The 129078-nt window shown below is 40.7% G+C and overlaps 4 protein-coding genes across 20 annotated transcripts; 1 reads left to right on the top strand and 3 right to left on the bottom strand.

Annotated features, from left to right (window-relative positions):
- Positions 1–8511: 8511 nt before the first annotated feature.
- Positions 8512–34582, bottom strand: PSEN1 (presenilin 1). Of its 9 annotated transcripts, none has more exons than XM_054198396.1 (12): positions 34491–34578; positions 31029–31172; positions 29125–29163; positions 26012–26268; positions 24589–24730; positions 20955–21022; positions 19228–19448; positions 15864–15962; positions 14105–14191; positions 13092–13265; positions 10901–11019; positions 8512–10597 (listed from the first exon to the last, which is right to left on the bottom strand). In XM_054198396.1, the coding sequence occupies exons 1-12, from the start codon at positions 34500–34502 to the stop codon at positions 10442–10444; spliced, it is 1518 nt and encodes a 505-aa protein (XP_054054371.1). In that variant the 5' UTR covers positions 34503–34578; the 3' UTR covers positions 8512–10441. The 9 variants fall into 9 exon arrangements, with proteins under 9 accessions (XP_054054371.1, XP_054054380.1, XP_054054373.1 ...); XM_054198405.1 differs by lacking the exon at positions 34491–34578 and adding an exon at positions 33865–34040; XM_054198398.1 differs by lacking the exon at positions 34491–34578 and adding an exon at positions 33882–33945.
- Positions 34520–70823, bottom strand: RBM25 (RNA binding motif protein 25). 5 transcript variants are annotated; one of them, XM_054198392.1, is made up of 19 exons: positions 70142–70633; positions 63531–63651; positions 59765–59814; positions 58138–58308; positions 57772–57829; positions 57187–57347; positions 54464–54646; positions 52217–52270; positions 51880–51963; positions 47960–48240; positions 46830–47046; positions 46415–46504; positions 44538–44611; positions 43672–43822; positions 43000–43324; positions 41714–41988; positions 41154–41252; positions 39801–39848; positions 34520–34598 (listed from the first exon to the last, which is right to left on the bottom strand). In XM_054198392.1, exons 1-19 carry the CDS (start codon positions 70628–70630, stop codon positions 34563–34565), a joined length of 2967 nt encoding a protein of 988 aa, XP_054054367.1. In that variant the 5' UTR covers positions 70631–70633; the 3' UTR covers positions 34520–34562. The 5 variants fall into 5 exon arrangements, with proteins under 5 accessions (XP_054054367.1, XP_054054368.1, XP_054054365.1 ...); XM_054198393.1 differs by lacking the exons at positions 34520–34598; positions 70142–70633 and adding exons at positions 36676–38721; positions 70646–70823; XM_054198390.1 differs by lacking the exon at positions 34520–34598 and adding an exon at positions 36676–38721.
- A 5046-nt stretch (positions 70824–75869) lies between these two features.
- ZFYVE1 (zinc finger FYVE-type containing 1) lies at positions 75870–103378 on the top strand. Its single transcript, XM_054198395.1, has 13 exons — positions 75870–76321; positions 77065–77263; positions 77400–77936; positions 91564–92068; positions 93991–94205; positions 96242–96348; positions 97280–97388; positions 97729–97826; positions 97932–98049; positions 98430–98600; positions 99357–99537; positions 100045–100158; positions 101261–103378. The coding sequence occupies exons 3-13, from the start codon at positions 77439–77441 to the stop codon at positions 101491–101493; spliced, it is 2349 nt and encodes a 782-aa protein (XP_054054370.1). The 5' UTR covers positions 75870–76321; positions 77065–77263; positions 77400–77438; the 3' UTR covers positions 101494–103378.
- Positions 103379–105998: 2620 nt separating this feature from the next.
- On the bottom strand, positions 105999–124864 carry DCAF4 (DDB1 and CUL4 associated factor 4). 5 transcript variants are annotated; one of them, XM_054198406.1, is made up of 14 exons: positions 124824–124864; positions 123931–124046; positions 122180–122277; positions 120261–120418; positions 119114–119196; positions 117772–117874; positions 116923–117066; positions 116197–116246; positions 114755–114834; positions 113221–113316; positions 113012–113109; positions 112163–112339; positions 111822–111936; positions 105999–110886 (listed from the first exon to the last, which is right to left on the bottom strand). In XM_054198406.1, the coding sequence occupies exons 2-14, from the start codon at positions 124038–124040 to the stop codon at positions 110693–110695; spliced, it is 1506 nt and encodes a 501-aa protein (XP_054054381.1). In that variant the 5' UTR covers positions 124041–124046; positions 124824–124864; the 3' UTR covers positions 105999–110692. The 5 variants fall into 5 exon arrangements, with proteins under 5 accessions (XP_054054381.1, XP_054054384.1, XP_054054385.1 ...); XM_054198409.1 differs by lacking the exon at positions 124824–124864 and adding an exon at positions 124796–124818; XM_054198410.1 differs by lacking the exon at positions 124824–124864 and adding an exon at positions 124704–124812 and having other exon boundaries at positions 123931–124042.
- Positions 124865–129078: the final 4214 nt, after the last annotated feature.

Genomic DNA, 129078 nt, shown 5'->3' with positions numbered 1-129078 from the left:
CACTAACTGTAGTGATAGTTAAAGTTCTCCACGCTGTTTTCTCTCACAGCATTTTCACTTATCCCTGGTTTATCCCCAGCGGCATATCTGGTAGCCAGTGCAGCATGCGCAAGCTCTGTGCTTCACCATCTAGGAAGTCCACTTGGGTAAATGCATTACGCAAACGAACTCATTACAAGATTAAGCATAAAGAGCTCTCATCTCTATAATTATAGTAAAACCATTTGAAAAAAAACAACCGCTAAAGACCGAGCAGCACCTGGAAGCACTGACCACTCCTGTAACAGAGAGTGGGAGACATTTGTACCCAGCTGTTCAATTTGCTTCTAATAAAAGAAAAGCACCATTACTACATGTGTCAAAATACTCAGCACTGTGCAAGACATTGACATAGCGATGATCCCACCCTGCAGAGCTTAAGAGACTATTGATAAAATCTGCTTTCTTATTAAAACACGAAATGTAATTTTAGCTGCTATTATGAGTATTAATCACATCTTAGGCAATTTGGCAGAACTTGAGTTGAGCTGGACATAAAACTACATGATTTACAGGTTTTTATCTAAAATACTGCACCAAAAGGACACCCACCCATAATTACGATCAAAATCCTTGACAAAAATTAAAATAATATGCCTCAATATTGTAAGTGTCTACAGAGGTTCTGATGAATAGAGAGGTACTTTTTTCCATTCAGCCTCGATCTACTCACCAGTCAGATCAAAACATTTAAGAATTAATTTAGCATAATACGGTTCAGTAAAGAACAATTGATACCTTTAATAGAGTTATCCCCAAACTGGGTTGATTTCTTGCTAAGAAATCGACTGGGTAGTATAAATACCAAACAGTGACAGGTTGCTTATATAAACTGGAAAAAAACCCCTTTACCAGCATTTTGACCATGGGACAAAGTGTTGAAACCTTCAGATTAAATAAAACAGTGAAAAATCTGAATTACTATTTTTAAATGCTAAGAAAGTTTCAAAACAGAAGCTGTTTTAAGATATGAACTTTGTATTGTTCAGTGTCAAACTGGAAAGTTTCCAAAGCCCACCCAAACAGTAACACACACTGCTGGAAAGATGTCCTCCATCCCATCTAACCGGTCTTCTGGTAAGGACCCTATAGTGGACACCTCCTGGGGACCACATGGGACAGGCTGAGGGGATTTCATCTCCACACCAGGCTCCTTGGCCTGTGCCCCATCTGGGGGGTGTTCACCGCTCCCTCCCCACAGTGCCTCAAGCCAACACTGTGAAAAGGAAGGGGAAAGAGGAAGGAACCACCTTCCCACATCCATCAGTGCAGATGGGGGTCAGCCATCATCTCCAAAACCTGCAAGGGCAGATCAAATGCACAGGACTCAAAATGATGATCCAGGTAACTCAGAGAGCAAGGCACCCTGAGGTGTAATTAGATCTGCTGAAAAGGTTTACTGGTAGCACCAGGCATCAAACAAAAATTAGCAAAGGGGTAGTTAGTTATTCAAAACTGCTAAAACCGCTACAGCATTTCAGTCAAGAGAGTGTTGCAGAATTTTTGCAGTAACTGGACAGCTTCCTCTAACACCAAGAAGCCATCCACAGATAGAGGAACAGAATAATAGTCAATGGTTTGTCTAATACATCTTTCCATGTCCTGTTGAATTAAGGGCTGCTGGAAAGGCGGGAAAGGAACAAAAACCCCAATTACCCATGATCAAAACTTTATAGAGGGACAACCAAATATATATATTTTTAAAACCTGCAAATAAATAACTAACCTTGGAAACATTCTTTCCTTTGCTTTGTCATGTGACTTGTCCTAAAGACTGAGCATCTGTCTAGCCAGAACACAGACTTCAGGAAAACAAACAAATAAAAATCCCCCAACTGTTGCTATTATTCAACACATATGAATCGAAATACCAGTTCAAAGAAAAGATGCATATTTGCAGGACGTGAGGTTATGTAATCCAGTACCGTAACCAGACTACACCAAACAAACTAGCAATGGCACAGATGTCAGTAATTACTGAGAAATCTGATCTGGTGAGAAGGAAGGTTTCTTTTAGTTCTAGATACACAAGAACAAACGTTCACGTCATTTTTGGTTCAGGATGCCAAATTCTATTATAATGATTATTTTGACATGACATTTCAAATTCTCCCTACCTAGCTAGACTGATATACAAAAACAGCTGAAGAACCTGTCAGTTTTCAGTGGATTTTTCTTGACTACCTATTGTACGTTTAAGAGTAAGTCACCCTGCATTATCCAAATATTTCAAGGAATTCTTAATGGCATTAATTTTGGGGCAACTATAGACTTTACAGCAATATATAAATATGACCCAACACTGTTTGGGAAGCCTTAGAGACTAATGAATGAAAGCACTGCGGAGGAAAGGACTTCCCTCAAAAAGGATGCTTTTAAACTACAGGAGGTCCACAATAGTGGCAAGCTCTTGCCCAGAACTACCTAGAAACACTTTCATTTAAAAATGACAACCAACAAGTTGTCAATGCCAAAACACTGGTATAAATGAAGGCTAGCTTCCCAGGTGACTGTCCTCCTACCAGCTTGTCATAAGATCTGTCTCAGCAAATCCCAGTCAAACACTATCAAAGTAGAAAAAAAGCACTAAACTTTCTGGGGGCTATCTGTGGCATCTTCTCCGTGCTGGATCCCTAGTTCCCTGTCACATAAACAGCCTTGATGATCTTTAAGCAGATTAAGTACACAACAGCTTCATCTCCACAGGAAGTGGGATTAAAAGGTTTATTGCTACTATGACAACAGACAGGTTCTGCTGTTCTTAAAATAGTTTCGAAACCTTAGCAGTGACTGGAAATGAATACATGCCTCCCCTACAGGATTCATCATGTACTAAATACAGTCCTTCAAAAGGAAATCATATTTTATAACAGTCTACCTTTTTTAAGCGTGTATTTTTAACGTGCTCTTTAATCCCTTGTTATGAGCACTAAGAATAGAAAGCAGTAAAAAAGGCACAGTGCTGCCATGTGGCTGCGATTACAGCTTTAGGAAGTGATTATTGCTGGGAGCTGGCTGCAACCACCAGGACAGGTATTGCTCTCTCACTTCTGCTCCAAGGCAGCTTTTGCTTCTTGCCCCCAGACAGTAACCAACCCCCTCGCTGACACGGAGCACAGTGGGGACTAACCAGCCCTCTACCTGCTCTCCACTGCCAGACACCAGACATTTTTGGTCTTACAAATCTCCCCCTTGACACCCGCAGGTATTCTGCTGCACCTAACCCTGAATTAATTCCTTCCTTGTAGGTAACAAATGGAAGTAGAATTTGTCACACAGTTTCATTACCAAACAGTACCAGTTAAGTCTGTACCGAGGGCGGAAGTCTGCCAATAAATAAATGGTAGCAGGACATTCTCCATTTGTGTATCCTTTTATATCAGTGACTAGCATTTTATTGTTGAGGATGGCTAAAGAAACCATTGACTCAATCGAATATGCAGCTATAACATTCAGTGAACATCCAGCTGTGCTCTGAGGCGTTTTCCAAGTACGTTCATGCTGACTTGTACAACAAAAACAGTAAGATGTACAATGCCTAATTGCAACAGCAGCACTACCCAGAACAAAGCGGGTAACCCTTATCTGAAACTACTGAAAATTAATATAAGCACAGAAGTCTATTCATTACTCCAGTCAGTTTAGATTAAAAGCATATTTCAAAATAAAGAAAGAGCAAATCTAATCCAATTACATTGGTATTATCCATCAGCATCTCTTGATGCCAACCTGAAATCACCTTCCTGCAGCAAATGGAGCTTTGAAAAGAAGGGAACCAAATTCAGATTGTAAAACTCAGGAAGCAATTGATTGTCTCCTTATTCAAACCCCAGTTCTGTTAGCTCCTGTCAATGAAGGCTGGTTCTTTACTCTATAGAGTTCACAAATTCCTAACTTTTACAGACCAAAATTTGGCCTTAAACATACCTTTAATTGAGATTTCTCGGTAATTTAAAAATACCTAGCAGTTACTGCTACAGACCAAGCCGAATTCTCCATGAGAGCTGATGCTGTCAATGAAAGAAACTTATTTACCTATCCCAAAAAGATTACATTGAAAACAGAATGAAGCGAGAAAACAAACAGGTAATTAAATTAGCATATTAGAATCCTATCTCCAAGTTCAGTATTTTACCTCAGTAAGATAAAATACTACTAAGATGGCAGTCAAATTAGGTCCCAAATGCTGCTTTAGAGGAGGTTTTAGTTCCTAGTTCCAAAAACTATTTCTATTCCTAAAATATTTCATCATATCACACCTCAGAACTACATCAGAATTAAGAAATCCACATATTCTGGTACAGTTTTGTGGCCCTGCAGTGAACTCACTCCAGCAAGTCCCATCTTCCTTGCACTGGGGAGCCCAGAATTGGAGACAGCGCTCCAGACTAGGCCTAATCAGTGCTGAGTAGAGAGGAAGGATCACCTCCCTTGACCTGCTGGCAACACTCCTCCTGATGCAGCCCAGGATGCTGCTGACCTGCTTTGCTGTAAGGGTGCACTGCTGGCTCATCGTCAGCTTGCTGTCCACCAGGACCCAAAGGTCCTCTGCAGAGCTGCTTTCCAGCTGGTCAGACCCCAGCACATACCGATGGCCTGGGGTTACTTCTCCCCAGATGCAGGGCTTGGCATTTCCCCTTGTTAAACTTTCTGAGATTCCTTTCTGCCCAATTCTCTGGCCTGTTGAGGTTCCTCTAAATGGCTGCAGTCATCTGGCCTATCAGCCGCTCCTTCCATTTTTGTATCATTTGCAAACTTGCTGAGGGTGCACTCCATTCCATCATCCGGATCATTAATAAAGAAGTTGAAGAGTACTGGCCCCAGTATCGAGCCCTGTGGTACACTACTAGTGACTTGCCTCCAATTGGACTTTGTGCTGCTGATCATAACCCTCTGGGGCTGAGCATTGTGCCAGTTTTCAGTCCATCTCACTATCCACTTATCTAAGCCACATTTTGTCTGCTTGTCTATGATGACGCTATGGGACATGGTGTGAAAAACTTTACAAAAATCAAAGTAAACATAAACTGCTCTCTCCTTATCCAGCAACATCGTCACCTCAGTGTTGAAGGGAATGAGGTTGGTCAAGCATGACTTCCCTTTCGTAAATCCATGCTAAGTACTCCAAATCACCTTCTTGTTCTTCATGTATTTGTAAGTGCTTTCCAGGATGATTTTCTGTGACAACTTCCCAGGGACTGAGGTGAGGCTGACTGGCCTGTAGCTCCCCAGTTCTTCTTTCCTGCTCTTCTTAAGGATAGGAATGAGATTTGCTCTCTTCTAGTCTTAAGGAACCTCTCTCAACTGCCACGATCATTCAAAAGACAAATGAGTGACCTCACAATGACATCAGTCAGCTCCCTCAGCACTCACGGGTACAACGTGTCAGGCCTCATAGACTTAAGTGCATCCAGTTTGTTTACACGGTCCCTAACCTGGCCTCTTCCACCAAGGTGAAGTCTACCTTGTTCCAGACTTTCCCTCTGGTCTCAGGGGTACGGCATTCCTTAAGGCCAGTCTTACCAATAAAGACTGAGGCAAGGACAGCAACAAGTACCTCAGCCTTCTCCATATCAGTTGTCACAAGTTCCCCTGCCCAATTCAGTGGGGAGCAGCACCTTTTTTCCTTTCTTTTTGCCCCTCAATCGCTTGCCAGATTGAACTCCAAAGGGGCCTTAGCTTTCCAAACCCTGTCCCTGCAAGATCAGAAAGCAACTCTATGCCTCTTTTGGATCATCTGCCGCTGCTTCCACCTCTTCTACACTTCCTGTGTGGGTTCACTTAGGAGCTCCTTCCTCATCCATGCAGGCCTTCTACCACCTGTGCCTTGACTTTTCTATTTATCAGAATGGACCTCTCTTTAGGTCTTCCACGAAGGCCTTCCATGCAGAGACAAGACAATCCCCCAGAGAAACATCTTCAATAGCAGCCAATCAACTCAGACAAAATTTGAACTTTGCAGAGAATGCTTCTCCAAAACAACAAAAAATGCTGCTAGGGAAAAGCTCTTTTTCAGTTTTACTGATAGGAAATCAATACCAAAAATACACTGTTAATGAAGTGTTTTCTTTCTGAGCATCCTATGTATTTTTCCTGCTTAACGCTGATCTTCATTGTGCCAGCTGGTGTTTCAGCATAATCGCATATCGTTTTTTCATGCCTTAATTATACCTTATGTGTGCTTTTGCAACAGGCTCTGACCGACTCCTTAAATGAACATAAAATGTAGCTTTTAGAAGAAAGTACTTCTACAGAAATCAGTTTGAAGCTGTTCCGTTGGGAAATAAAGCAGCTACTGAAGTGTCATAAGACAGGAATCTTACTCATTAAATGCTGAATAAAAAAGCTACAGTGTTTAGGCCTCCAACAGCTTTAAGCGATAGCTTTAAAATAATATAGTAAAGGCAAGATAAGACAGGATTCATGCAACTTTTATTTTAATAATTAGACAAATACAGGAAAATTTGCGATAATCTATCAAAAACGTATCTTATCAAGAACCGGAAAGGTGTTTAAAAAACATTCACATTCAATTCAGATTATGTACAAACCAGTGTTTGTAAAAAAGAAAACAGCAAATGCTTTGAGTGTAAAAGAATTCCATTCTAGTTCATGTTTCAGCGTTCCCAATGACCAAGTTACCACTGAGATGCAATCACAGTGCAGACATGTTCCACAGTCTGTTAAACTCGTTTCAACAGCATCATTGCCGAAAGTAATTTTTTTTAATAAAGCATTTTGAGAAGTTTTGTCATACAGTACCGTCGACCCAAAATGTACTTCTGCATATTTAATTCTTGACTGCACTAATGGCAGAACAGTTGTCATCTACTGGCCCATAGTACATATATCTACATCTCTATAGGTACAGATATATATCTATATCCAAGAAGCACCAGTCTCCTATGCCTGAAATAGTCAGGGTCTGCTTTGTTTGTTGAGGAGATTAGCCATTTCTAATGGAGCACAGCCCTTGATTATTTGGCTCAAAGAAGTCATCATCTGCCCAGTCATAACTATTCTGGATGTGTTGCAATATCACGTGTGTACCTTCAAGACTCACCTCACACAGATGACATCTGAATTTGCGTGCCACCATAATAGCCATACATAGATATGACAGCATCATACACATCTGCTCTAAGACCAGCTTCCAGGGATCTGGATTCAGAAGAAATGAAAATGGCTGGGTTTTACGCAAATCTGTACCTCAGTATTATGTTTTCTCATTTATTTGAAGCTTAGCCAAAGAAGGAGACTAATCATTGATGTAAACTGAAAGGAGAGAGAAAGCTATCATGATACCCAGTTTCAAAGCACAAATACTGAAACAGTCACACAACAGTTACCTGTCAGCCTGCTTGGGCACGAAAGAGATGAATCTAGCTACTGGGGTTACAAAATAGTTCCTTCAGAGCTACAGTCTAATGTGCTGTCATTAACATACTAATTTAATAATAACAAAAACTCTCTCAAAAATGCAGACTACGTATCAGTTCTCTTTCAGTTATACCAGCTAACCAGGCTGAAATGGTTCACGATCTCAAATTAGATTGGTGTTTTAAAACAAAGGAGAGAAGAGTGACACAACCTTCACGCTTAAGTAGTCACAACCCTAATGCGAACAAAAACTACTCTCAATTGAACCTTATGGACCCAAGTACTGAGATGCTCTTTAGCTGCAAGATCTCACTTGGAACATAAGCTACCGTGACTTAGCGTAAGAGGGCAAATCCAGAAATTTTCATCTGGTTTTTGAAGGAGTACATAAGACTTGGTAATAAGCAGTGTACTTTAACATGTACTGGCCTGGGCCCGAAAAGCAACTTCCCTTCCGAATTTATTTTAAGATTCAAAATACATAAACTTGAACAGTTTCTGTGAATACAAATTTTATACTCTCCGCCACTGTAACTCCACACTAGCTCAGAAGTTAAAACTTCATGACAGCAGAAACAGCTCTGGGGAGTGGAAGACAGGCAATTTAGTGTTTGAAGATTCTGAGCTCTTCCTTGGGTTGTACATCTAACACCCATTCAAGTATGTGGAAAGGCTTTCGTGCATTTCTATAGATTCTAAAGCAACTCTTAATGGAGCTAGTGCTCCCATGGTGCATATTTAAGCCAAAAAAACCCCAATAAAGATGACTGATGCATTTAAGTAACAACTCTTAACTGAGAGTCAGCTCAGATAAGCAAACAGATGCTAGTGATGCCAACTCTTAGCAAACCTGTTCTATACAATGAAACAATAGTGAGGATGTACAATAAAACACACAAGAGAAATTTCTTAGATACGATGCTCAGGGAGGAGGCAAGTTACAACAGTATAAAAACTCAAAGTCTTGTTAAAAAAAAAAACGACAAAAAACCCAACAAAACCAACCTGTTTAAGTCAGGCTTCATTGCAGCAAAATATGGAACAGGGGTGTAAGATAGAAAACACAAGCAAGTTTGACTTGAAAAGTCAGTGTAAGCAATTTCAATATGGTTAGTTTATTAATGCGATCCACGACGAATCAGCACACAAATGAGATGAACAAAAGTACTTTAGAGGAGACAAGACAATATATTTCATGAAAATGTAAATGCTAACACTACAGTTAGCAAGTCATACTGGAAAAGGAGACAGATGTTTCCAAGGACAATCCAAGTAAGCCTTTCTTGGTTTTAAAACAGATTTATATATCACAGCCTTTCTCCCCATATTTGGGCAATGGTTGGTGAGCATCTGTGATGTCTCAGTCCTTTGAATCTATAGGCACTGAAACAAAGCCCCAGAAAAAAGGTAAAAGGAGCTTGCATCAGGATTTTGACAGTTGTTCTACTTGGCAAGGACTCCAATATCAAGATGCAAGTAAAATGGAATGCCTGTCAATAGTATCCACTCCCTATGCTTCCCTCATGAAAAAAAACCCAGACTTGTACAGAGTAAGAGCCTACGGCAAAAACAACTTTATCTCACACGAGTCCTATTTCCAAGCAATTATTCATAAATGAGTTCTTTCAAATGAAAAAAAAAAAAAGTTTAGCAGTTTTAAGGTTTGAATTGACTCCTTTTCTTGCAAGAAGTTCAAGATCTTGTATCTTCTTTTCAGTAATTTTGAGTTGTCTTTATTTCTCCAGTCTTCGGTTCCTCACAGGAGAGGTAATTAAAGTGAAGAGGGCCACAAACTTTGCTCCTTGGTAAAACTAAGTTATGTGTCACCTAACTTAAGTATCCCCACCAACAAAGATACTGCATGAAAAAAATATCCCTGCCCAACCTGAGGTGTTAGATGGTGGAATGACCAATACTTCAGGTCAACAGAAGTGTAAACCACATTTTTGAAGAGGAAAAATTTCAGTGATGCATTACAAGTGCTACTAATAGCACTTTGGCCTCTAGATGTGGCCAGCTAAACTCCAGCTGGGATTGCTGCAAATGTCTACTTCTTTCATAAGAATTTAAATAGAAGGAACACATATCAACAATGCAGTCTGTGCTGTTAGTAACTACTCTAAAACACAGGGTGTGAAATGGTGTTCTAGCTAAATGATCTGCAGGAGTATGAAGAGTAAGTCCTGAAATTGCTTTTTAATGTAGTTTATTAACATTTTAGAATCTAAGTTCCAAATAGGACCTTATGATCCACTAATGCCAAATAATTCAGTCCAAGTGTAAGTAGCTACATAAACTGGAGCAGGTGTACAGAAGGCGCACTCCATGCTTAAGGATACAAAGTATTAAAACTGAGAAGAGGCTCTAGTTCCAGTGTGGAAAAAAAAAAGCTTTTAAATTTACTAAACCAAGTGCACTCAGGCACAGAGGCTATGAAGTGGTGGAGCACTCGTAGAGTGACAGTACTTTCTCCCTTTGTTGAATTGCTACAAAGTCCTGTCTCATTACACAAAGCAGAGTCAGGACTCCACTGTCAAAAAATATCACTTCTGAAGTCTGAATTGGGTTCTCTCTCTTCAAGCGGTTACAGGGGCAAGTTCCATGTGATTTGTCAGCTTCCTCTGTTAACATCAAGGAAGTCCTGAGCACCCTTAACGCTGTGAAAATAATCAACCTGTGGTAAGAGATCACATTGCTGGTGGAAGCATTAGCACTTTTCACACAGGTGGTCCTTACCAGAGATATGTATATCAGATTACCTCTGATATAATAGCACCCGGTTTAGACCAGCCATCGGGAAGGAGCCACTTTCACACAGGAAAATTCGTTATGGTGCCCAGTGCAGCAGTTGTCTCAGGAAAAAAAAAAAACAACCAACAAACCACCATCGGAGGAAGTTGTAATGATTCAGGCTTGGAATCTTGAGTATTAAACTTCAGTCTCACTTGAGAACTGAGGGAAAAACATTTTTCCTCCTCCCAGATTTGCTACAAATATCCGTAGAATACCGGCATCAAGTGTGCTAGATATAAAACTGATGGAATGCTAGCTGGTCCATAAAGGGTTGCACCAAGTTATCTGTAGCAAAGTAAAAAACTAGCCCAAAGGTTATGGAGATTGGAAGAGCTGGTAAGGCCTTCTTAAAGATCGCAAGAAGCAGAAGTGTAAGGCACAGACCCTGAGGGGAAGAAAAAAAAAAAACAAAAAACACAGGGAGAAATTAGGGAACTCTGACAAGCAAAAGATTTATATATATGAACATTAATCCCACAGAAATACAAGCTACAGTTCACGCCTTCCAAAACTAAAGGCTTAAAGTGACAGATGTACAGCCAATGAAGATCACAGCTAACGCCCTCATGAGTTTTCAGTCTAGCCACTCAATAAATTAATTCCGAAGAAAGAAAAAAAGTAGCAGTTATGACTTTGTCCCTGATGAACAATAGAAACTATCACTATTATAATATTACATTATACTCACAATTAATATGGCTACAAAACATGCTAAAGTTGTGTTCCAGTCTCCACTTGCTGTTGCAGAGGCTTTGCCAACAAGGACACTGTAGAAAATGAAGTCTCCTAAACCTAGCTTTACTCCTCCTGCAAAAGTAAATATATGGTAGTATTAAGTATTACGGTCTACTAATATTACATATCAGTAATTGTCAGAGAATAATACAGATTTACATTAAGTAGCACCAAGACTTGCTCATAAGAACATTTTATTTTCCTGAATCAAGTGATAAACTTGTGAAACAAGATAGCTTCAGAATAGTACACCATTCAATTAATTCATCCTATAATAAGAATTTTTCTATATTCCTAGTCTCCTGTACATACAAATGCAATATATAAAAACACTTTTGGTTGTCACATCATATTCAACTGAATATTGAAGTACAATTCCTTTAAGCTGGCTGAGAGCGGGGGAAAACAAATAAGTCCCTTGCAGATGATGTTTTATTTGCCAGTTAGAAAGCTATACGCAGCAAAATATTCCACTGCTCTTCCAATTGTCCTACAGAATTCCTACTAAAGTAGTTCTAAAAAGGACTTGTGCGTAATTACAGAGTATAGCACAGAGACATAAAACCAACATATATTTAGTCCAAGATGCGAGATTTAGGAAAACTCATGAGTTAATGTCTTATTCTTTTAAATAGTAATTACCACCTTAGCAACAACTCTGGGAGCACAATACACAATTATTTCTGTAAACAAAATAAAGAAGGTTTTATTGAACACCAGTTCACTTTCTGAGCTTTTAGTCCAAGATATTAAGTCAGAGAGGCCAACATCAGGTCACCAGCTGTTTTCATTTGGCCTATTGCTTACTTTGTCACCTGATTAACAGGCCAGCCCAAAACTCACTTTTGAGTTCTAAGAGGAACTGAGAGCATCAAAACAGAGGTTAATGCCTGGTTGATCACTGGGGAGAAAAAGAAAGGAAAAACGAAAAAAATGAGAAAAGAAAAAAGGCAACCCTACTCTCTTTCAGCAGGCCTTCAATATATGGTCTAGAACAGTGCATTCATGAAAAGCTTTTAAGCACAAAAACACCCTTTAACTGATGAAACAAAACTTGGATGCTTGCTTTCAGTATGACAGAACAATAAGCAGAGGCAACTGCTAGATAACTCCTTCCACACAAGCGAACTCTCTGAATTTCTAATAAGCTGCTCCAAAATTCTAGTAAGCTAATGCTGGCTGACAAGTCTGACTGGATCGCTGCACAGCTGTCGTTATTATTCACTGTAGGAATACAGGAAGGAGAAAATGATTTGTCTGTCCAGACAAGAGTTTTAGTTAACCAGTTAATTAACTAAAATAGCTCAGTTCCTAAAATTTTTGCATCTTAATGTTACTTTTCTAAGCTCTAGAAATTTTCAAATGGATTTGCAACACACTCTGAATTTGGAATTTTTGGGACAAAGTAAATTCTGAAATTGTTCTTAAAGTAGAAGTCTCTGTATTTTTAAACTGAGGAGCACCTGAAAAGCAGAGGAAACAGTTGCACCTGCTAAATATGGCGGCATCACATGAGGAGAGCAGTTTATTAGATAGGCAGACCCTAATTTATTTAGAGCTTTGCAAATCTAATAGCAGCTTAAACTCCAACTGGAAATCATGAGTCTGTTAGAAGAGATATCTGAGTATCAATGTCATATGGTCTCCAAGATCTGCACTGCAGCAAGATGCTGGAGAAAAAATAAGCAAGCCCATGGCATTCTGCATTCATTTCAGATTCATTCACAGGTTTTAAACATTGCTTTCTACAGAATGGATTTACAGTAGTATAATCTTGAGGAAAAAAAGCTAATGACTGCATTTACAGAGCCTAAAATCTGAAAGAGGCGATACACAGGACACTGAAAAAGACAGAAGCTAATGCAACTGACTATAATGGTCTGAAAGCAGCTTGTGCTATTAAAGTTCTGAGTCTGTGTATCAAACTGAAGATCAATTTGGTCAATATTATTCACTCCTGCAACAAAACCAAAAGCTACCAAAAAGCAACTCCATCTATTTCTATGAGGCACATCAGTATTGATCATGAGCAAAAGCAGCTCTTCAGCTTGCTATTAGCTCATAGCATACTATATCCGTGCAGTCAGGATGACTAAGACGCTTCAGATTTACTAAGTCTTTCAGACACAGTAGTCCATACTCACGTTCTTCTGGGTCTTCACTTGTTTGAGAGTTGCTGGGTAGAGCCTGTACAGCAGCACGTGATTCAGGTGTTGATTCAATGGGTCCTATTCTATTGTCCCTTTGTTGCTGCCATTCCTGACTAAAGCCACCATCATCTGCTTCGTCATCTTCATTCTGAGTCTGGTTTGCCGGAGCTCAAAGGAAGAAAGGCATTTAAGATCTCCTTCAAAAATGTGCCTTTTAAAACATGACAGTCTCTCCACATGTAAGATCATAGAAGAATGAGGAAAAAAGAAGGTATTCCATAATATTTAGCAACAACTAACACGGGCACACACCATTACAAGACATTGTCACTTAGGATTTTAATACTTATTTAAACAATCAGGAGTCAATGTGCATTCTGCAGGCACAGCATCTACATGCTGTGGTCAAATCTTAGTATTCAGGGGTAATTCGACATAACAGAGTGGAAGTTTTGTGGTGACCTAACTTAAAGATCACAGTTTAAAGAATAAACTCTCATCTAATATTTCATAAGCTTCTTTAGTCAACATTGACAGCTTAATTATGCAGTAAAACAGAAAATTTACTGAAAGTTAATATACATACACCCCTTCAAGCACGTTAGACATTCTGTTCTGCTTTACTAATACATGTAAGCAAACAAACCCCATGTTTTTAAATACAAGCTGCATAGCCAAGAGGGCTAGACACATTTCTACCTAATACAAATATGAATGAGTTAGCATTATACTATATGATCCCATTTTGACAAGTAATTGAGCTCAGTCAACAGCTGTCTACTGAGAGTCATTTCACCATCAACATCCTGGATCCCAGAACAATGAATGAAAGAACACTAACTGTATAAGTGCAGTTTTGAAGTCCTTCATTCCTAATAAGGCCTCCAGGCTTTCACTATTCTAAAGCAACCATGACACACAACACTTAAAAAGCTAAAAAACAACTATCCATAAACATGTATTCCAATAAAATGACAACTACAAATGTTTGTCAAAGAAAAACTCACCTTGTTTATCATAAGTGGAATTTTTGGAAGTTTTCCGTTGGGCTTCTGGATCTTCCTCAGCCATGTTCACTAGCCATATCATTGTTGCTATTTAAAAAACAAACAAACAAAACCAATACAGCTAATGATCTCTTCAGATGTATCCAATTCTGAGATAGTGTTGGTATCAATCAATCTTTTTTTTTTTTTTTTGATACAACTATCTATAGCAACAGGTAATTTTACTCTCATAAAAGCAGAGTAATATCTGGAACACAGCCAGTACTAGCTACAACATGCATTCACAGAATTTGGTAAATAAAATGTTTATTCTTACTAGATGTTGAAAAAAAATGTCAACAGCTGTTGCCAGAGAAATTATTTCTATATGTGAGGTCCACTCTGAAAATCTGAATCAATGATTTCTTTACTTTTTTCCATTAATCTGTTCTTTTATCTACAAGTAAAAAGATCTATTAAGACTCGTACTGAGGTATCTCAATTCAGAGGCAGCATCTGCATCAAAGTTCAAAGAATAATATAATGGTTTGAGTTGGAAGGGACCTTAAAGACCATCTAGTTCCAAGCCCCCTGCCATGGGCAGAGACACCTCCCACTAGACCAGGCTGCTCAAAGCCCCATCCAGCCTGGCCTTGAACACTTCCAGGGATGGGGCATCCACAACTTCTCTGGGCAACTGGTTGCAGTGCCTCACCATCCTCACAGTAAAGAATTTCTTCCTAACATCTGATCTAAGTCTCCCCTCTTTCAATTTAAAACCATTACCCCTCATCCTATCACTCCACTCCCTGGTAAAGACTCCCTCCCCACCTTTCCTGTAGGCCCCCTTTAGGTGCTGGAAGGCCGCTATAAGGTCTCCCCGGCATCTTCTCTTCTCCAGGCTGAACAACCCCAACCCTCTCAGCCTGTCCTCATAGCAGAGGTTCTCCAGCCCTCTGAGCATCTTTGTGACCCTCCTCTGGACTCACTCCAACAGGTCCATGTCCTACTTATGTTGGGGGCTCCAGAGCTGCATGCAGTATTCCAGGTGGGGTCTCACGAGAGCGGAGCAGAGGGGCAGAATCACCTCCCTTGACCTGCTGGCCACACTTCTTTTGATGCGGCCCAGGATGTGGTTAGTTTTCTGGGCTGCAAGGGCACATTGCCAGCTCATGTTGAGCTTCTCATCCACCAACACCCCTAAACCCTTCTCCTCAGGGCCGCTCTCAATCCATTCTCCATCCAGCCAGTATTTGTGCCTGGGATTATCCCAACTCACATGCAGGACCTTTCACTTGGCCTGGTTGAACTTTCATGAGGTTTGCATGGGCCCAACTCTCAAGCCTGTGCAGGCCCCTCTGGATGGCATCCCTTCCCCCCAGCCTGCTGATTGCTCCACACAGCTTGGTATCGTCGGCAAACTTGCTGAAGGTGCCCTCAATCCCACTGTCCATGTCACCGACAAAGATGTTAAACAGCACCGGTCCCAGTACTGACCCCTGAGGAACACCACTCATCGCTGGTTTCCACTTGGACAATGTTGACCGCAACTCTTTTGAGTGTGACCACCCAGCCAATTATTCCTTACCCAGCGAGTGGTCCATCCATCAAATCCATGTCTCTCCAACTTAGAGACAAGGATGTTGATCTCTGCCCTCACCATCACAAAGAATTCTCCAATCTGGAGATAATGAAATGTTGTCACACTTAAACGGTGAATTTTAATCCCTTCAGCTGACAAGTGATTGTAAATTTAAAGTATTTAACTAAATGTACTTACAGGAATAAATAAGTGCTGGGAAGAGAGTTTCATTTCTCTCTTGAGCTGTTTCAACTAGCATACGAAGAGGACCTTTAGGACACAGGACAGCAACCAAATCTGAAAGGAAGTGCAAACAGATCTTACGTCACTGCAGACATACTTATAACAAGGTTTTTCTATAACGCTTGCAGAGACTGGTAGTGAGATAAAACGTTACTCTGAACATAGACTTCTGAAAGTGCCACTGGCCATAAGTCAGTATCCTACAGGAACACTTTTTAATATTAATCAGTTATATAACCTATTTTACATATTATAGAATCATAGAATCGTCATGGTTGGAAAGGACCTTTAAGATCGAGTCCAACCAAACAACCTACAATCTCTGCCACTAGAGCATGCCCTGAAGTGCCAAATCTAGACGTTTCTTAAACACCTCTAGGGATGGTGACTCAACCACCTCCCTGGGCAGGCTGCTCCAGTGCCTGACCACTCTTCCAGTAAAGTAATTCCTCCTAATATCTAACCTAAACCTCCCCTGCCACAACTTCAGACCATTTCCTCTGGTCCTGTCATTATTTACTTGGGAGAAGAGGCCAACATCCACCTCTCTACAACATCCTTTCAGGTAGTTGTTGTAGAGGGGCAATGAGGTCTCCCCTCAGCCTCCTCTTCTTCAAGCTAAACATGCTCAGCTCCCTCAGCCTCTCCTCATATGACTTGGTCTCCAGACCCCTCACCAGCCTGGTAGCTCTCCTGTGGACACGCTCCAGCACTTCAATGTCCTTCTTGTACAGGAGGGCCCAGAAATGGACACAGTACTCAAGGTGAGGCCTCACCAGTGCCGAGTACAGAGGCACGATCACTTCCCTGCTCCTGCTGGCCACACTGCTCCTGACACAAGCCAGAATGCTGTTGGCCTTCTTGGCCACCTGGGCACACTGCTGACTCATGTTAAGCTGGCCGCCCACCAGCACCCCCAGGTCCTTTTCTGCTGGGCAGCTTTCCAGCCACTCTTCCCCAAGCCTGTAGCGTTGCTTGGGGTTGTTGTGACCGAAATGCAGGACCCGGCACTTGGCCTTATTAAACTTCATACAGTTGGCCTTGGACCATTGATCCAGCCTGTTCAGGTCCCTCTGTAGAGCCTTCCTCCCCTCAAGCAGATCAACACTCCCACCCAGTTTGGTGTCATCTGCAAACTTACTGAGGGTGCACTCAATCCCCTCATCCAGATCGTTGATAAAGATATTAAACAAAACTGGTCCCAAAACTGAGCCCTGAGGGACACCACTGGTGACCGGCCGCCAAGAGGATTTCACCCCATTAATCACAACTCTCTGGGCACGGCCATCCAGCCAGTTTTTAACCCAGTGAAGAGTACACTTGTCTACGCCATGATTCGCCAGCTTCTCCAGGAGAATGCTGTGGGGGACGGCGTCAAAGGCCTTACCAAAGTCCATATTACTGTAATATGCATACAAATTTTAAAAATGTGATGTTCCTCACTTAAGATACTATGCAACTGCAAACGTATCTGTGTCTGTATGTTGACTCACAAGTTGAAAGCACATAATTCACAAAAGCTACTATTCAACTAACATCTTGGAAACATCCAAGCTTGCTTTCTATTATCAAAGCTTTTCTTAACCCAAGTTTAACGCTAAAACAAATTTTCACACAACAGATAAGCGAGGCTTAGGTAACTTCTATGAAGTAGGCATGACTGCATTGCATTGCGCAAAAATGCTGTGTTTGCATAGATTTGAGAGGTGTTCAAAGCATATTTAGCATAAGAAAAGAACAGCAGCTTTCTTCTTGTTCATGGGACAGTATATGAAACTGACTGAACAAGTAAATTAACTGAAAAGCAATAATTTACAAAATAGGATGACTGTACAAGTTACTCATACAGATCAAAGCACAACATCAGGAAAAAAACGATCCATCAGATGCTCCGTTTGCTTTCTCACCTGAATACTGATGGTTTGTTAATGAAATTTGCAACTCCAACAACCACCTCAGCTACTTTTCTCTTGTCTTGCATATTTGGACAGGAAGCTGTAATTTACATATTAACCTTGCTACTACCTTTAGCATTTGTTCACTCATTATATGTCTTTAACTTCGTTTGAAACAAGATCTGACACCAAAGGGACCAGCTTGCTTGTCAGGAGCTGTATGTGGCACAGACCAGGCCTTCTGCACCTGAGCTAAAAGCACCATTGCTGGTACCACTCAAGTAAAGAATTCTTTGCATGGGGTCACAGGCTTTGAAACTCACCTCCCCTTTACTCAAAACAGCCGTGTTATGGTCTTGGAATATGACCTGAAGAGTAATTTCCTTTTGCAGTCACTGAATGAAGGCTGAAGGCTTGGAATACTCGTATTTGTTCCTGTCGTATGAAGGGTGGAAGTGGGGAGGTGTTTTTTTAATGTACTGTATGATCCATGAGCATATACATAAGGAACAGTTTTCTTCCCTCTGAAGGAAGAGGACACCTAAGGAGTACACTGACCTACCAGAGCTAATCAAATCTTATTAACCCTGCACTTCTACAACTGGACAGATTCTCAGTCTTTAACACTATCAATGAGTTTCAGACTACACTGACATTCTTCGAAAAAAATTCAAGTTATGAGCACATTTTCATAGATACACTTAGCTGTAATATTTTAATTATGTCTAAGTAACTGGATTTTAGTCTTGCCTGGGAACTAAATCAGCATCTGGGATGCAGACTGATCATCTTACCAAGAGCATCCAGTGCCCTCTAAAGCTTTATGAAAAGGTTACAACTAGGCATCTCTCAGTCACCACTCTGAAAAAGCGTAATATGCGATAATTCAAATGAATTTTATTTTCATTCAAAAAAATCAAGGAAACAGATCTCACAACTATATCCTTCTAAATGTAAAACAACTTTGAGCAATGAGAACTGCCTTTAATCCTTCCTTTCTTCCTCCTCATTGTATTACTAGGCATGGATCAGGGTGCTGTTTTTATGTCCACAAACTTGAGCAATTTGTAGGTTAGGGGGATCTATACCTGTATGGGACTGCAACCAAACAACAAGCTGCTAAATTCTGAACATACAATAGTTTCCAAGGATTCTTGGGGAAAATGAGAAACCAAAAGATTCTCCACCTTCATAGAAGAGATCAAAATGGCAACATAGATCCCTCATCTCCTCCTCTCTTGAATTACTTCAATTCTCATCCCCAAAGCATCTAGAAAGTAATCACCTTATCCACTACTTTGAATGATACCACCCCCCCACACATTTTTTCTTTTTTTAAGGTCTCGTCAGACAAATGGAAGAGTCAGGGAACAGAATAAATTCCGACTGTAATATCTGTTACTATGCTTTGCCCCAAACCTTACCATACACTGAAATGACAGCCAGGATAAGCCACGCAGTCCATTCAGGAAGGTACTTAATGAAAACCAAGGCCATGAGAGCGCTTATCATAATGAGATATGCCTGCTGGAGCCGAAGAGGACCCTTCCAATGAATACAAATCATTCCCACAACACCGAAGTTCCAGATCATGAGTGCCACTGTAATGTAGTCCATGGCAACGTTATACGTCTTAAAGACCTCACTAAAAAAAAAAAAGAAAAAGAAAAAAGAAAAGAATATAGGCTGCATTTGCTTAAAACAATGGAAACAAGTTACAGATGCAAGTTTGAGAATATATTTTTTTTAAATTTTCATATTCAATGAGGTGGACACAAATGCCAAATTCTATCTCCAACTAGTACTTAACTATTCTTCACAAAGAGGATAATTTTACCAGCTTCAAAGAACAGATGGTTACTCTATTTTATTCTTTGCCACAAACACTAAATTAAAAAGCTTTCTTTTTGGATGAACCATGTCACTCTGTCACACCAAATACTATAAACCAAGTAAGAGCCTCAATAAGTAAAATCAAAATAGACAAATATGTTGCCACCAAATCACAGGTGGTTTCGACTGACCCAGGGAAGAACAGTTGTGATGGCTTTTTGCAGATTCTGCTGCTACTAAGTCATCAAGCCACTAAGAACCTTATAATTTGCATGATACTTTCCTCCAGGAAATTTGTCTTCCGTAATCATTAGCTGGCCTATGGGATGTACAGTGTTAACAGGATGCCCCTTATTGCCATCATTTATAGTTGGTCTACATACTCCCTCCTCACTCACTGGACCTCTGCAAAAGGAAGGCAGCGGTGCTGTGAGGCAGCAGGGAACGGTGAAGGACAGGAGAGTGTCAGGAAAGTCTTTGGTCCCTCTACTCGCACTTGGTCATGGGAGAGTGCCAACTCCAACCCAAACCCAAAGGAAGTGAGCCTGGCAACTTGTCTCCACCCAGCCTCCACTGCATTTGTGCAGCACACATTGCCTTGTACTTCAAATGTCATTATTAAGGTTAGAGAAAATACTGACAAAAAAAGGCATCACAGATCACTTTTGGCAAAAATTAGCGTTTGAAGGAATACCATTTTATTCTCCTAGAGACCAAATTAAATAAGTTTCTTCAAAGAGAAGTGTATCTGTCTTCAAGCGGTACAAAAATATACACAATATAATAATTTCATGGCATAACTCTAGTTACAAATCCTGATCAGGTTGCTCATTTTAGAGAATATCGAGTATTATGAACAACTTTTCTTGATGTCTGGAAAAATTCATGCTTCCAAATTTGGTAAGAAAATCACTGGATATATTTTGGTGAGAGAGTAGATCCTTTTCAGCTATACCGTTCTGGCCACTCCCATGAAAACAGCATTTGCATATACAGCCCACCACCAAAGCCCTGATGTAAACAGCTCCCCTTGAGTCATATGGCTATGAAAAATTAAGTTATCAGAATATATGCCAGCAGAACAAGCTACCCTTTGGAAGACAGCTTATTCTGGTGATCTGTGCGATGGACAGCTTCTGTACAATATCAGACGCACTATAAACCCAGAAATAGCTCTATGTGTACTCTATGAACCTATATAAACCTAAACATTTTATTGCAATAGCTTACTATCATTCTTCTTAAGATTCAAGGGCTAGTTCTAAAACAAATACATACGAAAGTGATACATGAAAAATTAATGCTTTAGTTCACTTACCCCAGGTAGATGAATGAGAAAAAGAAAAGCAGCAAAAGAGATGAAATGATAAGCCAGCCATGGATCACCTGGGGGAAAAAAGATATCGATACAGATTTTATTTTTTTTTTTAGACCTGTTATTTTAAAGTTAATATCTACTTTAAAATGCTTTTAAATTTATTTTCCCTTTTGATTAAAGCAAGAAAGTGATATTCAGATATGTCTCTCTGGTTGTTGCTAAATTAATATTTAGTCTATACGTGTTGTATTTCAGTTTACACTTATGAATTTCAAGTGCTTTGTGGTCTTTCAATAGAAAACAACAGAAACACAGAAAAACCTTCAGTGCTTATCTGCTGGAATTCAGAATTAGCATGTCATCGATGAATGACTAAGGATTTCTATAATCTCTATCAACGAATAATAGGCATAATCCGTAATTTTGATATGAGAGCACAACAATTTCACAAAAAAACAGTCCAGGGTTGTACTCAACGGGGACACACATATATTTAAACTTGGAAATGCCAGGCGCTCAGACTTTGCACTGGCGAAAGTGCATACCACTCTTGTATATTACTGTGCAAAATTGAAAAATAAAGATTGAAGAGCCCTGTAACTTTGGTAATCTCTGAACTGAGAATGAAACGTATTTTTGTCAAATTCCCAGCACAGAATCTTACATATAAAACCAGACCAAACATTCCAAGTAGATAACCAGTCAGAAGCAATCATCTAGAAATTCAAGCTGCATAAGAAATAGTGCTTCGAATAGACATGCTTAGTGGAAAATTAACTGGTTAAATTAGCTATATAGGTATACCAGATGAAAGTATTCAGGAACTGTTTAAAAATTGTGTTACATATTTCTCTTCTTCTGAAAGATGCGTAGTAGAATGCACCTTATGTTATAGTTTTTAAAATATTTTGCAAAAGTTAATTTTAAGGTAAAGCCCATATGCACACAGACTAAAGAAATCATGTTTACGTGAGGTGAGGACTTCCTAGCAAATTAAGAATCTAGCTATTACAGTTAGTAATTTAGTACCTTTAGTCTAATACTAAATTTTTCATAAGCATTTTTAAAATTCTCAGCAATTTTTGAAACATTCATTCTCCTCCTTCACACTGCCTTTCAACACAGGTTCAAATTTCACCTTCAACCTAATAAAACCTGTCATTTAACTTGCTAATCTAACAGATTGACTTTCCATATTTGCTGGTGTTCTCTCGAAAAGACTTAAGAATTTCCCACATGTAATAAGCACGGTGCCTGTAAAGGTGCTGTAGGAAAACTGCCAAAGCATCTGTCTCAGTGCATCAAACTGCCACCACTCACAGCAAGTGGTGGGGGCAGGGAGGAACCATACCAAAGCTGAAGACTGATAGGTACCTGGAAGAGAATCCAACTTTCAACCAGCTTGTAAAGCCATCTATATAAGTAGTGATGTAACAGGAGTAATTTTATTTCTCTCTAAAAGTAGTTGAAACCATTTTGAGAAAATGGCAAAGAAAGATGTGTCATTTCTTTTAATAACAACATGACTTCTATTTGTAGTATAAGCTCTTAAACTTATCACTTTAGAAAATAATGTGAATACTAATGTTTTATTCTAGTAAAGAGTAAAATGCTAACAATGTCGAAAACCAAGGCCATAGTCTAGCAAATGTTTACACACACTTTGCGTAACTGCTGTCAACAGTACTAAAGGAGGTAGTTTCAAGAGCTAACACAAGTTGGCATTTTACACACAGATGTTTGTTTTATTCTCAGTATGTATCTCATTTGCTATAGCGTTTTCCAGATCATCAGCCTCTTTTCATACAAGTGATTTTTCCAAAGTAGTTTTTATAAGTTTTGGTCAGCATTTTCCTAGCAGGATACCATAACAGGTTTGGAGCCTTCTAATTAAAGAATTTGCATTCTTCATTTGACAACAGCTTCAATGCTATTTCATTGCCGGTACAGAGTTGGCTTTGCCTGCAACAACTTGAATAAAAACTAAGGATTGTAGAATGCAGAGAATTAAAATAAGTCACAGCAGCCAGATTTTGGTTAGGTACACTAAAACAATGAAGAATGCAGAGAATAATAAAATACATTAAAAAGAAAAGTGAGTCAAATATAATCATCTTCAAAGATGCTGTTTCTGGTTAGATTTAGAAGCTAGAATCGGGACCATGCTTAACTTACCACATACAGGAGAAAAGTGGGAAACTAACAGCTGTAAAGCTAAAAGAGGATTTCCTTTCTTCAAAGAAGTTTTCAGATAAAAATCTTGTGAAGATAAGCAAACTATCACTACAAGCTGGAGGCCTAACATTCTTTCATTATAAGTTCCATTCCCCATAATCTGGACTACATTCTACATATAGAACTGCATACAAAATAGAGTTCAATGGACAGGTAGCTACATTTTACAGCCCTCTGGTATAGCAGCACGTAGAAATACTCTGATAGCAATTCTAAAAATAAGTTAATTATTTCTTTTAATTAGCATAGAATATAAGTACAGGAAATTTCTGTTGTCTAATCATTCTAAGTTTTTAGTATGACAATTATTTTTGTAAGGAGAAAGTGCAGTGCTTTGTAAGGTCAAGAAGGAAGCCAAGAAACATGAAGAGCTTAGTGAAAACGAGTTGATGCCTTCAGCACCAGAGGAGAACCCACTAGCTACCAAGGAACCTAGGTGAAGTACATCAGTTATTTGACTTCAGCAGAATGAACAGAATTGACGGCTGAAAAAGAAAACTTCGTCAGTTCAGATTTAACACCACACTGTGACAAAAGAGAAGGTCCACACTTTAAAAAAACACTGTTCCGAGCTGTATATAGATTCAGGCAAAATCATTTCGCCAGTTGCTCCACAGATACTTTGTAAAGGGGTTTCACCCACAGCCATGAAGAACCAACCCCATTTTTTCCTCTTGAAAACAAAATAAAGTAGAACGAAGCTTTGTGTCAGTGTATGGATCCCACTGCCTGCTTTGCAGCTGTGAACAGGCTCAACGCTCTGGCTGCACACTGGGAAGTTCTATTAGGCTAAGCCTTGTCAAATGGGTCATTAAGACCAAAAGACAACCAGGAATTTTCCCGAACAACTCTTTCAGACAGGTGACATTGCAATTATTTATGCTAAGCTTGGACTTGCCTATATTAAATCATTACATGATTGAAGTCTTTCCCAAAAGAGCCTTAGAGTCTCTGTGTTTGCTATAAGGATATAGCCTGGCATGTACAGTCACGCAAACGTCACTGTTGGGAGACCTCAATACTGGGGCAGGGTGGAGAGAGGGAAGCCCTTGAAGAGTCCCTGAAGTCCTGAACAGATTTCAAATTGCAGGACCAGATCAGTACTTTGTAGTTCCTGACCACAGGAAGATTTCAGTACATGGTACATTTCAGAAGAATAGGAAGCAATGCCACCCTAATTCAAAATGACAAAACAGCCATCAGTCTTAGCACTGGGCCTCTGCCTCCCTGTTGTGTCAAAGGAACAGAAGCCACAAAATTGGAACAGTGAATTGAATCACCAATTCTGCTACTTTTGCTCACTCATCCTTGATAGCCCTTCATTTTGTTCCATTCTTGATAATCTGTATTAATAAATAAAACCAGCACAATCACTCAAGTCAATTATATTTATACTCACCTTGTAGCACCTGTATTTGTAAAGCACAACCAGGAGTATGGTCATGACAATGATAACACTGATCATGATAGCCGCGTTGAGAATTGAATTCAGGGCTCTCTGCCCTACTGTTTCCGTCTCTTCTGTGAAAGGAGTGTAGATGCTACAACAACAAAGAGTCAACTGAAATGCCACTGAATGCACAGTTGTTTCTGATATGCGAGGCCAACATCAAATGAAATTGCAGTAATCTTTCAATTCAGAGCTGTAAAAGCAACAGCTATTTTCTACTTAGGCAAAATTTAAAAGGTGGCATAGTATCATATTAGGCAAACTTTCATTGAAAAAAAAGATTCCTTAGAAGACATGCCTTTCCTACATTCTTGGATTGCTACTGTCTTCTGTTAAACAAACAAAAAAACAGAACTCCATGTCATTTGATACGATTACTCACTTGCTTCCAATCATTAACCTATTACTGCAGCTAGACCTTTATAAGCACACCATCTAGTGGATTTACTAGGAAAGGTTTCCCAGTAATTTCAACGAAACAATGTATGGGCTCAAGTCTCTTTTTCTTAAAGAAATACAACAATCTGGGGAGGGGAGGGAGAAAACACCATAAATAAAATCTCAAGAAAAGTAATTCTTTGATCAACAACTTTGACTGTGAAAGAGAACTTTGCATTTTATTGAAACATTTTACGACTTGTGTATGTTATACAAATATTTCAAAGCCAAACACACTTTGAATAATTTTGTCTAAACGTTTTCACAGTGGAACATTTAGACTGATTTGCTGCAGGTTCGGATAGGCTCAGTGTTCTTCCTTTGTCTCCTTCCTCTCAAATCAGCTTTCACTGAAATTGCTATTTTTTGGCAACATTAATATTTTGCCAAACAAACAAAAATATTCTATGTCGGAAATCTGCCAGGAAAGTTTCTGTAACTGCAACAAAAGTGAACCCGATAAAGCTGTCTTCCTCTTGCATTTGAATTTCTTTATCAAACAGCACACGCAAACCAGAACTTGGCATATATGTTACTTCATTTAAATGAGTAGGTTTTTTTCCCTTTTCCAAAATACTTGTATGTTAGCAGAGTACAACTGAAACAGCTTTGGCTCAGGCTTGAGTTTATTTTATAAATACCAAAGGGCACAACAAAGTATTAAAATGAGGGCTAGGATTTGAATCAAGCAGTAACAACCAAGATATTATCCCGACTGGTCACCAGACAGACAACCAGTATCAATAGTACCAGGAATATAGCAGTCTGGTTTCTGGTAGGAATAAAACAAAACTATCTTCCAGCTGGTGGAGGCAAAAAGGGAAGCAAGAGGAATGTTCACTGCTTGAATTAGACTCCTGAAGAAATGGAGATAAAGTAAAATTATCTAAGTGAGTCCATTTAAAAGATAAGGGAAAAAAACTTTGATACATACAGCTGTCCATCCTTGCGTGTATAAAAGCTGACAGACTTGATGGTTGCAACAACGACCACCATGCAAAGTGTGACAGGTACAAACAACATAATCACATGTTTGGCCCCATATTTCAGTGTCAGCTCCTCATCTTCTTCTTCATCTTGTTCCACCACTTGCTGAATGTTGTTTTGTGGCTGCCCATTGGTCTCAGACTCAGGATTGTCATTTCTTCTGCGTTCGTTATTGTCATGACGACGTCTTTCACTGTTGTCATTCTGCAACACATTAAAAAAAAAGTTTCCTCAGCAGCTATCCACAATCAACATCTTGTACACTAAGCTAAAGATAATCTTGAGGGGGAAAACTTGTAAGGTAACAGTTACTGTCAAGAACACTTGCCACAGCAAGGACTTAACAGTAGCGATTAATTGCATCACATAATTATCAAAAGAATGGTAGCACAGGCTTATGTTAGAAACATTTATATTAAAAACAGCAGCAGCTGGAAAGTAGGCCTGATTGCATCTAACAGCCTACGTCACCTTTCCTTTAAACAGAATTTACAAAGATGGATAAAGACAGACAGCTTTTTCCCTTGGTCCAAACTACAGTTGATACAAGGGTGCATGACAGTAGATTATTCATGGCTTGGCAAGAATTAACTATATCTGTTCCTAGAAATAATGCCAAACAGACATTTATGAACCTAACTCCATGAAAGTCTCAAGAAAATTTCTACTTCCCCTATTATGTTATTCCCACTGCAGCACACTAAGTAGAACATATATTAAATGGAGTTCCATGAGGTATCGTGTTCCCACATTTTTAGTGAGAAGAATGACACAGAAATGGTGATCCAACTCGGGTAACTCTCAGCCTTTATACTGAGATTTGATCCCAAAGTTTTAGCATGGTGATCTAAGCGTGAAGAATCTTTCTCTCCTTTCCCACGGATACTACTGCCACGTTCTGCCACTGACATTGAAGAAATTCCACCACCCTTGTTCACAAATAGGAAAGAGCCTCCTAGCCTTCCTGATACCCTCACAGGAAACATCAAGGGTATAATTCAAATACAAGGACAGAGGTAAACTTTCAATGGAATTAAGATTAACCACAGGCAAAAACACAAACTGGGAAGACCGCCTACAAGTAAATGATCAGGTCTGCACTCCTCCTGCTGTCACAGACCTTTTGCCCCCTCTCCAAGAAGTCCCCTCAGCGGCAGCCGTTCAGCCTTCTGTGTGTTACGTGCATATACAGAGAACAAAACAGGAGAGTGAGCTATGTTTCACCTGTTCTGGACTACAAAGAAATGAAACCATTTCATGTTTACAGGTCAAGCCCTTAAGTGCAACACTTTCTATGTCTACTCTTTTTTTTTTTTTTAATGGTATTACCATGTCCAAAGTCACTGCTGTATTGTTCCCACTCCCTCGATTCAAGAGGTTTAACATAAAAGAGATGTAATACAATGATTTTTGATTCCTTACAAAATGCATCTCATTTCTTCATAATTGCTTCATTTACCAACAGTTCAGTTTGGGTGCACTAAAGCAGCTTTAGATTAAAATGGACAATAAACTGATGGAAAATACCTTTTGCAATACCTTTAAAATATCACTCAAAATTGCTCCAGATGTAAGATAAGATAGAGCATTGAAAATAACCTAATGTATTTCTGCTTAAGTACTCTTATGCAGGTAATTTTTTCCTTAAATATGCAATGTTAAAGTCTCATTACCCGTTCTTAACAGCATTTCCAAACATAGCTGCTGACTTGCATCTCATCAATTCACTACAGTTTTTTGATAAATCAATAGTAATTTGGAAATTCTTTACAGAGAATTTTCCGAGCCCCACCCTCAGAAAAGATAAGATGTTAAGTACACACTCAAGAACTCATTGTGGGGTTTTCAAAAGCACTTAAGTGATCAAGAAGTATAAGTTCCTGGACTTTGAACGGCAAACACTGACACTGCTAAAATCTTGGCTGAAGCTTTACAACTTCCACAACTCATGAAAAGTTTGCTTTTACAAAACATTACAAAGTAACACATGCTTTGCCTGTTTACTCTTTTTTGTGGTATCCTCAGGATAGAGTTCAGCAGGGTTTCGAGAACTGCCCTCTAAGAAAATTTGCTTTATTTTTCAAAAAGGAAACTAAATATAAGGCAAAAAAAAAAAATCCAAAATTGTCTTAATTAAGCAATTAAAACTTGCAGGCAACAAGATTTTTAGAATTAAGGTTTTACTTTTATATTTGAATTTAGTATCATTAACTTAAAGTACGTTCTGAAAAAGATTTTGGGTTCAATATAACTTCTTACTAAATGAAAGATTCACTATAAATCACTTGGCATTTTGCATAAAGTCCTCACATACAATTACTGAAAGTCACCTAGAAATAGGAATATGGGAGAATGCAAATAAAGAGATTACGTTTAATTGTTCTGAAATGCTGGCTGCAACTGAACCTCTTTCTGTACAGATTATGGCTCAAACGTAACATTTTTCACTCTGATAGTGAAAATACTCTCTATTTCTCTCAGTCTACAACAGGACAACAATAAGGTTACCTGTCTAAATAAACCGCCTAAGATGATCATAAATAACTCTACATTGGAGATGATCAGAGCATTGGAACACTCCACAAGTAAAGCAGACCTAGTATTTAAGTTTCTGCACGCTTGCAGAATCCGTTGCTTTTTCTCTACCCTAAAAGCAGATCCTGTATGAGGGAGCACCTACCCCTATCTTAGGCACAGAAATATAAAAAGTAAAATAAAAATCTACAGCATCGCAAAGCAAACACAAAAACAGCCAGAGGAAAAGCCTGATTAACTAGCACACAACTACAAAACTGCAAAATCAAACATAAAGAGAAAAAATTAGATCAATATATGACATTTTGTTCCCTCCACTAGTTAAAGACACAACAACAAAATGCCTTTACATATTAAAACACAGTGCATGAAAACCAGATCAGCATCAAAAGAGTTGTAAGAGTCATTCTCTGATTTGCGTTAAAACTAGAAAAAAGGTGTCCTTTCAGGCTACTGAAGTGTAGCAAAATGTGACATGCGCGTTCCCCACTTTTGTTAAAAGAACAAAGTGCACTCATATCCTACCTGATCAGTATTAAACAGAGCAGAGGACATGGACTCTTGCTGAAGTGGAAGCAAAGGAACAGACTCTTCACTTTCCTCAGACATAGTTAAAAGTGAAAATTCTGAAGCTAAAAAGTCAGTAACACCTGTTGTAACACCGTAAGCAAACGTGAGTTACGAACTACACGCTTTCAGGTGAATAAACAATATCAAAAGCAAATGATAGGGTTTTTGTCCCTATCAGGACAATAGTTAATAGCAAACCCAGAGCAATGCCCCTGAACCAAGAGATAAAGCACTAGCATATTTGATAAAAAGTTTTATTAAATATGTTTTATTTATTAAATGCAGATTTATATATCAGGAGCAGACCCCCTTGCCTGACAGTGGGCACAGACTTCATTAATTCTCACATACATCACTTATGTTTAAAGGTCATTATACAGTGAGAGATATCGAAGGCTGGGCTGAACTCTTGGTGTGTTACTGGAAGAAGAGATGGCAAATTAGAGTACTTAGTGATTTCACATGCTGACTGTTAGCCACAGAAGCTAGATATACTTAAGCAGTATGTACGTACATACAAAAACAAAGAGGATGTGCGTAGGGGAGAAAAATTATTACAACCAAGTATTGAAACTACACCAGGAGTTACACTTAAACATGGAAAGAAAAAGCACAAGTAGTAGTTATTCATCAGTACAGTCTGTCAGTGAGAAGTAAATAGAACCATCCATCCCCAATTGCTGGGAAGGAGCATCGCCAAGTTATCTGTAAGGACGGTGAGCCCACACCTTATCATTGAGCTCTGCCTTTTTAATCTGGCAGAAGTGTTCAATAGAAGTTAATCTCTCACCTGTCCAAGATGAAAAGAAACCTTTTTCATTCTCTCTGAAGTAAAAGCACAAAGGATGCAGTAGGAAAGTGGAAACTTTCCACTTTTCTATTTTTATTAAGAGTTTCTATATTCAGTAATGTCTTAAGTCAGACTGACTTCCTAATTTAAAAATAAATTTTCAAATGCTTTATATTTTTACTGATATAGCCGGATGCTGATCTGAGATAAAGACAAAGATTTTTTTAAATTCTACTTAAAATGTTGGATCATATAGAAGAGTTCGAGCAGGGGTCAAAATATTCTCTTGAATCACTGCCATAAACACGGCTACAAGTGGCCCAGCCTCACAAGAGCATTTCTGTGTCACAAGGAAACCAGATATTCCAGAGCTGTAGCAGGAACAAAGAACCGAGCATGACAAATCCAGGAGTCTGAGCACCACACCCAAGTAGATCATCTAAACTTAGTTTTACCAAAACACATGCAGTACAACAAGTACAGTTTTAGCAACAATTACGTGCTTCGGTCTTTCAAAGCAATCATATAAAACTTTATAGCTTGAGTTCCTCCTCCCCCCAAAACCTCAAGAACTCTGAGAGCACCTTGACAATCATTCACAAGTAAGACAGCGCTGCTCTTCCTGCATAGGAGTAGCCCTATTGCAACCCCTCTTGCAACAGCAACAACAAAACCGAGGCTTCAAGCTCTACCTAGACTAAAATTAACTCTGTGACTGAGAATGCTGTGAATCAAGCAGACAGCAGCCACGCTAGATCAAGAGAGCTCAGTAAAGGTCAGTGTTTGACGTGGGAGCATCCCACCCCATTTTTTTTATATTTCTTGAGGGCTTGGCCAATCCAACACCACTTTAAACTGGGAGAGGTCTTATCTGTATATAAAAATGAGTTCAGAACATCAGATATTTTACAGAGTATTTCTTTTGACACTGCTTATCACCACAACAGTCCAGATAGAGAAAACCACTCCCAACAAATAAATTTCTAGGGTTCTGAACTGTCCTTTCATCCACACTCATTATTCATCCTGATTTAAATGCTATGAGGTAATAAAACTGTTTGTTACATACAGTGTTGCTGAGGTGGTTATCAGGGAAGTTTTCTGTCAGCTGCCCATGCTGAAACTGGGGTAAATGCGCAGACAGTTCTGTCATTGGGGCTGTCCTCTGGAAATCGCTTATTTCTACACAAAACGGATCTTTCCTCTTGAGATGCTGAAAGGAAAAAGATGCGTAAAAAGCCTTTGTTCTTATATGACCAAGTTCTCCAACCCCTCCCGACCCCAATTTTGAGAGTTCACCCAGACCAAAGATAACTATTTTCTATCTACACCATAATACCGGACTGTACCATAATAGGGATTTTCCAGCATAAAAATAAGAGCGTCTAGGCGTTATCAAATTAGTTCATCAGCCACGGAAGTAAGCCAGCAACAAACTAATCATTCAAAACCATTCTCCATTCCTTCTTGTGCAATAAATAAGAAGTACTGCACGCTTGCTCAGAGCACAACTTGTATGTTTTCATCTCAGCAGAGATGAAGTTGTTCAGTTTTGGATTGCTGATAAGCTCAAGTGGAATCTTCAAGCAAGGACACCTGAGTTACACTTGATCACTAAAATCTGGATATGTTTTTAATACTGTAATGCCTTAAGAACGACCTAGAGCTACACAAAAGAGTATTTCAGCTGAGCCTCAAGAACTCATGTGCATTCATTTCCCCTAGTGGTATGTTTTATGTACCACCTAAACGTACATAAACATGCCATATGCTTGTAACAGCTTTATACATTCTTCCACAGAAAATAACATGCTAACATTTTCATATGCAAACGTGAATAAACCATGTGCTCCATAACAAAGGAGGATAAACCAATATAGGGGAAAGAGGAAGAAGGGTGATGTAACTGCGTAAGTTTCAGAAAAAACATAATTTTAAGAAACAATGAGTAGGCCTGGATAAATTTTGGGTACACAAAACACAGGGAAGTGAATAAACCACCATGTGAAGGGTGGAGTGCCAGTCCTTACTTCCATCCCAAGTGGCTCCTACCTTATGCCAACTCCAGCACCCATCAGTCCTCTTTACAGTAGATTTTACTTACTAAAACGCAAGAAAAAAACATCCAGGAACAGAAAACAACAGTATTTTTTTTGCTGTTTTAGTATACACAACTAATGTATGGAGGTATCTGGAAAAACTCGTACAAGGGAGGACATCACAAAGCAAAGCCTCTTGCTTTTGGCAGCAGCAAGTCACAAGTGCTGCAAGTCAGCATCTTACTTGAAGAGGGAGTTAAGCCTATTTTCATACATACTAAAATGCAGAAGCTGTTTCTCTACTTACAAATAAATACATATCTTACAAGACTAGTGCACAGTACTTACTAACTTCAGTGTGGATGTAGCTTACACTAAAGAGCCATTAGGAAGCAACACAATTTAACAAGTCTAGTGGGAGCATGCAAACTGTTTCGGAAAAGACAGACAATGTAGTATTCACCAGAATGGCTCTCTTCCCCATCTAATTCAAAATATAATGAAAAGTAAGACCAGATGAAAATAAATAGGCGGTACATTGCTTTTACTTTTAAAGCTTTTGCTCTAATTCTTTGGTTGGGCCACAGAATATAAACAATGTTGTTTTAAGGCTACTATTGGTAAAAATTGCCAGTGACAGGGCCACCACAGAGGAAAAAGTTGAGTATTTTTACCCAAACAAGGAGTATCAGAATAAGATTTTTCACATAGCAGTATGTCAAAATTCTAGTTAAATTACAGGAGGGGAAAAAAAAAAACAAACCAGCCCAAAACACCAACCCACCAAATCCTATTTAAAGACTGGTAAAGAAAATCACCACAAACTCACCAAACAAAAACAAAAAAAAAACAGCTAATGAGGAGCAGAGAGAAACTGAAGACAGGGAGGAGTAACCGACAGAAGAGTTACACCAAAGCTTGAATGACACTGTCTAACAGGTTCTCAAAACTTGAAAACTCAAGAGCTCAGAAAATGGATTCAGGACATCTTCCCAAAGAACTTTATTTTCTATTTTAAAATAAGTGAACACTGCCGAGTTTGAAACTTAACTATGAATGAACGAAATCTAGAACTGAACTGCACATAAACAGACACAAATTAAATTTTTACTTGCTTTACTTGAAAAGGGACTCACCAAAACATTTTTTTTCTAGTGAAGCTGTTAATGTTAAAATAGCCTGCCTAAAAGAGTTCTTGCTTCCTCTGGCTTTCCTTAGTGAGAACAACAGGGGTTACAACTGTAGCTTTCACACATCTACATTTAGCCTAGAAAGTAGAGCTAACGTACAAGTCAGCTTTATGTTTTCTCCGCTTAGAAGAGAAAGAGAAGCGAATATCGATCAGCCACAGCAAACGCGGCGCAGCCCGGGCTTTCCCTCTCCAACAAGCAACAAGCAGTAGCAGCAGCCGCCGCTTTCCTGGGGGACCACCAGAGGCCCGGCGGAGCTAGCCCTCAGCCCTGCCCCGGGCCGCAGCAGCCTCTCGAGCTGGCAGGGGGTCCCAGGCCTCCCAGAAAGGCCGCAGCGGTGGGGGCGAGGGTCGGGCCCCCATCCGACCCCACCAGCTCCCCGGGCCCGCCGCAGTCAGACCAGCCGCAGCCCCACTCGCGTCTACCCCGCCCACCCCAGCCCCGCTCGGGGGAGCGGCCGGGCTCCCCGGCCAGGCCCGCGGGCGTGTGGCGCAGGGCTGGCACAGACACCGGACCCGTCCGCCCCCAAGGCCGCCGCCCGGCCTGCGGGGCGCCCCCGGCCCGGCTCCAGGTGGCGCAGCGCGGCCGCTCCGCGCCCCACACGCTGCCCGGCCCGGCCCGGCGGGCACCCGCGACCGGCGCTCGGCCCCCCATGCGCGGCCGCTGACAGACCGACCTGCCCGGCGTCCCCACCTCGGGCTCCGCCACCGGCTGCTCGCCGCCCCGCAGCCCGGCCCCACTCCCTTCCGGCTCGCGCCCCGCCTTGCGCCGCGACCTCACTTCCGCTGCTGGCGGATGAGGAGTGGCCCCGCCAGCCTGAGGTAGCCGGCGGGGGCCAGGCCCAGCCTGCGGCCCGGCGACCGTTCCGGGGGAAAAGGGAGGGATTTAGGCCGAATTTAAAATAAAATCGTTAGATATTCAAGAGCGACCGCCCTTTGAAACTTCAGCCAGGAGCTGCCGTACAAGGGAAAGGGTTTAACCCACTAAGGGACATACCAACAGAGGGGTATTAAGAGAAAAGATGCTTCCTGTTTTGAATTAAAGTCATATGTATATATATATTCATATATATAGAAATATAAAAGAATATATAAATATAAAAAAAAATATACACACATCTAAAAATATATAAAACCCTGTTTTAAAATGGTCCCACAAAAAGGCATTATGAAGATCACTCAAAGGGATCTTTGACTTCAGATTAAGTTTTTGAAATGCAATGTGGCATCTTTTCAAGAAGGTTCTAGTAGAAGAAGTCTTGTGGAAGACAGACAGACAGGCAATTTCAAACTCAGAACTTACCTTGCCATCCATGATACACTTGAAGAGTAATCCACAATTCTTTTTTAAAAATGCATAACCTAATTGGGTTACTTACATATAGGAGATGCCATGATACATGTAATCATTCTAAATACAAAAAGAAGTAAAAATCAGCATTAATGTTGTATTTCACTATTCAACTACACTACAGGAAGATCTACGGGAAAATGAAGTGGCACTGAAGTACTGCACATAGAAGTTCAGTTTTACATGAGCATTTTGACACAAATACCAAGGAGTTTTGGTAAGTTGTACGTATACGAAGTGCATTTGCAAGAAGCTGCTTTTCACCAAAAGTGATGCCTAACCAAATAAACCTGTCATTTTAAGAAAAAAACCCCAAACACAGACATAGAGCTGTACCGGAGTACTATTTCTACTACTGGTATCAGTTTGATCTATGATAATACCTTACACTGCTCACGCTGCATGGCTGTGTACCAATTTGTAAGTCTGCATGGGCAACATCCTATGTTCCTACATAGGAAAACGTATAGAATATGAAAAAGCATGACCCTATTGTAATATAAAAGTCAACAGCTTCCAGTTTTAAGTGTATCCCCTTTCTAAAATACTACTCCTGCAAGTAGCTTGTAGCAACTTAGTAAAAGCATGAAAGGTCTAATGCTTCTCTCTCAGTAACAGGAAAGCATTACCAGTAAGAAATAGGAATTCCGTAAGAAACTAAACTTACTGTTTGGGTCCTTCCCCCCGCCCAGATTTAGAGCCACAATAATCTAATTAGATGGTTATTTTTCATGCAGGCTCCTGTTTAAAGAAAAGGGAGGAAGGAAACGCCCAAAATTACAGAATCATAGAATCACTTGTGTTGGAAAAGAACTTTATGATAATCAAGTCCAACCACTTTATTAAATTAGAAAGACTAAATCAGTATGTGAACAGGGTAAATATTTTAAGAACAAAAAAACCCTCTCTTACCAAATTAATGGTAATATAAAAATATATAATTCTTGGTAATGGATCTTACTCATTCATGGTTTCCCATTTCTTTTCAGTGCACACTAATGAAAACAGTGATACTTTATATTTTGTACTCGCATATTCCAAATAACACTGAATGGCAGTTATGCAGAATGATTACCAGGAAACTAAGGGCATGTGTTAGGTTAAGGCATAAAAGCCTCGATCCACAGTAAAGTCCAGATCAACAACTAGTATATCCACTTCTGTTGCATAAATATTGATATTTTTTTCCCCCCTCTGTGCACTACATGTAACTTTTGAAGTACATTTCCACCGCAGAATGGACCATACTATGGCATGCTGCACTGAATACCCAGTGGCAACACACATACTTTGCTAATGGATCTCATTCTCTGTATACTCTTAATTTGTGCACCTACTAACATAACACACACAGTGTGTATTAAATGGTGTATTCAGACAGTAAAATGTTGTAATGTTGGCCAAAAAGGCTTTTTCTACTCCAAATTTTCAAAGTTTATCTTGAAATAATTCTGTTACTGTGTGTTGAAAGAAAAACAAGTTAACAAGGGAAAGTTACTTTCTATATTAAGAACCCCTCAGCAGCACTAATTTGTGTTCTCCTCCCCCCACCCCCAGCATCAGACACAAAATACATTGTTATCACTGAGAAGTAGTAACACTAATTTGAGTAAGAGGTAAACACTAGAGTGACTTTATAAAACAACATTTTGCATTCTGAAAGAGGAAAATTTGCTGAAGTACTTGAATAAGCCAAGCCAGAAATGCTATAGCAAACATCCCTTCCCCCCTTCCACCACTGAAGAAAACCTCAACTTCCACAAAATTAACTTTCTTTTGTATGTCACAACTGCTTCTAAATATTTCTGTACCTGGATATTTAATACCCCAGCTTAAATTTTAGATATCTTCCTCATCCAGATGCCTTCATTCTCCTTAGGAAAGGAAGAGTACAAGCTTACATCCACTGCATAAATAATGTAATAGCTGAATATACAGCTTTAGTTTAGGGCAGAAGAAAATAAGCTGAAGTTTCACAAGTTGAGCTTTCACTGAAGAATCTCAACAGGGATGCTACGCAATCTGTCTGTTGCATAGTGGCATCACAATGCACATGTCCCATTTGCTTGTTTAACTACTAATAATGACAGCGAGAATGCCATATGAGCAGGACAAAAAGCACTCATGAAGTTCACTCTCCCTCTTCTCTGTATTTACTACAAACAGAGCAAGTTTTGAATTTATTTAGAATTTGGAGAATTTTTGGTAAATGCTGATGCAAAACTGTACGGGGAGAATGGGGAAGTATTTTTAGGGTAACATCAAGTTGCAGGAAAAAAAAAAAGAGGAAGATTGCAGCATATAAGTATGTAAAACAAAATATCCTCACACAAATTCAAGCACAACATGGAATCATAGAATTGCCTAGGTTGGCAATTCAGAACATAAGAGTAACATCTGAGCATTACACTTCAGGTTAAAAAAAGAACATTTTGTGGTGTGTATTACAGGGATGAGGAAGAACATATTGTGATCACATCTGCATTTGCAGGCTTTAGTCACCTGACAGAGCAGGAGGTAGTTTAAAAAACTCCACCCCTAATTTGTGAACACTTGTTGATTCAGAAAGCAGTGTTAAATATAATTGCATGCTGCACAAGACTCCAAAAGAATGTCAGCCCTTAAATCAAATATATACATTTTTAATATCTGAAATATTTACATGGTGGAACCTTTACACGATCCCGTTTGTTAAGAACAGTGTTTTCAAGTGTCCTCTCCAGATACAAAGAACTAGTAACTCAAGGTCACAGTTATGTTTTCTGAACAGGTCAACCTGTATCCTTCAGTTAAATACAATATAGAGATACTGGAACACCTTTACTTAATTTGTTTGCTGTTAAGAATTGTGTTTAAAAATTAAAAATGTTTTTGAGACAGTTTGCTCCCTGGAACACAGTCCTCCTGCAATCAAAACAGCTCATACCACATTCTCGATTTGTTGTCTTACCCAGGTATGAGATAAAAAATGCAGTTTACAGTACATCTCATCATTGATACCATATGAGGCTATTTATAAAAACCCATAGAAACAAGGCAGGAAAATATCACCCTCTTTTTGTGGACAACAGACTGCTTACAGTAGAAAACAAATCAGGGCTAGTTTTAACAGTATGGATAAAAACAAGACTTCGGCTTTGTTTGAAAACTTACAATACAGTTTTTGTCAACTGCTATGGTCAGTTACATCCAAACAGGTATTTTTTTCCTAAATACTAAAAAAAAAAATAATTTTAAAAAATAATTTCTTTTTAAAAAAATCCATCTGATTATTTTGGAGACGGAATAATAGGGAAGGGCTAAAATGAAACTGAGCAGAAGATATCCTACACTTAAAAAAAATATAATTAAATAGCACTTACTGAACTGAGGTCCTGTTCTTGTTTTAACTGAACAAAGAATAAAAAAATTCCTGCCATTTGCACTTTCTAGGAAAGCAGCAGAGCATCTGCGGGAGATTAAGTTCCCAGCTTCATTAACAATTCTAAATGGGCAACAAAGTACCAAGACTACTGCTGGTTCACATCAGAATGAAAAGTCTGAGGGAACTCCTTTTCCAGAGTCAGATGAGGGGACCAAATGAACACACAAGGCTGTTCTGTGAAAGCAGCTCAAGCCGCTTATTTTTACATTGTATTCTGAACATTCCTTAAAGAAAAAGAGGGAGAGTATGCAAAAAAAAAAAAGCCCTCATAAATTCGCAGTAAAATCATGTCTTCATATGTAACTGATATAGTTCCACATTAAGTGCAAATGTTTTGCAAAACAGGGGCATTTCTTTTTCCTTAATATTTACAAGAATCAGAGTAACATAACAAAATTACCAGAGAGCGTGTACAGTAGCTGCAGCTTATAAAACATACCGGTAATTGTACCTTGTGAATTATAAAGAGAACCAATGCAGGATTCAGATAACTAACTGATAAGGTCAAAGGGGGCCTCAGAGCAGAGGACAAAAAAAATTCACATTTTTCTACATAAAAAAATACAGGTTTCAGGTCTCTGAGAACAGAGAAAATTCAAAGTCTTTGAATGATGGAGAAAAAAAAGCCCAAAATTGAAATGGAACCCTAGAAGCAAGGAGAGTGCTTTATTTCACTAGACCAATCTTCTTCGCTTCTGTCTCGTATATCAACAACCTCCACATTTTGACTATGAAAACTTCAGCTTCTTCATCTAGTACCTGTAGGAAATACACATTTTATAGATTATTTTTAGGTTAGGCGCTTCAATTATAAAGACTAATTGTAGACACATCAGAGCTGCAAAGTGGAGGTAGGGTCATCAAAGTTAAGCCTTTGAGTGAGGCACTGGATAAAACTTCAGTGAATTTGTCTGTCCTGCATTTATCACCTGACTTGAATAGGCACTAATTATATACTTGTACAATGCAGCTGTTGAGCACTAAGAGATAAAAGTACCAGTATCCTAGTCTCCGAAAGTGGCTTGGGAAGAGGCAGAGAAATGGCACGTTTGGGAAGAATCTAAGAACAGGGCATACACATGAGGTGTTTTCCCTTAATTCTGTCATAGCCTCTGCTCATTTTCATCTTGGAACTTCCTTGGATATTTATTAAGTAATCCCTTGATGGATTTCTCTTGAGCTTAGTATCCAGGCTTTTCTTGAATCCATGCAAACTTTCAGCATGCACTACACATCTCAGGAAGTTCCCCAGGTCACCTACTAGTCACACCAAGAACAACCTACTAACTTCTGCTATGAATCTGGCTCCCACCAACTTTGCCTCCAAGTTTCCTTATTGGAAGGGAGCGAACAGTTTTTATTCACCTTTGAGTGTATGAAAACATGGTGAAATAGTAGCATTATTTCATAAAGTTTCTCTCTTACAACACCAGGAAAAATCACTTTTTGCTCATTAATTAGGAACAGACCCACTAAACCACTAGTTATAAAAATCTAGCTACAAGACTGAGAGGGAATAAACGTTTATATTTCTGATACAGCTCTGTTATTATTGATTCTTACCTCTCTACTGTTAGGGACAGAATCTTTGTTCCACATTTCTGAATACTGAGAAATTCTGAACAGGCATCAGTAATTTCTACCTAGACACCGGTAACTGCAAAATCATTCCTGTGCTAGCTTGATCTGTTTAATAAAAACAGCTTTCAGATCTATGTTTTCTATGCATGTTCTACAAATGCCAAATATTTCTGTTATAGACTCCAACTATTTTGCACAATTGACTACTAACTTCAGTATAATGTAGAGGGTATATCAGTTACGTAAGTTCTGCTTACCATGGCAACATCATCCAGTATGCTCTGTGGTGAGCTGTGAGCCATAACCTGAAAGAAACAAATGTTTTTAGACTGAGAACTCTGAGTAAACCATAAAAACATCTTCAGACAAAAAGCTGTTACTTCTCAAGGATTCTGAATGCTTCGCACATGCAAAAAGTACTTCCAGTTCGTTAGTTCCCAGTATCAGCCAGGGCAAAAGTTAGTATTAAACTACATCAGATTCTATCATAGTGAGTGCTAGTTTATGGCTAGATACTGAGGAACAAGTTCCAGGAAGCTCCAGAGATTCATCAGGTCCTGTATTTGCTGGTTATTCTTGCATGTCCAATTATGCTCTCCTAATTTAAGGAATAAGCTCCCCTTTCTTCAACAGTGAATTCCTAATGGAAGACAAAGGCAAAATTCTCCCTGTATAATTCTCATAACTGAGTTTTCCATCTGCCTCAAGTATTCCAAATTACTTCTGTTCAAAACCAAGTTGTCTTTCAATACTAGAAAATGGTGGTATATACATATATATACACACATATATATATATAATTTAATCTTGGTAAACATTCAATGTTTACTTTTCCCTTTCTACTTTTCACTTTCTACTAACCACCTGTGCCACAAAACTGTCACTTGCTTTGCCTCTCATACAGTAGACCTAAAAGATAAACCAAGACGAGCCATTATGAATGCGAGTACCACGAAAGCTGAAAGGAGTTTTTGAAATTCCGATTGGTGAAAAGCCACAGAGTTGTTGTGACAGATTTTAAAAGGCAAGTTACTAGAATTTAGTTTGTAATTTGATGGAAGAAGCTACGCAGAGTTTAGTTTAGTCACGCAACAGCTAAGAGGTATAGCAGAATGACTTCTAATGCTAACTCTAAAACCTTAGCATTTGCTTACTACTAAAGCAACAGCATCTAAAAAGCTTTATAAGTTAATCCAAAAATGTACATAAAATCAAGCTACTGTTGCCCCGGAATAAATACAAATCCTATTTTTAAGTTAAAAATATTAATGGGCAATAATGCTAATTCTGAAATCTAATGGTAAAACTATCAGCTAAAACAGCTGCTCTTGTCAACTGCTCATTTCTTCAATCCAGTTCCATACGCTTATGTAACAGCTAACAGGGAGCATCAAGCACGTATATATTGTGCGTAAGCATTAGAGGAGGTAACTTACAAAGCATTAGGGTATTTATTGATTCCAAGTACACCAGCTATCTCTGCTGACCAACGTCACAGATGACAGAGAAGCTAAGAACAGACTGCCTTCAAATACAGATACTGCAGTCATTGCTGCAGCTTAAATAAGGAACAAACCCCAGATTTCACAAAGGAAGTGGAAGATATTAACCTTAGAACAAACAAAGTCAACTAGCGTGGCTTCTTCTTCACCAATATATTCTATTATTTTCTTGTTGATCCACGGTCTAATTCGACGTTCCATTAGAGTCTAGGGGAAAAAAAAAAAAAAAAACACCAAACACAAAACCCGTAAGTTCCATAAACTTTACTCTCTTGAAACAACACTGTCAGATAGGCAGCTAGAAGACCCAAACAACTATTTAGCAAAAGGTATGTTTTGCTGTCAATGAAATAACCCCTAGTGATTTGGCATCTGCAAGTATTTCTGACAGCCATTCAAACATGTTTTTACAGGACTTTTCCCCCCTGCCTTCCATGAAACTGCTAGACAATTTGTAGCAACAACTCAGGAGGACCAAGCAAAAATAAGCAGGCATACTTCAGAATAAGTATTACACATGGACAAGAAATAAAGTACTCGAGTTTGATTCCATTTGGTGATGATGCTCCAATCCACTGGGGTCCCAGGAACATTGTTTTTGTATTCAATTCCAAGATTTGTTTGGAAAAAAAAATATGCTTTTTTTGTGAATGATTAAAATAACTTACTGAATCCACAATAGACCAGTCAAGAGGATAAGCAAAGAGCTCTGGTTTTGCTGTTGGAATCTTCTCAATGAGACTTTTAATATGTTTGCGTTTTTCTTCTGTATTGACACTGCCTTTGATACTGCTTTTATCTTCATCTCCATAATCCAGGGGGACAAGTTTCCTTTTCCGAGGCACATCATCACTGTCTTCATCATCAAATTTATTGAAAACACTATCCACAGCGAGCTTCTTCCTTTTTACAGCATTAGGCTGATTAGGACTATTGCAGGCACCTACAATCCAAACATAGAATAACATGTTCATAAACCGCAATTGAAGCCAGTTTGCTCTTCACACATTTCTTGAGGAGTATCTCTTTGTATGTTATATAAATGTTTGTGAATGCCCAGCATCAGCATTTTAAACTCTCAAACCCTGTTATAAAAATGGCAGAAGAGGTAAAGATCCCAAACTGAGTTTGTTCAAGATTTTTGAAAAACAGGGTCTACTTTCTCTGCCCTGAAACCAATTAGCACCCTCACTGCGGGAGGACTATAGCATAAATTCAAACCTTAGCACAGGCAGAGCACAGAAGTGAAAGGCTGCAATGAATCTAGCTGTAGGAAAAGCATTAATCAGTTAGCCTAATACCATACAGTCTCTGTTCATTCAAGATCTAACACTGTGTGAGCTCAAACTGCAGCCCCAGTATAATTTAATGGAATTAGTAAGTGATACATGCACAAACCTTCTGGAATACAATTATCCTTAGTTCTGCTGCTCAGAACAATTTTATTTTTTTTTTTTAAAACATCAGTAAATTGCTAAAGTATTAAGGAACTCTACACTCATGTTCCATTCGCAATTGTCATCAATTCACTGTGCTACTCTAAGAGGAAGAAAAAAATAGATCTAATTTTCAGTTTTCTTCTTTTAAAAGGGTCTTTGCCAATAAACATAAGTATCTAGGGCTTAGATCTAACATATGCTTACATCAATGAAAAACAGCAATGAGTTTTAATAGAGTTAGAGATCTATTTATTTGAAAAAGCATGTGGAAATAACTAACCCCACCTCAGAGCATTCCTAAAAAAATTAAGCCAAAACTTCCCTCCCTTTTCCCTCTCCAGATTTTGGAAGAAGAGAGATCTATAAAAGGTATCTTCTGGACAGAAGAAATCAAGTACAGCATCCAAATAACAAGGACGTGATATAAGTATGTCAAAACATACAATATATTTGGAAAACTGACATTTTTTTCATTCTGATCCCATATGGAACATTAAAATAAAATGTAAACTTGCCCAATTTGAGGCTAAGTCCTATTTTGGGCCGATGCTCCTCTGGCTGCTGTTGATCAGGTGAGTTTTCATGAGGGATAATAATGCCACAGGGAGATTCATCACCAGGTGTGTTAGGGGTTGCATTTCCACTAGCAGAAGAAACAGATGGGGCAGAACTGATGGGTCGTAAAGTTGGTTTAAGGCAGGGCTTTTGTTCAGGCTCCTCCTCCTCTTCCTCCGGCTCTTCTCTTTTTTCCTCTTTTTCTGCCTTTTCTTCCTCTTCCTCCTCAGACTCTGGCTCTTGTTTTATTTGTGGCTGCCTACGCCTCTCAGCCTCCTGCTCCATCTACAATGAAACAAGACAATTAGCAAAAAAAGCAGCTTTCTCAAAAACAGCACCGTTTGAAGAGAATCTAAAGATCCTCTGTTTCCTAAAGAAGCCTCTGTTAGTCAAGAACAAATACATGCAACTAACTGCCGTTATGATCAGAAATACTGGTTAATCCAAATACTCCATCCAAACATAGATCTGGAAAGTTATTGTTTCCAGTGTTCTTACTACTCATCTGGACTCCTTTTTAAGAAAAAGTGAACAGAGCAAATATTAACTATCAGATCTCTTACGCAATTTTGCTCAATACCACCAAAATACCAAGGGTTCTTTTTCCTCCTGTCAGACCAACAGCTACTTACCCTCTGGAGTTCTGCATCTGGATCTGGGTGTCCTTCTGCAAGGAGGCGCTGCCTAATTTCTTCTAATTCTTCCTTTTCCCTTTTCCTATCCCGTTCATCTGCTTCCATCTCTTTCTCCCTGTCTCGTAGTCTCTTCTGAAGAGCACTACCCCTACAAAAGATACAGATTTTGTACTTCAAAGAACATTCCAATGCGAACCTTGTACCACAGTACAAGAAATACATGATACAGATGTATGTTTCATTAAGTGAAAATAAAATTCGTAAGAGCATCTGGTGTCCTTTATTTTTGTAACAGAAGAATCTAAGATACCAGTTCCCCACGTTAGTATACAGAATTTACCTCATCACATTAAACAGATGTAGAGAATGTGACTGCTGATCTTAAAAAAAAGAAGCAAGTTATTTTATAGGTTTTTACTTGACAAGAAACAGTTCTGCTAAATCAGTTTGATGTAAATTTTAGTGAGTCCCATGCTGAAGGATCTTCCCCATCCTTTACAGAGTTAACAAGCTGCTTCTTCGTACAATTTACAGCTTCCTTGAAGTGAATTTTTTTTAGAGGCATGCTTGATCCCTTCTCTCTGTCCCCATCACATTATTTCGGCATTACACTGACTTCCACTTGGCCTCACACACAAGTTAAATGATAGGAAGAAGCTACTCCCAAGCATTAACAAATAGAAGTAAGGAGTTTCCCTTTTCCCTCTGGCGCTTATCAAACGAAACTGAAATAATTTAGATGATCACATGACCCTTACATCACCACATAATCACTCAACTATAAACTCCGTAAGTCTCTGACAACAAACGCCACAACTCTGCTAAAACTAACAATGAAGATTTTATTGTTAGGAAAGACATACCTGTAGTATTTTGGATCATCTCTGTCATCATCGTAATCTTCTAAGAATTCTTTTAACCGTTTGGCTTCTTTTGCCTGCAAGAAATTGAAACAGAAGTAATATTATAAAAGGATTTCTGGTTTTCTTTCCAAGAGTTTAAAATTTACTAGTATTACTAGTAAGTTAATTTAACATCTGCTATGCTTCAAACTAAAAAAATACAGTTTTCCAGATAGAAAATGGAAAGGTTTTGGAATTGCATCATCTTCCAGGGATCTGTCAACTTGCTATCATATATTCAATAGCAGATAGTACAACCATTAGGTCCACTGGGATCACATCTCTGATTTGCAGATTACTGTTCTGTTATTAGCATTTCAAAGGGTTTTTAAGTATATATTCCCCCTGGTTTTTTGTTTGTTTTGTTTTTTTTTTTTTGGGGGGGGGGGGGGGGCGTTTTTTTGGTTTTTTTTTGTTTTTTTTTTTTTTTTTTTTTTTTTTTTTTTTTTTTTTTACTTCACAGAACAAGAGAATCAAAGTTCCTCTTCAAATCCGTAAATCTGGTATTGGGTATTTTAACAGGGCAGCTTAAATGTATTTTATTAGTACTGTTTTGTTTCAAGAACTGTGCTTTTTAAAAACAATTTAGTTATGCACAGAAACAAATCTAATGGATACCTCTAGGACAAGCACTCTCCTGCTGTGTTACTATTTCAGACCACGTGGCACTGTATTAATGCACAGGCCTAAAACTGAAGGGGGCAAGGGGGACAAAGAGGAGATTTTTTTTTTTTTCCCCCTTTTTAGTTTTTCATTTTATCAGAGGGGAAAAAGATAAAGCAGTTCTTTAAGGAGAATATAAATTAGGACATACTAACCTGTATTCGAGCAATATCTTTAAACCAATAGAGTAAGATATTTCTATGCTAATTACTTCGAGAAACAAATTATGATTATGGTTGCAAATCCAGCACAAAATGTAACACTACTCTCTACAACTGCCACCCATAGATAGCATCCAGGAGGATCATGAATAAAAAAATATCCTTGAGTCATTCTCAAACATTTTTTTCCCCTCTCAAGCATTTAGGGGGAAAAATTAGATTCCACATAAAACTATGTGGAATCTGATTTTCTATTTTTTTTTCTAATTTCTAATTTCATTTCTAATTTTCTATTATTTTTTTTTCTATCCTGTGTCTCTTCATGTATTTTGCTTTGAAGCAATTCCCAATCCATTTCCTACTTAGAACTCTCTCCTATCTTCTCTCCTACTCCGAGAGAATTATGAAGTGAAATAATACCACCATAATTCAAAATAACTTTATGCTTTAGCACAAAACTATGAGATTACAGAAATATCTATCTTCCAAAGGTGTCTTTTTGGACAAAATTTCTAAGTGTTACAGTGATAACTGATAATTTCACAACTAATGAACTAAAGATAGCAATTTACAGAGTGCTTATTGTAGAATTTTATATTATATACTATGGAAAATTCAGGCACATGAGCAGGTTGGAAGTAAAAAGACTGGTCTAGTTCCACCTGCATGACATAGAACACACAGTAGGTTTTGCAACAAATCTGACACAAATACAGGTTACAGATGTAATAGTGCATGACGATCAAACCACAGAATTTTGCCACTGTCTACTTCTCATTCTTTTGCCTTCACAAGACCAAGGCACTAAGCAGTTTTCCAGAATCTCTATAGTACTCCCACTTACTAGACATCTGCTGTTTCAGGTCTATCAACTTTTTTTTTGTATAAAACCATACATGGTGTTTATACAAAATGAGAGCTCTATTAACCACAAAGACAGCAGTAGAATGTTCTGTTCTAAATGGGACACAAAGAACAATGGGGAAAAATTATAAGTAAAACTGTAAGCCTTACCATTTCCCTCCTTCTTTCTTCTTCCCTTTCAGCCTCTTTTTCATATTCTCGACTTTTCTTCCGTTCTCTGATTTCCCAGTTTTTAAGACGCTACAGAAGAAAAAACACACACTCCAATCTCAAGCATGTTAAGAATAGTGGTACTACTTTGAAGTTAATTTGGATTATTGTTTAAAACCAACTGCATGAAAATTAAGCAAATTATTTATTTATAATTTAAAATGCCAGAATAAGAAGTCTAAGGTTGTTCTGACACTGACTTACATATTCTGCCCCAATATTTGTAGTCAAAGGATTAAAAACGTATTTAGGAAAAGAAGAGGGAGAAGGAATGATGTATTTTATAGAAGAAGACTTATTATTAACCCTCAGAAACAATTTTGTTCCTTAAGGAATCTTAAAAGTCCCAACTTACCTCTTGATATGCCGCTTCTTTTTCCCGCAGTTTCCTCTCTAGTTTTCGGCGTTCATATGCATCTTCTTCATCTTCTTCTCGGTCCCTCTTCTTATCCTTCTCCCGTTCTCGTTCCCGCTCACGTTCTCTTTCCCGTTCCCTCTCTCGTTCTCTTTCCCTCTCTCGTTCTCGTTCTCTTTCCCGTTCTCGTTCTCGTTCCCTGTCTCTGCTTTTTTCTCTGAAGGAAGGAAAAATTCCGAAGTTAAGTACAAAGCCTTCCTCCCTACTCAAATGATTTAACTTCAAATGCATAGTGCACTATTTATAGCATCTTGCAAGTTATTCTTCTGCAACTGTACAAGATGATTAGCTGATATAGCAACGGGCATAAATCTATAATTCTAATACATTCAAAACCCCATCTATCTAAAATTAGCCGTTTGAGTACTAACCATTACATAGTGATATCTACAGAAACTAAGCATGAGCACATGGCAATTCTTATCAGACTGCGTTAGCAGTTCTTCATAAATACGTGACAGCTAAAAACCCCACAAATAAAGAGTATGCCTAAGAAATCCTTCACCTTTCCATGGCTTACAGACAACTTGAATCCTAATGACAAAGAGATTTAAAGTGAAAAAGCTATTTTTCCTATCATGAAGAGGGAAAAAGCAGCATCTAGAGCCTGACATGATTATTTACAGTTTAAGACTGAAAGAGAAATCCCCTTGCATTTATTAAAACTAAAACCAAATAAAACCCATAAACAAAAAACCATGCATACCAAAGGAAAAGGTAAAACCCACTTAAGCTACAAGATACTGCAGACGTAAGAGAACCTCAAGTAGGAATAAAGCTACCCATGAAAAAAGAAGCGAGGTTTGAGATAAAATCAGTAAGTTTAAGTCACGGTTGGGTGATTGCTTACTGCATATTGCAGTCCTTATATTGCTGTCCTGTGGAGGGAATCAAGTATTTTTCCAATTTCTCTAAATACGATATTTTCTAAAATTCTGATTTCCTGTTTTTATTCATGATCTTCCAAAAGGACCATTCTCTTTTGAATGGCAGCTGATCTGCTGAACTACGTGCACTTAGTAAACAGCACTAGGAAAAAGTGTAATAAATAGCAACTCCAGCGCATTTACCTTGATCTGCTCCGATCCTTGTTGCGATCTGAACTCCTTTCACGATCTCTATCACGATCTCGGTCTCGTTCGCGGTCTCTGTCTCGGTCCTTAGTTCGGTCACGATCCCTATCTCGCTCTCGTTCACGCTCCCGTTCCTTCTCCTTCTCTCGTTCACGCTCCCTCTCTCTTTCACGCTCCCTCCTTTCTCGTTCACGTTCCCGTTCCCTTTCTCTTTCTCTGCGTTCTTTTTCAATTTCCTGTCTTTCTTTCTCCTTTTTGCCTTTTTCCTCCTCCAGTTTCTAAAAACCAACAAGAGAACTTTCATAGTTAATTTTGTACTTATAAGAACTGGATATTCCCGGCGCAACACACAAGGCTGGTAATGGAAATACCAAAACCGCCACTGATTTTAAAATATTAAATAGGGTTTGGTGGGTATTTTTTGGACTCATAAGTATGAAATCAAAACGCAGCAATCACAAGACTAAGTTTCGTGCAAAAGCATAGATCTACACAGACCAGCAATCTCCAACCTTAGCAGAGTAGGGCTGGCCTTATATTGTAAAGATGACTAAACTGCACAAACACAGTGCACTGCCAGTCATGATTCAGGTGGGCCACAAATTCCATTGGCCCTATAAGCCACTTGGGTACAAGCAAAGTGAACTTCTAGCTGATAAAATTAATTCTGTCCAACTAGGAAAATATATTTCAGTGAAATGCTTACTGGGATAGCGAGTTGTTTCCCAAAAAGTCTTGGTAGACCAAAACCGTCCTACATGAAAACTTGGGTAAAGAAATTTATCCACTTACACATGGTGCATGTGGTTAAACAGTGAAGAGAGCTGCAACCTTTCCCCTTTTCCCTCCCTAAAAAAGTTCTAACAGTTCATTGGTAAGAACTGGACTCTGCAGAATGGAATCCTTAACTTCCACCACTGCAAGATGGAGAGAGTTAAAAAAAAAAGGTTGGAAATAGCTCTTGTGAAACACAGAAGCTAAAGGGTTACCTGCTACAGTTTTACTAAAAATTGTACAAAACTGCCACTTTTTTTTCAATTAGAAACAGTTCCTATGACCAGAACTCCTATAAGACAATAGAAAATACATCAACAGAATGATAGATAAATCCATCCTTGGAAGCAATTGTTATGTGTTAACTTACAGATGCTGTGCTAGGACATGGACCGCCAACACTGGATTAACCTTGCCTATAAGCTATGTTTCTGGGAGGAAGAGCAAGTACACGGTTCACAAATATACCAAATAACAACCAAATATACCAAATTTCAACCTGATGGATGCCAGAATACCACTTTTTTGAACAAATATTGAGCAGAATAAACAGGTTTATCCCCTTTGGCTCCACGTTTACCATCACTGAAATGAAATTAAAAACTGGAACAATGAAATAGCATTTTCTCTGTTTGTTTGGTTTTTTTCTTTTTTTCTTTTCTTTTAAACAAAGCATTTAAGACAACTTTAAAAAGCAATCTTACCTGATAAGTGTTCTTCTGCCACAGGCACAGGGACCAAAGAACCGACAAAGGATTACAGAAATAAAGCTAATTCACTAGTGATTAATGTATCCAGTGAAACTACGCTGCATTGATAGCACAATACAGGCAAACCAATGTTGGATACATTGAAATCACAAAAGGAAAAAGGGACTAAAAATGGTAGGAATTGGTAGAAAACTGGTATGAAAAAACAAAACTTAGATTCTATAATACACACTGGGCTGAAAACCAATTTCTAAAGGACTGTATTTTACAGGGGCTTTACAGTGTTAAACCTCAGTACGGTCAGATGTTAAAGTAGGTTGTCAACTTTTAAAAATCCAACTTACCTCAAATTTCAACTACTTTTAAAGAAAAGTTTACATACTGAAGTGGTTGATACTTACAGGTTATCTTAGATGTTCCAATAGAAATTTCTTTGGTTGAACTCCTGCTTTTTTGCCACTCTCAAAAACTTTGTTCGTAGTGAGAAAATGATTTCTCAAGAGAGTGGGTTTCTTTTTTTTTTTTAAAATATATTCACACATGTGTAAATACACACACATAAGTCTTGGTGTATTAAAATCCATTTTGTAGGTCCGCATTCTTAAAAACCAATTGAAAAAAATAAATTGGTCTATTTTGTAATCAAAATCTGACCTCATCAAGTTCTATCAGCCTAAGTAAGAGGATCTGAAAGGGTAATGGGATGGAAACGGTATCAGATATATTGAAGTAATGAACAGAAATGAACAGGTAGAAGAATTATAAATCTTACCTTGAGCTCTCTTCAGACTCGTCCGTGCTGTAAATGGACGCCCCCTGCAATGCTGATACCCTCACAGTCTGTGGTTATTTTTTTTATAAACTCATACCAAAAACATGCAAAGGTTCACTGTGCTCACTAGCCAGTTGCTAAAGATTCAACAGCCCCTTTTAATCATATCCAATATGCACAATGACTACTTTCAGTTGATTTTTAACGTTAAGAAACCCAAAACGGCCCCCCCAATAATACAGATTAAAGGCAGATAAAATGCCCAACAGCTTCTGAAATAACGAAGCATGTTTTTTGTTTGTTTGTTTTGTTGTTGGTTTTGGTTTGTGTTTTTTTGTTGTTGTTTTTTGTTTGTTTGTTTAACAACTTATAACTTGTTTGCATCTTAGTACCAGTGACGACTCGGGGCTTGGAATTGAACACAATTCTACTGAAGTTTCACCACTGACCGGTTTCACATTCAATTGCTCAGCTTCTCCAGATGATTTCTTCTAGAATTTTTCCCCAGGTTTTTATCTCCAACAACTTCCGTCAAGAGAAAAACTGAATACGTGTACATACAACAAAGTGTAGTCACTTGTGTTTACATTGATACAATTGTGTGAAAACATGGTACCATCCCCAGTGACTGCATGTGGTAAAGCTGAATAACACGGGCATACTTCACCTTGCTGTACCTTCAACATTTTCTTTAACATTGGTTTGGAGGTATTTTGAAATAAAAGCGTGTGCTCAAAAGAGGAGCTTGCTGATACTTCCCCAGGCCAAGGACCATTCCAGTCTTGTTGGGGAAAAAATAATACCAACTTTAAGCTAAACATTAAAATAAGAACATTACATGCATAGTTGTGCTTTACTATCCACAAGTATCATTTTCCAAAGCAGAAACATTCACAGATGCACTAGCATTAATGGAAACTTCTGTAAGTGGGAACCCTGAGGTGGGACTTGATGTGCACAAACATTTCCAAGCCAGTTACCCCTTTGCATATTTTTCTGAGGGGGCATCCATAAGTATAATAAAAAACAGAAGCTCATACTTACATCCTATTCCATGTTACTTTCCAAGCTGTGAGTTTCATCTTGCATTAGTCACCATATGATCTCTATCATAATGGTGGGGGTCAATGAATAGATTAGCTTTATGGGAATTTACAGTTCTTCCATGCATCTAAAGTTTGGTAAGTCTGGTAACCACTGACCTAGTTTTAATCTTCCCCCACTCTTAACTTAGAACTATTAAAATAAAAGACTTAAATTTAATTCAAGTTTCAACTCTTCATAATATCTTGGATTATGTTACAAATCTACCTACAGAAACACACTCAAGTGTATGTCTTATACACTTTAGCCCCGTTTAGCCTTTAGTTATAAATATCTTGACTTAATGTTTGTGTAGAAACTTAAGTTGCCTTTATTCATGTTAAAGTGAGAAGACTGCAAAATACTCAGTAGCAATCAAAGTCTTAGCACAAAGACGTCAAGGGCCACTTTAACGTGGTAGTTGTCTTTTTTTGACTTGTAAAGAACTATATGTATATTAAACCTAATATAAACATCATTTTAAGTGATATTGCAATGTAATGCTAAATTTTATAATAGTGGTTTTTTGGATTTCGAAAAAGCCTAATTTGTATGAAGTGCAAAAACAAGAATACTACCTTGTGTGTGTCTCTGAATTTACTGATCTCTCTTGATATCAGGTCTCTTTTGTCTTCCTCCATTTCTATAGCATTTATATCCTCCTAAAAAACAAGGGGGACAGGAGGAAAAGCATTAAGAGCCATCTGTACAGACATAAGAGAACAAGAGAAAAGCCGAAGGTTAGAAGTTTTCAACCAGTCTTGCAAGAGATAAATAAAGTCCTTCTGCAGTACCAAACCTGACAGTCTGATGTTAATGAGTGAAAAAAAAAAAAAAAATCAGATGGACAAGAGTCACAAATCTGGCAACTAGCAGTAAACATAGTCATTGTCAAAGCCTACAATGTAAACGAACCTTGGTGATGAGTGGATAAGGTATCAGTGGGGCCACTGGAAATCTGCGGAAAATCTGCGGAAAAATCCACGGAGATTTTTTTTTTTAAAAATAGATTGCACACTACTCTGAAAAACAATGTTTTGTATGTTTGTACTATAAAGCAATATTGTATTGCTGTGATCTCATTTCTTTGATTCAACAAAGTTACAGAAGAACCTCGCTAATTCTCCCTTCTCTGAACTACTTAAAATACATAGTGAGGTCTCATATTAGTAAGACTTCACTGAATTACAAGTATACTACAGGATATTAATACACTATGGTAGCATCATAAACAAGACTAAGCTACACTTGCCAATATAAATGATCAGTATATTTGCGGTGGGTATGTCTTGATTTTATTTACTCGCTAATTCGCAGAATTTGGTAGATTGCACCTACTAACTAAAAGTTAGTGCGAATTAGCGAGGTTCCCCCATGCTTGAAATTGAAAACCAGATTCCACTCACTCTCAGTTCCCCGCACACATTTTCAATTCCCCCACATCAGTCATGCCTTCATCCAGAAGAACTAACAACAGACTCCGCTGCTAACACCAGCAGGAGTTTTCTTCACACCAAGCCCTTCAGGGGACAACAGCCCCAAAGCTGGCAAGTTTCCCCGCCACCTCCCCCCATATATCTGCATCCATCTTCCCTTTCCCCCCCACCCTCCACAGTCCTTCTCTCCCCTCTCCTTTAAGGACAAAATAGCAACGAGCTAGGACCATCTCTTCACTCCCACCTCTATCCACACAGGCCAAAGATGGCAACTTCCAAGTTTCTTTTCCTCCTTCCCAGTATGGGAGGGATGATAGGGTGTAATTTCACCCCGCAAGTGCTATGTATTTAAAAAGAACTTATTTGTCTACTTGACTAGCTCAGATTGGTCAAATTCTACATCATACAGAGCTAGCAGAACATCCCTCTGTTCCAGGGACATACTCAGCACCCAGCTCTTCCATGACTAAAATGGTCTCTTACAATGTTTAACTACCTGGCATTATTCATGGCCATATATATGTACCCACAGGACAATACACATTGTACAATGCTTGTAACAAAAAAAATACAGCTGATAGCATTAGACAGTGACTCATTTGTAAATTCTCATCCAAGAAAGCATCTTCTCCCAAAGGGAGGGAGAGGAAAGAAAAACAAAGTCTCAGCTCAGCACTCTTATACCTCAGGTCAGCCATGTCTAACAATGTTGTGGGGAAGATATACTCGCTCCCTGAGGGAGATGCTTCTTGCACCATACTTAAACCCCATAAGCATTGTTGCCTTGGAATAGGTACTTTGCAGAAGACATAAGTGGGTAAAAATCTTGGTCAAACAATTTTCCAATCTCTTTCATATTAGGTGCAGAAGAGTAGGTGTGAAAGCCCGCTTTCCCATGGTTAGAAACTTGGCTGGAAAAGCTAAGTCTGAGTTTGCTCATTCTTATTCCCTCTTCTCCAGTTTGTTTTATTCCATAAAAAGGTCATCCATAGAAGCAGGTCTAAACCAGAACATTCATTCCTGCTTAACAGGGTTTTTTTGCATTACACAATATATGAAAACCAGCTGATCAAATCCAGCCAAATTGACACATGCGTGTAAAAGTGATTTTGTAAGGCAGGACGATTACAATATGCCTTTCATCCCTGAAGGATCCTTCCAAGGTTTGTGAGGTATACACATAAACAACTAATGAAGCGCTTCCACATCTGGAGAGACAGCTGCAACCAGTTGGATCAAGGCACGCTACAAGAATGCATACTATAAGCAGAGAGAAGAAGAATTTTGTCAAAAACTACCAGAGCAAATTCCTGCCATTACAAAAGCGCCCTGGCATCTTTCAGTGGAAGTAAGATGGTATGTAGGAACTCTTTACAGTTGTTTTTTAAGTTCTCATCTGAAAAAACCTACATGCACATACAGATTAAACTGCACTAAATTCAGTATTTCCACCTAGAGAGGGATGAAAGGTCAGTTCAATCCTGCCCAGATTCAAACCTGTTGTTCCAAGAAGTCTAGGTGCTTAGATGCCTAAACCATCCTGAAGGGATGGTGTCTATAACTGACTAGCTTTCAGGTTAAAAAAATGAAAACTGCTGCTGACATCAATGCTTGTTGATTTGTTTTCTCATCAGAAGTTTAGGTTTAAAGTATTTGCACAAGGTTTGGCCATTATATAAAGGTGAGTTGAAGAAAAATCTGTTTTGTCCAAAATCAAAACACATACGTCCTCCTTCTTTTCCTTTTTCTTCTTCCTGGGGTGAGAGTCAGATTCCTGGGAGGGGGCATTGAGCTCGCTGGAATATTCTCGTATTAAGACTTCAATGGCCCCTTTAATTATCTGATCTCTTCTCTTCGTTTCCTCATCCAGTGCTTCATCGTCATCATTTGTCGTCTCTGGTCTGGAGTTCTAAGGAAAAATGGCAAAGTAACAAGAATCAACAAATTGAGAATAATATTAGTTTTATTTCAGAATTTCACCTTTGATCATCTCATTCATGCTCCTACAGCATTTACTAAAAAGAAAACCTCAAAAAACCCACAAAAAGCAAACCACCTACAAGTAGTTATCAATTGCATTATTTTAGTCAGATCTCATCACACTGGCAATACCATAGGGACCACATAGATTTACATGTGAATGGCTGCAGAGAGCAAATGTAGGACTGCATAATAAAACAGAACAGATAAATGGTGATTAAGGTGGTAGACAAGAAAAGAGAAAGCGCACGCACGCTCAGAGAAAGGCAATCACTATAGTCCAGCCCTTGGTCAAAAGTTTCTGCCTTGTGTCCTCCAGAACTTCACGTCATTTCAACAGCAGTTCCTCAAAGCATTCTATTTAAGTGCCATGCAATACAAATGTCTATCTATAATTTTGAAGCTGCAACTTATAATGGGAGAACTGTATTAAAGAAACATTGTTAGGGAAAACATTCCTTGCACAGCAAACATTTTCCTATTACTGTTCATCAGTTACTTTGTAGTTCCTCATCTTTTTGCTCTTTTTCACCTTGTAGGGAGGAAAGGGAACACACACGAAGAAGTGCATTTCACTAAATGTTACACAAAAGGGGAGAACAATGTTCTCCACACTGAGCAAGGTAGCCCACCTCTTGATCCCCTGAATCTTTTAGAAAAATGGAATCTCACCTGAGAATCCAGCTGGGTATCCCGTCAAGCGATAGGTGGTGGGTGGAGTGAGGGGGAGGGAAGGGTCTGATGGAGCAGCAGCTAAGAATGAGGGGGAAGGGAGGATTCAGTTGGAGCTGAAGAGGCTGCCAGGCCAAGGAGGAGCAGGCTGAAAAGAGCTAGAAGGCAGTGACAGGGAGTGGAATTGAAGAGGTCCAGGGAGAAGTAGTGATCAGGGAGAGGAGCTAATTAGATAAAAGTTTGCTTGGTCTCTATAAGAAATTGTGCTGTACTGTACACGTTTGATTTCTTAATAAAAAAGATTAAAGAAAAAATTGCAACTTTTGGATCTGAGTGGCACCAGCACACCAATGATGGTATGAAAGGAATCGCAAGCAGTTAATATTACAATACGCTTCACTAATATTCCTCGGCAATTCATAGCCTTTCTTTGCATCACCACAAACAAAAAAACCACACATTTGGAACTAATCTCACTCTACAGTTCAACGGAATTGGCACACACTGTTGTCTTCACCAAAGTCACAAATAGTACCCTCTGCTTTATTACAATCAATCCCCCAGGACTGACTGTAACCCACAGAAGCTCACAGAAAACAAAATTCATGAGAGATGTACAAAAACTCCACTGATACTTCAAGCTTGTTTATAGTATCAGCTATGAAGCACACTATTACAGGTGATGCCAACAGGAAACAAGGAAGTATGGAATGGAAGGGGCAGTCAAATCAAACCCTTACCTAGGTTAACAGCTAGTACATTACTCCATTCAAAACCCATGAAGTTAGCACTCTGCTTTACTGAGCCATTACATTTAATCCCATACACAGTCAAAAATGTGTCAAGTACTTCAAATCATCATTATGCCTCTAGTTCTGGTTAAATAAAATGAAATACAAGTACTTGTGTTCCCATTGTATTTTACATACCTTTAAGAACAATTCCAAATTGGAATTTAAAAAAAAAAAACCTGCTACAGTGTAACTAGTATTTTCAGTTTTCTGAACAAGAGCCTCTTCTCACTTTCATTTTACAGAAAATAAGTGTTCTAAGTACTATCTTAAGGCCTATGCAGAACTTTAAAAATAGTTAGAGATCAAGCCAAACAACTTGATTGTGATGTGGAATATATTATTTTAGTAAAGAAATAGATAAAATTCATTTTAACACAAATCTGTCAGTTAAGTATCTCTGTATCTCACAAGAATTTAACATATCAAATATACACAATTAGTCCAGAACAGATCCTTAGCTCCAGAAAGGAATGGTACAAAACCAATTTCCCCATCTACTAAATGCCTGGAAACTGCCCACTGCCTAGTAACTGCATCATCTACTGAATGATCTATTTCTTTTCTTTCCATTAATTTGTTCTAGATCATCATTAGAGAAGGGGAAAAAAAATCTCCAATTCTCCTCAGACAGCTGATTTACAGACTCTGACAGAGTAAATTACTTCTAGAGTTTATATACTTTCAAGAGTTTCTAAACAAAAATGAAGCAACAGAATCATAAGGCATAGCATGTATTACTAGACTTTAGAATGATTTTCAGAATTAATTCTACAGATTCAGTTGTAGCTTACAGGTAAGTCTGAATGCTGGTGAATTAAGAGCTTATACTTTGCTGCCTTTCAATGTATCTTCAGACTCGTTAATGTGATTCTGTCAAAATTCTAAAATTAATTAAGGGCAGAGACAAGAACTGAAACCAAGAGACACACTCACAATCTGATGTAGCAAGTATGTTACACTGCCCTCCGGCCAAAATAACAGAAGTCACCCATTACATACGTACCCCATTAGAAGCCTTTTTCTTTGCTTTCCATTCATCTAGCTGAGCCTTTGTCTTTGCATCAACTTTGACTAGCAGCTTCTTCTCTCCAATCTGGAGGTCATGGAGTAGTCTCAGTGCTCGTAGTGTGGATTCTGGTTCTTTGTACTCACAAAACCCAAAGGCTGAAATGGATGATCAAAATGAAAAGCAAAATTTTACATCAGGAAAACCTCGTTAACACAGAAGAATAATACATAGCAATGGAAGAGACTATTAACAGTGTTGCAAACATGCCCCTTTGGAGGCTAAGTCCAAACCGGTAAACCTTTCTCAGGGATAGTCTATAAACACCTGATTCAGTCTCAAAACAGAAAGATGAGCAAAATTAGGCCTCCAATACTTTCTCAATGTTATTCTTCTCATTCTGTCTTGATTCCAAGGACAGAAAATACTAGCCCTTTACTAGGAAGTATTTAGCAGTTAAGTATCATGTAAAATATCTTAAAATTTAAAAGTATTAAGGATAGCAACGTGTCAGACATTTGACAAGCTGCCAGGTAATAAAACAAGAGTCTAACTAGAGATTTTAAAAGTACGAAAAATTACCTTGAAGTTTTCCAGATGCCCCTTGTACTCTCTTCCAACTCAAAACCAAGCCACATTTCTGCATTAAAGATAAATATTATTAACTATTATTGTTTATTTTCGAAACATTACAAAAACTTAACCACTTTTGGCAAAAGACTACATGTAAAAAGGGTAAACACTACTAAAAATAAAATACGTCTGTGTTCACTGACATCTACAGCTTAGAAAAGCTATACTCTTCACTTACTGACTTTAAACTCAAGCGTAACAGGCTGCTATTCCAGTGAGGACTACCTCTGCTTTTCGTTTCAATCCACTGCTTGCGGGTCATTACTTCATTCATCAGCTAGGGTTAAAATTTAACAAGCAGTTCACTGTACTCACTGCTAGAAGCTGCCGTATGAGCATGTCCGAGGCCTTCTCAGAAATGTTGCCTACAAAAACGGTGGTAGTGGGACCGCTGTTTTCATCGTTTTCTTTGTTCTTTAAGCCAGGATGATCTTTTCTGGCTCCCAAATGTTTTCCAACCATAGACACTGTGGTAGGAACTAATACCTATAAAGAGGAGAAGGGGGTGTAAAATAAAGTGTTGAGTTGTGTTTTTTTATATAAATCCGCAAGACGAAAGAGTTGGGGATACATATATATTTCAAAATTAAATTTTCATATGAACCTTAGTTGGGCTTACGCAGTGAGACACTATTAAGTGGTTCAGGCTTTAACGCTTTATACACCACAGAAAAGACTGCCATTTTCTGGCAAAGACAGACATAAAAAAAGAGGTGTACCTGAACATGGCTACTGGAAGGTCTCAAAGGTGACCATGCAGTAACATTAGGTATTATTTCTTCTACAAATAATTTGCAACATTTGAGTCACTGGAAGTTGAAGTACCTTACCTAACAGCGTAAAAAGCAAGCTGCAAATGGAAAAGTAACTGACTCAAAAAGCTTCAATAGACACATGACAGGTCTTAAAGCTTTCACAGAGTGAATAAACACTACTGTTTTATTTAATCAACACACAACCCAAAGCCTCTTTGGGCTAAGGAGCAAACATTTGTAAAACAAACCACAGAGGGATAGACACAATCATCTGTTCCATTTTGCTGCACCTCTCTCCTTCCACCTAGGATTTAACTGTACGCATGCCCTGAGTCCCTCTTCTCAAAACACCCTCCTAGAAGTGTCATTTAATAAAAAATACTTTAATCAGAAAAATGAATAATGCATTTGTTCCAGTATCTTTGTCTGAAATACATCAGTTACTATGAAGATATCCTCCTGTAACAGATAATACAAGCTATCAAAAAATTCAGTATTTTTGGGGTATTTCACTTATGCAAAATCATGGAAATGGTAATTCACCTTGAAGCCAAATAGTAACCTTTATCTTTTAAGAAGCACTTTTTTCCATCCCATAAATTGTAAGCCTTCCTTCCAAGTAGAAATTAGTAACACAAACAAACAGAGAGACCTTTCTCTCATATGCTCTTCTATAGATGCATATTACATGCAATTAGTCCTTCCCCTGCAATGTGGGGAAAGAGAGCTTGTTTGTAACCTTGTCAATGCACATCTTCTGCACAACTCAGCAGTGCTGCATGATGGCCTTATAAACATGGATCAGGCAATGCCTCCAGAGCACCCTCTTAGGCCAACAAACTCAAAAGCAAGAGACCTGGAATCTAACTGATCTAACTGTACTGCACAGGAAGATCAGGCATGACCCGAAAGCAAAGCCAAAATCATTGTATTTGATAGAAGTACATCTTCTTGCAAGAACAGTAATTGCTTCACCTTTGCAGCTAGCATCTCCAGACAATACTTCAAACTTTGTCTAGGTCATAAATTAGCACAATATTTGCATAATAGTTGCATTTAAAGTGAAGTATTTCCTTTCATAGTATGAATTCTGGTGGAATAGAGGAAAACAAAAATACTGTTGACATCTACTAGGTTTTACTCTCTGTTTTATTTTGCTACTATCTCATCCCCACTGTAATACTTACAGTCGGAGCAGGAGCCATAATGCCCATTGGTACAGGAATCATAGGGGTCCCTGAGAAAGACAAGACATTAATATTAATCTGCCCTGTTGAGATTACTGATGAATACAAATGAACTGATCGCAAACATGATTTCCAAATCAGGCAACAATTTTGGTCAAATAAGAATTTCACAGTACCGATTGCCAGTAATTCCTTAAGCTTTCAAGCACAGCCTGGGTATGGTAACATGCCATGTGCATCCTGGTCACTTTTATCATGTTAACCATTTCAACTTTGTCCATCACAAACAAATCTATTTTCAAAGCACATTCAAACCACAGTATTGTTCTAGAAGAGCCATGTAATGAATGAGGCAGGGAATTCCATAAATAAAGACCAACAGCAGCTGGAAGTCTGACAGAAGATAATCTCATTCCTGACTTGCTCAATTCTCATAGCACCATCGATCGCTTACGGATGAGAATGTTACTAGGCTTCATGGTATTAGTTATGGAATAGTTTAATAAAGGTGGCATAGAAAACCTCAACCCAGAAGCTCCCTACCTGCTGAATACTTGACTTGGCAGTCTAAAACTTAATTTAAAACAATATTAATGAGGTGAAACCACGCAATACCCTCTTTCCCACTACCAATTTACCTGGCAGCTTTAAGTATACAAGCCAATACCTAATTGTAATAAAGGCTGTTTATCTTTCCATGCCAGCTGCTAGATGAGGTTACAGATAGTAAGCGAATGGATTTCATAACTATTTGCTGGTCAGTAAAGGCCTTGAGACTCAAGAACAATGAACTCATGTTCTTCAGAGAAATATCCCCTAGGGATCCTAGATCTCTTTTTTCATTCTTGTCTTTCACTCTCAATCCTTCCCTTTTGATCCTTCCCTTCTCCATCTCTCTTACTGCTGTATTCATAAAATCCTAACCAAACTTTGGTAAGCTACTGTTCCTGGACTCGCTCCCCCTCCTTTCTCCAGTGCTTGTTCCTGAAACAGTTCTTCTCCTCAGACACCCTCTTCAGCTTTCTCCTCATCCACTCTGGTTTTACTTTGATTCCATCATTTATTTTCTCCGTCACTCAATGCTCTTCCTCAGTCCCTTCATATTAAAGTCACACTGCCTCCTATCCCTCCAAATCGTTCAGAGAACCAAAAGCTGCATTGCTCTCGGTTTTAATGCACGATGGCATCTCACAGACTGGAGAAACTACTCCAAGACAAGACTCTGCTTGTGCAGCCCTCTAACTGTTATAATTATCATGATGCTGAACTTGGAATTTTACTTGTGTGGAATTTACTTGTGTTATCACTGACAGTTCTCTGAAAATATCAGCCCAATGCTCAGCAGAAGCAAAAAAAAAAAAAAAACAAAACCAAAAACCCACTAAAAAGTTGGGCATCATTTAGCCTATCAACATAGACATCATTTAGCTGCTATACAAAAACCTGGTGCACCTACACCTTGATTACTGCCTACAGACTTAGCCTCTGCAACCCAAGAACAACATGCAGCCTTAGAGAAGGGCTTAACACGACTTAAATGTTGAAGAAGCTGTTTTACTACAAAAGACACTATACTCTGAGACTCCTGAAGTGTGGAGGTTTGCAAGGCGTGGAACACAACTGAGGGGTAACAAAACCACAAACTGCAACTCACTCAGCTCTCACATCAAAAGTAGGGCAGGAGGGGGAAACTAAGTAGGCAATGAGTTTATAAGACAGACATAAGAAAGTAGCACTTTACATAGTGGTTGATGAACTTCTCAAATTTGGTGCAAGAGGAGCCAGTGGAGATGGACAGTAACAAGATCGAAAAAATATCAAAATATTCATGAACGACAGGTCCAGAAAAGATAAAGGAAAAATGAAAGATCATACTCTGTAACATCCCTAACACTACAGTTGTATAAGGGAACAGATTCAGAAAGCAGATAGGTGTACATGCCCACCCTAAACACCATCTTGTAATCCCACTGCCCAGACAACACATCAGGCTATATGGACTGCAGGTCTGACACACTACAGCATTTCTCATAAATGAACAGTAATTTTTTACATCTTAATGGTATCCAATAATCTTCAGAGATTACAAGAGTTATCAGAATCACTTCCTTATCAAATCTTCCACCCTTACTAATGGAAAAGCTAGAACTTCTTATTTTTAACAGCTATATTTTTAAGCAAAGCAAAACATGTTTCCTAACTTAATTCTGACACAAGCAAGCTGCTCTAGCTGAAACTTTAAAAAAAATTATAAGCTGAGTAAGATAACTAGAACATGAAATTCTGGGCAAACAGCTAGCTAAAGATAATATTATAAGCCACTAAAATTGTGATCTTACATATGGAATAACTTCCAAGTAGACTTTCATAAAGTCACTGTGCCATTTTTGGCATTTTCAACTCTCATGATACACTTGTGCTAAGAAATGAGAGACCCATAACCTCTACATGTCGAAATATGTTATCTGCACAGGTAAGTAAATCATGTTTCTAATGTGCAGTGAAAAACTTAATTCTTGCCTAATACTAAGCTCTTCCACTCTACATACTGTTTGGATTACTAATACTTAAACAAGACTATTTATATAAAAAGTCAAACACAGCAAGAGAACAAAAAGATCTTTGTCGCACATATTAAGAAGCAAGTGTTCAGAGCAGAAACTCGTATCAGGCATTTTAAGATATTATTCAGAAAGTCACTTTTAAATGTATCTGGTGCTTTTCACACTAGTATACATAAACTGGAGCCAGTAAAGATAAGAGGTATGAAATTTTGATGGCAAAATGCTACCCAATCAAGAACTCTGTCTTGATGAGATAACATCTCATCGGATCTCAGGGAAAAAAGGTTAGAAAAATTAATGCAAGTAAAGGATTAGCCTGATGAATCGTTGTGTACAAACCAGTCCTGAGTTCAGCCATCTGGTTTTTGAAAGCCTTTATTGTCTACAAAACACTTGTGCACAACAGAGCCTAAGACCGTACAGACAGGAGTTATTTTCTGCAGCCCTTGTGATGAATTTTAATGGGGTAATTCTCCGAAGTATTCCTCTCCCCAACTAGCTCTGTGATCTTCTGCCTCTAGTCACTGTTATCTGTACTGGCAATGTACAGAAAGAAGGTGGTTCCAGACAAACAAATTAAAAGTCTCAACACAAAGAACAGCGGCTGATCTTACAGATGAACAAAGAAAAAAAGCTGAGATTAATTTTGGGAACATTAGAGGGAACAGGGAACATAACAGTAAATTTGCAAGACGTGTGGAGGAAAGTACTTAAGAAGTAGAATAAAAGAAAGTAGGACTTAGAAAAAATTTGAGAAAAACAATGCAAGAAGTTGGACCTTCTCTGAAAGTTACTCCTATATTTTCACACCACACATACTCAGTGTACACAACTGTTTCCAAAGGCTGTTATAATGGTTTATTTGAAAGAAATTGAAAACCATAGTCTGTCAAAACAGTGGCTCTTAGAACGCCTAAGATTAACAAAAATCACCACCTAGCTTCAGTCTTGGAAAAAAGGTCCAAGACAAAGTCCGGTATTGTCTCTAATGGCTTGATTTCTGGTCAGAAGTAAGCAGCTTTTGGTAGACCAAAAGAAGCTTGCTCACATGACATGACCTGTGGGTAAACTAGAAACTCAGTTGCAATGTACACGAATCAGAGTTAGTGAAAATACATTAAGAGCCAGTAACTTTCGTAAATAAAATTCAAAATAAAAGGTAATTTATTTCTACAATGCTTCCATATACTAATATAACTTACCAGGAGGTACAGGTGGAGGAAAGCCAGGAAACTGTGGAGGTGGGATCCCAGGGGGAAGTGTTGGGATTCCCATAGGAGGGCGATTCAAATGAGGTGGAAAAGACATTCTTCCAGTCACAATCTGTCAAAAAGATAGAAAAGGAAACTTATACCAGTCAGGTCCCAAATATGAATTACAAAAGCAGTGCAAATGGTAAGTGTCCGTAATGATTTTAAATCTTCATATGGACATTCAAGTACAAACTAGAACTTTTTTTTAGCTCTTTTCCCCCTGCTATTCTTTACGTTACAAATGTAGTAGAAGTCTTCTTTCACAATAAAAAGCAGCACTTCTAGGAAAGTCCTTCAAAATGAAGTGAAAAATGAAACTATATCTGACTTCTCATACCAATGGTTTACAAGGAGTGTGAATAAACAGCATATAACAGTTTATATAGTTTATTTAAAATAAAGCTATCTTTTGCAGTATCTGAAAACAGAATTAATCTTGCAATACGCTTTTCAATAAGGCAAGTAGTTCTCTTGTACAAAAAATGATCACACACAATACAACTGTGGACCAAGATGAGAGAAAGAACTGGGACATCCCGATGCTCAGCACTGACAGAAATTGTATTTAAGACTACATTGGGGAGATCCCCAGATTCGGCACACAGACAGTTAAAGACTTGGAAGAGGGTTCTCCGATCTATTTTTAACTTCTCAGTTCACACATCTTCTAGAGCTCAACTTGGATGATAGCCCATGAGCTGAGAGTCAATATGCCACCATGAAGAGTAAAGATTAATAACCATCTGAATATCAAATAATGTTATTATGTACATATATTACTGACCCTGTAACACATACCATCAAATAATAAAAAAAACCCTCAAGACTGCTCTTAACACAACTAATGAGGCATGTATTCTTGCTTCCAATATTATCTCAGCAACCTTACATGGTCAAGTCTTCAAAAAAGGTTGGCCGTCAGTTCTAAAAAAAACAAACCCAGTCACCAGTATTAGTGCTGAGCCTACAGGTACATTCACACTGCAGTGAGGAAGCACTGGAGGAACTTCAAACGCACTGGATTGTGTGGATATCAATCACAAAGACACTATCACAAATGACAAGAGTCCAGTTAGCTGTCTGCACAAACATCTGTGTTTCTCACTAGTACAAACTGCTTTACAACCTACAGTACAGTATCTTGACTGCAACTGTTTTCCAAACAGGCAACCATGAGTCAAAACTGAAGAAGGCAGTCTGAGAAAGAGTTATGATAAGCAAAATTCTGTTATGTACAACGGACCTGTAGATTATAAGACACCTTCCCCAGCTTCTTAGCACTGAACACACCTCAAGAAACAGGAAACAAGCTTCACTGGAGACAGATGTGCCTTCCATACATACACAAGAGCAAGTAGTTAACGACAGTCTTAAATAAAAACTAGAAGTAAGAGCTAATATCAGTACTGTATCGTAACAGTAGATACATTTGAAAGAGCTAAAAAATTGTAATAAGAGAATTATGCAGCAAAACCTTATTCCCGGAGTCTGGAAACAACTATGAGAGATAAATATATATAGTAGGCTAGAGAGTATGAAAGGGAAACCCAAACGTATTTGGCAATACCTTCGAACATCAGAACTTATTTATTCTAGTATAAGAACAGGTCTCATATATGACCCTATGGTATAATTCACCCAAAGACACGTTTACAACTACTTCAATTACAATTACAAGAGGTTTGTGATGATGGCATTCATTAATTGGCCCCAAAGGGCATTCATCACATCTCACCAGCAGAAAAGATAAATGCTCCTGTGACAAGGCCTAAGATGGTAGAAGAAACAAGACAGTAAATGCAAGCATTCCTCCAACAGTTCAATAAATATTACTTTATACAATATAATAAACATATACCACCTCCCCTTAGAATCCATATGCCTAATAACACACTTCCTTACCGCCATTCTTAGATTTTTAAAACTGAATGGGCAAAGAAAAGCATCAAAAGTGTACTGACAAAATATTTTATTTGGAAGAATATTGTTTATTGTCTCTTCAGACTATGTGCACATCAGCTGACATTCCTCTAGAACATGAAACTTGGATGGTATGCAAGAGAACAGAACTCCCTTATCCACCTTGATACCGCTATTTGAAACTTTTTCACAAAAAAAAAACCAAAACAACAGCCAAGGATCCCAGGAAAGGCAGAAAATTAAGATCTTTAAAGTTCTCAGTACTTATCTAAATTGCAAACTGACAGACAACTGGACAAAATTCAAAGCCATTTTGGGGCAGGATAGTAGAGCAATAAGCTACTGGGTCCGAGATGGTTCTGAACAGGCTGCAATAGTATTACACTATTCTGAGGTCCACAAGACATTGAAGAGTGGTCTGTTAAACAAAGAACAACAACTGGGGAAGTAATTTTCCAGGCTGCCTGTAGGTGCAGTCCCTTCTCTCACTCTGATAAGCACTTTATCTGAGACACCATTTTGGAGAGGCTGAAAAAAAAGCCTAGGGACTAAGAGGTGAAACAGTTCTTCGAATTAAAAGATGCTGAAACATACTGTACTCTGTGGCTATTACATATGCACACAGGCAAAGCTGTTGCTGGGGTTTTTTTTAATTTAAATAAAAAAAACAGTCAAAGTAATCGTTACTGCATAAAAGGAACAAGGCAGTTAGTAAGGACAGATCAAAATTTAGTTTTTCAATCTTCTAGTCAGATGGAAGTGAAACACATCATTATCTGTAGGGCTTCAACAATCCATCGTACTTAAGCACTCCGTCATTTTTTCTGTATTTGTACAGTTACTTTCACAGCAGCTAGAAAGCTGCCCTCTCACTGACTTCGTTCTTGCACAGGCCAATCCTAGCACCTCTGCTGTCTTTGACACTTAAAATCAACACTAGAATTTAAAAAAGCCTTGGTCTAACTACTATACATAACTACCAATGTGAAACTGGCAGAGAAAACAGATTAATTCTGTTTCCGTTACGAAAATTGTGAGGATCAACAGATACCAAGATTGAAACTGCTCACTGGAGAAGTGAGAGATCTGGACGAGAGAGGAAGATGCATCTGGTACCTTGCAGCAGCCAAGATGCTACAATGACGAGAACTGCACAGTACGTTTTTTCTGTCCGCAGCTAGGGAACATACAAGAAACATACATACTCTTCACAGTCAGATGGACCTCCAACATCAAATTTATAAGCAACTACAAACCAAGGGTTAGGTATGGAAAGTTATGAGATGCTAATCTGGGTCTAGGTAGAATACCCTCGTAGAAATCTCAGGAACAGTATCTTGACCTTCTCTGCAGACTGTCCCTACCACTCTGCCAGTACAGTTTGGTGATCAGTGTCTGATGTATTTACTGTGGTCTCAGTATTGCACACAGTGATCTTCAAATTTTACCAATATATTTAAATGCATAAATAAGGAATTAAATAGTCCTGAGATATTTTTAAAACCTCAGCTGACTTATGAAAGTATTAACACAAATGAAACTGGATGCATGCAGCATTCTTGATAGCTGCATTTTAACTAGCAGCTCTTTAAGTGAGAGACTGATTTGCATGAATGTTACAGTGGTCAGAAAAGCAGTGTGCATCTGGCCTGACATAATTCAAAATATTGAAATAATGATACCTTCAGACTCCCAAAGGATGGATTTGTGTCAGGTCTCTGACTCAAAGTGCAGTCAATTTAGACTATGTCCATGTCAGCAAGCTGGGCAGTACGACAGGAGCAGGTCTGTTAAAACAGATGGAGCTGAAACCCCAGTGTCCACACTACACATTTTGGGGAGGTCCATCCCACTGGAACAAATGTCCATTTGCAGGTAAGAGGGAATTCTTCAATATATTTTCATCCAAAAAGCATACAGTTCACCCACGAGAACAGTGCAAATCAATGAGAAAAAAAGGTTTCCCAAGTGAGGATGACCATGAGACTCCCTTCAAAAGCACATTCCTGATCCAAGTTAACACAGTAATTTAGGTGCACACTTTATTAGCCTTGAGCAATTTTTGTAAGCTGCAGATTAATGATGTCATGGATGGCAAAACATCTAAGCTTACTCTAAGCAGACCCAGCTCAAATCCAGCTCGAGCTATTAACTAAAGCAAGTGCTACACAAACACAGCTATAGTATTCCAGGTTCAACTTTGGCCTAGAAGAAGTTCAGTTGCTTTCATACACTGCTCTTCTGAGTTAATAAATCCTGATGGAACCAAATGCCATGTAGAGCCAGCTACACCTATCTTCTGAAACATGGAGAGAGTACGGGAACACCCATATGGCTCTAAGATTTGGTAAAACCCACAGAGACTTGTTAATTCTGACTCGGAGCTATCCCTGCTGGGCCGGACCTCTGTCCATAGAAACATGTTAGCTCTGACACACAACGAAACAAGTGCACAGGGCTGGCCTGATGGCATGCTGGACTCAAGTGTTTGAGACCACACAGAACTCAGCATTACTATGAAACATGGGTTACCATCACTCAGACATTGCTGCCGCCTGCTTCTTTATTATCTCCGACTCACAAAAGTCCCAGTAAGAGGGGACTGACTATGAGAAGACTGTACCGGTCTGGCTGCACTGTTAATGTATTTTTTTTTTTTAATTTAATTTTTTTTACTCATTTTTTTTAATAAAGGGGTGAAGAGATATGTCATAAACAGGATGTAAGTTTATTACAAATCCTTGGCAACTGATGTATTTTAAACTGACAATTAGATCACCTACTCAGGCTAGCATCATAATTCTACCAGTGTCACAGGATTAATCTCCTTCGTATCTCTGTGTTTACAGATCATAAGTTTTATTTAAAAGCCTGCAAAACATTTTAACCGTTTTTCAAAACAGTTAAGTTCCCCATGAAACAAACAGTTACAATACTTACTGTTGAGGTGTTGTTATACTAAACAAAGTTAAAATTAACTGTAAAAATCCTGAAGTCAATGCATAAACAGAATTAATGGGTATATGTAGTGTCATAAGAGCAGTGACAATATGGCTGACCTAGCTTGATTTCACTTTGTCTTATTTTAACTACTCTTCAACGTTTAATCTGCAGCACAAAAAATCTGTACGCTGAGTCTAGAATAAGTTGCACGAAATAGCTATGCAAGCCTGCCCCTCAAATAAGGGAGCAGTAAGCACAGACCTGGATTGGATTTTTTTTTTTTAATTAACTACAATTCAGTTTGGATTATAATCTTAACATTTAGATTATTACAAGAGTGCCTGACAAAACCCACATCTATGATATGTAATACCATGCTATTTAGTAACACCCTGGTTAAAGATATTATACCAAGACATTTGATTTGTATATCCATGTTATTATGTTTCACTGAAACGTCCCTATAAAAAAATTTTCACACATAAAAATGTTTCTAATGCTTTTGAAGAATTAGAGTAATTCCTATTAAGAATTGTACAAAGTTTTGGCATTTGATTCTAATGGCAATACCTAGGCGACAACAGACAGCAAACAATAATTTCCTCTACAATTTATGACAAATTATTTTAAACATTTGTTATATGATGAGTGAAGCTGAGCAACAAAAGCATTTTCAGAAACAACTGGAGAAAACACATACAGTAAACCAACCTATTAAAGTCAGTACTATCACATAGGCTTTTACATCAGTCTCTTCATGATATATGGATTTTTATAAAAAATAATAAATAAATATAACTAACCCCATAGTTTGTCACCCACTGCCAATGCTGTTTATATTATTGCTTCTCAAAAAAACCCCACCAACTCTCTAAAAGAAAACTCTTTTATTTCAAGCCAACTGATTCTCTCAGTCAAAACGTCCACTTTCTCATACAGCCCAACAGTTTTATCCAAAATTGCCTGCAAGCTAAGCAACGCTCATCAAAACCAAACCCTCGGTCCAAAAGCCCTTTAAGCTCTGTTAAGCATGTCACCAGCACGTTAAGGCCTTTGATTTAGCTCCTAATTCTGTTTCTCTGCACCCATATAAAGCCCTAGTCAGTCAAATAAGTGACTCTCCACTCTAAATTTACTATGAACTCTTCCCAAAACAAAAAACACGTGGCATTACAACATTTATGTAAATGGACTCTCAAGAGATAGAAACAGAGAAACCTGAAGCACCATGCACAATGCCACTCCTTTACAGGGAAAGTAAGAAACTGTCCCGCTCTTCCTTCTTAGAATTTCTTCTGGACCATCTTCCATAAATGCTGATGCAGTACTTGAAGCAATGCTTTCCTGCCCCACAAAAACTTACTAAAATCCGTGTATGTGTATTTTAACCTGAACAGACTGTGAACTATACAACTTTAAGATTCCACTTCCTGTAAGCCCATGGAAGACCTACTACCAAAAAAAGTTAGTTGTGTTCCGGATGCTCGCTGTATTTAAACAAAAAACCCTCTCTTCCTTCAGGCAGACAAAGGTCTTTTTCTATAAGAGAAAACAACATCATGAGAAAAACGTGCCGATGTACACACCACAACTGCTACTAAAACGGATGAATCGCTCCGATTCTTTTATGCACAACACGTATTTTAACATGACTACCCCAGTCCACACTAAGGACATTAAGTTCCCTGCCGCGATACCGTCGAAAAACGCTTCCTCGCAAGACCCGTTTCCCTGACATCGAAAAGCAAAATCCCACCCGCGGTCGGGGCGGCCCGCACCAGGCCCGGCAGCGGTTTCGGGCGCCGGCAAACAAACGCTCCGCCCCAGGCTCGCCCGCTCCCACCCGAGAGGCGCAGGGCCTCGTCCCGGGCGTGCGATGGGCTCCTCTCTCCTTCCGCCCCGCCGCGCCTGCGGGAGGCGGAAGGGACTCCCACGCCTCCTGGGCGGGAGAGGAAGCCAAAGGCCCCCGCCGCCCGCCGCCGCTCTCCCGCGAGCGCCTCCCCGAGGCCGCTCTCCCCTCCCACCCCGACACTAGGCCCACGCCGCCTCCCCGCGGGCCGCGGCCAGCGAGAGGCCGCCGGCGCCCGCCACGGCCCAGGGTGTGGGGGCGCGGCAAAGCGGCCTCGGCCGCGCCTCCTCTCAGCAGGAGGCCGAAGCGCCGCCGCCACCTTCCTTCCCCCTCTCATCCCCTCGCTTCTCACCCCTTCGCCGCGGAGCAGGAGCCGCGTCCAGAGCGCCGCCGCGGCCCCTCCAAGCCGCGGGGGTCGGGGATGGCGCGGGGGGACGCCACACGGCCGCCTGAGGCCCGGCTGGGAGGTCCCGGGGCGCCACTAGGCCGCGAACACACCTCGCCGAGCCGCCGCCGCCGCGCTCCGCGGGGTCATGTGACCCGCCCCTTCCGTCAGCGGCCCGACCTGCATCGCGCCGCGACACCATAGAGGCGGCCCTGCCAGAGCGCCCTCCCGCTCCTTGCCCAGACAACGAGGCGCCCAACCATAAAGCGGCAGCGGCTAGAAGGGCAGGAGAGAGAGGAAAAGGCCTCCGGACCGCCGCCATCTTTGCTGGGGGCGGGCGATGCGGCGCCTTGACCCAGCCCGGGGCTTCGCCATCTTGAGGTCAAGCACCGTCGCTGGGGGTGGCTGGCGCCCGCGGGGCGGCCGGTTGAAGGCTCTGGAGAGCTTCCCGCTGTGGGGTAGCACCAGCTCCTCTCCCGGTTGCTGGCGTCCTCTCGTGGTGCCGTTGCCGGCGCCGCGCTCCCGGGGCGAGCTGAGCGGCGGCCCGGCCGGGACAGCGGTAGGTGCAGGCTGTGCCACAGGCACGGCCGCCCGGGAAGGACGCCTCTTGCTTTTAACAGGCTGGTAACAAGGAGCGAACACGTCTTTTAGCTGCGTTTCACAAATTATAAGGGTCTAAGATGCTAAAACAAAAAGCAGTTTTACAGTCAGCAGATGAAAGATACGAAATCATGGAATAGTTTGGGTTGGAAGGAACCTTTAAAGGTCATCTAGTCCAACAACCGGGACATCTTCAACTCGATCAGGTTGCTCAGAGCCCCATCCAACCTGACCTTGAATGTTTCCTGGGACAGAGCATCTACCACCTCTCTGGGCAACCTGTGCCCATGTTTCACCTCCCTGACAGTAAAGGATCTACCCTCTTTCAGCTTAAAACCATTACCCCTTGCCTTATCGCAACAGGCCCCGCTAAAAAGTTTGTCCCCGTCTTTCCTGTAGGCCCTCTTTAGGTACTGGAAGGCCACTATAGGGTCTCCTCGGAGCCTTCTCTTCTCCAGGCTGAACAACCTCAACTCTCTCAGCCTGTCTTCGCAAGAGAGGGATTCCAGCCCTCTGATCATCTTTGTGGCCCTCCTCTGGACTCGTTCCAACTGGTCAATGTCTTTCCTGTGCTGGGGGCCCCAGAGCTGGCTGCAGTACTCCAGGTGGGGTCTCACCAGAGCAGAGAAGAGCGGCAGAATCACCTCCCTCGACCTGCTGGCCACACTGCTTTTGATGCAACCCAGGATATAGTTGGCTTTCATGGAAGGCTATAACTCTGCTGAAAAAAAATAAGGATTTACAGAGCAAAAAGAGCAAACACCAGTATTTTAGGCAGCCATATGCTCAGCAAAAAGATGTCACTGTACTATAAAACAGTTGGGCCCAGCCATGGTCTACCAGGTATTTTCCAGCCAGGTATCTTCCCTGAACTACTTCCAGCATTTAGACTACATTAAAAGACAATTTAAAATGTACAATTCCCCCCCCAACATTACATGCGAGACAGTAATTGCTGTAGTTACCACAATGATGGCAAGCAATTGCAAATGGAAAGTGGAAGTGACTGTGAATGGAAGGAAAGTGCTCTTACAGATGATTATGAGGCAGACCACAACATGAGCATATGTGCACAAAGCTGTTTAAAACACTTTGGATCAGCTGGGGAAAAACAATCTTTCTATATTACATTTTACGCTGTTTATATACACTGTTTAGGGAAAAGTGCTCAAAAGACAGGAATCTAAGGAGAAACAATCCACCTTTAACGGGAAGAAAAACATTTGAAGCAGACACTGTTGACTTCTTCAATGCAAAACCAATTAAATCTACCTGACTGATGTCATACGTACTACTGAACAGTCAACAACTGAGCTGGAACTAAGGTCCTGTTCATCACCTTGCTTCACAAGATGATGTGCAAGGGTAAATATTTTAGCAGTAGCAGATTTAGGACATACTTCAAGACTTAATGCCATTCCTTCCCCTTTCAGAAACAGCATTTTTGCTTTCTATTAATTACAACTTATTCCATGGAGCCTGCTTATCTCCCTTCAACTAACACAAATTTAGTAAATGCAATAATTTATAAACATACCTATGTAGGTAAAAATGGTACTCATTTTGCAGCTTGCAAGAAAACCAAAGAAAAGAGAAAGGGCAGAAAAAGAATCTTCTGAGTTTTCTGTTTCTATGCTGTTGTCTTAGATTGAAACTGCTATCTGCTTGAAAAAGAAATGTGAAATCCAAACTCACTCAAACTCACTCCTACTGCTGTAACAAGTCCTGTTATTTACAGAAAACATTGCAAAGGCTTTCCTGATTTAGACATTTGTCTATTTTGTTTAGTGAAAGAAACAGACCATTTTGCATTTACTCTCCTTGTACAAATCATGAACTTTAGTCTCCAGTATCCTCCCTAATCAATTTTTACCCTTCAGTTGTGAAACTGAGATCCCACGTTGCAGGTACTGATTGTAGTTCACTTTATGCAGTTCCTCACTGCAGACTGCAGAGTTTCATGCTCAACCCAATCAAGAAGAGTGCAGTAGATGTTTTTTAATATTACGGTCAAAATTAAAAGAGGTGGGTTTTATGTCTGCAGGTTGTTTTGCATTTGAAACATGAGAAATCATTCTAAACATGCTAGGCAGCATCTCAGGGTACAAGGGTCAAATTGTTTCTAGATATGCAACATTTTAAACATTTTATTGGTGGAACAGAGTTCCAGTCCACAGCTCCAAACATCACTGGGTAAAAAGAATCTACCACAGTGGTGAAGGAGTATAGCCTTTATAGAACTGTGACTAATTACTGGGATCCTGGATCCTTACTGCCTATGTGCTCCATCCAGTGTAGGTTTCTCTCTCTTCAGTATATGCTATGTTACTCCCATGGAAATCAGTAAAACTTGTCTTCAAGGAGCAGGTAGAATTGATTTTTGACATATAACAGAAAAAAAGTTATGGTTTTAAGCAGGACATTTAGAAGCGAAATTAAATCTACATTTAAATGCTGTAAGTATACATATAGTAAACAAGGAAATTCATAGGAAGGGGGGGGGGAGAAACATGAACAAATCTCTAAGACCCGTCTGTGACAGGGGAAGACAGCTTGAACCATGTACAGAAACACTGCATACTATTTCCTGTTCCAGGAGGAGCAGTGCCACACTTTTTCTGAAAGAGAAAAGTAGGAAACAGTGGGAGGTGAAAGGTTAGGCTTTCTGCAGAAAGTAACAACTAGCGCAACTTTGTACATTTTGTAATATTTGAACTAGAAGTAGCCTTCAAGTGTACTTTCTTTAATACCACAAAACGAACAATTACATTTTGCTTTCTCTTCCTCATACCCTTTAATCGTTCTCTCTATGACGTTGCCAGTCTAAATACTTAGAGTAAGGTCCCTTAGATGCCAGACTCTCATCAATTTGATTCCTTGGCTCCCCATGAACAGCACTGTGAGATTTCAAAGTTTCTACCTCCTACGTACTAAATATATATGCTCTCCAGAAATTTTTCATGCTGAAGAGATTTGGCTCAGCAGAAGTTTATTCCTATAGATGCCAGTCTAGTTAATCTTTTTGAGTGATCCTTTCTGCAAAATAGTGAAAATACATTATCATGATAGCATGAAACGATAGGGAAGACAGTTACCATGCTAATCTTCAGTCATTCATCATCACTAAACTGCATAGAAGAGAAATAGATAAATCATACATATGTCTAGTTACACAGATATATATAGTAGAATCTAGTAGAACAAAAAGACTTTAGCAATTCACTTAAATTCTGACAGGGCCTCAGTCACTCCTACTGTTAGGAATGTCATTGATGCCTCTTTTTCATGGGAATTGGACTTGCTGACAGTTTTGTGTAGTGATGGATGATATTTCACCTTATAAAAGGTAAACTTGCTATCACTGCTGTCTACATGGATATCCAGAGATGTGCTATGGCTCCCTCTCGAAGTTATTCGTATACAACCAAACCAGGGTACCAAACATCAGGGCACTTTGTAGCTGCCCTCCTATGGTTTTCAGCATGTAAAGTCCACTGAAGTGAATCAGCACATCGCCTTCCTTGAACGAGGTAACCATTAGCATTTGATCCAAGCATCCAGCCAAAAACTGTGGCTACTTTAGAAGGGAAAATGCGTGTGTACTGGCTATGCTACAACAAAAATATTTTTGCATATTATCTAAATCATATATTTTCATACACATGTACAGCCCAATGAAAAATAACCTGCTGTCCTCTTGTAGCACCCTGCCCTTTCCAGGCATTGCCACGAGCCAAAAGCTCTCTGGGGTCATGGCTGGTTGAGATTGCTTTCTCACCGTGGGGTTTCTTTGACCGCCTCGCTCTGCATCCACTGCCCATTTCCACAGCTCCAGTTTCTCACTGTGAATCCACCAATTTTGGGCAGTTGTGTGCCCGTATGTCAGATCTGTAGTCTCTTCCAGCTAAATAAATGGCGGCAGTTCAGCCACTGGCTGAGCTACCGTCATGAGAAAGAAAAAAGGGCCTCAATGACAGCGGCTGGTGGCACTCCTTGACGAGACTTGGGGCACAAGTGCGCTGGGCAGCCAGCTTGCTCTCGGGCAAGCACCACGACCCGCTTATTTGCCTGAGCTGGAGGCCACTCGGTCGCTCCTCGGGAGGTGGAAGGAAAGAGTTTCGCTACAAACTTCATCCCTCAAAACACCTGCTGGGAGCTGTTCACACGGGCTGGCCCACGCGTCTGCCTGCTCGCCTGCCCTCCCTCCCTCAGGGAAGCCCGGCAGGGCCTGCCGGCGCCACCACAGCCCGCCAGCCGCGGGAAGGTGGTGGGAGGACACGAAAATAGAGCGAAGGGAAAAAAAAAACCAAACCCAGTGGACGGCGACAGGGCCGGGAGCACCGCGCCTCGCCGCCGTCACCCGCCGCCACCTCTGCCCCGCTAACCTCCCTGCTCCGCCCCGCCAGCCACATGCCGGACCTCACCGCCCCTTCCCCTCCCGGGGACTACACCTCCCGGCAGGCGACGCGGCGGGGCGGGGCACCGCCGGCGACGTGCAACCCTGCCGGCGGCGTGCAACCCTGCCGGCGGCTCTCCGTGATGCAGCGCCGGGGCCACCACCCCCTTCCCCGGACTACAGCTCCCGGCCTGCCAGCGCCGCCCCGCCTCCCGCCCGCCGCCTTCCCGTCTCCGCCGTGAGAAAATAACCCTGAAGTTGCCCGCGGTCAGCTGATCCCGGCTGACAACGAGGGGAGAGGGCGGAGGGCGGCGGGTCCTGCCCTGCCGGGCGCCTCGCCTGCATGGTCGGGTCGCCGCCCCGGCCTCTGGGGTGGAGAACCGGGACACCCCCCCGGGGCGCGGCGGGGGAGGGGAGGAGGAGGAAGCCGCGGCCGGGACCCGACTCCTTAGTCACCGGGTGCCGGCGGGAGGAAGGGGAAGAACGGTGGCCGCCGGCTGGTAAACAATAGCCCGGCTCGCGGCGCCCCGCCGGCTTTGTTTCCCCGCCCGCCGCCGCCGCTGGGCGGGAGGAAGCCGGGGGGGTTCCCCCGTCCTCCCCTGCTGCTGCTCGGCATCAGAGGGCGCCGCGCTGGGCGCAGCCCCCAGGTAGGTGCGGGAGCGGGCACCGGCCTTACGTAAGGGCGGCCGTGTGGCAGGGGGCCACCCGCCGCCCCCTTCCCCCCCCCCCCCAACTCCGAGGCCAGCCCGGGGGCGGCCCAGCCACAAGTGGCGGACGCCGCGGGGCAGCGCTGCCTGGGCCGCCGGCCCCGGCCATCGCTCCCTCCCTCGCAGCCGGTCTGCGAAACCAGAGGGTCAGCCCGGAGCGGGGCGCTGGGGAGGGGGAGGCAGGGCCGGGGCCCCGCGCAGGCGGCGGGCAGCGGGTCGAGACAAAGGCGGCTGGGTGCGCAGGCTGCCCTCAGCCGGCGCTGGCTGCGGGGGCCGGCCTCGGCAGCTGGGGTCCAGGAGGGAGGGAGAGAGGGAAGAAGGGAGGGAGAGAGGGAAGAAGGAAGGGAGAGAGGGAAGAAGGGAGGGAGAGAGGGAAGAAGGGAGGGAGGGAGGAAACCCGTCGTCCGTCAGCCGGGCCGCGGTAGCGATCGTTACCCGGCGCCGCTCGAAGGAGCGCACAAAAGAGAGCGGATTTCTGTTTATCTGGCGGAGCACATCAGGAAATTCCCAGCACATAAATACTGCGAACTCTGAAGGAGGGGCTTAGCCGGGGAGCGAAAGTGGAGAATTTTCTAGTATTGACACAGTCCTCTCTGTGCACGTACATGTATATGCACTTGTGCCTTTTTGATGCCTTTTTTGCCTCTGTGTCACCAACTGTCTCTCTCCGTGCTCTGCTCCAGGGAAATACTTGCCCTGTCTGCTGAAGTACACCAGGCTGGGGGTTTTCCCATCGCTGAAAATACATTGTACAGCTAAGCAGAGAAAGAATGTATACCAGCGTTCGGGTATAACAATACATGAAACCAGCTACATTGTTTAAGTTTATTTTGGACAAAGGAAACTTCATCTGCGTTTAACAAGACTCTTCGGGGGAGGCAGGTCAGTGTATGAATGTTGTAGAAACATCTATTCATTATTTAAAATTAAGTGCGGACAGAATTCCTGTTGTGTTTCTTTCCCCTGAGAAAATACTAATTTTGCAGCTGACTCTTACAAATACCATTGTTCAAAACAGAAACAGGAGGCAAAAACGTTGCTTTAAAGAAATCTGAAGATGAGCGCCCACACACAAACTGCAGAGAAGGGACAGAACACGACACTCCTGTGCCAGGAAAGCTATGTTTGCAGTGGGACAGATGAAGCAATCTTTGAGTGTGACGAGTGCAGGAGCCTACAGTGCCAGCGTTGTGAAGAAGAGCTGCATCAGCCAGAAAGGTTACGGAACCATGAACGGACCCGTATCAGACCCGGCCATGTCCCGTACTGTGACTCCTGCAAAGGTGCCAATGGGAACATAATGCACGCCAGTATGACGGGCTCGAGGCAGATAGCAGCGGTGAGGTGCCAGGTGTGCAAAATCAACCTCTGCGTGGAGTGTCAGAAGAGAACACATGCTGGGGGGAACAGAAGGAAGCACCCTGTCACCGTGTACCATGCTGGCAAAGCCCAAGAGCAGCAAGAGGAGGAGGGGATGGATGAGGAGACCAAGAGAAGGAAGATGACAGAGAAAGTTGTGAGTTTCCTCTTGGTGGATGAAACTGAGGAGATTCAGGTAAGAACTGCTGTAGTTTGTTTGAACAGGCGAGATCCTTTTGTTTCTATCTTGGTCCCAACAGGCTGCTGTGATGCATGATTAATACTTGAAGTGTAACTGGCAGCAATGGTAACAAAATTAGTTAAGTGGCACCGAGTGAGTATCTTGGGCCAAAAAGACACAGTGCCTTGGAGCGGCCTTGGCCTTGCTCATGAGTTCCTCAAAAGGTCAAGTTCATTAAAACCTTGTGTGTGGCAAGAGCCTCCTCTAAGAGGCTTGGTAAGCGAAGCTGACGAAAGAATTGGCTCTGTACTGAGACACACGCAACTAAGATAAGAGCTGTCTGTGCAGGATGCTGATCATTCCTGAACAAAACTGAACCGAGAGGGTTGCAGTAGATATCCTGCAAATGGGAGTGCTGGCGGCCAATCTCTTACCGTATGACTAGGAGTGGGCACTGTACCAAGCAGTGCTAATGCAAGTCTATAGCCCCCTGCTACCCTCCTTTAGCATCAGTAAATCTATCTGATTTTTAGGAATGGGATAAAGCAGAAATAAGGGTCCAAAGTGTGCCGTCCAAGTCCTACTGACATCATGGTTAAGCTATATTGCTGTCACAAATATTATTCCAAGATAACCTTTTGCTGAAAGAGGGGGAAATTGGCCATCAATTTAGGGTAGGCCTGCTGGTAGTAATGATAGAAAGACTAGTTGACTAGGAACAGCCTCTCAGGATGCATTGTTTTAGAGGGTCTAGCATTCAATATATGCAGTTAATTAACTTTTCTGTTGGCCCTTACATTTGGTGAGCATAAGGACTTTACATATGTAAAAACAGCAATGTGTGAAAGTCACAGAGCAGGTTAGTTACACAACTAAAAATTCAGCTTCATCTTCTGTCTTCTAGATTGCATCCTTCGTGTTAAATCTTGTTCAGGAGGCACTTAAAGAAAATGTGTAGTCACCTGAAGACTCAGTATCTTGTTGCTCTAACTTAACATGTTCATGTTACTGGCGGTAAAAAGAATTGTGATGATGTCTTGATTGTTGGTAGATTAGTTATTTGTATCCATCATAGTAACAGTCAACGCATCTACCATGCATTGCAAGGAAATGTGACCCAAGTATCTTTTCTATGCTATAGAAGCACCTATTCTATGCTATAGAAGAGTATGTGTGTATATATGTATGTACACTGTAATTACACTATAGCATAGAATAGATGCAAGATACTTGGATTGCATTTTGGTCAGTTCAGGTGTACTGGCTGACAAATTCTCCTGGCTTTTGGAGTGGAAAAGGAGGAATGGTACAGTCCTTATGATGCACTGACATTGAAAACACTGCAGGACACCAGTGACTGTAAAATGAGTGACTGAGTTTCAGGTGTAGTAGGAGTCCTAAGTTTGTATGCCTCCCCAAAGCGCACACGCATTTCTTTGAAATGCATGGCAGATGCAACTGTTATTGTAAGATGCAGACTTTTCAATAATCTTCACCAAGACACTATAGCAAGCTCTGAAATGCCTTAGAACAGGGCTGTCCTGTTCTAAGCCGCTTGCTTAGAACAGCAAGCCACGGCTGTGTGTGATTGCACCATTTTAAGTTATCCTTATACTTGTGAATCTGTAAGTCTTATTGAGGCAGACTTTTGGCTGCCTCTTGCAAGCAAGTGCATGGCTATTTAAATGTCATGGGCAATAAAGCCAAGTTCCTTATTGGGACAGCAATGGTCCTTTATCAGATCATAGCAATTTGATCAGAAGAGGGCTGAAAAAGCTCTCTAAAAATGAGCTTGCTTAACTTCCAAGATGTTGAATCAGAGCTCTTCCATCTGGAGTGGTCTTCTCTTCCTCATAGCTGAATACTTACATGACATCTCACAGCCAGTCTCAAAGCAGTTTGAGAGTTTTCAATTGAAATATTTTCCGGCAGCTGGAACTTAAAGAGAGCTTGCTATTATGGTGATGTTTCTCCTAGTGAGCATGAGGACCTTTATTTAGAGAGTGCTGTCGGATGACTAGCTAGCTCTGAGGACATCTTCTATAGCATCCTTTGCTCTTGATAATACTGAACAGCTGGTTTAGCTGTAGGAAAGTGATCCTTAGTCTTTTCTTTTGTGCTTGTCATTAGCAAGATTATTTAAACCAACTTTTTGTCCAAAAATGCCAAAACAGTAATAACCTGAAGTGTGGAGATTGGGGGTTTGAGGGTGTGTGACTTTTTAAGTTTGAGCAGACAGGAGAAGGATCTATTAGAATCATGGAGTCCAGCTATCTTCAACCGTCTGTTTTCTGACCTTTGGAACTTGAAGATTGTTGCATTAGTTAGGAAATAAGATGAAATTGCTGATTTTTCTATTAGTGGAAGAGTCTGCCATAGCAATGTTAAATGCTAGTCCTACAAAATTAGGCAGAACTAGTTATACTACTGAGCAAATGCGATGGATCCGAGATACTTGGTGATATATACGTGCTTACAAACCTTTAACTTGCAAGAGATTCAAAGAGATGGGAACACAAGGCAAAGAGATTTCTTTTCTGCTTTTGTTTGGAACTTGGAGTTGTTAAGCTCAAGTTGTTTTATTTCATCTCATTGTTCCTGTTGGCTTCTTGGAGGTGGTAGCTCTAACTGAAGGACGTTTATAGCGTGTAAGCAATGACTGAGCTGGTTCCAGAGTCAGAAGAAATGTACATTAATCCATAAGGAGCTGTGCCTGAACAAATTAGTTTAGCTGAGAGGTGGAGATTCTCAGCTTGGGCTCAGCACTGCAGTGATACAGCTATGATAATTCTGAGATCTGCATAATTGTCTTTGTGCCATGTTGCACAGATGTGCTGGCCTGCTCAAAGCTAGTTTGGAGCTTTTTGTGCTTTGTAGACATAACCATAAGCTCGGAAAGCTGAGGACTTCTTGTGCATGTTTCAAATCCACTTAGTCAGGAAAGATCCCATTTTAAACCTGCACTTATGAAGCAGTTGTGTGTTGATGGTAGCTTAAGTTCCTATCTGTGAAATGCAAACTTCTCTGTGATGTTCATCATAACAGCACTATATCTGAGCACCTCAAAAAGAGATTGGTTATCTCATGTTAAGCAAATGCTGCTAAAGGTTAAATCCAGGATTGTGCTCCAAGTCTGTGGAAGAACCAGAGAAGGAGGTTGTTCCTCATGGAGTCCAACCCTACCTGTCTCACACAACACACAGCGTGATGCTTTGTGACTCTTGTGAGTTAGTCCCTGGCCATCTTGACCCAAAGCACAAACTTTCCTTTCCTTCTTCCAGGACTTATCACCCCTCACAAGACCTTACTGACCTCTTCTATGAGAAAACAAATCTTGTCCATGTTTTACAAATGGGCATCACCTGCAGTTTAGATCCCATTCTAGGTCCTTTTTCTCAGGCTGGTTTTTTATGCAGTTTTGCTTTACACAGTATTAAACTTTTGCCCTTATCTATTGTATATCTAAAGCTGAGACTTAATAAAATTGTTCTTGATAACCGCAGCATCTGTTTGTTAATTGGCTCTGACATAGTCTCTCTTCCTTGCTCATCTCTACTGTGAGTGATATTGTGGGGATTACTTCCTCAGCCAGTTGCTTTGGTCTTGTCACTGCTCTCGTCTTCCACATCTCTTTGCCATGTTAGACTCAAACTGTGTGCTGTCTTTTTTTTCATGCATGTAAATCCCTCAACTGAATCTGCTGATCTGCTCTATCAAGATGTCAGCTTTCCTTTCTTATCCCTAACTTGCTGAATTTTCAAACAAGCATCACTGTGCTGTCACTAGTGCTGCCCCTTGCACACAGGAGGCCTTTCCCTTAAGAACTTACAGAATCAATTAACTGATCTTTTTTAAAACTCCCTTATGCTCATGGATCTATTAAGAAAAACACAGCAAAACGCAACAACAAAAACATGAGTCAGGTTAGGATAATTGTTTTGAGTCCTGATATTGTCACTGTCTCTTGAACTTTTACACATCTGTCTCTTGTACTTACATTTATGCAGTTTCTGGAACAGTATTATCCATTTTTGCTTTGTCCTTACACACCTTTGCAATGGAGCCCTTCAGCATAAAGGAGAGAGTTAGGAATTGGTTGTACAGTGAACTCTACTACTACTTCTGAGGTGGGGGAAGAAGAAATGCTTAACAACGCATAACAACAATTTGATATTTTTATCTTGGGGAACAGATGTTGAGTTCTTACTATAGGATCAGAACTTGGTTGTAGTGTCACTAGTGGCTTCTACGATAACGCTTTTTCGAAAGGCCTAATGAAGGACTTAGCACATATATTTTATAGAAGCAGAGAAAGCCTTTCATTGACCTCAGAAGTTAGGGGACATGCTTGATTTAGTCTGCCTTAGAGTTCACTGATCTTTGACCAGAAACTCTCTCTGTCACAAGGAATTACCCTATCTCTGGGTTGCAAAGAAAAATAAAAGGTACTGACTTTGTAGCCTGTTTTACAAAGGAAATGGGAAGGAAAAAAAGTTTTTCCTCTAGCTAGTCACAAAAATAATAATATCCCCAGCAGTATAATTTTATGTGTAAGAAGGAGCATACGTTTATTATTGGGTCTCCCCTGAGATACCCGCTATGAACCCCCTTTCTTCAGTTAGCAGGGTCTTTTTGTTTTGCCAATAGACATCTAATTTCCTAAATCCAGCCCCATTCCTTGAGTTCTTCCTACTCCTGCTAGCAGCGTTAGATATCTAAAGGATTAAGCTCTTCCCCTCAGCAAATACTGAGCAGGATCTATATAATGCTTTACAGTCAGTTTAGATGACACAGAATGACCCATAGCCCTTATTTAAATGCACACCATTTTATACAATCATTAAATAACCATCCTCTAATAGCATAGCAGTCCATGTGTCCTCTTCTGTCCCCTCTTGTTAAAAAATTACAGAATACAGAGTGATACCTCTTTAGGGATGCTAGTTGCTCTGCTTTTCTCACTCCCACTGTAAACCTGATGAAAGTGCTGTGATTTTTGCTTATTACCTACTCATTTGAGCCTGCCCAAAGTCTAGGCACGAGAGAATGGAGAGTCACTAAGAATGCTTTTTCTAGGCAAGTATTCTTTGTCAGTCAATGCAAGCTAAGATCTAAGAGAAGATCACAATCTCTTAAGTCTTAGTGCTTGCCTCTGGTAGAAAAGCATTTGTCTAGCAAATAGTACTAGTTTTTATGTCACTCTTGCTTGATTTGTTATTGGGGGAATATTTTTGTTTTGTGCTTTAGGGCACTAGAGTCAGCTGTAAGTTTTTGGGAATTTTAGTCTGTATCCTGTAAACTGAAGAGTCACAGCTGGTATATTTGCCATGCACGTAAAGGAGGAAGAAGTAGTGTAGAAGGATCCAAGTTTTTTAGGTCAGTGTGATCTGTTGGATCAGGATATGTAATTTTTTTCCCTCGTCACTGTTGCTGTATTATTGATGAGTTTTCCTACTCTCTACACTTCAGAGAGGTTTTCTTGCCAAAGTATTTTTTGGGAGTTTGCTGTCCTACACTCCAGGAAGTTTTTCCTTATTACTTTGCTATTTTTCAGTATTCCTCCTATCCCAATCTGTTATCAGTTTTGCAGTTCCCTCTCCTACATTAAAGTGCATTGTTTTTCTGTCCTTGGAATGAAGTAGTAGAAAAACTACTTAGCAATTGCTGGTTGGGAGTGTTCTTTCTTCCACTGGACATATACCAGTATTTTGAAGAATATTTTTAGAAGATGGGGGAGGAGCCATCCATCCAACAAATGCACAGCTCCTTTAACAGTCTCAGACTGACTCCTAGCTGATTTGAACATAGCCACTTCTAAATATTGCTTTTCCCTGGAACTGCTCTTGCACATTCTTCGTGATGCATCTCTCCTGGGGCGTAATTAAAGTCAAATCTCTTGCTTGCTTGCTGTTTCTTTTGTCCATATACTGAAATGAGTGCAGGTGTGGAGGCAAAGGAGAGCATGTCATGGGTGAGAGAAGCTGATGGCAAGCCACTCTGGAATTACCCACTGTTTGATTTGAGGAGTTTCTGAAGCAAATAGGGTTGGTGGGGGGGTGTTCTAGTGCTTCCCCTGCTGTACCTCTCTCTGCATTTATCCAGTGAATCCTTTTGGGCTCCTGGGTGCCACCAGCAGGAGCAGGATGCTAGTGCTTTCAGGTGCATTCAAGAAAGGAAAAGGCACTGGCAGCTTGCTGCCCTCCAGCCCTTCTATCCTTTCCATCTCCTCCACTTTCTCCCTTTTGCAGGGGTCAGGTGTTGCTGCAGTACACCTACTTTTTCTACCTGGGTTGTTAATGCCTTGCTTCAGGATCACGTAAAGGCAGAAGTTTCACAGTCCTTTGCCCTGCCTGTCAAAACACCCTGTAATTGGGAAAATAACCAGAGTAACTATTTTCTAGGAAGACTGGAACTATAATACAAGTAAGTTTGTAAATGCCCCTCTAACAAGGACAGTGGTATGAAGTAGTGTCCACACAGGTAATCTAGTTACCCTTAGTATTGAGGAAGACTAGTACTTACAGCATGAACTTGCTCACTGACTTGCTGTCTTCTGGGCAAGTCTCTTCACCTGGATGTGGTCTTTGCTGCTGCTACAGCTGTGACATTCGGGTGGTAATGGGTAGCTGTGTGGCCAGATTAATGTCTGTGGAGAACTTGAAAGGTACTTAGGATATGGAATAATACTTTCTGCTTCATTGTTTACTGTTTTCTTTAGGAGTTAGATGACGCTATTAAATTAGTGTTATTTCTGCAGCAATTGCATTTACCTTGAAGTCTTTATTAATTTTGAGTTCTTTCAAAAGTAGTTTTTCAGCTAGCAAACAGGTTAGTGAGCTGTCTAGTCTTACTTCTGCTTTCAGGAGTTTCATATAACTGATCTGTCATCTACAAAGGTAACTAATTTGATAACAGCAGTAATTCAGTCAATATTGCCTCTTGATTTAGGGAGGAGTCCAATCAAATTGGATTACCTCCCATCCCCTTAAGTTTTTTCTACCACTGTTTTAAAACCTTTGAAATAGGGTCTCTCTCTTTGGGTAGGGTTGTTAAGCAGGATTTAACTCTTATCTGTCCCTTTCAGGAAAGAGTTGTGTAATAGATAGATGTGGGCTTCAGACATGGGCTGCCTCCACCCTTCATTGCAGGGACCTGTGGGTCCTGTTGAGACTCATTCTGTTAGGCTTGTACAAACCTATGAAAACAGAATCCCTGAATTTCTTTGTTAGAGCTGTGGGAAGGAACGGGATAACTTTGGTCTGAAAAAGATACTCAGTTCAGGGATGCAATTTTCATGGGTGTGTATAGAGCCTAATAGAACAAATCTCAACAGAACCCATAGGTGGTACTGCAGTGAAGGCAAGTAAGCAGGTATAAAAATCTTCAGCTTAGAAAAACCCCTAATACAGATGCTTTACTTTGGTTGAGCCACACCTGCACCCAGTGTGGGGAATAAGACCAAAACTAGCTGACGCTGAGGAGGAGTGTTGGAATCTAACATTAAATCCTCAGGGTGTGTCTGTCTGTCCCCCTTGTCTATTTTGCCCTCCCTGCATCCGGTGTCAGGTCACTCAATTTGGGCTTGAGGCTCTGTAGCGCTCCAATCCTGAGAATGCTGATGTCTGCTGTCAGCTTGGCTGAAGTCTAGGAGATTACTGAGGATAGTAATGATAAGTATATTTAAGTGTTTGCTGGGTCAATGATTAATAACTTACTCCTGAATACCAGACTGTAACTACTGTCATGACACATGCAAGTTTATAAACTAATCCATTGACACAGCCCTTTTGGGAAAACTCTCCCAAGCTACTGTAAAATCTTTACATAGCAACAAGTAACTCTTTGAGCAGTAGAATTAATGAAGTCTAATTTCGGAGATGTCTGGCTCCTGTTATCCAATGCTTATCCACACCGTCTGTCTTTTTGGGTAAGAAGCAGCATGTGTGCTATCATGCAGCAGCCAGCATGCTTACTGGTTAGCAGGTATGGGCATGACTGCTCAGCTTAGTACTGCATCTCGGTGGCTGTGTGGAGTGGACAAGAGACAAACTTTTTGCTTGGAGAGGTTAGTAGAGTCTTTCTTTTCTACTCTGCTGTTTATTGTCATCAAACTTCTAGGAAATTCATGTTTTAGAGGCACTTATTTCTCTGTCAAATATGTCTATGGTTAAGTCATATGTGGAAGACTTGAGTAATGACATAAATGACATTTTCCATAGGAAGTCATGCAGAAGAAAAGGTATAGGAGAAAAACTAAGGTAGGAAGCTGGAGCTGCTTGGGCTAAAAAGTCAGCCTTGATTCTTCTTGAGCACCTGCTTATGATCAAAATCTCCTCCTGTTTGGAGGCCCCTAAAAGCTAGAAGGGAGTAATGACCCCCTGAAATCCCTTCCAGCCTGAATTATTCTATGATCTTAGTGGGAACAGGGTTTGAATTTTGATAGTCTAGAGCTCCTCTCATGACTCTACTGACGTCATGGGTTTTATAGCAGAGAGTTTCTCTTCCTCACAGGGAGCTTTTTCTCACTTGGTAGCAAGAAACATTTGTGAACAAAAGTTTCTCCTGGGGCAAAAGCAAGGAACTTCCAACTGCTTTTTTTAACCTGTTTTTCCAGCTGCTTTTAACCTGTTGCACTTGAGTTGCTGGGGTAAGCCAGCTGCATTTCGTTGCATTCCTGCACTGCCTTTCCAGGAGCGGTTGAGGAGCTCTGCAGAGATGTGAATTTTGGTGGCAGCGCTGTACTCTGGTGCAGGTTATTCTTCTGAGATTTGTCTCATAGGCTGTAGTGAAAGGAAGAAATCTGCTTTATAGGTTTCAATCTTGTTTGTTTTAATGTACATTGAAATTCTGATGTAATGACCTCACGGTAGGAGCTGGAGCTTTAGGCGTGCACCCGTACAAATTTTGTATGAATCTGCCTCAGGATAGGAACTCAGTTTTTTAGAGTTAAAACACAACTGCCAAAATTTAGAAGTTGTGTCATAAAGAACTAGTCTGTGTTGAGGTGGGCAGATCTGACAGATCTGTTTCCAGGTTTAATGATTGATATGATACTTTGTCCTTAAGATCAGTTACCTAAAATTGTCTCAGTTTTGTGTTTTAGAAGTTCAGGGCTGCTTAAAAGGTTGCAGATCTTGTTTTGGCTTGCTTTGCTGTTTCTCCCTCTGATTTCAGCTGTTAGTTTGAATTCTTGTAAGCATTATTTTAAATGTTTTCTAAACTGTGAGCAGAATTGCTTGCATTGCCAGTATTAAGTACTGCTTTAAGGGAAATTAGTATATTTTTTTCCATTGTTTTGACTGCTTTTACTTGAAGACTGATTTGTTTCAGATGTTTGCAATTTTATGCTGGTATATATTTGGATAGGCTGTTACAAATCTTGTAGGTTATTTTTCCATTCATTGAAAAGTGTGTTAAATTTGTATCCTCTTTATTGATATAGTGGATGTGTATCAGAAAATATTGTCGTGTGCTGGTTGTCAGACAAGTCTAGTGACTCATAAATTTAATTATTTATATGACAGTATCTTTCTTAATTGCAGAAAATGTATTTATTTTAGTTATTAAAAATACTCTGTTAAAATCAGGTCAAGCAAAGAGTAAGATTTCCAAATGCAACAACAAAAGTACCAATGTAAGTCAAAATGACGGTGTAAGACTAGCAAATGAAGGCACTCTGATGAATACTATGCCAAGCACTCTTGATCTTTGTTTTGAGCTATTGCGTCGTCGTGGCACAGCTCTGCTTTGTGCACTGCTTCCATGAACATTAGCAAACCTTAAAGCGTTCATAAAATGTTTTAAAAGGAGAAAACTGTGGTAAAAATGTCTGATTCTTTTAATGTGTTTGTTTTGCCTGGAGACAGATTTAAAGCTGTACAAGTACAGGTCATTGGAAACTCCGTTCTATTTTATGGGTTTTGTTCCTAAGTTTTTAACATGTTATTGTTTTAATAACATTGTTTCCAAGAAATTCATAGGCAGGAATGTCATTTTAGCAGTTCTTGTTTCTTGTCTCTTCCTAAACAGTTCTACTTTTATTATGGCTCAGATGTAGGAAACTTGTTATGTTAGGTATAATAGATTTCCAAGTATGGGTGACAAGGAGGCTTCAGATCTAGATGTGTTCCACAGCAGCATGGTATGAATTTTTGTGTCCTCTGTAAAGAGGACTTTAGCTGTAAAGTTCTCTTTTTTTTTTTCCTGCTGAAGACCTTCACTTTCAGTTCAGCTCAGCTTGGGTGGATTGACTTGGGGGGGGACGACTGGATGACAGTTGCTCACAGAAATGTAGTTAAAACTACAAAAGAAAGCTAACCAGGATTCTAACCTATGATAAAGACTATTCTTTCTAGACGGGAATCTTCTTCTAAGAGCTATTACACAAAAGTGTAAATGGCAAAATAAAGAAGGGGCTGGAGAGGTATGCCTCTTCTCTTAGGTTAGACATACAAAGTTTTCATTCTTAATTGATATTGCTATGCAATTTAAGGAAGATTTCATATTTACCCTCTGCTGTTCATGTCAGAGATGTGGAGCTCTTGGGCAACATGGGAGTGGACACACCTATGGAAACATGAGCGCTTTGCACATGCAGCAGAAGGTGGTACCATGCAAATCTCTTTAGAGATGAGAAGCAAAACGGAGAAGTGGGAGTTGAGTCCAATGGGGATTAGTACTTCACTTTTATACCCACTCTGACTTTAAATGTCTTAAAGGAACTTGCTCAAGGGAAGTAAATTTGACTACTGATAGGGGGATTGCTGTGGATGGTTCTTTGAGAGTATCATCCCTGTGCTCAGTAGTGACTGAAGAAGACAAATGCACAAGAGCAAGGAACATCCAATGACATACAAGCATATTCAACAAAAGGAAGGGGTGTTTTTTTGGTTGTATTAACAGGGTGTTGCAGGATCCAGAACTATGACTAGGTTCACAAAGGGGTTAGGCAACCTCCTAGGGGATAGGTCTACTGATTCTTTACCAAACATGAGCATCTAGATGCAACCACGGTTCAGGAAGTCCTTTGACATCTGACCACTGAGAGCTGGTAAAGCATGCTAAGAGACGTTTACTTTTTTCATGTTTAAGTTCTTTCTCACCCATTACTGAGTCCTGTGAGAAACAGTGTTGGACTAGCTGGGCTTGAGTGCATTCTTGTGCTCCTGGGTGACTTGCTTGTCTGAATCACTCCTGAGTTCTGTTCTGCAAGGAAGTCTGAAAGACCCTACAGCCTTACAAGGGGGTAACAGCTCAGTGCTTTGGGTGTCTGATTTGATATTCAGCATAATTTTTCTGCTGGAGTGATCTGGATTATTAATCTGCAACCAGTTTTTCTTCTGTCTGGCTCAGCAATCCAGCTCTTCTTCCCCCAGTAAGTTGCCCTGTCATCAGCAGTTGTTAAAGTACATTGAATGTGAAAGACGGCTGATGGTGTGGACATTTGCAGTAGCTCAGCCAGGGAGAATTTCAGCTGCAGAGGAGTTTGTGTGAGTTGACTCCTGTTTCTTACTGGTGGGAATGCATTGCAGAGCTATCCTTATCCTTGGTGTCCCTATTGTCCTTTGTGTCTTCCGACATTACTGACTCAGCCCCTTCCACAAACGCTCCCAAACTGGTACCAGAATAATAATGAGTGCTGCCTAAAAGCCCTTAGTTATTAGTTGTCTTGCCAATACTTAAGCAGCTGTTTGAAGACTGGTATTTCTTTATGCTGTCTATGGAATGCATAACCACAGATTCTGGCAAAAAGAGGGCTTGCCACCTTTATATAAGAAGTTTGGGAGGTGGGAGTTAAAACCAAAACAATCTGGAGAATAAATCATCATATTCCTTTTTGCTTACATACACATGATCAAATTTGTGAATGGTTTCTAGGAGCTATCCCGTGAACCAAGAACTTCCTTTCGTGCCCAGAGACATCTCCAGAGACACTCGGAGAAACTGCATCTGTCATCTAAACTAAATTCCTGATGACAAGCTAATAATCACAGCTACCGAAAAAGCAGACCCTTTCTTCTGCACCTGTAACTTGAGTGTATCTTGATGGTCTCCCACAGACACCAGAAAATGTTCTGTTGAGAGCATTTTGATTTCTGTTTCCTGTTTTCTTCCACACTGTGAGGCTGCCCTAAATGCTTTGAATCCATGAGAAGTTACTGCAGCCCCACAGCCCACAGTTTTTCTTTCTGAACGCTGTTCCTAACCATAATCTGTCACACTGGTTATTTCTTATTTTTTTGGCACACTGTCTGTTTTTTATTTTCCTTCAAAGTCTAGGTACTGCTGATAGATTTGACCAGAGCAAATGGGGCTCGCTGAGCCTTAAACTAATTTGCTGATCTAAGAATAAACTTGTTCAAAGAAACCATTTATTACCTTATGGCCTCTGTGGATTGTGTATCGTGAGACCTTCCAACTGTACTCGTGGCGGGGGGAAAATAGCCAAGGAGCTTCCAGAAGTTGAGCGGCAAGTGAGAGGCCATGGAAGCCCTGCATCTTTCAGCTGATGGGGATTCCTTGAGGAGGGAAGTGTGACGGAGGAGGTGGATTTAATCCTTCCCAAAAAGTGCCCCTGTCACATTCTTCCCTGTCATGTAACACGTGGAAAAAACCTGTTAGAAGAAAAAACAAATGATAAACAACCATTTCCAGAAGCATGAAACCTTTGAAAGCCAAGGCACTATTCTGCAACAAAAGCAAGACAGGCTCTTGTACAGAGCCCTGACCTGTTTCGTTGCTTATTTATCTGTTCCACGTTGCTCTAGTATTTGAACAGAAAATGCCCTATTCTCTAACCTAAATAGCGTGGTGCTTGTCATTTAATTTATGTGAAACCAAAGAGAAGTAACCTGCTGATGTCTGTCTAGTCTGTTTTGGTTTTCTGTGTGTCTATTTTGTTTGTGGGGCTTTTTTTGTTTGTTTATATTTTAAATGAAAGCACAATACAGTAAATTATGAAATGGATTATTGAGGTAGTTGTGGCACTTCTGTAAAAGCCAGTTTGACCTGCTTCAACCGTCTGACTCCAGTGCATGACTTTGCCACCTTCTTCTCTGCCCGTCCTTCCAGTTGAAGGATCTGTCAGCTGGAGAGCAGTAGGAGTGAGACAGGCTGTGTCTGAGAGCCCCCAGCTGTGGATAGATGCATCACAGCTGCACAGATGAGCTTTTTCTCCCTAAACAGGTGCTCAGCCTCCATGGATGAGGCAAGGTAAGGTGACAAAAGCACTCCCCTGTTTTGCATCTGAATTTGGATGTTTGCCAGGGGACTAATGCTACTGGGAGTGTCTGCCATGCTCTCAGTAGCTGTTCTGGCAGACTTGGAAGTGGGGTTGTGTTCCCTTCTCTGAAAGGACCGCCTCAGGGAATGGGTTGAGGTACAAGAGGTTTCACTAGATGGTAATCACAGTGAGACATCACTTCCAAACCAGCTACTGGAACAGCCTAAATCCCACTGATGTGTATGCATTACAAAACCGCTTTCTAATATTTTGCTTTGGACTTCTTGGTGCTTCAGAAACTTAGTGATTACTTCCTCTTCAAATTTCCTCTCGTTAATCTGAGGAATCCTGAAGCCAGCTGTGTTTTCAGTCTTGTTTACTCTAATTGCATGGTTATAACTTTTTTTTTTTTTTTGGAAGGTAAGGAATGAAGAAGACTTTATTAAGAAACTGGACTGCAGTCCTGATCAGCATCTAAAGGTAGTGTCCATCTTTGGGAACACAGGGGATGGCAAGTCTCACACCCTTAACCACACTTTCTTCTATGGCCGGGAAGTCTTCAAGACGTCTCCAGCCCAAGAGTCTTGCACAGTTGGAGTCTGGGCAGCCTACGACCCTGTCCGCAAAGTGGTCGTAATTGATACAGAGGGCCTCCTGGGGGCCACTGTGAACCTGAGCCAGAGAACACGGCTGCTGCTGAAGGTCCTGGCCATCTCTGACCTTGTCATCTACCGTACTCGTGCTGACAGGCTCCACAATGATCTCTTCAAATTCCTTGGTGATGCCTCGGAGGCTTATTTAAAACATTTCACCAAGGAGCTAAAAGCTACCACAGCCCGTTGTGGCCTAGATGTTCCTCTGTCAACTTTGGGTCCAGGTGTCATCATCTTTCACGAGACTGTGTACACCAAGCTACTGGGCTCTGGTGAGTAGGCAGTAAGAAATTGAATTGCAATGTGCTAAACGCTCTCTATAAATTATCAAGTTGCATTGAATATTCAGCATTCTTTGCTACTATGTAAAAGATGTGGTTTGGGTTTTGCTCTCGCTTGTTCCAGTCTGGAAGCCAGGCTATGGAAATAGCAGAGCATTCCCTGATGGCTATCTGACTACCCCAGATCAGCTAGAATAATCCTCTTAGCCTGCTGGACATCGGCACTGACTAGTCATGATGTGAGTTCTGCCAGCCATGGGAGGGGTTGTTGTACAAGATCATGAGTATGAGTGATATGTCAGACGAAGGTGAAAACTGAGACACCCCTGGGATTTTGGCAGGTATATGGAGTATCCTGTTGCAAAAAACCTAAAATAAAACTCTATGTAGAAACTAGGATGAGCAAGAGTAATGAAATTGATGAACTGCAATACTTACAGTACCCTCACCCTATTTTTTTTTTTTAAATTCTGTGGACCAACATTGTTCTGAGGTTGGGATAGAGCTTGTGGTGGCACAGAGCTGATGGTTTGACAACACTTTTCTCTGTGCAAGTATCTGATATGTCTGAAGCAGCAGGCCTGATGCACTATTATTCCCATCACTTTCAGTGTTCTTCATCAGTACTTTTAACTTGTGTCGTACTGGATTATGCATATTTAAATTGTGTAATTTATTTGTATATCTGAGTGAAATGCACTGTCCTCTGGAAGTCATGGCACATTTTGGTTTTGACTATACAGGGATCTAAATTTCTTCTCCTGGGCCCATTTTTTTCCATTTTTCAGAAGGCATGATGAAACCTTTCTTCATTCTGTACATCTCGGATGCTTTGATGAGCAAGAGCCCTAATGAAGGGCCTGCAGCAGTTGAGGCTCAGTCCTACTGTCTGTGAACACCTGGGAGTCTTCTGCTGTGTAATACCACAGCAGCTCCCTGCTGGCCCACATTCTCATTTTGACTTTTCTAACTAGTGATGTGTTGAGCTAATAGAAGCTTCTGGTTATTATTAGGGTGACTTCTTAATTACTTTTAACTTACCTGCCAAGGCAGTTCCTTTTCTTACATATCAATTTGCCGATTAGCAATGCGGTTTCATATAGTTATTGAAATTTGCTGTTTCAGCAAGTTGGATTTAGTGACGCATAATGATAGTTGCACCTATGTGCAAAGTCAGGGTAGTAAAAAAGTTATATTTTTATGATCACTTCTGATGATGGTAGGAATGGGAAGGAAAGCTCTTAGCATGTGGATTTGCAGCAAGCTGTAACCATCTGTCTCAATGGGTAATTGAGATAAGCGTGTTTATGTAGTTTTAGGGCAGGGAAGAAGGGATCTGCCTTATTCTGAAATGTACGGCAGGTGCTTGGAAGCAGGCAGAAGAATGTGGTCAGCTGTATGGAGCCTGACCTGATGTGCCCAGTTCTGAAGTGCTTCACTGTGTACGAAGGGTTGATAGAGGCTCGGTCTTCCTTGCTACAGGGTTGGCGTGGAGAATAAGCAGCCCATGTAAAGTTCATGTCCTCCACTTATCAGGTCCTAGGACTAGCTATACTAAGTTATGGTCTGGTGAGAAGAACTAAAAAGTGTGCTGACAAGGAATTTCCTTATGTTGTGTCATAAATTGCTGCTTTTTCTGGATATCTGTATTTCCAAACATAGATGTTTCTGGTTTTACCTATGGAACTTTGTATTAGAATCTAAAGCTGTGTATTAAAAAACAGAGACTGCTTTTGGAAACACGTTATTTCTTTTTCCTTCTTGTACAATATAATGGTAACTGCATTCCAGATGTATTAGAAGTGTTAATTAGGAAAACTAGCGCTGTGTTGTATATGAAAGCACTGCGCAATTTAAGTATTATTTTAAACAATCAGTTGCTTATACTCTTGTACTGATACTCTTATATATAGATCATCCTTCTGAGGTTCCTGAGAAGCTCATTCAGGATCGGTTTCGGAAGCTAAGCTGTTTTCCTGAGGCTTTCAGCTCAATCCACTACAAGGGAACAAGGACATACAATCCTCCAACAGATTTCTCTGGACTTAGACGAGCTGTGGAGCAGCAGCTGGAGAACAATACCACTCGGTCACCTAGACAGCCTGGGGTTATCTACAAAGCACTAAAAGTAAGTGGAGAAGAGTTCATCACAATCTTGATTTTTATCACTATCGCTAGTAACTATCAGTTGCAGCTAATAAAGGTAGAGCATGTGAACCAGTGACGCAGACTCGCAGATGTCTGGACATAAAGTGAGTCTTCCATGACAATGATGATTTTTGTGTAACAGCCAGATAGGCTGGATAGTTTTTTTTTTTTTTTTACTTTAAAACAAACAAACACCTTAGCAAAGATCCTGAAAGGTCAAGAAAAGTTGAAGAGGAAAATGGAACAAAATCAGAAAACTGAGCTGTGAAGAAACTGACTGGGGAAGAAAACAAAAAAAACAGATCTTGTGAGTGACAAGCACTTAATGACAGTGATTTACAAAGAGGAGGCCCAGAAGGAGTTATTAGTGAAATTCCTAAAGACCTGAGGATGGCCTCAGCACAGGGGGAGGGAATGCAACAAGAGACTTGGAGGGAGTTAATGGTTGGCAAAACCTAGCACTTGGGTGTAGTGTAACCCAAGGGCTAGGAGGCAAAAAGGAGGAAGGACATGTGTTAGTAGCTAGGAAACAAGATGGGATCAAGCCAAATGATGTATCATTTCAGAGGTGCAGCATCAGATCACAAGAAGGCTGATGAAAAGGAATTGGAGGTGCAGGGGCAGCTGGTGATTTTTCTTAGAAAGTTCACCTTGCTGGGATGTCAGAGGGGTTTTCAAGTCTTCAAACTTGCAGTCTGTGCTACACATTTCTGCACGTTGCTACCACTGGTCACAGCTGTTGGAAGAGATAATTCCAGCTGCTCTGTGTTGGAGGTAACTGAAGCACAGAGGGAAGTATCAGGGTGGCATGTACACAGTTCCTTGCGTTATGGAGCAGAGAGGCAGCAAGGGGGAAACAGCTGGAGTGGTTAATTCCGGTTTAATTTCTAGGACTTTATTGCAAGAATCAAGTAATCCAGTTTCAGATATAGCTGCTAGTATGCTTAAATGCATGTCCAGTAAAGTGCTTGCTGTGTTCAGATCACTACTGACTACAAATTGACATTTTTTGCTTCACTTCCTAAGGACACGAAGCTTGCTAGAGATCTATGTCTACCTCTAATGTTTGAAGCCATAGGCCAGTATCAGTCAAGCTTAAAAGAGATCTTAAAGCTAATTTCCTTGCTGTGAAATCAGATGTCTATGTAGAGATCTTATCTGAGAGAAGCTGTGGTGAGAGATACATGCATGTCTGTGTGTATGTGCAGTCAACCCTTGTTAGACAGCAGATATGCTCCCTCCCCTACTTCCCTGTGAGGGGAAAGGGAGGAGGAGAAAGGCCAGCAGCCACTATAGTAACCTCAGCTGTAGGAAGAGCTTCAGTTTGACCTTATGCCTTTGAAGATCTCCATCAAGAAAAACCCTAGCCATCTTTGTTCCAGTGATTACTTTTTTTTTTTTAAAAAAAAAAAACACCGAAAGAACTGAAAAAGTTATGTGTGCCAAGGCTGAGGACTGACTTAATCTAAGAACAGATGCTCCCAGGAAAGGGAACAAATCTCTTAGTCGCAGTCTTGCAGTTTCACAAGAGAAGAGCAATTGTTCAAGGGGCCAGAGGAAAGCTCAGGGCAGCGCTTTCTGAGCTGAGGGGCAAAGAACATGTCCTCATGTACTATGAGAAATGACTCTGAGTTTCCTTCTGGAGGTTTCCATAACGCAAAGCCCTTTTAGCAAGCACCCTGCTATTTTGGGCATGGGTTGTATGCATAGAGGTGGATGCAATATTCTACCACCCGTTTCTACTATAAAATTCAAAGTAGGGGCAGGAGGAGAGGAGAAGAGTAAGTTTCTTACAAGCATTCAGGTCACTTTACAAGTGCAAGATTGTCTTTGGGCTTGGTTTGTAATCCTTGTCTTTGTTTCCAGGTTAGTAAGACATTACTTGTTAGCTTTGTACTCTCTCTCTCTCTGCCTCTCCCTCCAGTAGAGGAACCCATGTTTTTGCTTGCAAAAGCTTTCATAAAATTTCTGCATTGCTCTCAGTCCCTTATCAGTTCATTCTTTTCTGTTTCACAGGCTCTAAGCGACCGGTTCAGTGGGGAGATCCCTGATGACCAGATGGCTCACAGCTCTTTCTTTCCAGATGAATATTTCACATGCTCCTCTGTGTGCCTCAGCTGTGGGTAAATAGATGAAAAATGCACCTTCATCTTTCTAGAAGATAGTACTGCCCTGGTCTGCAGCCATAGAACGTAAAGTTTCTGTGACGTCTTGACACCTGACATCACCTGTCATCAGCTAGTACTTCCAGGAAGAATTTGCTTGAAATTCAACTCTTACATGAATTGGACGGCTGTTATTGCCGCAGCCCAGCTGTCTGCATTTCTTTGCCCACTCTATTTTTGTGTATGGCTGCAAACCTGTTCTGCCTATAACTTTTCCCCAATGCACACAGAGCAATAAGAAAGGAGTGTCTAGAGAAATCCCCTGAAACTTCCTGTGATGACTTTTCGTGCTGTTTTTATTACCTAAACATCATGGGCCTAGGCTGTGTTCAGTGACTAGGCAATGACTAGATCTAAGTGGAGCCCCAGGTTTCATTGGAGCTTGGCTCATAGCTTTCTAGGAAGAGCCCAAAGATTGAGCCTGGAAGGGCAGTAGATGGCAGTCAGTGAGCTACTATAGCAGTGTGGTGTTGTGGCTGATTATGCTTCTGGAAACTTTTTCTCTCAAGTGTGATATAGTGCTATGTTCCTGCTCTTTTATGTTCATTAGGGAATTTCTAGCAGCTCCTTGCGAAGGCTGCAGTGTTAACTCTGTCCTGGTCAATTTCCAAACTTGGTTAGGCCTTCCTAAAATTCTCTGCGAAATTTAAATTTGCTAAAGTGATCATTTCCTGCGCTGAACCGTTGTGTTGTGCTGCTTTGTACCGTGAAACAGTTGCTACGCCTCCTTCCAATGACATAAATGATGTCATCGCCGTATGTACAGTTGTGAAAATGGTTTGGGCTTACAATGCCTGTACAAATGTAGGATAGTAACATAAATGAACTCTTGGTGACACCTGTCCCGTGTCTAACAGCATCAACTCATGGTTTGCTTTTGCATAATCAGGTGTGGCTGTAAGAAGAGCATGAACCATGCAAAGGAAGGAGTCCCTCATGAATCCAGAAGTCGATGCAGATATTCTCACCAGTATGATAACAGAGTCTACACTTGCAAGGTGAGTATTGACACGAGGACAAGGTCTGAAGAATGGAGAAGGAAAGGATGGCCCAATAAATGAGGAATATCACAGGCCATGTGCCTGTTTTTTTTTGCATTTTTTCAAATGGGAGGGGTGCTCATGGCCTTGACAAGAAAAATTGATCCCCATTGAACTTGTATTTTTGCTTGGAGAGGTCATCACCTCTGCATGCTGTGTCATTTACTAGTTAAATTGTGAACCCAACTGCTGTGGAGAGCACTGTATGTGAATCATATGCTTTATGTGGCCAAACAGCTGCAAACCTGGAATCTGGGATTCCCAAGTATGCAGTTTTAATTGAGCCTTTGTGTTACAGGCCTGTTACGAACGAGGGATGGAGGTCAGCGTGGTGCCAAAAACCTCTGCTTCCACTGACTCCCCTTGGCTGGGCCTTGCCAAGTATGCCTGGTCAGGGTGAGTACTGCAGCTAAGATCTCTCTGTTCTCTGTTGCCTTTACACTGCCTGGTGCACTGGACTTCCAGTATCTCACTGAGGTAAACCGTCTTCCTCTTCTGCAGATATGTGATTGAGTGCCCCAACTGTGGGGTGGTGTACCGCAGCCGACAGTACTGGTTTGGCAACCAAGATCCTGTGAACACTGTAGTGAGGACAGAAATTGAGCATGTCTGGCCAGGGGTAAGTCTGGTTGCTGGATAGTCTTTGTGTATGTGTGCAGCCAGTCACATGTTTATGTTGGTTCTTCTGGACGTTGATGGAGAAAATGGATTGGCTTTCATTACACCTGGTCCCTGTCTCTGCTGTTGAAAAGAACCTTTGCAAGGGCCTTCAGTCATCTTTCAGCTATCTTGAAATGGCTAAGCCGCCAGTTTATGAACACTTTGTGTGAATGATACGCCATTAAAACCTACCCCTGTGTTTCAAAGCAGGGCTGGTGAATTTTTTTCTCCTGATTGTCCTCCAGTTTAACAGAAGCAGTGGGTTGCAGAGCCATCTGCATCTAAAAAAAATGAGGTTTCCCTGCTTTTGTTCTCAAATGAATATCCATTTCATTCCAGACTGATGGATTTCTGAAAGACAACAACAATGCAGCCCAGCGTCTGTTGGATGGGATGAATTTCATGGCACAATCAGTATCTGAACTTAGCCTGGGACCCACAAAAGCTGTGACCTCCTGGTTGACAGACCAGATTGCCCCATCTTACTGGAGACCCAACTCTCAGATCCTGGTAAATAGCAGCTGCTTTGCATAGCTAAAACCCCTTTTCCTCACCCTTTAAAGTAATACAGCATTTTGCATATTGAAAATGCTTCTTGTTTTATTGCAGCAAGCCCTTCTCCTACAATTTTGAGAAAACCGAAATGCTTTCAGCTCTTCCCATTCTTGACTTAGCCAGAGAAAATATAAAGAGAGACTCTGCCTAACCCTGCTAAAGAGACTGTTTCTCCCTATTTTTTGTGAGCTCCTCTCCCAGCAGTATCACAGAAAATCCTGACTTGCGTGAACTTGCTCTTCAAAGCAAAGAATCAACATCTTAAATGTGGCTACTGCAGTTGATAGTACTATTTTTATAGGTGCAGAGATTAAACTCTAGTTTCGTATCAGATGCAAAGGGCTGGCCCCAACAATTCAACTAAGAAAGGGTTCCCTGTGTCTTGCAGGAAACAGATACTTCTTCAATTAAAACTGTCTTCTGAATTCTTACCCCCAACAAAGATCAAATACCCACCATGGTGTGGCTGTAATTATTTCTGATTGTGAATGAAGGGATCACAGCAATCTGTTGGCTTCACCACTGTACATATTCCTGTCTGAATCACTTCCCTAGGGTAAAGCTGTGGGGCTGGTAGCACCCAAGTCTTGGGTGTAACTGTATTTTTTTCACAGTTTCAGCCTGAGTCTTGCCATCCTGGGATTCTGCTCTCTACTTTTCTATTAAGGAAGATCAAACTAACAGTTTTTCTTTCTATGTTGTTCTGATTAGAGTTGTAATAAGTGCAACATGCCTTTTAAAGATAACGACACTAAACATCACTGCCGGGCCTGTGGAGAGGGCTTCTGTGATGGCTGTTCTTCCAAGACCCGTCCAGTGCCTGAACGAGGCTGGGGACCAGCACCAGTGCGCGTGTGTGACAACTGCTATGAAAACAGGGGCATCCAGTTAGGTAATCTTGAGTTGATTGTGACAGAATTATCCCTGGGCAATCATTAGTCTGAAGTCTTTGTCTCTGGTTTCTGGATCGCAACCGTTCTCATTGGGTGTAGATAACGTTGTTCAAACTGGGCTTTGGCACAGAGTTTTTACTAGGGAAGCTCAAGAGCTCAATTTCTTTCGGCAGGAAGATGACCCTTGCAACAAGCTATCAGATATCTGACCCCCTGACAAAATTATTTTCTAATTGGATCTTTTTCTGGCACGTGCTGGTGATGTGGAGCTAGTATCAGAGCAGGGATGCTGCTGTTTCAGCAGACTGTGTATTTTGTCCATTATTGCTGAAATGGAAGTGAAAACTCTGCAATCCAAGATTGGGAATGTGGGAGATAAAGTCTGAGGAGAGGCTCCAAGCTGCCTTTTGGGTTTGCTGCTTGTTTTTGCTAATGTGAATTAACTGAAACTTGGCAGGAATGGCACTGGACTTACGTGTTGAGCCCTTCACTCTTGTGTTATGCAGATGTGGCTGAGCTGCCTTCAGATGAGGAAGGGGGGACGCTTATTGCCAGGAAGGTGGGGGAAGCTGTGCAGAACACGCTTGGAGCAGTGGTGACAGCCATGGACATTCCCTTAGGTGAGCTCTGTTCGCTTCTGATAGATTTTTTTTTTTTTTTTTTATTTTTATGCCTAGAGGCATTTTTGTTTCCACAGAACACAAATTCTGATTAGATTTCAAGAGTTTGTGTGACAGGCTGGCACCTCCACTATGATACTACTGTTGGCTGAGAGTTCTACAGCCCCCTGCACCTCTCTTGCTTGATGTTCCCTCTTGGTTTTCAGCACGTTGTTTCTCCAGCTCATACATTCTCTTTTCTCCCTGTTGTGTAAATCTGTTTGCACCAAGCTGTGAGTAACTCGTGCTCCCCTGATGCATCGCTGCAGTGACCTGCCAGTTGGAGTTCCCTAAAGACTGGCCAATTAGAAAGCATTTTATCAGGTTTGGTTTTCTTCCAGAGATGCTGAGTGCCTTTTAAGTGTGTTCATGGATACTGCTGGCACTTGGTACTTCTGCAAGGGAGGGCTGAGAATCTGAAGCTGTCCAGGTTGGTAATGATGGGAGAGTGATCAGTAACGTGACGTTTAATGCTGAGCTTAGTACAGTGAAAGTTTGCTGCTCTTTCATGTGCTGGGTAGCAGTTCAGGTATGTCAGCAAACACTTCGCATTTGAATCTTCTGTTGCTGGACCTGACTTCCTACTCATTGCACAGATCATCGTTCCACTGCCTTGCCTACAGCATATGCTGCTGTCACCCTTGTGGGTATTTGTTGTCCGACTCAACGAAAGGCAAGATAAATCCCTCGCTCTGTTCAGATAGCACATGAGTTTCTGAATGTTTGGTTTGGTGACTGTGGTTTTTTTGGACACAGCTGAAACTGAATGTAGGGAAAAGCAAGTGTCTTAACCTCTGGAAGAGTCTGAGTAAGGGAAGATGCCATCATTTAAGGAGAAACCATCTATCCCTTTGAAGAGAGGCAGAACATGGGAGAATGGCAGAATGGCCTAAATGGCTACCCATTGCACTGAAGTATTCTGTCAGTAGGTCATCTTCCCCTTAATGGCGGTGGTATGACTTGCAGTGTGTGATTACTTCCACTGGAATACATTGACATGCTCATGTTCATCGATAATTTTCTTTTCCCTCTTTCTCATCCCCCCACCTCGCTTCCTCCATAGGTCTGGTAAAAGATGCTGCCCGACCTGCATACTGGGTACCAGACCATGAAATCCTGCATTGCCACAACTGCCGGAAAGAATTCAGTATCAAACTCTCCAAACACCACTGTCGGGCCTGTGGCCAGGGATTCTGTGACGAGTGCTCACACGACCGCAGAGCGGTTCCCTCTCGTGGATGGGATCACCCAGTCCGAGTTTGCTTTAACTGCAATAAAAAGCCTGGTGACCTTTAACCCCCAGGCTCTTCTCCAGATCTTTGCAATTCCTTATGTTCTCAGGGTTACAAATGAAAACATATGGTCTCCCTTTCACCTCTTAACCTGTTGCAGCCAGAGTGCATGTTTCCAGTGTCTGGCCTCCTCTCGTGTTATGTCCATCTTGGAACGCTGGGAATGAGCTTATGTTCAGCCTCTAGGTTTTAATTTCAAATTAACTGGGGAAGGGAGGGAGCTCCCTTGTAAATGAGCAAACCAAAATTCAGTGTATTTTATTCCAATTAAAAAATATATATCTATATATATATCTATGTATGTATAATTTAGTATATTAAGAATACGGTTGGCTAATTAAGCTTTGAGTATTCCTAGTTCAAATGATGGATGGTGTTGTTCCTTATTATATTGGATCAGACTTATGGCCTTCTGATTCTTCTTTTGGAACATCTTGCTGATCACAATGTCCTGCGAGGAAGGTTTGGACTCTGTGCTGCCAGGAAATCGCCAGTGTTGATGTGTGAATTACACCTGGTAATTCAACCAGCCCTACGTTTGGAGGTGCTGTACTTCTGGCTGTGGAAGATTAAACCGAGATTCATTAGCAAGTGTGTTCGAACTGTGGTATGAGCGGTGGTCTTGCAGTGCAAGAAGTGTCGAGTTGAAATAGACCCCCTGGTAAAGACCAGTAGAGCTCTAAAAGGTAAAGCAAATCATATGGCACAAGGCAAAGCATTCTGCTTTTGCCGTTTCAACTTCAATACCAGATTAAAATGTAAGCAGGGTCTTGCTCTCCCTGACAATGTTCTCATGTACTCAGGTTTTCCTCAAGTTTCTCTGCCAGCTTGTTGCAGTTAAAAGTCTTGTCCAGAGCAGAACAAGAGAACAAGTTATGTAGGCAATTCTGAAATATGAAGTTTGAGTTGTGATGACTTTTCCCCCCACTTTTTAAGTGATCCTGGAGTCTATGGAGCCTCTGTGTTCTCAGATGTGTTGCATAGAAACTGCACAGATTTATCTTTTTTTCTAATAATATGAACTTACACATCCACCTGGAAAATGGGAACCTTTCTTCTTTGGTCCTAGCAACTGGCACTCACTGGACTTCATCCTTTTATTAAAGGACTACAATGAATTCACTGATTTTATTAGCAAAAACACCACTTAACCTAACTAACGCTGTCTTGTACTGTGGAGTTGTGGTTCCAGTTATAAGAAGTAAGAGACCATCGTGGATTGAACTGCCTAAAAACCTTCCGTCTTGGCTTACATAGACAAGAATTCTTCCACCACATGAGGGTTGTCTCCTCTTGGGAGTGGCTGGCATTTGATGCAATGTCCTGGAACTGTGGTATTTTTTCCCCAGCTTATTAAGTGTGCTCTTGTGTAGATGAGTGCCCAACACCCTGTTTTAGGACTGTACAATTAAATTAACTGCTATAAAAGACTTTATCTTCTGAACAAGCGTACTGATTTTTTCCTTGTAACACGTGGTTCTCACTTTGTCTCTGAAAGAACATACTCACAAAGTGATTGCCCCTTCGCCACTACATCCAGCCTGCACACGGAAGTAGACTTGGAAGACATTCCACGACACCTTCGATACTGGCCAAGTTTACTGGGGACTGTCTAATGTTTTTGTAAGCAAAGTCTGCCGTAAACTGATAGTTGCCCAAGGGAGGGCACAAATAGGTAGAAATCCTCTCTTAAAAGACATTCTGCACATCCAGCATAATTCTGTGCTTCAAAGTATTTTTATTTTTTTAATGGGTGAGCAACGTGTTCTTGGTTTGTAGGCTGTGCCCTGTGTGCCGTTTATGCATGTAGCTTTACTACCATGTTAATGCACAAAGAGAAAGCAGCCATGACATTCCTTGTATAAAATCTTTGGCATCTGTTTCAACAACTTGTCCGAGTTTTTTTCCTTGTCACAGCCAGCATTACTAGTCAGTCAAAGGGAAAATATTGTATAAACATTTTTAGTGTATATGCGATCTGAGTAACTTAGCAACCCGTCAACATGCAGAATCCACACTTGATTGATTATCCTGGAGCTGAATCTTTTATGCTGTTGCTCAACAAAGCGAAATCTCGTGTGGTGCTTAAACTGCAGCAGGCTTGGTGTTACTCTTTCTGGACAATATTGAGAGGGCTATTTGGGTTCTTTGTTTTCCAAAATGAAAAAAAAAATATCTGTAAGTTTAAGTTCACTGCTGCTTTCTGTATGCAAGAGCTTTTATTTTTTTCTGATAGTATGGGGTGCTGTGAGTACACAGAGTGTAGAATATAGTTATTAAATGGATTAGCTATTTAAAGGGGATAGATGCACATTTTAGCAGAGCCCAATGCTGTTTTGTATTAGCACATTAGGATTTAAAAAAAAAAAAAAAAAGGGCTAAACAATGTCTGTGGACAGAAAGCTCTACAGGAAACTTAAATGAAGGAAATAGAAATCCAGAAAAAAAAAATCACTAAAGCAAGTAACATGGGAGCATTCGGTGCTTGGGGTGGGACTGTTGACCTGAAGACAAGGGTTAATCCTAGCAGTAGAAACCTGTGAGGGTTTTATTCCTAAACTGTTAGGAGAGATGCTTCGTGTGCAAAGGTATTGACGGCATCTAACCCGAGTGAGTCTTTGCAGAACCTGCCCGCAGTTAACAGCAACCTTGCTGGAGCTCTGCAAAAACCCAAACGGTGAGTGTTTCATAATGGCAGCATAAGACAGGTCTGATGCTCGAATGCAACTACTGTGTGAAAAAGTCTTGTCTATTTACAAGGGTAGGGATAGGAGAGGACTGTTCTCCAGGAAATTTCTAAAGATCACTATGTGTGTTCTACAGAAGACAAATTAATTAGTTACCCTGAAATTGCATTCAGAGTGTGTGCTTTGGTTCAACTGCAGTTCACTGTAACGTTAGTATTTAAGTAGTTAAAATCAGCACACTGTCTTGGTAAGATAATGAATTCAACTGGTCTGAGACGTGGCACGATAAAAGCATGTTCTGAGTTACAGAACGAAGTTGACTATTTGCTGTAAATCTCTTGCCGGAAAATGATGTCAGATTGATTATCGGCAGATCAAGCAGCCTCTGCACCTCTTCTGATTAGTAAATGCTTTGGAAAACATTAAGTAAAGTAAGAATCATGTAAATTAACTGATGTGCAAAGATATGCCCCAGTGAAAAAATAATTCCTCACCCAAAGCACCACAAAATGAGCCTAGGTTTGTAGAGGAAAAAATGTCTGAGATGATTGCTCTATTCTGATGGATTTTTTTTTTTTTTCATTGTGTGTACCTACACCGGTTCAGCATAAAGATTCATCTTCAAATAGGATTTGTGGGTTTTCCTCTCTGTGAAGCAGATGTATGTGAGCTTCATACAGGTGTGCACACTTTTAGTTAGACTCCCTACCCAAAACCTTTAGGCCCAACTTGGCTGAAATGCATACCAGGTGCGTGTTGCACCTGAGACTTGCAGCCAGCGAAACAGATGGCAGAACAGCGTGGCTCTAACACGCAGCTAGTGTCAGGGCAGCAGCAGGCTGTAACATGTAGCTACTTGCACAAGAAAAACTGCTTTGTCTTGCAGTCTGTGTCGTCGTCGTCGGTCCCCCCCCCCTGCCTTCTCCCCCACCTCCTGTTTGTTTTCCTGCTCGTTCGTCCTCCTGCCCAGCTCCTCGCAGGTGAAGTTGCACTCGCTGAAGTTGGCCAAGGTATCCCCATATGTTCCTGTCTGCGTCACTTGTGAATTGGACCTTTGGTTGTGTTCTGGAAAACATGACAGCCCTTGCTGGCTTTTGATGTCAAGAAGAGTTTATTGGTTGCAATAATCATCATCGTTACGTTAGATCTGCCTTGTATTTATGCTAGGTGTCTGCCTGCTGGGGCTGTGCTGAGACATTCACAGATACTCCTGCTGCTTTGAGTAGCCTGGGCTTTAACATTGCAGGACTCTGGCTTCCCACCTGGTCACACAGGCTTTGCTCTTCATGTTTTTGCTTCCAGCATAAGCAGCCCAATGAGGTTTAAGTGCTGCTATCACACTCTCTTTTGCAGCCTCTCATTTTCATGTTTCATTGTCAACTGATGCTGTCAGTCACTGTAATTCCACATATTGTGGCGTTGTCCTTGCATTTGATTTATTGCTGATGGCTGTAATATAATTTGGCACCCACAGATATGCCTTCGCCTGCCAATAATTTGAGAACAGCGAGTGATTTGGACAAGTGATGGAACTGTCTGCTTTTTGTTGTCTGTGTCGCATCCCCCCCCCCCCCCCGCTTTAGCTGAGCACTCTTTCTTGGTAAAGCAATGTTGACATGTATATTCTGTCAGTCACAGCACATAGTATGTCATAAAATGTTTTTGTTCATGGTGCAGCCACATCAACAATGAAATCATGGCAATGCCAAAATAAAAAAATAATTACTATGAGGGCTTTCAAAATCAACAGTATAATGTGACAAAGACAAAGCTAAATTAGAATGGCAGCTAGTCAGTTATCTTAAGCCAAATTTAAACCGTGTTCAGCTTTTTAACGTAATTTTTATTTGCCAAAACTAAAGCAAAAAATAAAGCAATACGGATACAAGTTAGTTACAGGTATATATGTAGAAGTCCTCATGTAGGAAATGTCTCAATTGTGGCATTATAGAAATTCTAATGTCAGGAATGCCTGGAGATTTTGAAACACACTGATTTCTGACATTTTGAAAAGCTGCCTAGATCTTTATGGTTCTGCTTAAAAGGCAGTTTTACAACACCACTGGAGAAAAGCAGTGGTGTATGTATGATAACGTACAGATGATGACTTGTCAGGAAGGCATCAGAGTGCTTCACAGCTACCATGATATTAATAGAACTGCAGATAGGAAAGAAGTTGTTTGAACAAGAAAAGGCAGATGGAGGTGATCTTGATCATATTTTCAGATATTACCTAAACCAGTTTATCAGCTTTGTGCCTTGGCTTCCATTTTTGAAACCTGAAACTAATTTTTGAAGTGCTTTCAATACTTGGGTCAAGCGTCTTTCAACCCCAGCCCCTCTCCCCAGAACCCCTGTCTAGAAAATACTTTGGGTTCATATCGACAGCTTGATTCAGCTCACAGTATATGTAGTATACATAGTGTATGCAAGCAGTCACCAGCAAATGAAGGTTTGAGGACCAAAGCTGAGTTGTCCACTGCTAGGTTATAACTTTTCTGAAAGCAGTTACTGTAAGGGGACATCTCCAGACTACGTACACATTCCAGTTTGAATTCTCACTTCCTTACAAGACATGCTTAATTTTCTAGTACTGTTAGAAAAGGTCCCTATTAAGCTTAAAAAAGTAAAAATGCCAGAGTGAAATTGTGACTAGTAAATTAATTTTTTTAACCTCTTATCCTGATGAGTACTGAAGCTAATAGTGGAGGAACGACCATGAAGCTGTGTACTGCAATAAATCAGGGTCAACAGGAAGACATAACCCCCATCACCACAGAGTACCCAAAAGTGAATCCCCTCCCTGCTTTAGACACTTGAAGTTAAAACTACAGAAGTTTAGGTCATGTGATGTTCTTGGACATAACAGGTAGAAACTTTAAGGGTTTTATGTGGAAAGAGCCTTTTTGATTGGGGTTGAGAGCTGACTAACAGAAGCAGGGTATATGGAACAGAGCAAGGGTAAGACTGTAGCTTCTGAAACAATTGTGTTGATGGGAAGGACGGGCAGCTTGGTCAGTGAGAAAAGCCTGGTGATCCGCTTTGAGCCTTGCTCCAGTGAGCAAAAGAGACCAGACTGGGCCTGCTGGATGAGGGATGCCGCAGCCTATCTTGGAGTGCAGGTTGGCTTTGCCGAAGTTTCCTACTAGTTCAGTATTTGCTGAGAAGCTGGGGCAAAGACAGCGTGTTTTGGTACTGTAGCAGAGGGTAAGAGTGCTGCAGTTCCTTACTTTTTAGCTGCCTTTTACAGTCCTAGCTATTGCTGCACAGTGAAATGGTTGACTCAGCCCCGGCCTGCAGGCTGCTTGCTGTTTGTCACTGAAGCCAAATTGCCTCTCTTCTTGCCCTGCTTCCCCTCTCCTTTCATACAGTTCTTGCAGGCTTAATTAGAAGCGTTGGCTGCAAAAGCACCAGTTGGGTGAATGGGTTTGCAGGGACATGTGTGTGCATTTGGCTCCTGGAAACAACAGAAAGCAAATGTGTATCTTTTGTTTTATGAGCTTTGCCTAAAAGGGAACACAGAAAAGAAACTATCTTCAGTTATGTAAGGTGCCTTTCTGCCACAGTTCCTCGCTTGTGTTTCCCACGGTAACTGGGCACGTTTGTTGAATGGTCTTGTTCCCGCAGAACAGGCATTACTGGAGTTAAGAGCACTGAGAAGAGTTTAAATGATTGATAGTCTAAATTTTGAAATTAATTCTGATTTAAGGGAGTTCGTGATCCTTGTGCTTTGCTACCTGCAAGTGTTTGAACCACACATGTTTACTAGCAAGAATATCAATGTGAAGTATGTTCCAGCTCCACTCTGAGTTGGATGTAACGTTGTTATCAGATGGAACATTACGAGTTTGCAGTAGGATGGGGTTAGCCACACATCTGTTTCCTGAACAGGTGATTAATTAATAATGCATACTGCAAAGAAGTCAATGCAAATGCTTTTGAAAGTTGTGCTGCATGTATTAATCATTGCATGCAACAGAAAATGTCCCAAATTAACATGACTAATCAAGACAAATTGTGGAGTATTTTCTGAAGTTGAAAAGAAAAGCAAGCAAGGAATTGGTGATGATACTAGCCAAACTGGTCTCTTGGTTATTCAAGTGCAGCGGAGGGAATAAGAGCCTGCAAGATGCACTTATCATCTGAGGAGAACAGAGGACCCTTGGTCTTAGAAGCAAGTTCTGTAGGAAGAGGGGGCAGCACTGAGTGTGCTGTGAGCAGCATCCACTCCGCTTTGTGTGAAAAAGAAGGCTCTGCAGCAAAACACTAAAGCCAGATGCATCAGGGGAGCCGTAGTTGTAAGGAATTCACAGCTCAATCTGCCTACAGGGAAATAGGAGATGGCTGTTAATGAGATACGAGAAAGATTTGGGGGTTTTGTATGTACACTCAGACAGGGAAGAAACTGTTTTGAATATTTGCTGGGATTCATCTTTCATCTTGACAACCCTTGCAACAGCTAATTCATATAGAATATATTCATACTGTAAAGTTACTACACTGCTCCCAAGAGGAGAGTTTTCCTGCTCTGTTGTCTTCTATATAGATTAACGGGTAAAAGAAATACGAAGAAAGGGAAGGACATCACCACACAAAACACTGGGGTGGGGTGAGTCATAAGAGCTGCTGAGAAGAGAGTGAGTTTCCTAGAACAGCACATTGCTTAGGCCTGAAGGTTGTTGAGAGGACAGGAGAAACAAGTGTGGAACCCTGCAGGACAGGGAGGATTTTCAGTAGTGCCAACCATTCCTGGCAGCTGTACATGAGTAATTCCCTCTTATCCAAAGTCACTTGGAATATGGAAGGAAAGGGGAAAAGAGTGCATTGGAAACAAACAGAAAAACAGCAGTATAGGCTCAGGTTTGCACTGGTCTTGTGAGAGGACTCTCCCTGTATTGGACTTGCAGTGCAGGGCACTTGTGATGCTTCCTTTTGGAGGAAGCCAAGCCTGTTTCTTCCCAGGATGCCCAGCACTGTTGTATCCCTTTGCAATGAGGACACAGATGGTGTCCCAGGTGTGAGTGCTGCACTGGGTACTCCCAACTATAGGCCTCGCCTATAGTCACCAGCAACACTTATCTTTGTGCATGTGTGCAGTCTATACCTGACTTCAGAAGGCACTTGGATTGCAGACACCCAGCTTAGCTCTCGGACGTGGCCATCTCACTGCACCTGCCGGACACAGCCTCCATCCTAACACGCTCTGCTGCCAGGGTGTGATTATAACCTGTTGGTACGCTCACCTGCTGACCTGGCAGGACCCCTCGGAAAGCAGCATCTCTGATCACACAGTTGTACATCTGAATGTTCTAAGTGGATCCCAGGATGGAAAGGCAATTCCTTCATTCCTTTTCTAAGAATTTTGGAAGACTTGAGCGCAGCATCTTTCCTGTGATGCCATCAGTAGCCCCACCTAGTTCATGAGGGTCTTCACCCCCTGTAGGGTCCTGCACTTGTCAGTGCTCCCTATATATGCTAGCTGCAGGATGGTCTTGCCCAACCCAGACCAGTTACCAGCAAGGAGCTGGAAGTAATCGAGGCTCCATGGAACGATAATTGTTCTCAAACACAGGTACGGGCTCCTGAAGTGTCACCCAATTACCGTGAGCTGGTGCTACAACTTCACAGCTGAGGGCCCAGCTGTACCTCAGTATGCAAAAGCCCTGACTCCGCACAGGTGATCTCACGTGCCAAAGAGCATGCGGTGTGTCCAGGCTGGGCTTGTCTTCTGCTACAGCTGCATAAGCAAGCCTGCTATTCCAGACTGCTGACCAAACTCCAAGTTAGGGGTGTGGACTTGGTTAGCAAACACTATGAAAAATTAACAGCCACATTCAGCCTGGCTACTGGACCAGGAAAGGGGCTTTGTTACACACACGTGCTGCCTTTTAAAGGGAATGGTGGCAGGGCAACGACACCCTACCATCGTCTGAAAAGGACAAAGTTTAGCATGGCCCAGCTCAAAGGACTCACAGTGTAAGTGGGAAACAGCTGTCCCTTGGACTGCTTCCAACCATAGATGTAGTAGAGACAGCTGACGCAGGGACCCAGACCAGGGCTCCAAACAAAGCCCCAGAACACCTATTGTGTCAGCTTCTCAACACCAGCTACTTCACTCTGCTAATCCACTCTGGTGCACCAGCCTACTTCTTAACGTAGGTGTAACCTCAGCTAAGGGGTTATATCACCAAACAAGGATTAAGCTTGAGCAGCCTTTTGACAGCAAATTCAGGTAGCATGAGTCAGGCCCTTACTGCACGTTACCAGTTTTTCAAAGCTTATAGCTAGATTTCAAAGAGGCTGCATATTGCTTAAGTAGTTAATCAGCATTCAGCTTTTATTTGCAAGATGTCTGAGGTGTATACAGCAAGACTGGCTGAAACTGCTGAAAGAGGTTCAGAATGTCAAGAGTAAAGCAGATGCAACAGCAGCACATAACGGACTCAAGGGCATGGTGACGGGTAAGTCATGTATAGGCTGGCAGCTTTGTAGACCAGGTCTGAGGAGACTATTGTGTCAGTTATAGGAGAAGTGGTAGAGATCCTGTTTGACAGCCATGAGTAAGCCAGGAACTCCTCTGCTACCCCCAAGTCTTGAAGAAAACACCACACTGGGAATGGCATCTTTGGAGGATGGGTAAGGAGAAGGGATGGTCCTAAGCAGATGGGCGTCTTGGAGACTCCAAATTCTGGTGTAGCAATCCTGACCAACTGGAAAGGAAAGGACACCAAAATTGAACATCACAGAAAGAGTACTTTACTCAGCTCTGCAGGATTATCATCACAGAAGGTCCATGGGGTAAAAATCCTGACTTCCACACACACTAGAGGCAAAGTGCTTATCAATACTTTACGAAACAGAAATTCTACACTGAATACTGAAAAAGTGGGAAAAACGTGCAGCATTTCCTATTAGGCAATAAAAGATATGATAAACCAGTATTTAGACTGCTCGTCTCATTATCAAGCTTTTAAGCCAAAAAAGGAGAGAAAAACTGTCAAATTAACAAAAATTCTTGTCATTATTCCACCACTTATGGACAAATCCAAGGAGAGGAGGTCACGATGTTTACAGTGACATTGTGAAACTCTGCTATACTTTGCTTCATTTATTGTTACCTTTCCTCACCTGACCCCAAATAAAAAAAAATAAAAAATCTCAGACTGTAGCCAAATATATTAAAAATGAGCCTGAGTGGTATAGACAGTTTACAGGGAGTTATGCTTACATGCCGATGCTTCAGTCTATCACCACACTACCCACTCACACACGAAATCACACATACATGGTCTTTAGTCTCTATAAGAAGTTATCACCAAACCTCCCGCTTACACGTTGTTTCCCTGAATTTCATAATCAAGTGCTTTCTGCTCTACTCGAGACACACTGTGGAAAGGATAATGGGACTTTTGCAGGACACAGCAGATAAAGCCGTTAAGCATTACACAGGCGTGATTATAATAGGTCTGCATCCATAACATTATTTCTTAATTTTGATAGTATATGAAGATATGTCTAAGGCTAAATTTCTTCTCAATTTTAAAGAATTAACAGTTTCCAACAGCTGTAGCTAAGAAACACTGCTCATGCATAAGAAAATCACTGCCATGCACTCTACAAGTAGAGGGGGAAAAAGTGAACCCACCTGCTGTAAGCAGCCCTTCCTCCTCATTTACATGCACAGGGAGAATAGCATATTCATTGTGATGACCTTTGTACTGTTTCACACACTTTGCTGTTCTCAGGTCCCACAGTTTTATCTGCAAGTTGAAGCAGTTTTTTTGAAGGATGATATATTAACAAAGCATAGAGTACTTTATGGTTGATAAGTAAGTGGATCTGGAAGAGGACCCACATATGAGACTATAGCCCAGTTCTATACTACCCCGCCAAAGCACAGGCAGCCACCCTCAGGACTGGGAAAAGCACCTGTCAATACCCAGATACTAAAAGGAACAGAATACCCTAAACGCAACAGAACCATACCTTTCCAGCCATATCTGCTGCCATAAGATAATGTTCAGCCTCAAGAAGGCGAATAGATGTAACTGCTGAGTCGTGGAAGAGACGAATTGCTTTCCAGCTCTGGCCCTTTCGGTTGCGTTGACGCACATCAATGCTGAAAATCTCACCTGAACGGCAGCCATTGTACAGCACTGGGGTCTGGAAGAATCCAAGAGAAAGCAGCATACTATATAACATCTGAAAGGATCTTACAAATTATACAGACAGAAGCTATGTCAAGCTTTTGAGCTCTCTGGTGCAGCTGTCAAATTATTTTATTAACATGAGCATTAAGAATCAGAACTTTTATTACACACTGCAACATTTTTCATCAGCCAACTCACTAGTTCCGTTCAAACCTCAGCTATTTACTTTAGCTGTAAAAAAGTTCAGCTACGTAAGTAGAAACTTGAATGTAACTAACTGCAAAACAGGAACTGGAATTCTCATATTCCAGTTTCACCCTTCTCACTAATCTTTGTGAGCAAGTCCATTAGTATTTTATAAGGGTTTTCTTCTCGATGGAGACAATACACTAAGTGTTAACAAAATGAGGTCATTTGCCAAAACCAAAACAATTCATTTTTTACCTCTGTACAATTAACAAAAATTACCCCTATTGCCACAGAGTTTGAAATCAGTTTATCTTTTTGTTGCTATTCAGTTGTATGCAAGCATCAGAGCACATCAGCTCTGTTGTGGAACAGCTATCCAACGGTAATTGTAATCACAACCTGACATACAGCATGCTGAGTCCCATCACAAACAGCACAACAAGCCCAGCAATGAGGCAGCACTCGGAAAAAATCAAGGGTGTGTGGTTCATTTTACCTGTGTGGCAAACTGTTGTGCCAGCACATCGCTACTGGTTCCAAATGTCTGTCGATGCCCTGTGACTACATTGGTCACAAGAACTCGTCGTGTCAGGCCTAAGGAAGACAAATTATGTTTGTTTAGCTGTAATTTGGGGAGCAGCTGGGAGATTAATGCAAGAAGTCTTTCTCACTGCTATAGAAGGGGTTGCTAGCCTTGTGGCTCACCTGTGCTGAAACAGTTGTCTGCTTGGGGATTCAGGCACCAAGCACAGGACCAGGCAGTGGATATCGTGAAGCTGCACAGCATTCCAGGTCGATCTCCTAGGAGAAAGGAGCAACACATGAAGCGTCCATAAAATGTTAGTACAGGATGATAACTCAGAAAGCTTCTCTGGATTTCCATACTTCTTTCAACATTTCAATCTGAAGCAGAGAAAATGTTACCCAATTAGTGTCCCTGTGCTACTCCAGAGACAGTAAACAAAAGTCAGACTTCACAACTGTAAACTGAAGACTTATAGTCTATATAGACACATGATTGTGAGAAACTAAAATTTATTCAGTATTCAGAGGGCTGACCATGGCAGGAAAAAAGAAAAAAAAAAACGAATCAACACTAATTGTCACTAATTTACATAACTTTTCAGTCCATTGTTTTCAATTCCTTCATGGCACACCCACCATCATCGTACATATGTCAGACAGGACAGGTGACATGTCCAAAACATGGGTTTAGACAGGTTAAGTTCTACTTTGCTCCCAGCATCTACTTAGCAAGGTTCCCTCAAAACAACAATTGAGGAGAGTGAAGTAAGTCAAGAAACTTGAAAGTACCTAAAACAGTCAATAGGAAATACTAGACATGAAGACTTTCTTGTATCTCTGGGCATCTGATTATGGTGAAGGACTTAAAATGTTCTACAGAGGAACTGGGCATGCTGGCCTAGTAGCCATCCATCTTCAGTGACTTGTCAAGTTCATGCTAATGCTATGCGCCTTTTTTTTTTAATGGCTGCATAAATTGCATGACATAAAAAATTTAAAATAGGTCCATAACTCTTATCTATCACAGATTTCCTCTGTATAAACTTATCTGATCATGTCTGAATGGAAACCTCCAGGTTAGAGGACCGCACTGTGTGACCTGAAGAAGCATGATTCTGACATCTATCAAGAAAGTCCAATTAATAAAGTCCTGCCTCCAGGAACACTGAACAAATATATAAAGATACAGCTACAGCCATCAGATTTAAGACATATGATTCTCTAAATCAATCATGCTTACACACAACTGAGCATGAGCTTGTACAAGGAGTTATGAGCTGAGACATTTACCAACTTTCCACCTTTGATTAATCCACTGAGCATACCTGAGTAGCTACTAAGGGATTCTGCAATGATTCTAGACAGTCCAAATAGGAAATTTGAGTGCTTCTTGTGTGCAGCTTCTGCGTTACAGGCCAAGCTACTCATGAAAAATTCCAAACGTTTACTTTACAAGTGAGGTGTTCTCCTGCCAAAGTCAAGTACTACATCATCATCAGCTAAAAATAAATTAGTGCTTTGAATACTGCTTGTTAATTGATTTTTAAGGTAAGTTCTTTCATCTGTTCACTTCTTAAATTGTTTCAGATTTTCTAAGTTTTACAAGAATACAACAGCGTCACCAGCTGTTGAAGAAGAGTGTGGAAGTATTCTTTCCTTTTCATACCATAAAATTGGAGGGAAAAAAAAGCAAACCACAACAAAAACACCCTACCTGGGTTAGTGCTGCTGAACAATGATGCTGGAAGCAGACTGGCACAGCCTGGTGTTTCTGCAATTCCCATGAGACACAGCTTGCTGAAGTGAGTTAAGGAAAACAAAGATTCCTCCCTAGAATTGAACAGGGTGCCTAACATTTACAGCTGGGAAGAGCAAGATGCTCTGACACAGACACAGTCCACCATACTCGCCTTTGAAACTTTTGATGTGCTTTACAGTTTGCAATTAAGTCTTGGCTTTTCATTTATTTCACAGGAAAGAGCTAGAAAGAACTCAAATTCTTGCTTGTGTATTTTCACTACCAGAAAGGCAAGAGGAATACTAAGGCATCTTTCTAGTGATAGGCGGGGGGGAAGCATCGCCTATATGGATTGTTCTTTTCATCTTTACATGCTGATAAAGATAAGAAGTATAGATCTGTTTTTTCACAGAGATGAGATGGAGAAAGGGGTGCACACACTGGGGAAGCAGGGAAGACTCACTTTAGATTACATGAAAATACTTTCTAAAGATTATAACAGGTATAACTAGGATTTGAAAGCTGCATTTCAAGTTCAGCGGGGTAAATTTGTGACATGACTAGAGGAACGCACCCAATAACCAAACCAAACAATCGCCAACTCCTAACCAGATGTGAGCAAGCCTGATGAACTCCTGCCACCTTCTGGATCACTTAGGAATTGCTTCGCTTTTCCCATGAGCCATTACATACATTTTTACGTAATTTCCTCTTTTGTCACTTTAATAGCACGTCTGTTGCCTGCCATCTCCCACGTTAAAATCCCCTTTTCTTCCTCTCTTCTCACGGAATCACGGAATCTTCAGAGTTGGAAGGGACCTCTAGAGATCATCTAGTCCAACTCCCCTGCTAGAGCAGTTCTTGGTTCTGCAGTGTCCATTACTGCTTCCTCTACTATACCATCAACCTTCCTCTTCTTCTAAGACAGATTTGTAGAACATTCTCTGTAAGTTGCAAAGCATGATGCCAATGAATTGCTCCCATTCTCCTCTTGCCCTAGCTGATATGGGGATGGTTTACAACAGAAACCAACCAACCCACTTTCAAAGAGGTCCTCTTTAAAGAGAAATTTAGTTACCTTAACCCTCTCTCTTGTTCTTTTGTGCCAGCCAATTTCTAAACATGAGATCATTTTGGATATGGTATCTACACTATTAATGAAGTGGGAAGTCTCCAGGGCAGGAAACATGGTCTTTCACCTAGTATTACAATGGAACAATACTACATATATCTATAAAAAAATCATACATCTGTCTCACTAGCTCCAACATCTTTCAATTTTCCTAACTGTCTGTTTTCCAGAAAACTTAATTTCTGGGGCAACTACATGAGAGATCTTCCTGGAAGTTAGTTGTTCTGTACAGCACGATGCAGACTTATGAAATCTGAACTGAATTTTTCTTTTTCTAAAAGGATATAAAACATGAGAATCTGGATGAGTCAATGACGCCCAGCATACAGAATTCACCTTCAGACACAAGAAAACATAATATTTTTGTGATCTCTTATTCAATTAATGAAAAGGTATTTCCACGCAAAGATGACCCAAAACTATGCGCTGGGCACGCTTCCTTAGCACACTAAATAGCCCAGTAATGGGACATAAGCATTTTAGACTCATACTCCTCTTAAATTCAGGAGACAGAGCAGCATTGAAAAGTCTGTCCAAACACAGACTGAGGTACCAAGCACATCCTATTATTTAAGAGACCGTCCTTAAAAGAATCTGAGCATGGAGAGATTATGAAAGCCTGTTTTAAATATTCTTCATGTTCAAGGATAAACACATTTTCCCAAAATTATATTTAAGAAAGAAGCATGCAAATCTTAGTAGCTTCTGGCCCTCAACATCAGTTTTGTCATCTACAGCAAAGTGCAACTCTGAAGTAAACACTATCCTTGGATGCAGGTATTTCTATATAGTCTTCCTTTCCAATCTAACATTGCTGAGAACTAGCACTGGTACTGTGACTTTCAGAGACAAGTTTACTGTGATTCTGTGTTTATCCAAAATGCACATTACTAGATTATTCCATTCTCTCCTCCTAACCCCTTTCCCAACCCTCATGCATTTCCACCCCTGCTTCCCAAGAACAGCGTTCCGAGAATGCAACAACTGAAGGAAAGGGAACAGAGCACAGTACTTTGCGGTTTGTGAAGTAGAGGTTGTCGTACATCTCCACAGTGAGAGAGTCCTTTCCCAAACCACTGAGGTTGATGATACCATATTTACATCCTCCATGCTCTACGTCATTCACAGTGAATATCCGCTCGCAAGCAGCATCTGCCTGTAAAATAAAAACTTACTGGTCATGCTTACTGGAAAAAAAACAGCTTGAGAGAGCTGCATTAGGTCTAAAATGAAACAACACATTAATTCTGATCCCTTTAACACCACCAGCTTTCCATTATCTCTAAAAACAGCAGCCAACTCCTTTTTATATGCATGGACAGAAAAAACATGAGTAAGAAAAGGATTGTCCTTGAGTAATAGATATTTACTCCAGAGACCTCTCCTGCACATGCAGTATCATCAAAACCAGTACAAACTGCTTTCAGATCGTGAGATGTAAAATTATTATTGATGTTTACATAGACTCACTGGACCACAGACTTTGCCACTCCCCAAATTCTTCTCTTCTTCTTTGTCTGAATCCTCTCCACTCCCCTGCCCCTAAACTAATTATCCACTCAACCCCTGCTTATTTGTTTATTTCCAAGAGAACACGTTGATCAGCTTCAAAAAAAATAAAATATCACTTTCATATCCAACCTTTTCACCGTTTCCCTTTCTAGGAATGGAACAGCCTCTTCCTACTTGTTTAAAATGGCTTTAATTGTTTAAAATTAACAAGACTTTGAGAACTGACACAACAGGAATAACACATCTTTGAAAGCAAAATTTGACCTATGCGATTTGATTACAAGATCCTGAATTTTCACTGGAGATGGGCTCTCTTTATCCTAAAGACTTAACAGTTCTCATAACGTACCACAATTATTTTAAAATTGTTGGTTCCAGCAACTGAGGAATCTGGACTGTGAATTTCTACCTTCCTCCTCTGCATGCAGTTCACTTTTAGTTCATGGACCAGCCTGTAAAAGCAGGGGTGGGGTGGGTGGAGGGAGAAGAGAGAATTCAGGTAAGACTAGGTTTAATGCCAACGAAAGAAGTTTGGATAGGATATCCAGAACTGGTTCTCAACCACAGATAATAAAATGCCTGAACAATTAACATGCACTTCTTCATGGATTATATAAGTGAAATTGCAGCATCTTCCATATTCATGGAATTTCATACTGTTATTTTGAACCTTGGCACACCTTCAGTAGCAGAAACAACAACATAGCAAGCCACTAACTTGCCTTCTGCGCTGTTACTGAATCTGAACATAGCGATTCTAATGGGGGGCAGGGGGAACAGTCATATCGCCTGAAGAGCATCCATCCAAAGAAAAGCTGCACTGTATCCATAAAGCACAATGTGGCAAAACAGCATATACAGGGGAGAAAAAAAAAAAAAAAGTGTGAAGTTTTAAACTCCATTTATCTGAAATTGGGAAACCTCTTCTTCGTTTGGATTTTCATCACTTGTATAATTTGATTATATGTCATGGTTTCAGCTGGGACAGAGCTGATTTTCTTCCTAGCAGCTGGTGTAATGCTATGTTCTGGATTTGTGATGAGAATAGCGCTGATAGCACACTGATGTTTTTCCTTGTTGCTATGCAGTGAAGGCCATTTCTGCTCCTCACATCGCCCTGCCAGTGAGCAGACTGGGAGTGCACAAGAAGTTGTGAGGGGACACAGCTGGGACAGCTGACCCCAACTGATCAAAGGGATATTCCACGCCATGCGATGTCATGCTCAGTATATAAAGCTGGGGAAGAAAAAGGAAAGGGGGGACATTCGGAGTTACGGCATTTTGTCTTGCCAAGTAACCGTTACACATGATGGAGGTCTGCTTTCCTGCAGATGGCTGAACACCTGCCTGCCGATGGGAAGCAGTGAATGAATTCCTTATTTTGCTTTGCTTGTGTGTGCGGCTTTCGCTCTACCTATTAAACTGTCTTTATCTCAACCCACAATTTTTTTTTCTCACTTCTACTCTCTCCCCCATCCTAAACAGAGAAAGTGAGCAAGCGGCTGCACAGTCCTAGTTGCCAGCTGGGGTTAAACCACGACATTATAAAAAGAATGTAACTTTTTATTGTAAGTAATATGTTCCTCTTTGTCTTAAGTGGAACAGTAAGAAATGCAAAAAACCTGACAGGAACAGTTGCACTATCAGCAGAACTTGGTATTGCAAACAGAAGACAAATGAAATCGTTGTACCTGCAATAACTTGTGGAGCTGAGCAAACCCAGCTGCCTTTTCTGTAACAGTATAGATGAGTTCAGTCCAGCCCTCGTTGTTTTCTGGAAGGGAATAACATGAAAGTGTGCACAGTTATTTACTTGTTTACAATTCAAACGTGGTTGTGGGTCTTAGGTATTTGAGATATTTAGGTAACTTTTTCCTCTAGCCTACATAGATGAAAATTTTCAGAGGGTCTGTAAAACACATTCCAGCACCATCTCCCTGGTCTACTATAGCAAATAAACAAGAAAGAGACACGAGTGTATTCCTGTGAGATGTGGGGTGCTTCTATAAATACAAAATTGGAGAAAAAAACCAAACAACAAAACCCAACAGCTGCTGTTTTCGCGTGACATAATCAGCGGTACCACCTTGAAGGTGTGAAGTCACCTTCTAGTTTCACTATAACCCCTTAAATTCTTATTATACAGCAAAACTTTCTATCACAACAAGATTGCTATTAACTATGCAGTCTTACTGCTGCATTGAACTACTTTTCCATTCATCATTTTTTAAGATTTCACACAAACACTTTCTGGGGATGCCAAAGTATAGAGTACTTTGCAGAGTTACAGAGTAAGAAATCTTTTTGATAATGTTCTGACAAAGCAAGTATTTAAGAGTTGAAATATTCTTATCTGGGAGTCTAACTCAGAAGTCTCATATTAGAGAACATCTAATATATTCTCTAATATGAGACATATAGAGATGTCTAAATATATAGTATTGTCTCTTCAGGGTCCACAAATATGATCAATACATTTATTAAACATGGGGAAAACTTAAAATCAAGACCCCACTTTGCCAATTCAAGGCAGGGATCTGAAACCTGGCATCCAATGTCCTGACTCAAGCGTAACTGTTGGACAATCTGCAATTCTGAGCAGTTCCTGTCTCTTTACAAGTTTTTTTTTTTTTTTGTTTGTAACGACTTGCTTTCAATCCTGTGTGCAACAGACAAACAAAAGGCTTCAAGGACTATAAATTCTCAGCAAAAAGAAATTTTCATTTCTTCAGGCAGCTTAGGGAACTGTACCACAGTCATAACTGAAAGGCTTTATCTTATAATCTACCCTGGGCCAGAGCACAATAAAGCATAATTGCACTCTTTTTCAGAATATACCTTCTTTTGTTTTTCTTCCTCTTCTAAGAGTCTCAGTCTTTCACGTTCCATTGCCTTGTACTGAATGCTCTCCTTGGTGAGTGGGTTGTAGTTATTGTGTCCAGGCAGTAGGCGAAAATAGCGGTTCTTTTCTGAGTCATAGTAAAATCCTGGCAGTTCTTGAAAAAAGAAAAAAAAAAGTGGCAAAACCCAGGCAAAATCAGATGGATAATTAAGTTTGTTTATTGCTCTTTGACATCCCACATCTTCCTGCGAAGGTCAGAGTCACCAGGCTCAAAGCTCTTGCTCCCAGCAGGTCCCGAGCATGATACAGACTAGGAACAGATGACAGCCACTTAAAGGGGAAAAAAAAAAAAAAAAAAGAAAAGAAAAAATTATAGTTTTCAAATGCAGTGCTGTTACACAGAAGGGATGTCACCACTGACTAAAATGAAATTTGGACAGATCAGAGAAGTAGAAAGGAAAGGTTTTGCCACAGAATAAAAATGACCTTTCTTCATAAATCAATCACGAGGGGACGCTTTTGGTTAAAAGACTAGGTAAGGCAGTCCCAAACCAAAATAAAAATTGACAGTGAGGTATCACCCAAACCAAAAAAAATGATCCACTTCCCAGAACAAGTCACCTTTTCTTCAACGTACAGAAGAGATTTTGATACAACCAAGATTACATTTGGACAACACACGGAGGCTCCTTCCAAAGATAAACTAGGATGACAGAAACATTCAATTTTAGTGGTTTGGTGCCTGGGTAAATTCACAAAGGCAGCCAGGTAAAAATACTTGGGCAGATTCATAATGGTACATTGTCTCAAGACAAAGAATTTTATTAAGAAGTCAGTGTTAACATCTTCATTTCAAGAGTTTTTATTTAACCCTTTATCTACTACCAGAAATTGCATTTGAAGTAACCTCTTTTTGCTGCTGCTTACAATTCAGCACCTTGTCAGCATCTTTTAGATTTCAATTTAGCAACAAGTGACCAACATTTATTCAGGTCAACAAAAATATAGTTAGTGAATGAATCATTAGGGTTCATAAAAGCACACTGCATTTAGTATACAGAGTCTAATTACACAGCAATAAATGTTTTGCAGGATACACTTCCCAACATGCTCACCACCTCTTAAGCACAAAAGGGTCATATACAAAAAAAAAAAGGTCCCTTTAAATTCTGGCTTTGTCTGTCATTAAGAGGTTACAGTCAGTGGTGTTTCAGGACTCTCCTGTTGTGGAGAAACAGATGTTCCCACAGGCTTAGCTTTTGCTAGTGTTGTTCAGTGAGTCAGGAAACCAGAATGCAAATGGGACAGCTTCCTCAACAGCACTGCTACTGCATCAAGTCTGGTTTCACCAGTCGAGTCCCTGATAATGAACAAACATTAAGCCAAAGTGTATCTCTTACAGACTACAAAATACACTGAAGGCATAAAGAGAGATGATTTCCCCACCCCACCCCTGAAGTGGTGGATTGTTGCATCTTAAAAGACTGAACAACTGGATGCAAGTTACATTTTTTTATGTGCTCTCTTATTTTCTTTGCTTATTTAAAGTTTCTACTGAAAAATGTATTTTATAACATCTTCAGTACGTATAAAAAAGAAACAAAGTTCATTTTCTTCCCAAAGCAAGATTTCTGGAGAGAGAAACAGAATTCTATTTTTTCAGTTTCTATCAGCTTGGCTAAGCACACAAGTTTTCAAACATGAGAAGCAGTTGTGGGCCTGAAAGTGCATTTGGCCCTGCTCTCTAGATCCTCATTTACTATATCTTTTTATATCACCCCAGGTAACTTTTCTCTACAAAATTTATGGCTTATATCCTTCCTGGAACACCATATTATTAATGCAGCTACTACTACTTTTTTCATTCAGTCAGCATATAGACACTGATTTTTGACCCATAAACATCATCTCTTACCTGGTACTGCAGAGTTCTGCGTTACATTGGATGAAGAAGGATCTCCACTGCTGCTGGGGTCTGCATTCACTGGGGTCTGTCGTTCCCTCTGTTCCAGCCTAAAAAAATAGCACTGCCTTCAAGACAGGTTCACAATTGTCCTATGCATGTTTTCCACAAAGAATCTAGAAGGCAGCTAGTTATTGACATTAATGGAGTACAATTTTGCAAGGCTTTGATAAGCACACTGTGCATATCATCATACACTAAACTATGAAAATGAAACAGTAAAAATATTCATCTTAAAAACCTCTCAAGAGCATTAGAGATAACATCTTGAAAGCCTTAGTTACTTGCTAAAACATTAGAGGTGGCTGCTGATTCTGTAAGTGCCTTTAACTCTTTTCAGCGGAAGATTAATTCTGGGTATTTTCCTATATTCCCTGATTAAAAGAAAAGCCCACCCTTGAAAGCATGTAAGTCTTCACAGCATAAAGCAAGAGAAAGCGTGGGTAAAACATTGATGTCAGCTCAAAAATATTTTGGCCATTCTCTTCATGACAATAATTTCATTGATGAGGTTCAGAAACATGCAAAATAAACAAAAGTTTAATGAGAACTCCAAAAAGGAAAAGTCTCTGCTTTTGTAATAACCATCGCAGTTGACAGGGTAACTGCAGCTTTCTCCTTTTTGAATTAATTTAAATAGGCACATCTAGTACTGATGGAAAAAATTCCACTGGGATGTTTTCTGAATCACCCATAAAATTCTCACTTTTTAAGACAGGTTTTATTACACATCATCTTAAAATCATTAGGCCAAGATGTTTTGCAACAGTTGTAATTTATTGAAAATAAAATGACAAAGAAATTCTAGTTCTAAAGCAGTTATATTGCTGTTTGATTATACAATTTTGAAAACAGTAAAAGAACATAAGCAATCTATAAGGGGAAAAATACTCCACACCGAACCCAAGCACTTCAATTTAAAGTTTTTAAGTAAAATCCTTTTAATTCTATATTCACTGAAGTAGGGACATTTGCATTTCTAACTTTTCTTACGCAAATACAATTAATGGGGCAACTTGTATATATGTGTATATGTCTCCTTCTCTAAAATATATTTTAAAAATGCTTAGAGCATTAAAGCAAAGGATTGGCCTCTCTTATTTCTGCAAGTGGCACTAAGGAAAGAACATGGAAAAGAGAGCCATAAAAATAACAAACACAGGCAAGTACAAGTTCTAAAGTTTAAAATGTACTTTTCTGAAATAATCAGTTTTCAAGGCAGTGTATGACTCCTGAGACCTTGTTTCATTTTTCTGATTTGCTAGATGTGGTATTATTACCACATTACTTAACACACTTTCAAACTTTCAGGAACATCCTTTAATGACAGTTTTTACACTAGTAGACATTAAGGCATAAAATAAATGAGCAGGTGGAATTAATTACTTACAAACATTTTTCTTCCCTAAACTATCTTTGCATACTGATGAAGACAGTTATGGACAATCAGGCACACCTGAAAGGACTATCTCATGGAACCACATCTTAATTTAAAATCAATATACAGTTGTGAACATATGATAAATTTCCAGAAATCAATGCAACTCCACTCCTACTAGGGATGACAGATATACCAGAAGTACTGCCTACTAGATTTTTAAATGGCAACCCTCTCAGTTCTAGATAGCCACCATTCTGCAAATTTAATTAGGCGTAACGTCTAATGGCTTAACCCATGCGAAGCACAAGCTGCATATACTTGCCTTTCAATACGGTTATTGTGATTGGGTCTTCTGTACTGATGGGAACGGTAGCTGTGCTTGCGATTGCTCCATGCATGCTTTTCTTTGCCCCGCTTGTAATTTCTCTTCATTTCTACCTATAAAGCAAACATACATACGTACTTCAGTGCTACTTGCCTGGAACAATCCAACATACAAGACAGTACCTCTTTTCAACCATTTTCAAACAGCTTTGCAGCAGCAGCAGCACAGAGATCAAAACCCAGGAGGCACGTTGAAGAAAATAATTTAATTTTGAAGAGAAACACTTTCAAGCCTAAACGGCACCAGGTCTCTAAGAAAGGCAAGGCAGAACACCACCACCGGCCGCCTGAAGGGAGGCTGAAATAAGGAAGGTACGGCGCGGACACCCCCCTGCGTGCAGCACTAATAAACGTCCTCTTGCTGAGTTCTCACGTGTGCCGGGCGGAGAAAGTCCCACGGCCGAGCTGCAGCCGGGCGTTAGCGAGGGCCAGCTCTCCAGCGCAACACGCCTCCTTCCAAGCAGAGGGGACAACCCCAAGCGACCAACAGCGGCCTGTCCCCCTCCACCACGGGCCAGACGGCCGGCCTGCCTGCCTCCCACCCCGGGCCCAGGCCCCACGATACTGCTGCGGGGACACGGCGTTACTGCCGGAGGGGGCCTCCCCTCCACACGGCAGCCAGGCCGTACCGACGGGCCGACACCTCCGGTTTTGTAAGCGACCAGGCCCGCTGACCGCCCCCACTAAGGGCGCTTCCTCGCTCCTACCGACTTCCCCGCTGGACCGGGAGCGGCGCCACAGCTCGCCCCACCGCGCTGAAGCTAAAAGACCCCGAGGCACGGCCGCGGCCAAGCTCCCCTCACCGCCTGCCCCAAACCGCCCGACCCTCACCAGCGCCGGACCCCGCCGCTTCCCACTCTGTCGCCAAGGCTCCGCCCACGCCCCGATGGGCGCGCCTGATTGGCCCTCACCCGCGCCTGCTGCTTGACGGACAGGTCACTCACCAAAGCGGTGGGAGGCCAAAGCTGGCGCGTGCGCCGAGCGGAGGGGTGGGTCGGTCAGTAGTTGGACCCTGTGAGGGGAAAGGGTTGTTTCCCTCAGGAATTGGGCTTGAAGGCGGAGGGGGCCCAGTGGGGGAAGGAGGCAGAGATGAGCGTTTCTGGGAGGTGAGGGTTACTGAAAGGGAATCCCCGCTTCCTTCCCTGGGTCCCTGGTCGTTAAAAGCCGTCCTTTGGCTTCGCGGGGCTAGAAGCTGTTGCAGCCTCGCTAAACTCCTCATGAGTTTAGCAAAAAGGGAGCTTTAAAGTCACCCTCCCGGCTGAGTCGTCTTGATGCTTAAATGTTTTCTGGGCCTTCTGCCTTTGGGCAGCCGACAGTTAGATACTGAGGCGTTCAGTTAGATACTGAGGCGTTCAGTTAGATACTGAGGCGTTCAGTTAGATACTGAGGCGTTCAGTTAGATACTGAGGCGTTCGTGCTAGGGCAGCTTTGGGAAGCGTGCGGCAAACGGACGAGGTGGGAGGAAGAGCTCAGTGCTCCTCAGTCAGCCAAAGCCAAAAGAGCAGCAAAATCACGTCATTATAACTACCATATCTTTGCAATCGTTGTAAGAATGTTCTCTTTTTAATCTTTTGCAAGAAGTGTCCTTAAGTGGTTTTGTGTATAGTGCCCTTCCTCCCGATGTTCTGCTTATACAGCATCCAGGAGTTAAAAAATTAAAACAAGTGTGGTACAAATGTTTAGTCCTCTAATGGGTGATTAAGATTACAGCAAAACATAAGCTATAGTTCACAAAAAAAATGTGGAAAACCAGGATTTTATCCTTTTTCCTTCCCAAAAGTTGTTTTTTTTTAATCACTTAAGTAACTTTAAATAAGAAAATGCCAGTACTGGGAAAATAGACAATGGATTTTTACTTGCTCCTTTGAATGTTTAGACCTTGCACAAGTATGTTGTGGACACTTAGCCAGAAAGTAATCTGGGGGAGATACTCTTGTTCTGTCTCTCACTTACTTGGTTTGTGGTTTAAGTTCAAAATGCATAGGGTTAAAAATAGCCCAGGATAGTATGCCTTTAAGGATATGAACAGCTGGAGAATTCACCTGCAGCTTATATAGCTTGTGAGCTCTATTTCTTTGCCTTTACAAGGCAGACCACCAGCATGGTTTAATCCTAAGGCATTTTTTCACTGATTAGGCCTGTTGCTCATAGTGGTTTAGTGATGCTGATTTTTAGCTTCTGCAAGATAATTTTGAACTTTAGTACGGTAACAGAAGAGTAAAAGTGCCTATAGAAAGCTGCATCAGCAGCCCTTTCTGCGAACTGTTGTTAATGCTGTCACCGGCGCAGACTGTATTCAAAATCATGGTTTATAGGGTATTGGTACTTGATGATCTGTATGTAAATTTGATGCTGATATACCTATGGGCAGGATTCTAGGCAGTGTTTTTTTTCCTGTTGTTTGCTGGCTCGTAGGTAGTAATTCAGAATGTCTAGTGTTTTACCAGTAATGTTATACTCTGCTTCTTTTGCTGGCTTTGTTTCATCTTTTTGATTTCTGATGCCAGTGAGCAATGTTTCAGGTTCTGCAACCAATATGCTGCTTTTGAGCTGTGGGTTTGACTGCACTGAAATAGAATTACCATTGGGGAAGACAGATGTTAAAGAATTTGTTTTCTCACTTGTATTGCATATACTTACTATGGAAATTCATACACAAGAATAGACCGGAAGATATTTCAGAGATCACTGGTTTTCCATGTACATATGTATGTATTTAAATAAAATACACAAATATATAAATAAAATACACACACCACCCCTACATTGTTCCTTAACAATTGTTTGTCTAACCTCTTCTTAATGCCTTTTGGTTTGGTTTATTCTGATTATTTTATTATATCTCTCACAGAAAGATTTTCTGATGTGTTACCTGAATGTTTATTGCTGCAGTTTAAAACCATTACAGCTATTCTTTCTGCCTTCTATGGATGTAGAAAACAATTTATTACCTTGTTCTCTGCAACCATGTTGCATATTTTAAAATTGGTAATGCTGTCACACTTAAATCTTTTTCTCTAGATTAAAGAGTGGCTAAAGAACACCAATTCATTTGGATATTACAGATGACTACTTTTAACTTTCATTATTCTTGCTTCCCTTTTGGACCCTTTCTATGGGGAACGCATATTTCCTTGAAGTATGCTCCCAAAAACTGGATATACCACTACTCAGCTGAGGCCTTCCTAGTGCTGAGTGTGTTTTGCAGGCTGTACTCATGTTTGAGAGTTGTATGATGTTTTACAGCTGCACAACAGTGTTAACTTCCATGAAGCTTATGGTCAAAAGGGATGGGGGAGTTTCAGTTCCATATCTGCTGTGTAATCAGTTGTTTTCATCCTGGGTTTGTAGGATGCAATTAAATGCTGCTCTTCCTGGGACGGTTGCAATTAAATGCGGCTCTTCCTGGGACGGTTCTTGGAATGGTGAAGGCCATCCTGACCTGCAGAATGCACTCTGCCATCAAGTTGTGTCCTCCATTCGCTCTGGGTGTTTTTCTGCTTACTTGACTTCAGGGACTGAAAATACCTGTGTAGTCCATTAAATACATACATTCAGGCTATATTTACTTAGTTTGTTAGCTAAGTTTAAAATATAATTGTGAATTGCATTAAAAGATTCTGTAAAGACCAAACTTTGCTCAGACATAGGTTTAGGCTTATTGCAGTTTAGTGAGTTGCCTTTCAGCTGAACTGCAGTACCTGAACCTGTGTTCATCCTTAGCAGTCACATCTGAAAACTAAAATTAGTTTGTTTAAACTGTTTTTGTGACAAGACTTAGGCTGTGTGTTTTATCCCATGCTTGTTGAGGGCTAAAACACTGCATTCTGCCAGCTGAAGTTTAGCTTACATAAGGCAACTCATTAAGCTTTGGTAAATGGAAGGTGTACCTGGGTGCATGAATTACCCTGGGCTTGTGCAGGGTAATCCAAAACAGGATTTTGTCTGACAGTACTATTTATCCTTGTTCTGATGCCACTGAAATCAAAGCAATTGCATTAAGAGCCTATGTTGTTTTTTTTTTTTTTTTAAATCTCAGGCTCCCAAAGCAGTCCTCATGGTCTTGGAGGTGCAGCTCCCTTCATGGTCTGCCGGGTGGTGTAAATACGGGAGCAGATCTGATCTGCCCCAGGAGAGGGCAGTAGTGCACTTGCACAAAAACGCTGTCTCTTGGCTTTGTGGGGTATTTCTTTTGGATCTCTTTTGCACCCAGTATCGAATTCCTATAAAAATCAATTTAAAAAGCAGAAGTACACCAACGAATCCCTTTGGAACACTACTTAAAGTGTGTTTATTTGTATTTATAGCTCTAAGGTTCAGGGGCACTGATGTTACATATTTTAACCAGACTTCTCTCCAAGTAAGAAGGTGAAGTTTTTTTCTCCTCATGTGGTGGCTTTGTCTTCCCTGCAGGTTGGAAGTCATGAAAAACCCCTGAAAATTTGGCAAATGAAACTGAACTTTCACAGTTTGTATCATTGCACTAGCAAAGAGGTTTTGGCTGTTAATACGGCAAGGAGTACTTGTATGTTAATAAGTGACTCCTGGAAATTTTGTGGTAGGTTCTCTACATATCAATTCTTAGTATTTTATATATATGCATATATATTTATCTTTTTAGGTTATCAGTTGATATAAACTCAAATTGTGCTCTGAGACTACATCTGCAATCTTTTCCTTTCAAGTATCCTTAGCAGTGAGAAATATTCTGGTCAAGCCTTGCCTTCTCTTCAGTGCTGTTGTTCTTAATGGAAGTGTTCAGATATAATTTACTGAATATTCTGCTGATTAACAAATTAATATAATATTTTTTTTCTTTTTTCTGTGGGATCAAAAGGAATAAAAAGCCTCAACAACTTGTACGTAAAACTTACCAGAATTAAGTCCCATTTTAAAATTATTTAGGTGTTTAGTAAGGTTTCAATGAAGGTATTTAGGTTATAATTTTGCTGGTGCTGGTGGAGGGACTTTATGGCTTCTGATTATAATCAGAAGATTGACTGCAGAATATGCAGGTGTAAGTGGGTGCTAACAATTTATGTGGTTTGTATATTGGTAGAAATGGAGCTGTGGTGTTATGGGTCTC

The sequence above is a fragment of the Rissa tridactyla genome, chromosome 4 (genome assembly GCF_028500815.1).
Source record: "Rissa tridactyla isolate bRisTri1 chromosome 4, bRisTri1.patW.cur.20221130, whole genome shotgun sequence".
In the NCBI taxonomy this organism is placed as follows: domain Eukaryota; kingdom Metazoa; phylum Chordata; class Aves; order Charadriiformes; family Laridae; genus Rissa; species Rissa tridactyla.
This window is presented reverse-complemented; position numbering and strand designations above follow the sequence as displayed.

Excerpts from the sequence above, each read along its gene's own strand:
- RBM25 (XM_054198390.1), bottom strand. The coding sequence starts at position 70,630 with ATGAGAGGGGGAAGGAAGGTGGCGGCGGCGCTTCGGCCTCCTGCTGAG. Across the intron at positions 52,271-54,463 it reads AAAAGGAAAAGAAGGAGGAC|ATTTTCCGCAGATTTCCAGT; the intron begins GTATGTGTTTTG and ends ATTTTTCCGCAG. Across the intron at positions 48,241-51,879 it reads AATTCAGAGACACACACAAG|AAACTGGAGGAGGAAAAAGG; the intron begins GTAGTATTCTTG and ends GTTGGTTTTTAG.
- ZFYVE1 (XM_054198395.1), top strand. The coding sequence starts at position 77,439 with ATGAGCGCCCACACACAAACTGCAGAGAAGGGACAGAACACGACACTC. Across the intron at positions 77,937-91,563 it reads ATGAAACTGAGGAGATTCAG|GTAAGGAATGAAGAAGACTT; the intron begins GTAAGAACTGCT and ends TTTTTTTGGAAG. Across the intron at positions 99,538-100,044 it reads AAACAGGGGCATCCAGTTAG|ATGTGGCTGAGCTGCCTTCA; the intron begins GTAATCTTGAGT and ends TGTGTTATGCAG.
- DCAF4 (XM_054198406.1), bottom strand. The coding sequence starts at position 124,040 with ATGAAGAGAAATTACAAGCGGGGCAAAGAAAAGCATGCATGGAGCAAT. Across the intron at positions 117,067-117,771 it reads ACAATTTTAAAATAATTGTG|GCAGATGCTGCTTGCGAGCG; the intron begins GTACGTTATGAG and ends TTTATTTTACAG. Across the intron at positions 116,247-116,922 it reads TCTACTTCACAAACCGCAAA|GTGAATTCTGTATGCTGGGC; the intron begins GTACTGTGCTCT and ends TTGTGTCTGAAG.
- PSEN1 (XM_054198396.1), bottom strand. Across the intron at positions 21,023-24,588 it reads ACAAATACAGGTGCTACAAG|GTGATCCATGGCTGGCTTAT; the intron begins GTGAGTATAAAT and ends TTTTTCCCCCAG. Across the intron at positions 13,266-14,104 it reads TTCCACTTATGATAAACAAG|CTCCGGCAAACCAGACTCAG; the intron begins GTGAGTTTTTCT and ends TCTTCCTTTGAG.